Source organism: Dipodomys merriami, unplaced genomic scaffold (assembly GCF_024711535.1).
Source record: "Dipodomys merriami isolate MVZ:Mamm:240054 unplaced genomic scaffold, mDipMer1.0.p SCAF_14, whole genome shotgun sequence".
NCBI classification, from domain to species: Eukaryota; Metazoa; Chordata; class Mammalia; order Rodentia; family Heteromyidae; genus Dipodomys; species Dipodomys merriami.
Genome location: NW_027202715.1, coordinates 34,296,755 through 34,440,933, shown reverse-complemented (window position 1 = coordinate 34,440,933; position 144,179 = coordinate 34,296,755). Strand labels below are relative to the sequence as shown.

Below are 144,179 nucleotides of genomic sequence, written 5' to 3'. Positions count from 1 at the left end.
GAAATACACATGTTAAGAGTATTATATAATTTACCATATGGTTCATATTACTGTTGAAGGTCTATCTACCTATCTATCTACCTATCTATCTATATTGAATTTCAAGACATAAAAGTATTTGTGTTTCTTTGTCTCTGCTACTAGTCTCTCAATAAAAATAAGACATTCAAGATACTTTAAGTAGACAAATCATATTTTTTTGTTGACCAGAAATGTCTCATGCTTACTCAATGAAAAATCATAATGAGACAAAAGTTTTATCTTCCAAACAATGCCTTCCCAATCTCCAGCCACACACATTTATTAAAGAAAAATCTTATATACTTTTTTTCTTTCCTATACTATCATAATGTTGCATAAACACACACACACATATTTGGGGGCGGTATCTGAAATTGGAACTCTAATTTGATTGGGATCCTGAGGATCTTGTACCTCTTAACAGAGGCTTCCCACTGCTGAGTTACCATCAAGTTAAAGGTGACATTAGGCTGTGCCCTACTTTCCTAAAGAGAAACATCATACAGTGTACTGAAGAGAAATGTAGCATGCTCATGCTAAGATCAGTGAGCTATCATGTTCCACTGTTGTGGAATATGTGTATCATTGTATATGGCTTTACATAACTTTGGCATGTCTTTACCATAACTTCATCAGGTGCATGTAATTATTCCAATTATACAAATGATAAAACCATAACTTAACATGGATATGTGTTTTTGGTACAAGTTGAGCTTTCCACTCCAAATCCATAAGTGTTTTCCATCAAATACTGTTTCTGGACATTAAAAAAAAATATTGTATGTGTTCGATGTGAAAAGCTAAAGGTTCATTTTGGCCACAGCATTTAAACATCTGAATTTTTAGCATATAAACAAATCTAGCTTCAGCAAGTGGTCCTGAATTTTGTTGGGTGGCAGGGGATTTGAGGACTAGACGAGAGAAACTCATGGTGATCATGATGCCACTTAATGATTTCAAAATGTAAAATGAAAATTTCACCAGATATAAAGAGAGAATCTGAACTTGCTCATAAAAACTAACTGAAATGGAACTGATAGGAAAAAAATTTTAAAGACTGAAACCTTGTATAATAATGGTTCTAGAAAAAATATAGAAAACAAAGCAGTTATTAAAAAGAGGGTCAAATTACTTCTGTAGTAAAAGACACCATTATTATTTTCTGACATAAACATTTATTCTTAGTTTGTCTTACTTAGGGGCCTTTAGAACATAAAGTCTGTACTTACTTCTGTGGTTCCTTGGTCTTGAAGTCATCTGACAGATCCACTAAAGAGGCTTTGGGTACGTTAGCATTTCCTGAGTAGAAAGTCTAGAAGACAAAACCCATAGAGGGTAGAGAAAAGGGTTGATTTGGATGTTCTTAGACTAATATGAATATGTCACAGTGGGCTATGTGTAAAGAATTTCTTTTTTCTGGAAAACAATGTGATCTGTGATCAAAAGCCTTTGAGTTGAAAAGATGCTCTTCTATGAATTAGCTTCCAGCTGATCAAGTCACTTAACTCACACTGTCATCTTATCAGATAATGTAGAGAGTTCTTTGATCACATAGAAAATATTAGTTCTTGTACTGTATTTTTGTATGATAGAGCCATTAACATTTACTTTGTAAAGCTGATGACTATTAAATCATTTTAGAGAAGAAAAACAATAAAGACAAAATACCCACTGGGCTGTGTTTAATGCAGTAAATATGCTGTATGACTATTTCTTACCTCCATTTCTTAGAAATTCAGTAGGCTATAGATTTTTCTTTAAATTACCTAGATGATCCTTATGTGAAGAGATTTGCAAACACAATAAAATGATTAGGAGGATACAAATAGTAAGCACCTACTATGTTATATTTCAGAGGAAGCACTAAAGGTTGAAAATAGCCTTTAAGAGCAATGAGAAATTATATCTGTCCTCAATGATGGAAAATGACTTCACTTGAAAGTGCTTACCTTCCCCCCTGACAGCCATTTCTTAGAACTGTGCTTGCTGCAGGCTCTACTGAACCATCTCCCCTCCTTTTCCCCTTGAGCAGATGCACCAATTGTCTTGGAAGACAGCCTGAGACCAAGACCACATCTGATGCTGATGCCCCTGATGAACACCGATGATGTGGAGACCTTTAAACTCCTCAGCCACAATAATATTACTCACCTGCTTCACCTCCATCTCACCCTGCTTCCATCTGCCCCGGCTCCTTTCACTTATTTTTTTTACTATTTAAAGAGCCTTAGTTGTAAGGGAGGTGAGCCATTTCCCTTTCAACTATGTTGAAGCCTTGCCCAGGCTTCACTCCCAAATAAAGCCTGTTGGTCTGTTGAGTTCGCTATTGGCCCTTTCTTTATTTTGATACCATCATGACAGTTTCCTTATACTCAAAAAGTCATCATCTAGGTAAAACTACTAATATCTTTAGTAGTTTTAGATTAGATAGCATGTTTCACTCCACAGATGCTGACAAAAGTTAGAGTATGCTAAAAGCTGAAAAGGTGAAGTAAAGTGACTTCTTGGAACTACCTTGTGATTGCACAGTTCCTTTGGCCTTATTCATCTACAAGGCTGCCACATAACCTATTCATGGTTCTGGATGAAAGACTGACTTAAATATCATGAAAAAATTTCCCTTCTCCATGAATAGTAATTTCCTAGAGAACATTCTCTCCAACATATAATAATATCTATATCATCTTATACATTAAGAGAAATCAATCTCCAATGGACCTCAATCACTCCTCACAAAGGACTCTGCTTCTCATTTACAACGAGGAAATTTATTAGCATTACATACTCATCATTAGTCTGTTTCAGCAGATGTTATTGACTCACGGTGTTATTTTAAAGAGAAATTTATACTTGCGTGATTCATGGTCTTCCTTGACACGCAACAAAATATGCCTTTTATAAATTTTTGATTGAAAGAGAGAGACCTTTCAAGAGTGGAAAAATATAGAATTTTAAACTTAAATCGGAAGGTATTACCAGATGCTGGTGGCTCATACCTATAATCCTTCCTGCTCAGAAGGATGAGAATGCAGGATCACAGTTTGAAGCCAACCCAGGCAAGAAAGTCTATAAAACTCTTATCTCCAATTAAGTAGAAAAAAAGCCAAAATGGGAACTGGGGCTCAAGTGGTAGAAGCCTTGAATTTAAAAAATGGGAAGATATTTGGTACCCTGGTATTGTACATATGTTTATTTGAAATAGGGAAAGGAAGGGGAACAACAGAATGGTGAGACCAAGGACAAGGGGAACCAATGCAACAAGATGTATGTAAGACAATATGTTGGAAACAATCTGTACAGCTTAGGGGGAAAGGGGGAAGGGAAAGTAGGAGAAAATTGAGGGAAGGAGTAACAAGGTTGAAAAGAAATGTCCCTATTACCTTACTTATGTACGTGAAACCCCTCTGTACACCACCTTGACAATAAAAAAGAATATAAATACACAAATGGGAAGACATTGTGTGGCTCAAGCTTCTTCTGTGTGATAAGAACTCAGATAATACAGTATTTTGGAGGTAAGCCCTTTGTATTTATGATGGTTAAAATGAGGGACTTCTACCTACTCATAAGTGGGGAAAAATGCAGCTTTCCTCTCTGGGGAGCTGGTTACAAAATCATACTGTGGTCGTATAGCTATTTTCTTTTAATTTATGGTCCAAAATCAACAAAGCTGGTTATAAAACTTGAGGAAAAGTTGACTCATGGAAACTAAAAGTCAGAAGTCTCTACTCTCACTAAGTGAAGCTGTGGCTCAAGTGGTACGCAAAAGTGCTCAGGGATAATGATCAGGCTCTGAGTTCATGCTGCTTTTTCTGGAGGGGGCGGGGGAAAAACTGCAAAAAAAAACCCTATTAACTCTTTTATGACTAATTCACTTAAGAAGGATGAAAAAATGAAACCAAAATTAGTGAAAGAAAATGAGCTTTGGATTTGATATTCCTTTTGCTGCCATAGCAACACACTGATTAGAGTCTTCGAATAAATTTTTTTACTAAAGAGATTTATTCTCTACCTCATTAGGAGCAATACACTTGGGATGGGGAAGAATGGAGGAGTTCCTGTCTTTCCAACTAAAGAAGCTGAATCAATTCTACGTACAAGGATGTTGTAGAAGGTCTCTATGGGTGGGGCCACTTCTAGTAATGACAAAGTCTACTATGTGTTTATGTAAATAAGTGGTAGGAAAGTGGTGAAGTAAGGAGTAATCATAAACAAGGTCACAAAACATTTGCCATTGTAGAGAATGCCAGGGTTTCCAAAATAAGAGACAGCATAATTGGTTAAAATGAAAGTTCCTACCTCTAATTTTGCATAGCATCCAACACCATGACAACTATTTAGCTCTGGTTTCATTTTTGCCTAAGTAATATATTATATTCAATCATCCCAGTGTTTCCAGGAATGATAGTATGACTTTGTTCTCCCTGTTTAAAAGCTATTGTGGCTAATTGGTTAGTAGGACTAGGGTAAACCATTTTTTATATTTCTGTATTTCCAGGTCTTCTAAACTGATTTTCCTGACCATCATGTTTAAATTAGATTCTCCTGAACTTTCTGCTATTTATTCATTTACCTTACTAATATTTCTTTAGGGCTATGTAATATAGAGTTGGTTCTCCAAATGGATTGCTAAATGAATAAATGACCAAGAAACACTGTAATAAAGAACTCAATTCAGATGATTTAGTAAAACTCTAGAGAGTTTAGTAGATACAGGATTAAATATGACAGAAAAAATCTGTTATAATAGAGTCTATTGTCTCTTAATCATGTGAAAATTTCTCCCTTTATAAGTCACCCCCCTGGAAAAATGCCAAGAGATTCTTCCCAACTTCTAAAGTGCTTTCTTTCCTTTCCTTGCTCTTGAATTCTTAAGAACTTTCAGGTAAGCTTTCCGTAAAGGAACAGAAATTGTTTTTATTTTCCCACATATTTGATGATCTCAACCTCAGGTTTATGAGCTCCATAGTTCTTAGTATCTTTGTTCTATAAACAATTTATCTGGGATTCTCCATTCATTTGTCTAGTTTGACCTGTTATGTTGGCTGCTGATCAATATTTCTTGGATAGTATCATCATTTAGCATATTTTTATATCAGAGGGCCTGATGATTCTTCTCAGTAAGGAAAACTACAATCTACTTTAGGGTTGGTTTTTTTTTTTTTAATTTCCACTAGAACTTAATGATTTTTTTTTCAATCATAACTTATGCCTAACTCAACATGTTCACTGAAGAAATTTTAGAAAATATATACAGTTTTTTTAAGTTTCTATTAACATAACACTTGATGATAAATATTGTTGAATATTTTTCCGTCTTAAATTTTTGTGCTCTTAAAAAAAAAAACCTACAGGTTAATATCCCTTATTTGAAATACTTGAGATTAGAGGTATTCTTAATTTCAAATGTTTTTAGACTTTGGAAACTTTATATTTACATGCTTAGGGATAGAACCACAGTTTTAAACACAAAAATTAACTTATTTCTCACTGTTGCTTTATATAGTTGGCCTGAAGTTAATTTTATTACCATGTTTTTAATCCACTTGTCTTTTACTTTAATCTGCTGCAGAAGTATGGAGTTTTTGTGTCATGTCGATACACAAAGATTCAGGTTTGGGAATATTTTGAATTTTCAAATCAAGGATATTTAACCTGTATAAAAGGGTACATAATTAAGAAAGAACTTGGCATTAACAGTTTATTTCCCTTAGTTCTTCTAAGAAAAAAATGAATGTTTTACCATGACTGCCTTCCAGTGCATAGTGAAGGTGGAGACAGAGGTCCTTTTTGAGAGTTCAATAAGTGTCCTTGATGGGAGGGTCTAGAAATAGACTAAGGAGTAGGAAGGCTCAGTGTTTCCTCCTATACTGTGAAGTCCGGAGGAATGAGGTCTTAATACTGGAAAATAGCTATAAGTAGTCAAATGTGTGTCCTGTGGGGAGGTCCACTGAGAGACATGTCCCTGAAGCTTTCAGAAGTGTCTGAAAGACAAATGGTAGGGCCGTGATGGAATATCCTGTAGCCTAGTAGCAAAGAGATGATAATGATAGTGGATTAACAATTAGTGCCTACCTTTATTTTCTGACACTACTTAAATCCAATTTTTAGTTGCTTTGAGGTAGTCAGAGGCCCTAGTAATAACATGTTAAGCTTTCCAATGTGCCAGTGAGAGAAGGCTTGGAAGACATTAAAAATAAAATTAGAAAAATGTAGGAATAAAGCATTCCTTATAGTTGATACTGGTGCCTAAAATGTCCCTGTCCTTTTCCACTGGTCTCTGTACACACACAAAACATGCATGCGCTTGGGCACACACACACACACACACACACACACACACACACACACACACACACACACACGGTATACATGGATTATAAGCAATTTTAATTAATGTTTTGTGTGCAATTTTAAAACGACTTTGAAAATTTAAGTGTAACGATTATGTCCTTGTCTTCAGTTCCATCAGCCATGGCTGTCACTTCCTGGTTTTCCATACGCTGTGTGACTTTTACTTACTGTATTTTTCTAATAGTTGATAGTCTCACACTGGAGTTGAAAAATGGTTTCTTTCACTATTACCACTAGTATAAAAATGCTAAACTAAACATCTTTCTCAGATAAAAATTCATGTAAAGCTCTTCTTGTCTTCAGAACCTCGCCCCCATCTATCATGCTCTCTTGTTTCCTATTAGAAAGTAATAAGGAAAAATGAAAATCTGTGAGACAGTCTAGTACTGAGATCTTCCCCTCTCTCCCTTCCCTCCCTCCCTCCTTCATTCTCTACCTCCCCGCCCCTCTCCAATGCTCCCTGGATGCTGTCCCTGAACTTTTTTGCTTAAGGCTAGCCTTCTAATACTTAAGCCACAGTTCCACTCCTGGCTTTTTCTGCGATAATTAAATAAGGGTCTTACAGACTCTCCTGTCTAGTCTGGCTTTGAACCAGGATCTTAAGATCTCAGCTTTCCAAGTAGCTAGGATTACAAGCATGACCGCATGAGCCAAAGACTATGCATATACTTTAAAAAGTTATTTGGTATGTGTTTCCAAATCACACTTCAGAACACTTACAATAATATATCACATGAACAATGTGTGAGAGTGACATATTTCTTCTCATTTAAAAAGAAATTACATTTTGAACCACATTATTTCCAAAGTAATTATATTTGATAATTTTGGCACAAATATTAATTTACCAGAGATGTGAAGGACACTGATGTCTGATATTTGGGAGAAAAAATAGAAATTAGTGGATTCTGAAAACTCAATGAAATTGATGTTACCTTTAAAAGAAAAACATCTAGTATAGATGAACTATAAGAAAGTTTAGCAGTACTTGGACATTTACTTTGCTTTGATGAGTTTACTTGAATGACTAATTACAGTTACACAAGAGCCAATTCTATGACATTTTTACCTCCTGATAGAAAGCTGTTTAATTAGATGCCATAATACTGATTATAGCTATTTAAAGTCTGTCTCTTCTGAGATTAGAAGATTTAATGCTGTTGTTACATGATATTGTTGACTCATGCAGGATATTAGGTAATGACTTATTAATAAAATTGTCTATAAATCACAGAAGTCAATCACTGAGATTCCTTAGTTTAAAATAATCACATTGAGTAAAAATTGTAAGGCTAACAAAAGTGAATTATTGGCTGAATATAATTTAGGATTGTTTACCCTAAATGTTATATTAATAAACATATCATCATTCAAAATATGGTGAGGAACTTGAAAATCATTACCAAGTAAGTGGTTTATTAGAAAATGTGGAATCATGTTCTGTGTCCGATGGAATTGTTCGTACTTAAAAGAAAATCATTGCAAGATTTATGATTATGTTTTCTATTGAAAGTTCCCATAAGTATATATAATCATCACAGGTTAATAAAAATGTATGAAATATTTAAGGGATAGAAAAGATAATACCCTGATTTGGTCATTATTCATCATAGATATGTGCTGAGTTATCACAAAACATCCCATAAATATGTGCAGTTAAAATAATGATAAAAGTATTAAGTGATGAGAAAAGTTACTAGCAAAGTTTCCCAGTCAAGGAAAATGCCTGGCTTTGTCTCCTGGGTTCCAAACATCTGGTGAAAGATTTTGTGAGTTAAGAAGAATTAAGTTAAGCCCTCTAAACAAGACAGCTTGTCATTTATAGTTTGTTTTGGGATAATTGTCTATCTTGAGAATTCCTATGGTAAAATATATACTTCCATGGAGGAAATGAGATAATAGTTTCAAATCTTCCATAAGACAAAAATTAAGGACTTTGTATTTTGTTCTAATAAGTCAAGAGGGCTTAGGTGTCTCATGCCTGTAAGTCTAGTTACTCAGAAGGCTATAACCTGGAGGATCTCTATTTGAGGCCAGCCTGGGTTTGCAAGAATCCCGCTTTAAAAATAACTAGCAAAAAGCAGGACTGGTAGTTCAAGTAGAATCTTGGCCTACCAGGTGTTAGGCTCAAAGTTCCAACTCTAACACCACCAAGAAAAGAAAAAGAGGCAAGGTGAGAAATTACCATAAAACAGACAATAAAGGAAGAGTAGTCTTAAGAACTTCTCCACCTACATGAATAGAGCAATACATTACAATGTTAAAAATGTATTAATACCAAAATATTTTCTATAGTATGAAATAAGTTTGTGACAAAAATACATTAAAACCTTCCAATATTGTCCAGTGTTAATGTCTCTAGAGATAGAATCAGAGTAAAAGATGGAGTGAACTAAGAGCACAGACTCTCAAACCATCCAGATAATCACTGTAAAGTGTAGAATGCTGCCTTAGAATAACATCTAAAGCCAGCAAAGATTTTGGCTACTCCAAGAGTGCAGAAATGTGAGAGACGTATGTTAAAGTCTATAGCAATTTGAGAGTGACCCTGAGCCAAGTCTTCCTTCAAAGATAAGACTTACTGAAAATAAATTGTTGGAAGTTGACTATAAATTAAACAGAATGGAAATGATAGAACAAGGGAAAGAGAAAAAGACAAAAGTTGAGAAACAGATCTAGAAAAGTTTAGAAAGAAAACTTCCATGTCTTTGCATACTATATAGAAACATCAGAAAGGGAGATTACAACGAACTCTAAAAAGCTTCAAACTATACCTCCTACATAGCTAGCAAAACTAATCGACTATAATGGACGGGTAGAAAAGTATCCAGGCCAAGTACCCACACAAAATTATTTATAATAAAAAAGAAAATAAGAAGTAAAATAATATGCCCAGAGGCAATTGCAACATAGCAGATAGGCATATCCAAAAAACAGATTTAAATGGTTATATAGATTTCCAAACAAGCTAACAGGTATTAGGAAAATTGGATGATATTAAGAAGCATACATTAAAACATGAGATGACAGAATTCCTAGAAATAAAAAATCATTTTGTAAATTATGAAAAAGATTAAAATACAAAATAAACGAAAAAAACACAGCAAATAAAGTCTTAGCATATGTAAAAGGAGGAACATTTAGGAGAAAAGAAATAAATGAAATCAATCTAGAGAAAGTAACTCATTTTTGAAGATAGATAAATAACAAGCTAAGTACAAATAAGGGTACCTATGTAATAAACACAAGTAACAGGAAAAAATGTTAAACATTTGAGAAAAGTATGTCTGGATTAAATATAAAAGGTCTGTAGGTATAATTACAGGAATATATTTTATACCAAAGTATATACAAAAACATATGGAATAATGAATAGCAAACACATTTTAGTAGACAGCTCAAGAATAAAATCATTGGGATGTCTAGGCAAAAGAATAAGTGGAATAATGTATTATTATTACAACATTAGATAAATTTATGCCCCAAATATATATTAATTATTGAAAATGTGTCAGAAAAAAATGTTATGTGCAACCAAGTACCAAGTATATATTGCACACATTCTAAACAAGCAAGAATTCAGAGAATATTGGTGCTGTGTTCTCTCTCAGATGATGTGAAAAAGTCAAAGACAATCAATATACATGTACATTGAAAGAGAACTGGTTATAGGAGCCACATCTATAATTACTTATGAATTACTTTTAAATGTTCACAAAAGAAACTGTATGGCATATAAATGCTCTGTGCTGCTGAAATGCAAATGTCATACCAGGTCAAAAATGGACAGAAATGGAAAGAATCAAACAAGTTTTCACATTCTAAATTTTTTTTCATTTTTTCTTGAGCATGAATGTTTAGCACGGTACCATGTTTATACATTTATGTTTATTTATATTATGCCTGTATATTATTTATTATGTTTGAACATTATTTGTTATATTTTTAGATATGGTTATATACATATATTAATTGGTTGTAAGGAGCACAGGTCTTTTAAAACCCAGAGACATAATCTAAGCATCTTGAACACTTAAAAAGTATTCCAGAAAGTGTTGAATGTATTAGGAGATATTAAAAGGATGTGTTTGAATAGCAAAAGGCTACTGAAATGACGGTGTCTGTTTAAGCAGTTTGAGGTATTTTAACTTACATTGACACAACTCAGCTCATGAAGTAAAGAAAGCTACTTCAAAAATCCTTTGAAAGTGGCTGAAAATAACTTTCACTGAACTTCAATTTATGCACATCCTTATAAATACAGAGAAGTAGGCTAAAGATATGTTCCTTCCGTGCCATAGAGGATAATTAAAAGAGCATTCAAGTAAAAAAAAAAAGAGACTTAGATTGTAGGCTATTATTTGCAAAGGTCAAAAACAAACAGTACAAATAAAAATCTAGATAAAGAGAACACAAAAGAATCTTGTACAACCCTAAGCATTAATGTACCTTTCTTGTCTGTTTCTAGGAAATTATTTTTAAAATACTGCTCCCTAAAGGACTCTTGTAGCAAAGCAGTGAAAACTGATGCTGCCAAGAGGCTTTATTTTGGTAATCTGGTTTTAATGATTTGTTGTTTTGTAAAGCATGTTCCAAGTAGAAAGATAATTTATGCAGTTGAGTTAGAAGAGTTTATTATATAATATTTAATATTGGACTTCTTTTAATAGGAATATAAAGGAAGTTTCTCATTCCCTGTTTTAAGTTTTCTCACATATTGTACTTTTTTTCTTTCTAAGTGTGTTGGTACTGGGATTTGGACTCAGAGCCTGGGCACTGTCCTTTAACTTTTTTGCTCAAAGATATCACTTTAACCACTTGAGCCACAGTTCCACTTCTGGCTCTTAGGTGGATAACTGGAGACTTCTAACTGGGTTGTCTTCAAACTACCATCCTTAGATGGCAGCTCTCTGAGTAGGTAGGATGATAGGTGTGAGCCACCATCATCCAGCTATGCTGCACATTTTAAAACAAAGACCTATAGAGGCCACTAACCATGCCTTTGGAATCAAGTATCAGACCCTCTGTGTCATGCTTCAAGATATTCTCTACTTTTCTCCACTTTGTTACTCAGACTTGAAATATGTACTTCCTCTAATTCTGATTGGGTTCTACCAGTGGGATCACTGACAAGAAATGAAACAGAGTAATTAAGTGAGGGCTTCCCTTGGCTTCTCCCATGAAAGTTGTATGCTGATGCCTTTAAGCGTGAAAGCCATTGCTCTTGGGTCAGTGATTGTCTCAAAGAGGGAGTGTATCAAAACAGCTCATGTGAAGTTAAACTCAATTTCCTGATGTTACTTAATACATATTTGTGGCAAAGCTGACTATCATTGCATTCCTGCTCCTTTCTTCATTTGACTACTGGATTATTGACTGCTAGTCTTCCTGGTTGTATGCACTACTAATAGCATCTCTTGACTTGCTTTTTAAATTCATTAGTCATAGTAACATTTGTTTAATTTTAATGCAAGAACACTAGTAGTTTTTCTTTGTAGATTGTCTTTTTTATATGTTTTACTTGAAGATTTCTTTTTTTTTTTGGGTCCGGTCGTGGGGCCTGAACTCTGGGCCTGGGTGCTTTCCCTCAGCTCTTCAGCTCAAGGCTAGCGCTCTACCACTTGAGCCACAGCGCCACTTCCGGCTTTTTTCTTTTTGCTTATGTGGTGCTGAGGAGTCGAACCCAGGGCCTCATGCATGCAAGGCAAGCACTCTACCACTGAGCCACCTTCCCAGCCCATACTTGAAGATTTCTTGGTCCACATATAAGATAGTTCCCTATGCTTTCTTGTCAAATTTAACATTTTTATTTTTGATAATTTGAACATTTATTCATTTAATAAACTCCAAAATTGTGCAGAAACAACCATGAAGGAAGTGGATCAAACCACCTTTTGTTTTCCTTACTAGTATTTTGAACTCTTGTGCTACTAAAACCTATCCTTTATTAAAAATATGAGATTTAACATTTAAAAATTGGCCTTGAATTTAATTTAAAATGATTCATATCTCCTCTATCTTCGACTGAGTACCATAATTTCTACAAACCTCTAGTGTGTTTTATTTATAAAATTAGGTTAATTATAAACTTTCCCTTTAGCTTGTCATAAAAATTAAATCTTTGGTCTTTATACTTTAAAACTTATAAAAATTATGAATATATTCAAAGAAGATTTCTTTTTCTGTGCCAGTCCTGGGGCTTGAATTCAGGGCTTGGATGCTGTCCCTGAGTCTCTTTTGTTCAAGGCTAGTGCTCCACCACTTGAGCCATAGCTCTACTTCTGCCTTTTTTTTGAGTAGTTCATTAAGAGTAGTTTATAAGAGTCTCATGGACTTTCTTGCCTGGGCTGGCTTTGAACCATGTTTCTTTTTTATTTTATTTTATTTTTTTATTGTGAAAATACTGTACAGAGGGGTTACAATTACATGGGCAAGATAATGAGTACATTTCTTATCAAGCATTGTAGCCTCCTCCTTTGTTTCCCCTTCCCATCCCTTCCCAGCCTCCTCCCGCCCCTCCACCCAATCCTCCTCGCCCCCCCCCCACCAAAGTTGTAAAGTTCGTTTTTGACATGACAACTTTTACTTCTCATTGTTGCAACGGGTCCACCTGTATCCCCTTCCCATCCACACATTATACCAACATCAAATACAGTGAAAGCAAGGGTTATACTGTGGGGCAGGGACATACAAAGCAACAAAGAAATACTCGTATAAATGCGTTAGAACCAAATGCATGAAAGAAAAAAAAATTAAATACATATCTTAGGTGAACCATGTTTCTTAACTCTTGAGTAACTAGGGTTACAGTATGAATCACTGGCACCTGTCCTCAAAGTAGTTAAATTAAACTTCCAGTCCCAGATCATCTGTTAGAATGGAATTGGTATCAGTGTTCCATCCATCATGAATCCATCTATTTACTATTCAGCTTCTATATGCCAATTTCATGCATATGAATCTCTACTCCCTTCCGGAGAGTAAATTTTAGTGTCAAGTTATAGAGAAGAAAAATGATATCCATATTTCTACTTTTAAATGACTACAAATGAAGTATTTGTTTTGTGTTTATATCACATTGAATACCTAAATAAAAATATAAAACATTGAATATCCACAGATTTTAAATGGTTTTATTTTTGAACCTAGTTGTTGATTTTCTATGTAATTTTATCCAATTGCCTATCTTGCTGCCAATTGCCATATAAGGAGCATGATCATATATAGACTTCTGCCACTTTGAAAACCACATGATAGGCTAAGTGTGATTGTGCATACTTTTAATTCCAGCACACAGGAAACAGAGGCAAGACAATTTTGAGTTTGATGCCAATGTAGTCACATAGTGAGACTATGACTCAAAAACAAGCAAACAAAAAAGGTAAGGGCAGTATAGACTACAAGATGCTTGATATATCCAGACTTTTAGCAAGGTCAACCAGCCCTACTTAGCTGTAACATTTAGAATGACTGAAAAGAAATTCTGTGAACTCTGGGGTAGGCATATTGCTGTTATAACTGAAAACATTGACTATTGAGTAGTTTACTTTGGTCACTCAGCCTTAGATGAAAAGCATATACGAATCAGCATGCTCACATTGTTACCATGGTGACCATTCTGCTAAATAGAGATCCTGAAAGATGCAGACAATAAAGTTGTATGTTTTTAAAGCACAGATAATAAAACATATGTTTGTATCACAGATTTTTGTCTCACTGGGGGCTGAGTTTTGTTCCTGATATGTGGCCAGATGTTTTATATAATTCTCTTTTTATAAAGTTGAAAGCCCACTATATGAGCATTTAAGGTTTCTGAATATTAGCATGTGTATATTTCTGCAGAATATTCAATTTGATTTAATGTATTTTTGTTTTGAGAGAAAAAATCTCTAAAACATATCAAACAAACTTCTGAAGTACTGTTAAATATACAATAATTAGATAAATAATAAATGATTGTTAATTGAGCTAAGAAACTGGTCTATAGACAGAAAGAAATAATCCAAAGTACTCATCAGTAGGAATAATTAGAATTATAAACAGTATAGGTTGAGATTTTTCTGATATTTTGTTCTTAATACATCAAAATTTTCATAGCATTGGCTAGTCACAACACAGTTTTACATATTTCATTGATTCCTATAAAAACTGATAATATATTTAAAGCAAGTGATTTTCATGTCCATTTAATAAATGGTATAGTTTCTTTACATACAATGTAGTATAGACTAATATTATGACATAGTAAAAAATATCCTAAAATCGCAGTGGCTTACTATGGATGTTTTATTTCTTGTTTGTGCTACATATATATCTTGAATTGTTAGGTTCTTTTGTCTATGTTGTCTTCACACAAAAGTGTGGATTGATGGAGGAGGCTTTAATCTCAGAAGTGAGATGGGATGGAGGTAGGAGAATGATGAATTCTATAACTCAAAGTGAAAGGCTCAAAGCACATCATACACTATGTGTAATTTCAAGCAAGCTGGAAAATACAATCCTATGTGTATCCACAGGATAAACAATATATATATATACACATATATGCAATATGTATGCATATATATCAAACAAAAAGCACATGGATTTCATAACCATGTCAGGAAGATATTAAAACTAAAGCCAGAATTCCTGCTCTTCCTACTTACGGTCTGCCTGATTCCTAAACTATTGGAGTGATACAGTAAATATCCTTGATTTAATTTAGCAAAATAGTAGGAGAATTGGCGTCGTGATAATTTAAATAAAAAAGGAACTTTTTGAGTTCCAAATTCTGGGTGATTGAATTTGAAATTGAACTTGAAGTGGTGGAAGAAATCGAAGATTTATAACTGGGGAGGACCTGGTTATGAAAGCATTTTCTGTGAGGCTGATAAGGAGAAAGGAGAAGAAAATGTATGCAAAGAAATCGCTGAAGTCTTACTTTTATAACTGTGAAATAAGCTATAAGAAGTGAGAAGTGTAAAAGAGAAGAAAAGAGATGCAATGAGAGACTGAAAGAGGCAGAGACAGAGAGAAAAAATTTATATATATATATATGTACATATATATGTGTACATATATATATATATCTTGGTGGGGATGTGAGATTAATAACTAAGTTGTTCTTACACCCTTTTTCTCAGTCACCTCCCATTTCTCAAGGCATAAAATATGAATATCATAAGAAATTTGGCATTATGCAATGGTAACACATATTTACCATGTAATCTGACCTTAAATATATACTAGCTACTTCATCACTTATTCAACTGAAAAAACAACTATTTTCAAAGCTCTAAACATAAATTGGTTATGTTGTACTTGTGTGTTTGGAAACTGAGAGTTTATTAATCAGAGCCTTTTAAGTGATTTCCAAGAATAATTTGACTGTGATATCTGTCTAACTTGTGTTTTAGCTTTAGAATTTAATTCCCATGGTGAGTCTGTGGTCGTAACTCCATTGTGTGATAATCATTTCCAATGGTTACGTGAAAGAATATTATAATTTCGATTACTTTTTAATCTTTTAAATATCTCTGTATGTTTTACATCTTCAGCATATTAATATAGTGATACTTCTATACCCTACAAAGTAAGGAAGTCCATGGATATTGAGGCATTGCTACAAAAACCTTTGTTGATTGTGAATATATGACCAAAAATATTTCAAAATAACAGGTATATAAGCAATTATTTAGAAATATGAATGAGTACCGATATCAAAACAGTTAATAGCAAATTTACCTGGAAGGCAAGAGGGACCCACATTAGAAATTTCTGGAACATGGAGAAGTTACGTTTTTACAAGTAGGTTTTGATGAATGTTGTTTGTGGTCATTTTGAATTTTTTTAGAACGCTTTCATATTGCCTATTGTTCTTTGCTAAACGCTTAGCAACCTTGACTAAACTTCTGTCTCGCTTTCACTTTTCAGCTGTTCAGTTTCTACCTCTACATGCTCCAGTTTCTCTGTATTCCTTCCAAAATGAAACAAAACAGGAACAAAATAATAAACCATTCTTCAAAATATATCTTCTTACTAGCCTTGAAGTATGCAGTACTTACATCGTTGCTTCTGATCTATAAAGCAGAGGTTTTAGAGTATTCTTAGTTCTTCCCTGTAATGCCAGGTATTTGATTTTATACCTTATCCTTATCTTTGTAGGCATGGATTCTGTTTGATAGACAATTGGGGCCAGACACATTTATTTGTTTTCTTGTATTTCAAGTTGATAATCTTACCCAACTTTATACTTTTAAATGTAATACAAAAGATGCCATATAATCTGAATTAGTCATAGGCAAAACTCCCATGCAACATACAATTCCTTCCTCTCTAATGTAGACACATAAAAATTTCCATCAATCACGTTTAAGCTTTCCAATTGATTGCTCTCTTGGTTCTTCCTTTTCTACAAGGCCAAAAAGAAAATTAAATTGCTCTGATGTGACTTGTATTTAAATAGTCTTGGCAATGGTTATCCAGGAACAGTGCGTGTTGCTAAACACTTTATTCTCCTTTCCAGCTTAATATATCTAAACACATTACTGAAAGAGGTTGTAAGGCTTTCCTCATCCCATGGACCCCCAAATCCAGCATATCCCAACTGTTGACCATAACAAAAACTCAAGTCAGTCCATTCTTCTTTTCCCACAGGCTTATTTTTGTTTTGTTTTGTTTTTTGTCGGTCGTGGGGCTTGAACTCTGGGTTTGGGCGCTGTCCCTCAGCTCTTCAGCTCAAGGAGCACGCTCTACCTCTTGAGCCACAGCACCACTTCCGGTGTTCTAGTGGTTTATTGGAGATAAGAGTTTTACAGACTTTACTGCCCCGGCCGGCTTTGAACCTCGATCCTCAGATCTCAGCTTCCTGAGTAGCTAGGATTACAGGTGTGAGCCATCAGAGCCCGGCTCTACAGGTCTTTCACTGGTCTAATCCATATCAGGAAACCCAAAGAGATAATAAAGAGATAATTCCCACTTCCCTCCCCACTACCTCAACTCCTCTCCCCCCCAAGTTCTAGCAGAGAATCACAGAAGCTCAATAGCTATGTACATATGACCATACAAAATGATGCTCCAAGATAGGGAAAATGAACTCCAAAATATGGAAACAGAGGTTTTTTTCTCTTTTTTTTTTTTTTTTTTTTTTTTTTAGTGTACTGTTTTCAGTTGTTTCTTTTATCTCTTTTTTCCCTTTGGTTTATCCTCTGTTGTCACTTTTTTATTTCAGTACCCTTTGTCTATCTGATTTGGAGAAGGGAAGGGGAATCACAGAAATGGCAAGACAAAGGGTGAACCAATGCAACAGCGATACTCACAAGACACTGTGTTGGAAAGGAGCCATGGATCTTATTAATGTGTCTTCCCACCGATTTTGCACACATCTTGTTCTTCTCATCACGTTCACTTGCTATGTGAACTCCTTGTCACCTCCAGACTTCCTGTTGACCTCCACTTGGCACTGCTAATCTTTATGGGGTCTCTAAGTAATACATTTTTATTGTTCTATAAATTTTGGCTTCACATTCTCATAACTCATCTGAGTAAAACTCAACCTTAATTTTCTCCAATGAATATTCTCCTATAAAATGACTACATTAATTTATGGCCACTCTGAAGTGACAGACCTCAAGAGAAAATTAGGAATGAATCACAAATTTTTATCACATTCTATTGGCCAAAGTAAGTAACAAAGTAAACCCAGAACCAAGGGATAGAGAAATAGCTCCATCTCTTGATGAAAATAGTTGTGAAGTCTTTTCAGTTTGGTAGGTTTTCCACATGCCCCTCCTTTAGTTCAATGAGATTATCTTTTTTTTATTTGTAGAAAGATCACATGGAGACAGCTGATGTTCCAATTATAAACTCAGCTTATTAGAACAGACATGTTAGGTTGTGGACTATTCTATTTTAGGGAAAGTGAACATAACTAGATTTTATAGTTTTTAGAATATTTCAAGAATGACATGTGACCTCTTTTCTTCCAATAAATGGTCCCTAGAGGTGCTTTTTGGAACCAGCATAATCACTAGAAAATTTATAAGAAAATGCTGTCTTAAATTATTTAAGCAGATGCACTGACACTTACTTTATACATTTTTCATATATTGACTTCTTTAAACAACATATTTAGCTCAGACCCCTTGGGACCTAGATTTATATTTTATACTATCCTTAATAAGGCCTCTTAAGTGATTTTTTTTCTAATTGAACATCTTATTTCAGTGTTTTAGGCTAAAGGGAAAAAGTTTACAGGACTATTTTATTAGTGTCTATAATGAGAACATTTATGGGAAACGTTGATTTCTCATGTACAGCTTCTGCTTCTAATTTATGAAGGAACAGAACAGCTACAGTGATGTTCTGCAAAGTTGTTCCAAGTGTCCTGAGATCTAGCTGTATAAGTCATACATCATCTGTCCATGTCAGATAAAAAGGATGATCAGAGACTTGGTTTAAATCATCTTGACAGACAAACCATTGATTTTTCAAACCAGCAAATAGCTATTTCAACTTTCACCCTCTAAATGAAAGAGATCATAGATTTTGTAGGAAACGAGGCATGTGATATGGAAAATAGAGAAAAAGAGAAATCCCTGGCTACAAATGGAGCTTTAATCTTGCTGATGTCTGGCTTTGAATTCACCTTCATCTCCATTTTTTTTGTGATTTCTTAACTTCAGTCTTTTGGGTAAAAAATGGAAGATTTAAAGTCTCTTCATACTCATACAATTGGTCATGACAATCTAGTTCTCATGGAATCTTTTAACTTTTGCTTCTTTCCAAAATATGATTACTCTGCTGTAGAACTCAAGCTTCTGTCTTGTTCCTCATATCCAATAATAGCCCTCAAATATACACAGACAAATATAATGAGCAATTGATATTAGCTATCACTCTCTCCTTTCTGCAAGTTCTACTCTTGGTTCCTGAAGTGCATTATCTCTACAACTTTCCTTCTTAAGACACGCTTGCTAACTCACAATGTCTGCTTGAACTGATTGTTGGTCCTTTCCAAACTAAGTCCTAAATTCCCTATCTTTTCTATCTATAGTTTCCCTGTACAGTTTTATTCACCTTTATGATGTCATCTATGCCTTAACGCTCAAATATTTCCTTTAATCATTTTTTTTGTCAGTTGTGGGGCCTGAATTCTGGGCCTGGGTGCTGTCCTTCAACTCAAGGATAGCACTCTACCACTTGAGCCACAGAGCCACTTCCGGCTTTTTCTGCTTATGTGGTACTGAGGAATTGAACTCAGGGCCTCATGCATGCAAGGCAAGCACTCTACCACTGAGCCAACTTCCCAGCCCTCCTTTAATCATTTTTAAAAATACATTTTTATTTAAGTAGTTGTACAAAGAGGTTGGCAGTCAATAAAGCAGGTTATGAATACTATTTAATACAAGTGACAATTTGGCTTGTTCTCATCAGTCTTATTCTAAGTGAAACTAAAATCCAATCTCAAATAATTACATCTAAGAGACATTGTCTAAATGACAAAATTGTAGAGATGGAGAAGGACCAGTGGTAGCCAAGAGGCTGGGAAGATATAACAAGGAAGCTGCAAGTACAAGGAGTTTCTTCATGATGCCTGTAGAGTTTTGTGTACCAATGACAGTGAGAGTTATTTAATTCTGAGAGCTAGTGAGAAAGAAACCATTAATGCCTGCATGTGATCCAGGCACTGGTGGCTCACACCTATCATCCTAGCTAATTGGGAGGCTGAAACCTGAGGAGTGCTGTTCAAAGCCAATCTAGGCAGGAAAGTCTGTGAGTCTCTTGCCTCCCTTAAACTACCCAAAAAGCCAGAAGTACAACTGTAGCTCAAGTGGAAGAGCACTAGCCTTGAGCAAAAGAAGCTTAGAGACAGAGCTCAGGCACTGAGTTCAAGCCCCAAGACTGGTACGCAAAAACATACATGTAAAGGGCTAGATGAGATATCTTTAACTATAACCTAGAGGAATGAAGATCGGAAAATCATGGGCTTCTCCAGGCAAAAGTTATTAAGACACAATTTTAGCTTTTGTCTCAGCTCCTCAGGAAGCAGCAGCAGGATTGTGGCTCAAGTCTAGCCCCCAGGCAAAAGCATAAAACCATATCTGAAAAATAATTAAAACCAAAAGGGCTAGGATCATTAAGGGGTAGAGTGGCTGCCTAGCAAATCTAAGGCCCTACCACTCGCCATTCTACCCTACAAAAAAAGTACATGTGAGAATGTCTACAATCCAATTAAGTTGGGGAATTGAGTTACCATAGTGGTGCTCAACCCCAGATAATTTCATGCCACTGGGGATATATGATCATATCTGATGATACATCTGATTACTCATGGGATAGGTTACCTCTGGTAATAGTTTCTGGTTAGGAGAAAAGCAAAACAATGCCCAGGACAATATCCCAAAGTGGAGAATTATGCCACACAGGAATGGAGAATGTTAATAAATGTGAGATGTGAAACTGAGTTAGTAGTATGGTCACAATGATTTTTCTGGTCTTGATAATATGATTTAATTATGTTAGATCTTATCCTGGGGAAATAACCAAAGAATACATATGATGTATATCCTAGGAACACTACTATAAAGTTAAAAAACACACACCACAATATAGAACCTTTAAAAGACATCAGGAGGACTGCAGATGTTTCAGTGGAAAAAAGCTTGCCCAGAATGTGGGGCCATCCTAGGTTTGACTCTCAGAAGAAAAAGCAGAACCTACTAGAAGAAACCAGTTAAACATATTATCTGCAAAGCAAGAATGACAAGAAAAACAAGGATCTTAAAAGAAATAATGAAGCCAGAAGATGATGGGGTAGCTTCAGAAGAGATAAGGATGATATCTAACATTCAAGAATTTTGTATCCAAATGCACATTTTTAAAAAGTGAAAGACATGCAAAGACATATGCAAACAAGCAAGAACTCAGAGTTTTCATAATCAATTCCATACTGAAGAATATGTGAATGTGTCTTCTTAAAACATAAAACAAATTGGGAGTGGAGCCATGGACCAAGTGGTAGAGGGCTAGCCTTTAGCAAAAAAGCTCAAGGACAATGCTCAAGCTCTAAGTTCAAGACCCAGAACTGGTGTGGGAAAGGGGTGCGGGGTGTGTGTGGGGGGTATGTGTGTGTCCCAAACATAATCAAAGCTATACAAGTCAAATAAAAAAGAAATAAAGTAAATATTGACAATAAGGTACAGTAGTAAACGTATTTTCCATGGTTTAATACATAGAATTAAATTGCATGTGCTAATAAAATAAGATGGTAGATAGTTTGAACTAAACTAATTAAATAAATCTATAATCCTTTTATTTTCTAGAGTGTAAAATTACTATTATTAAATCTTAATACAGTGTGATACCTATCAATATTCCAACTTCATTCTTCAATGAAATAGAAGAAGCAATCAAAAAATGCACATGGAACAATAAAAGACACCGAATTTTAAAAAAATCCCTTAACAGGAAGAACAGGAGGAATATCAATACCAATTTTCAAACTCTACTACAAAACCATAGGAATCAAAACAGCTTGGTACTAGCACAAGAACAGACTTCTATTCCAATGGAATAAAACTGAAAACCTAGAAATGGAACCACAGACCTATAGCCACCTTATCTTCTAAAAGGGAGCTAAAAAAAATAGAATGGAAAAAAGACAGACTCTTCAGTAAATGGTGCTGGCAGAATTGGTTAATCACCTGTAGAAAACTAAAGCTAGATCCTTATATATCACCTGCACCAGAATCAACTCCAAATGGATCAAAAACCTCAGAGTCAAAGGAGACACCCTGAAAACATTGCAGGAAAGAATAGGAGAAACCTTAGGTCTCCTTGGCACAGGTCAAAATTTTCTTAATAGAGACCCAGAAACACAACAAATCAAAGAAAGGTTGGACAAATGGGATTGCATGAAATTGCAGAACTTCTGCATGGCAAAGGATTTAGCTAGCAAGATCAATAGAAAGCCACGGATTGGGAGAAGATCTTCACTAGCCATACAACAGACAAGGGTCTCATATCTAAAATATACTTGGAACTCAAAAAACTAAATCCTCCAAGAAAAAAATCTTCAAAGAAACAACTGCCCAATAAATAAGTGGGCTAAAGTCTTGAAGAGAAATTTCTCTGAAGAGGAAGTAAGAATGGCCAATAAACACATGAAGAAATGCTCAACCTCTCTAACCATAAAAGAAATGCAAATCAAAACAACATTGAGATTCCACCTCACCCCATTTAGAGTGACTATAATCAAGAATTCTAAAAACAACAGATGCTGGAGGGGATGTGGACAGAAGGGAACCTTACTGCATTGTTGGTGGGAGTGTAAACTTGTTCAACCACTTTGGAAAGCAGTATGGAAGTTCCTCAAAAGACCACATAGAGCTCCCCTATGACCCAGCAATCCCACTTTTTGGCATTTACCCAAATGATCACAAGCAAAGCCATACTAAGGCTACCAGCACAACTATGTTTATCGCAGCCTTATTTACCATAGCTAAGATATGGAACAAACCTAGATAATCCTCAGTAGATGAATGGATCGAGAAAATGTGATATGTGTGTGTGTGTGTCTGTGTGTGTGTGTGTGTGTGTGTGTGTGTGTGTGTGTGTGTGTGTGTGTGAGACTTCTATGCCTCCATCAGAAAGAATGACATTGCATCTTTTGTTAGGAAATGGATAGACTTGGAAAAAATTATAGTAAGTGAAGTAAGCCAGAAATTATATTGTCCAAAGTTTTGAACTATTAATATAAAATACAAATCACCAAAATGTGTAGATGGCAATGAGTTAATGTATAAAGGGATAATTTTAACCTTATATATATATATATATATATATATATATAAATCTAATATATATCTGTATATATTAGACTCTAGGAAAGGCTGAAAATTATCCATCTCAAGACTTTAAGAAAAGAACAATACATTAAAAGCACAGAGTATAAATGTGAACTATAAAGATTAAAACAGAAGTGTTCGCTTTGGTAGCACATATACTAAAATTGGAACAATACAGAAAAGATTAACATGGCCCCTGCACAAGGATAACATGCAAATTCGTGAAGCATTCCATATTTTTTATAAGAAATGTACTCATTATCCTGCCCATGTAATTGTAACCCCTCTGTACAGTATTTTCACAATAAATAATAATAATAAAACAGAATTAGCATTGTCTTGCCCAAAGGCTGTCTTAAAATAGAAAAGCAAATAATATTTCTCCATTTTTTTTTATGATACCATCATCTCCCCTGGAGAAGTAGCATAGGATCTGTACTTTAAGATTGCTAAAATATGTACATGCTTGTGGTGAGTAGACAATATTTCCAGAAATAGATGCAAGAAATTGCTAACAAAAATTCCCTTCAAAGACGAGGCCTGGGGGAATTGATATGGAAAGAAATTGTACTCATTATTAGATAATTTTTAAATACGAATGCCCAGATGATTGCGTTTAAAAATAAAATGTTTACATTTCCGAAAACAAACAGGTAAAATACTGAACAAAAAGGGCATTTTTACCTGACTTCATGGATATGAAATGTTAAAAGATTGATTTAAGACTGTTGGAATATTCTGGGAGCCCCTGAATACAGGAAAGAAGATAGGTCTAGCTAATTGCTTTGTGGCTTCAACAGTCTTGAAGCTGGAAAAGGTCAATGAAGCATAAATTATTCACCTACCTCAAGGTCAGAATGGAACCAACTAATATTGGTTCTATAGTATTGCTGAGTCCTAGCTTTTGCGACAAAACCTCCAGAGGCACACTTTTGATAGGAGTAAATTTTTGCTTAGACTGATGAACCTTTTCTGATACTGCTGTATGATGAAAGTGGATTCTTATCTTCCTGATAAATGCAATGGCAAGTATATTAATAACTCCATGATTCATATGGGAGAAAAAATGAAATTAAGACGAATAGTTTGTTTTTAATAAAGGCTATTCTGAAGGCAATGGCTTTCTGGGTCCAAAATGATTCTTCAGAGTAAGTAGCTCACAGAGCTACTCTAATTACCTCTCCTTCTCACATTCCTAATGCTGTTTTTGGAAACCAGCCAATTGTTTAACATTCAGCTGTTTTGACAGCTGATAAGAAAGCAATAAAAATAAATGGTACCCAGAGTGATAACTTGGCTTGCTAGATTTAGATTTTGAAATACAAAAATAGGGAAGGTGGCAGTCTGGAAATGGGGAATATGGAGGTTGGAAGGACTGTAAAGGGCATGCAGATGACAGATTGGCTATCAACTTGGAGAAGAAGGAGACAGACTGTCACACATCTGACAGAGGCAAGTATTGAAAGTGCAGCCAGAACTTAGAAAAGAAAGCATGAGGAATGGAAGTCTCTTAGAAGTCCAAATGAACTGCTGAATTCTTTACTTACGTAAATAATTAATTTGGTCAAAGTATAGTTTCAGATCTATCATACTGTCTTTGACATGTAAATCTAAAATGTTATTGCTACTCTGTGTAAAAAAATGCAACACATTAGAGTACAGTAGATGGACTTCAACAGGTACCCTGCAAAAAAAATATGCATCAAATTGAAAATATTTACATAAAAATGCTGGGGAAAAGTAAACATGTAAGTTTAAAAATAAAAGTGATTCAGGGTAATTTAGTATAGGTACAAAATATTTTTCAAACATTTAATTAGGGTCTGAAGTCATCATGGCATTGAGTTTGCCAGAAATTCTGATTCTGAGCCCATTAACAAAAATGTGAATTACCCATCCTATTTAGAAAGAAAAAAGGAAATGGAATTTAGTTTAGAAATGATTCTACTTTCAAAAATATTAAAATGTAAACATTTTGTCCTTATAGACAGTTCATTAAAAGGGCAAAAGAAAGATAAAAGTTATGCTTATTAAATGCCTACTGTGTGTAGAGTACTATTCATTAATTCTTACATTCCTTTTTATTCTGTGTGTGCCGGTCCTGGGACTTGAACTCAGGGCCTCAGTGCTATCCCTGAGCTTTTTATTCTCAAGGATAACACTTTATGACTTGAGCCACAGCTCTGCTTCTGTCTTTTTGGCAATTAATCAGAGATACGAGTTTCATGGACTTCCCTGTGTGGGCTGGCTTCTAACCATAATCTCAGCCTCCTGAGTAGCTAGTATTACAGATGTGAACCTTCAGTGCCCAGTGAACTTGAATATGGTTAACAATATTATAAATATTTATAATTCTCTTTTTGAAAGCTAAATAAACTGAGATTCAGATAAGCTAAATTGTATAGTTAAATTTTAATGGCCAAGCTGGAGTGCAACCTCCACATTGTTTGGCCTCCCTGCCCCTCCATGTGACCCCTCAAATAAAATATCCTGGAGAAATTCAGGCCATTTGAAATCTTATTGTTGCAACAAGATACAACATGACACATGCTTCCATTCCAAATTCTAATTCTCCATTGGTATAGGTTGTGCAGCAATACTATCTATTTTATATAGAAAACATTTTCATGTGATATATTAGCCAGCACTATAAATTTACAATATGTGTCAGAATTGTATTTTGGTACTATTGTACTCACAGTTAAGCACTTATTTTCTTCTGGAAAATGGCCTTTTTTATTTTTCACTAGTATATATTAATTGCATAAAGGGATTTCTTTGTGGTTTTGCCCTATGTGAATAAAATGTACTTTCCTTTTTCTGTATCTTTAATATTTAACTGTAATATGATATAATGAGAGTTCTTTACAAGTCTTGTCTATTTTGAGTGCATGAAGCCTCCTATGACTGATAGCCACCACTTTCTCAAGGTTTTGGAAGGTTTCTTCTATTATATTACTAATATATTTTCTATGCCTTTAGCTTAAACTTTTCTCCTTCTATGCTCATGATTTTTAGGTTTGATCTTTTAAAGTGGTGTTCTATAACATGCTCTATGGATGCTTCTTTAGTTTTAATTCTTTACTTTCGTCTATGTTATTAATCAAATAAAGAAGATTGAGTCTTCAAGGATGTGATACTATAATAGAAAAGGAAGTTAAACATTTAATAGAAAAGGTAAGGTTTTAAAAAACTGTGCATATACCTGAGAGGAAAAAAGCAAAACATATTTATCTTTTTGTTTACCTAAGGAGACTTCCCCCAAAAAATAATGCTTTTCCATCCTTGAAAATGACATGTGGTATCTTAATACAGCTGCCCTTCCAGGGCATATGTGCTGTTGCTTGCTTCAAATATATTTTCTTGGAATGGTTCACACATGGATGAAGTAACTGCTTCTATTAAAATCAAATAGGAAAGTCCCTTTCCTATTATCAGGTGGCATTCAAATAAATACTAGCTGTTTATTTTGTGACTTATCTGTAGAGAGCAGAATTTCAGAATATTATTATTTGTGACTTCTATATTTTCCAGAAACTATTCTTGCGAATTTAGAAGTAAAAGCAGGCTTTGATTTTATTTCCCGGTTTTAATGCACAGAGGTAAGGGCACTGAAAAGATAAGACTCTTGACAATTAAGAGTTTGACTTTAATATAAGGCAGATGATGTTAGCTCTTGGTCACTCTAAAGTCACAAAATCCAGCTTTTGAGAAAGGAGAATGGAGTTGCAATCCACCAGAGATGTGTTTACATATGCCAGATTCCCATAGTGCCCCACATTTGTTTTCATTATGTTGGGCAGTAGAGAAACAGGTGCTAGCTAGGGGGACCATTGCACTGAATCATCTAAATCTCTGTGTTGGTCAAATCCTAACTATTGGCCCATCTCTATTTCATTTTGTGCCAGGTATCTCAAAACCAAGGAAAAGCAACCATTGATAAGAGAAGAGAATTAGGGTCTTCTCCTCTGAGTTGTAAATGGCTTCATGTTTAGATTTAAATGCAACATCGTAATTTGAGGTTAATTCAATATGGATGCCAATAAAGCTCTGTTGCCACAAAACAATTATCATTCACATTTGGAAAAAATTTCTGAAAAAGAATCCAAATTCTAGATTCAATGTAATAGATATTATCTGGATTTATTATTTATATTCCTGAGCCTTAAGGAAACCATTTTCTCTCACCTAAAACATCTGCTGAGTCTGATATCAGTCTCAGACTTTTAACATATTTTAACAGATATTTTATCACACATCAGACTTTTAGTATATTTTATGACATGTAGGCAAAACATTTTTTTGATTAAACTATTAGTAAATGTCCATTGTAAAATATTTTTACATACATGAAAAGAGTAAAGAAGAAAACTAATGCCATCTCTGATTTAACTCCTCAGAGACAATCATATATTGTAAGAGTTAACAGACAAAAATTTGCAAAGCAAATAAAAATCAATATCTATTGAATTAAATCATATAATGGCTTGATTTTTCTTCTTTACTCCCACTGGGATAAAAATTAAATGGGAAGTGCAGACAAGTGGTGGCAGTATTGGGGGAGGAATGGATTCACATGCTGAAGGAGTGAAACATTAAAAGTAATAAAATTTCATCAAGTATATAAAAAATTCAATATCGTTCCTTTCGCTCCATTTTTTTTATATCTACTAGAAGGCCCAAATATTTTTGGCTTGTTTGTCCTCATTGACTGGGCAGGCAGAGTGTCTGTGGGCAGAACTTGATCTCTAGATTCTTGTTTCTTTCTTTGTAAGAGATTTTGCTTCTTTAAAAGTTCATCTTTTAATATCTGGGCCTTGTAGGAAGTGAAGCCATCTGAAATAAAATAATAATACAATAATAATGATAATAATAATGTTACATGGCTGCCTCTCCAAACCAACAAACTTACAAACAAAATCCAACACCACAAGATGTGAGTAGGTTTTTCATTTTGAGAAACATCTGTGAAAAACACCTTCGAGGAAGCATCAAGGAAAATGTTTTTCTTTTTAAGAATAGGCTACATTGTACATTACTGCATGGAATTATGAGTGCATGGTTTACACTATTTTTTTTTGGTCGGTCATGGGGCTTGAACTCTGGGCCTGGGTGCTGTCCCTGCACTCTTCAGCTCAAGTTGAGCGCTCTATCACTTGAACCACAGTGCCACTTCTGGTTAGTTATAGGGAGTCTCTTATAGAAATAAAAAAACAACTCCAAGTCAAAATAAAAACTAATCAGATTTTCTTGATCCAGAATGACATTGCCCCATTTGTTAGGAAATGGAAAAACTTGGAAAAATTATATTAAGTGAAGTAAGCCAGGCCCAAAGAAACATAGGTCCCATGGTTTCCCTTATTTGTAATATCTAGTAGATGTATGAGTCAAGTGGAAAAGGTCAGATAATGTGATGTCAGGAAAATGAACCCTTAGATATGTATTTTAATGTTTTTTTCTTTTATGCATGTGTTTCTAACGCATTTATAAGATTATTTCTTTGTTGCTTTGTATGTCCCTCCCCCACAGTATAACCCCTGCTTTCACTATATTTGATGTCAGTATAACTTGTGGAGGAGATGGGGAAAAACCAGTTGATTAAGGATACAGGTGGACCTGTTGCAACAATGAGAAGTACAAGTTGTCATGTCCAAAACGAGCTTTACAACGTCGGGGGGGGGGAGGGGAGGCGAAGGATTGGGATTGGGGGGGAGGGGGGAGGCTGGGAAGGGATGTGAAGGGTAAACAAAGGAGGAGGCTGCAATGCTTGGTAAGAAATGTACACATTATCCTGCCCATGTAATTGTAACTCCTCTGTACAGTATGTTCACAAATAAAATTAAAGTAAAAAAAAAAACTAATCAGATTTCTAGAGATGTAACCTGAAAAACTAGATTTTGCATTTTCTGAGTCAGAAGTGTTAAAGCATCAGTCTTAAACATTCTACTAATACTTAAGATATGCTTTTAATGTGTATTAATTGTACCATGTGAATGATTTCATTGCAATATTTCCATTCATATATATAAGGTACAGTGGTTAAATTCAACCCTTCTATTACTCTTTCATTATACTATGCCGTTTACTTTCTTCAATATATGTATAGTCTTCTTTTTACTTTTATGTCCTTTTCTTTTTCTTTACGATCACATATGAAGGAAACATGTGATATTTGTCTTTGTGGAATTGGCTTATTGCATTTAACACAATGATCTCTAGTCCCAATTATATTCTTCTTTATGACTGAGTAAAGCTACATATAATATAGTTTTATATAGTATATAATATATAATAGTGTAACATTATATATTATATATATCTTTTGTGTATGAGTGTGTGTCTGTGTGTCTGTGTATGTATAGGTACTGGGATTTGAATTCTAAGCTTTATGCTCTTGCTTTGCTTTTTCACTCATGATTGGTGCTCTTCCACTTAATTGATGTCTCTAGTTCTGGATATTTGATGGTTAATTGAAGATGAGAATCTTGAGGATTGTGTCTATCTGAGCTTCTTTGACCAGCAATCTTCAGATCTCAGCCTACTGAGGAGCTAGAATTATAGGCGTGAGCGAGCCACTGTCCCAGCATATAACCATGTTATTTGTCCATCATCTGTTTATATGTACCTAGGCAGATTTCGTAATGACATTTGTGAATAGTGTAGCAATAGTTGTGCATCTGTCTCTCTAGTAAACAAATTTTAACTATATTGGTTATATACTCAGAAGCGGAATGGATCTTCACCAGGTTTTATTTTTGATTTTTTGAGGAACCTCAATCTAAAATTTGTACATTATTTAAATTAAGCACATTAATTTTTTCCTCATGTTTTGGCACCATTTGCTTCCAGGAAGGGCATATTTTCACAAAATTAAGAGCAGGAAAACACTCAACAGATCTCACAATTAGTTAAACATGAGTAATGATAAAGCAAGACCAACTGACAGTTTCTTCATATAAATTAAGCTTTTCAGTTTTTGAAATTTCTTTTGATTTTTCAATTTATTTCTTGATTTTACTTGGCCAAAATTGTGTGTGATAAATGTGTGAGTATTGGGATTTCCTGTGTATCAGTTTATATCTTGATTCTCCACAAAAAGGAAGTCTTGGCTCTACAAATCTTTCTCTTTTTTTTAAATTTTATTTTATTTTATTTGTGAACATACTGTACAGAGGAGTTACAATTACATGGGCAGGATAATGCATACATTTCTTACCAAGCATTGCAGCCTCCTCCTTTGTTTACCCTTCACATCCCTTCCCAGCGTCCCCCCTCCCCCCCAATCCCAATCCCAATCCCAATCCTTCTCCTTCCCCCCCTCCCCCCCCACCCCCCCCCCCCACCCCGCACCGACGTTGTAAAGCTCGTTTTGGACATGACAACTTGTACTTCTCATTGTTGCAACAGGTCCACCTGTATCCTTAAACAACTGGTTTTTCCCCATCTCCTCCACAAGTTATACTGACATCAAATATAGTGAAAGCAGGGGTTATACTGTGGGGGAGGGACATACAAAGCAACAAAGAGATAATCTTATAAATGCGTTAGAAACACATGCATAAAAGAAAAAAACATTAAAATACATATCTAAGGGTTCATTTTCCTGACATCACATTATCTGACCTTTTCCACTTGACTCATACATCTACTAGATATTACAAATAAGGGAAACCATGGGACCTATGTTTCTTTGGGCCTGGCTTACTTCACTTAATATAATTTTTTCCAAGTTTTTCTATTTCCTAACAAATGGGGCAATGTCATTCTTTCTGATGGAGGCATAGAATTCCATTGTGTATATATACCACATTTTCTTGATCCATTCATCTACTGAGGGGCATGGGCTATGAACTGTCATGAGAGACCACTTTTCACTTTTAAGTCCACTGTGAACTGACATTTCTATAATGTACAATAGCAATGAATTAGTAGAAAAATAAAATGAAAATTTCAAAGATCAAACTCAAAAATGTTTATGATATTCTAGAAATATAGAATCACTCCATCAAATTGAGGTGAGCATTTATAAATGCTCACTCTCACGTTTCACACTGTTTGTCATGACCAGAACTAAGACTTTTGCCACAAACTCTATGAAGCATTCTTGAGCATAACTATTGTGGGTCATATCCAGTTACCTTATTCTACAGGTGAAGAAATTGTGGAAAGGAGAGACCAAATGATCAGTCCAGAACTTATAGGATGGAGAGGAGTAACATTTCTAATGCCCAGAACTCCAAATGTAAACAAAGTATTTCTCTAATATTCTTTGAGGATTAAATTCTGAGAAAGGTTGAAGTGTTTTGCTATTCTGTCAGTATTCTTTAGTATGATTTCTGACTACAGTGGACTCTTAATTATCAAAAGAATTAAAAAATGAATATCCAAATAAGTGATTAAGTCATCACCATTATTAAATGCTTTATATCCACACTGACCTACCTGTTTATATTGAGCCTTTGGGTAAGGGAGTTTTGGGATAGTAATATTCCTTCAAAATTTTTTATATTTGTTTCATGTGCAGAAAAATATAAATCTGAAATCCAATACACATAAACCTAATAAAATAGCTGCAGGGGAGAGTAGAAGAAGTTGCAGAAAAATGAGGCAATGAGATCATAGGTTCAACAATTGTGTTTCTATTTTTTGCCTTTCAAATTTAAATCAGTCATAAAGAACTTAATTAAATTCTTTCCCCTCCAACCAGGTGGTTGCTTTCAGATAGCAACAACAGACAAAAACAGTTCCAGGAAAAAGAGAGCTGTGTCTTAAGAATTAGAAGCTTGTCAAAGGAATACTCAACACTTTTTCATAAGCAGTACAAGAACTCTCTTATTCCTCCTCCTCAAAATTAGCACATTTGAGAAAATGGGAGGCATGGTCTAATATTAGTTTAAAAAATAGAAGAGCTGTATTACTCCAATTAAGAGTAAGAACAAAAGAAATACATTACCTAATTATCATAGCCCCTCTTCTGACACAGATTCTTCCAAATGCAACTCACTTCTTCAGCTGTATTCCATAACAATCAGACACAATACCAATATAAATACCACAATACTGACCAGACAGCATACCAATGCTCTTAATTAAGGTACTTCATAATCCAGTGAGGAGGTGACTGCTTTGCTTAAAACCATAGTTTTACTGTCACATGGAAGAGCTTTTCCTTCCTCATATATATTTTTAGTCAGAGGTGGAGATAGTTGTTATCACTGTGGATTTGCTGCTGGGTTGATACCCAAACACAGGCTTTCTCTAGCATTTTTTTCTCTTTTGGCTTTGTCTTCTTTCCATTCCAGCCTCTAGTCTGAAGCCCAGGGGCTCAGGAATCCTATTAATGTGATAGCACATAATCCTAAATTAACTTCTGAAAGTGAAGTGATGATTCACACTTGGAAAAAATGCTGGAAACAAAATTGCTGTAGTAAGAAATAAATCTTCCTTCCATTATTTTCAACTATAAAATAAATGATTTAGGTCCAGTAGTTCCTGAAATCTCCTCCTAACTCTAAAATATTACAACTCAACAAGATACAGGATTTTTCTCTAATTCCTAAATCAAGCTTTCTGGACCACAGTATGAAACATTGGGAGAAACCAACTTAATTACCAAAATAATTGTCATTTTAGAGTTTCTATTTTAAATTTCATTCTCTTAAATTTTTTTCCTCCATTAACTAAAATTACTAAAGTGAGGACTAATTATGTTTAACCACCTTCTGTGTTCCAGCCACTCTGCTAAGTCTATTTCATTTAACTCAACCAATCCTAAGGGGGAATTTTACAAGTGCAAAAGATCATGCTCAAAGGAAGTTTTATCCAAGCCATTTAAAAGTAATTACCAAGATGACATCTGCAGGATGAAGGGAGGAAATGGGAATGTGATGGAAGAGATGAATTTGTTCAAAATGCACTGTGTGCGTGCATGCACACACTACAAAATATATGGTACTTCATGAACAAATTGTTAAAAAGCTACCAGCACAACCATGCTCACTGCAGTAGTTCAAGATATAGAATCAATCCGGATGCCCCACAGTGGATGAATGGATCAAGAAAATGTGGTATACATACACAATGGAATTCTACACTTCCATTAGAAAGAATGACATTGCCCCATTCATTAAGAAATACAAAGACTTGAAAAAATATTATTCAGGGAAGTAAGCCAGACCAAAGAAACATAGGTAGCATGATTTCCTTCATTTGTTGTAACTAGAATGTGACTATCAATCTACAAATAAACAAAAGACAAAAAATACACTTGGACATGATGAATGATACAGGGCTCTAGACATTCACACAGTGAGACCAAAGGGGGATATTCTTAGAAGAGGATCATAAAGGCTCATAGTATGTGCATACAATTATATAATGATATGACATATGATATATATATATATATGTTTATCAAAATGTACTCCAAGAAATGGAAAAAGAGGGGTTTTTTTTGTTAATTTGCTTTTTGTTTTTGATTTTTCTTTTCCTCTTTGTTGCTGTTCTGTACCTTTTGCGTTGTAAGTTTATCTGTTTTGTGATAAGTAAGGGAGAGCACAGACATGGGACAAAGGGTAAAATAATTCAGCAGTAATACCCACTAGACACTATCTAGAAAACGAACTGTCTTTGTATAGGTTCTGGAGTTTTTACTTTTTATTTTTTTCACTTCCTTGTCTCTTTGAGTAATTACCTTTTTGTTGTTGTTGGTCTTTTTTTTGGGGGGTGGGGGTCCGGTTGTGGGTCCTGAACTCTGGGCCTGGGCGCTGTCCCTCAGCTCTTCAGCTCAAGGCTAGCACTCTACCACCTGAGCCACAGCGCCACTTCCGGCTTTTTTCTTTTTGCTTATGTGGTGCTGAGGAATCGAACCCAGGGCCTCAGGCAAGCACTCACTCTACCACTGAGCCACCTTCCCAGCCCTGTTGTTGGTCTTTTGAAGAAACAGAGCGTTAAAACCCAAACTGTATTTGGTTAGAGAGAGCTGTGGTGTTTTCCTACTGTTGCGTCACCGTCTTGGACCCACCATATTTATAAGGTGATTTTTTTTTTTGGTTGCTTTGTATGTCCCTCCCCCACTGTATAACCCCTGTTTTCACTGTATTTGATGTTTGTATAATTCGGGGAGGGGAAGGGAAAAACAAATTGTTTAAGTAGGGATACAGGTGGACCCATTGCAACAATGAGATGTACAAGATGCTATGTTGAAAAACGAACTTTACAACTTCGTGGGGGGGGGGGGGGGAGTGTAGTCGTGGAGATGGGAGGGCAGGGATGGGAAGGGGAAACAAAGGAGGAGGCAGCAATGCTTGATAAGAAATGTACTCATTACCTTGCTCATGTAATTGTAACCCTCTGTACCGTATTTTTTTTCTGTACCGTATTTTTACAATAAAAAATTTATTAACAACAAAAAACGAAAATGAAGTGTACAATTTGTGGGAGGGGGTCAGAAGGGAAAAACTGGGAGAAAATGAGAAGAGTTGACACTGTTCAAAAAGAGTGTATTATTTCCCGACATGTAACTGTAACCCCTCTGTATATCAACTTTACAATAAAATAAAATAAAACAATTTATAACCATGATAAATAAAGGATTCCATTTAACTTGTACTGATAGAAATCACACTCAAAACTGAAAGAACTGGCTACAATATCAAGGCAAAAATATCAGTGGTTTTACAACAAAGCAAACATATAGAAAATGAAGAAATTTAAAGAAAATATTAAAATAGAAAATAAACCAAAATTATTTTCACAATCCTTAAGTAACTTATACTTGGATTTATTTTTCTTCTAGCTATCAGCATCTGAATAGGCATAATTTTAATAAAAGTAGAGCCCCTAATCTCTCCTCTATAAAATTATACTTCCTGAATAAGTAAAGATGGGCAAATTGAAGGCAGAATAATTGACATCAATTTGCACAAAATCAAAGAAGGATTAAGGTAAAAATAAAAATATGAAGCAGAAGCAATTTGATCCCTGCACAGTAAAGTCATTATTACACATGTTGTCATCACAGTGCCATCAAGAAAGAGGCTGAATTGTGTCCTTTCAGAAAGGTTAGAAAGGGGCTGGAGGTTTAGCCCAGCGGAAGGGTGCCCGCCCGGAACGCGCTAAGGCCCTGGGTTCGGTCCTCAGCCCTGGAAAAAAAAGCCACAAAAGACCAGAAAGGTTAGAAAAAAGAAACTTTAAGAAATCTAATTTAGAAAATCTAAGTTTTTGAAAAGGGAATGCCATTTAAATGTATCAGTATTAGGTAATCTAAATCATTTATTTTTCCTTGTGGTCTTCCTTACCTTCTAATATAATAATTTCCCCCAATAATCTGCTATTGAGTTTTTCTTTTTTAGGTGAAAATATCTTTTGTCTCTTGTCATCTGAAATCTATCACCTTCTGTCTATGTTCCATACCGGTTTGGAGTTTAGGAAAGAAATGCCAAAGTAGCAACTTAGGAAGACAGAAATCATTCTTACAGGCAGTTATAAGCATGGAAACTTATACTGCAAATACTTCCTTGACATTTTAAATTAATTTGGATAGTCAGATGAGCTCTCTATTTCAAACTCATTTACCAGAGACAACAAAATCTATCAGATTTTCTAGATATTGATAGATATTAATATCTTAGAAACTGATGAAAATTTCTACGCAATAGCCCTGGCCTTAAAATTCTTATTTTCAGCCATAGCTGATTCCTGACATACTGTTTGGAGACTAAAGCTATGAATCTTTTTACATATTAACAAATTAAGATTGGTTATCCCATCTGAGTACTGAAATTGAAATTTTGATGGGCAGTAGAAAAATCCACCACAACAAACCACTGACCTTGAAGTCCATTGTTGGTATTATGTATGGGTTTTCTTGGAGTTCCCATGCCATAAAGAAAGGCACCAATCTACCACTAGAATTATACATGTCTTAGAGATATGGATAGTCCTCATTTGTGCCAATTGTGCTTTTCATATTTAGTCACAATTTCAAAGTCACATAAGATTTGCAAAAAGATAATTGCTTATCAGTGATTATTTTTTTCATGTACACTTTCTAAATAAGTTGAAATTTTTAGTGTTGGATTTGGAGGACATGTGACTTTCTTATCACACTTTGCCAGCTTCTAGAAAGCAGTTGTTTTTCAATAAATTGTACAAAAATCTTTTGCTTTTTAAAATGCAAGCAGCTCTCTTTATTGTCTGTAACTCTAGAAAGGCATGAGTCACATGAGGTGTCCAGAAGAGAGCTACTTGTGCTTTCCACTTTTTATTTGTGAGTGTTTCTTCCCTAAGAACAGCATCTTAAATCAGCTTTGAACATTAGACATGAAAGAGTCTTTAGAATTGAGTGAGTACAATTCTTGGTTGTACAGAATTGGAAACTGAGTTCTAGAGAGGTTATGGTAAACTCACCTCTTTGTACTCTTCTAAGTCATGGCAAGAGTCATGGTCAGCATAGGTATTCTGATATTAAAAAATCATTCTCTTCCTAATATAAAATGTTACTTACTTTGCTGTACTAACAGCTCTATAATTTATGTCTATTTCTGTGTTTACATCAGAAGGTAACAGATATGAGTAGAAAAAGAGGTAATAACTTTTCTCTTTAGAATGAATTTTCTAGGTCCATCTGAACTAAAATAAAAGAATATTTTTTAAACTTCATAGTCTTATTCAGGAAGTTAAGAATTCATTCTTGAGAATGACATTCACATTCCAAATACAGAGTCTTTTTCAAACTACAGAAATGCCAAAAATGGAGCCGAACTTTTAAATATAATGAAACTCTCACAAACAGTTCTGTCTGGGCTGGCTTCGAACTACAGTCCTCAGATCTTAGCCTCTTGAGTAGCCAGAATTACAGGTGTCAGCCACCAGCAGTAAACACTACTTTTCACAAATCTTTTCTTAACATTGTATTTTCCTTCAAAGCCCCTTTCTCTTTCTTTCAGTGGTAGAAATGTCAGAACATTACACATACACGATTCAGTTTCAGCAATAAGAACTAAATTATATTTTAAAAATGTATTTCTATGTGAGAAATACCCTTTGGGGGATAGTAACAGCTGGTCTAACAAAGCGGCAGCTGCACTAAAAAAGGTTGTTTAAAGAAAATATTTTTAGTTCCTTGGGATTTTTATCTCCTTTTTGGAACTCTAGCATTAGTTGTATTCCATACCATATGTTATGAGAGTTTGTTTTGCAGCTGAGTGTCCAACTTATAGCAATACTAAAATGTCCCAGAGTCCTTCATGGAAAGTAGAAAATAAAACCAGTGGTTGCTGCAAAATAAAGTATCTAAGGTCAAGTTCTGTAGGCACACACACAAGGCATAGAGGGTGGATGCTGATTTGCGACCTACCTACAGAATTTAGGAAAGTCCATCTAGAGTCATTGTTTTGATTTTTGTGGTTTTGTTTTTAACCAAAGATCAAGTCAATTGATATACTGTATTAGTCACTGGGATAATGTCAATAGTAAAATAAAGCTCTCCTTGGACAAATGTTTTATTAGCATATCAATTGTGCCAAAATAGTAGATATCGTTGCATCATTCTTATACATTCACGTCATTATATATTTTGATCATTTGTTGAAATACTGATTTCACATTACCCTGTCAAAGACACTGTTAACTGAGAATCCCTTTCTCATCCACTGGCAACTTGAACCTTAGAGAGGCAAAGTGTCATGTAAGTATATAAAGCTTATACAGAGCAGAGGCAAGATTTAAATCAACATTTTTTAAAGTTTCTCTGCTCTCTGCTATGCTTTGTTGAGCTCGCTTACTCTCTACGGCATGAGAAAAGACTTCCCTGCCAGGTGCCAGTGACTTATACCTTTAATCCTAGGTACTCAAGAGGCTGAGATCTGGGGATCACGTTTCAAAGCTAGCTAAGGCAGAGAAGTCCATGAGACTGATATCTCCAGTTAACCACACACAAAAAAAAAGCCACAAGTGAAGCTGTGGTTCAAGCATTAAAGTGTTAGCCTTGACCAAAAAAAGTTCAGGGACAGTGACCAGGGAGAGGGGGTTATTGTCCCTGAGTTCAAGCCCCAGGACCAGCACACACACACACACACACACACACACACACACACACACACACACACACAAACAGAAGAACACACACACACACAAACAGAAGAAAAAAATAAAAACGTCTCAGTGCCAGACTATGTCTCCCCAATTTTAATTTTTCTGTATCACTTTTTAGTGGGAATTGGGTGATAGTGATAGATGGGGTAAGGTTGATGGAGCTGATGGGGTTTTACACATTTATGGAAATGTCACAATGAATCCCCCTTGTCTGACTAATTATATGGATTTTAAAAATCATTCAAAAATACTGATATTCTGCTATGAGAACACATTTCACAGATTCTGTTGCTGTAATTGTGGAATTGCAATTAATTCCTTACTTAGTAAGACTTAGGCAGGAATCTTGAGACTACCTCTGGGAAGTCCTTTTTGAAAGAGCTGTATTACAACTACTTTCTTACTTGCTCATTACACTTTGGTTTTTCAGATAGGAATGAAATACGCAGCAGTCTCAGCGGAAGGGCTGCTCATTCCAGAAATGGCTGGGGAGATGGTTGAAGAAACGTGTCTGACATCTACAAGGAAACACCTTAACAACTGTGGGTGGTGTGACTCTATATTTCTTTCAACACAAAAATAAAATATTTATACCTTTTTAAGCCAGTTTTGTTTGGGTTATTTCAAATCTACTACTAACTAATGAATCCCTAATTCTCTAATTGTTTTATTACTTCAAGCTTCAGGTTATCATTTAGGTTGCCATTTTGCAACCAGGAAATAAAAGCAATACATTGAGGATGTGTTTACAATGCTTCACCATTGGAGAATATTCTTAGAAGATTAAGTTAACTGTGTCTAGAGATACCCTAGTTATAGAATACATTATTTGAGACACTAAGTTTTCCTTTTTTGAAAGCCAGTTATAAGACACTATAATTTGTGCATGAATAAATTCACAAGGCTACATCAATACAGAAAGAATAAAAGTCAAGCTTCTCCAAATCAGCATATTCTCTATGATCTTTTTTACCTTCAAATGTCACTTGCTCACTATGAGACCATTGATCTTGTCTGTCTTCTATTTCTCAGCATATAGAACAGTGCTGTACAGATAGAAGTTACATAATGAATACTCATTGAATGAATGAGTTAATGGATGAACAGGGTCTTAGTGCATTTAGGCTATTCCAATAAAACATATTATACTGAGCAATTTGTAAACAATATAAATCTATTTCTCATATTTATGGGGGCTGGAAGGGGAGTAAATATGTCCTCAGCTGTCAAGAGGCAGAACGGCACACAAGGTCTATGTGCTTATTTAAAGCACGTATCTGCCAGATGAGATCAGAACTCCCATGACCTAATCATCTATTGGGCCTTCTCACATCGTTAGATGTCTCCTGTACTGGTCTCAATTACTTTGCTCTTTCTTACCACAAGAACCTTTAAGTTGGGAAACATTATTCCTAATTTTTCATTGAAGTTACTTATAGCTTACTTCTGTACTTCCAGCACTCTCTCTTTTCTCCTTTGTCTGTTCTATCTCTTCCTCTTTGTTAAATCCAAGGAGTGAAGAAACCCATCTACTGAGCCTGAGGCTTTAATGTTCCCATGATGGAGAGAGATGAGAACAATTTCAAAAATTAGTCAGACCTATAGCTGAAACATGGTATAGCAAATCTTGTATCATTACACATCCAGAAGAATGAAATTCAAAACTTCAGAGAATCCAGTTCTGGTATTTGTATTGTTGCGTTGATTTATTGCACAAAAGAGAATGGAGAGAGGTAAGAGAAGAGGAAGTTGTTAATGAACCACTATCACCAGAGATGTCTGAATGACATAACATAAGAGTACAACTGAGCTATTTTCAGAAACATTTGTTTAGAGCACAGAAGGAAAACTAGCAGGTCCTTAGTTGATGTGAATAATTAAATTTTAATTTTAATATTTCTAAAACTGTTTAACATTCATTAGCTAAAGGGCTTAACAATATTGTGAGATCACTTGTAAGACTTGAAAACAGACATTCACCTATTTCCTATATTTATTTCCATTTTTTTCAGTTAAATACTTTGCCTGTAAGCTCTATAAATAACAGGGGCTGTATAATTTAGGTGCCCAAAATGGATGCTTAATGTTCCATTAAATTAGAAATTGAAGCAGTGTGATTTGGGCTGTGTCTTGCTGGACAGAAATAATCAGAACCCAGGAAGATTATAGAAACATGTTACTTGATGACCAAAGATTTACGGCAGTTCTAAGAGAAAGTATCAATGTATATCATCCAGAAAGGGATTAATGTTAAATTAGAATGGTGTGACTTCTTATAGTAATATAACAGTGAGTCTACATTTGATTATTATTTTTTGGCTGTTGTGGAGCCTTGATAGGACTAGTAAATTTATTCTGAGACCGCTGAGGAACAATATGGTAGAAATAAGAGTGAATGCATTTGAGATTTTGAAATCTTTCATTGGAGATTTGATTTTTTGTATCCAATATTTATAGAATACCTTTGAACTGAAAATCTTTGGAAAGATTCTTAAATCCTCTAAGCTTCAGATTCTTTATCTGTCAGATGGGTATACGAATGTCCATGGTTGTTAGTATTTTATGAATAGAAAACAGTACAAATCCTTAATACTTACCAAACCAAGCTTAGTAATTACTAGTATGTTCCTTGCTTCTAAGGACTTTTCTAGCTTTAATATTACTTAACTCTAAGCCTCAACCATCTGCAATGCAAAGAAATAACAGCCTGACAAGAACTACTTTGTTCCATGCTCCTTTTCTCTCCAATTTTTTGAACTTATGAACTTTTTTAATCGTATTTCCTTATTTGCCATCATCACTGAATTTTAGGCCTTGTACTTACCTTGGGAAGAAAATATTGATTCAACAGTTAACTCATAACGAGAATAGCAATCTTCCCTTACCCTGATACTCTCCTATCTGCATTTGGACCTTTATGTAGACAACGAGATATCCTACTTTGATCTGGTCACATGTTTATGCCCAGAATTACTTCTTAATTTTCCAAGCTTACTATTACTAAGATTTTCATCTCTTTTTCTCTCAACTTATCACCTATTCAACCAAGTAGTAGACTTGGTCATCAAAGCATCCTGTGATTGATAAATCTAGTCAGCAAGCAGAAAGAAACTGTTATTCTCATGTTTTAGATCCAAGCTCATCCAGGTGACTCTCTAAGAGATTGTCTAAGAGATTTCTAAGAGATCCTATTTAAGAGAAAACTTCAACTGTCCTTCCCATAGTCCTAAGGCTCCTTCTAGACCTTGGCACACATCTTTCCAGTAAAAGTGGCAATGATTTCCGCTAAGGCTTTATCACTCCCCAATGTGAGCTTGAACAAGACAAAACATTTTTCATGGCTATTATAACAAATTAAAACAAACTCATTGACTTAACACAATATGCTAATTTATATTTTTTGAGGTCAGAAGGCCTAAAATTAAGATGTTGTTGTCCACTCATTCTCCCTGGGGGTGGGGGTGGGGGAGAACTCAAGATGAATCTATTTCCAGCTTCTAGGGTACACTTACTTTGGTTCTGACTCTTGTTTTCTCTTACTATAGGGCCTTTGTGATTATCTACTGGCCTTGCCATGGAAATCTTCCCGTCTCAAAGTCCTGATTTAATCATATCAGCAAACTTTGTTTTACAATGGAAGGTAAACTAGTCACAGAATCCAAGGATTAGAACATGGAACTCTTTGGGCTATCCTCATATCTCAGCCTCCTGAGTAGCTAGATTATACCTGTGAACCACTAGCACCCACCAAAGCTAGACATTCTTCAGACCTGCATCAGTTTGGAAAAACTCTTTTCAATATAAACCCATCTGCTTTGGATAGTTCTCTATGAGTTATCTTTTTATTAAAACTATATTCACCCAGTAAACATTAAAAAAGACAAACATTGGTTGAAGATGAATTCAGAATTGAGCATGCTGATTTTATCATCAGTGCATAATTTTTATTGTCTTTTACTTTATGCAAACTCAAAATCTGATCTGCACTTTCTAGTATATCAGATTCTAGTTCTCATTTTATCCCTCCAATTATACTTTCTTTGTTGCCTTTCTCTTTCTGTATTAATGTTTGTGTTACTGTGTTCCATCAACTTACACATCTTTCAAATCCTCCTTACATATCAAGTTGCACCAAGCAAATTCCTTCTAGACATGTATAGTTAGATATCCCAAATACATGTGCAATCCAACATGTTTAAGCTTAAGCTCTTCACGTCCCTTCTAATTTGGTTCTTCCTAATGTATTTTTGTCTGTGTTAGAGGTACTGGCATTCCTCTTGTTATCTGAAGGGAAAGCACTCTCCACTTACAATTTATTGTAAACTTTCTCCAATTTTATGATGCATGGCTATTTGCATATCACCTTCCCTTCTAATTTCCTGTCAAAACTTGTTCAATTTTAAATGACTATCACAACCATCCTCATTATTATACTTTGCTGAGACTTTGGTCCCTCCATTTCATTTACCATAGAGTATAAAAAGTCATCTATCTAGATACAAATATGTCAGGAAGCTAGAGATCTCAAAGGTTTTTCTTGAATAGCTTCAAGTATTATAAAGCAACACCCATTTCATAATATATGACTCCCATGGCCTGCTATCTGGAGAGTCTCAATGCCATGGTCAGTCCCTTCCCCAGCAGGTCCTTGCCACTTCTTGTCTTATAAGATCAAATTCCTAGTTTGCCCTAAAATACTATTGTGTTTCTTTATTATGCCTTTCTTAGTCTATTCCATTTTTTAATTTTTTTAAATTTTTGTGTATGTTTATTATTGAAAAAATACTGTGCAGAGAGGTTACAGTTACATGAGCAAGGTAATGAGTACATTTCCTATTTAGCATTGTTGCCTCCTCCTTTGTTTTCCCCCTACCATCCTTCCCTCCCCTGCCTCTTGCCTAAGTTGTAAACTTCGTTACTCAATATTGTTACAATGGGTCAACCTGTATCCTTATTCAAGCATTTTGTTTTTCCCCTTCCTGTCCCCGAATTAGAGAAATGTATATACAAGATGCAGGGCACCCACATCAAATACAGTGAAAACAGAGATTATACCATGGGGGAGGAACACACGAGAAACTAAAAAGTCACATGGTACATTATAAATACATTAGAAACAATAGCAAGAAAGAAAAAAGATATTATGTCCCTATCTTGGGGTTCATTTCGCTTAACACCATCTTATATGGTCATATGTACATAGCTTTTGACTTTTTCTGCTTGTCCTTGACTTATACTAATTATTGCAAATAAGGGAAACCTTGGGACCGATGTTTCTTTGGGCCTGGCTTACTTCACTTAATATGGTTTTTTCCACGTCTTTCCATTTCCTAACAAATGGGGTAATGTCATTCTTTCTGATGGAGGCATAGAGTTCCATTGTGTGTTTGTGCTGGTAGCCTTAGTAAGGCCTTGTTTGTGATCATTTGGGTAAGTGCCCCAAAGTGGGATTTCTGGGTCATAGGAGAGCTCTATATGGAGTCTTTTGAAGAACCTCCATACTGCTTTCCGAACTGGTTGAACAATTTTACACTCCCACCAACAATGCAGTAAGGTCCCCTTCTGTCCACATCCCCTCCAGCATCTGTTGTTTTTAGAGTTCTTGATTCTAGCCATTCTAACTGGGGTGAGGTGGAATCTCAATGTTGTTTTGATTTGCATTTCTTTTATGGCTAGACAGAGCATTTCTTCATGTGTCTATTGGCCATTCTTATTTCTTCTACAGAGAAGTTTCTCTTCAAGTCTTTAGCCCACTTATTTATAGGGCAATTGTTTCTTTTTAAAATTTTTTACAATTACATGGGCAAGATAATGAGTACATTTCTTATCAAGCATTGTAGCCTCCTCCTTTGTTTCCCCTTTCCATCCCTTCCCATCCTCCCTCTACTCCCCCAATCCTCCCCCCCCCCACCAAAGTTGTAAAGCTCGTTTTCCCACATAACGACTTGTACATCTCATTGTTGCAATGGGTCCACCAGTATCCCTATTTAAACGATTTGTTTTTTCCCTTCCCCTCCACAATTATACCAACCTCAAATACAGTGAAAGCAGGGGTTATACCATGGGGGAGGAACATACAAAGCAACAAAGAAATAATCTTATAAATGTGTTAGAAACAATCACCTGAAAGAAAAAAACATTTGAATACATATCTTAGGGTTCATTTCCCTAACATCAACTTATCTGACCTTTTCTGAAGTTGTTTCTTTGAGGATTTGTTGTTGGGGGATTTAACTTTTTGAGTTCCAAATATATTTTAAATATGAGATCTTTTTCCGTTGTATGGCTAGTGAAGATCTTTTCCCAATCTGTGGGTTTTCTATTGATCTTGCTAGTTATGTCCTTTGCCATACAGAAGCTCTGCAGCTTCATGCAATCCCATTATTCTTTTTGACTAAAATTTCCTTGATCTTTTATTATAGCCAACTACTAAAATAACAATGACATGATTAATGCAGTCATTTTCTCTTGATGATGACTCTATTCCTGGTCGTATGTTGACTTACATATAAGAACAATATCTAGTTTGCTATAATGAGTCTCATTTCACAAATGAGGACACTGAGGCTCAAAGAAGTTAAGGAAATTGTTCAAGCTCTATTACTGAGTTTAAATCTCGATTTTTTCAAATGCCAGAGTCCATGTTGTCAAACAATGCACCAAGATACCTCAACATTTTTGTACAGCTCGGGATCTTGTTCAGTGCACATGCTTAATAAACAGCTCTGAATGGCAAGTGGGTGAAATATAACAAGTAAGGACGCACAGTTTAACATCAAGATGCAGCTGCACTGTTAGCTTTCCCAGTTGGAAATAAAAGAGGTAGACTTAGTCCCTGAAATTGTTTTCATACACTCCCTTTGCAGCTTGCATTCTGCTAACCTTTTCGCCAAAGCTTGTTTATACTAGTAGTTGTCTAGGTGACTTATAAAGAATCAATGCTAGAGAGCATGGCATGAAGGTGCAAACCAATTATCTGAGCAACTCCTGATTTGAGACCAGTTTGGAAAAAGCTAGTAAGACCTTATCTCGAAAAGCAAATTATGTAATAAACCCAGATGCCCCTCAATGGACAAATCCATGAAAAAAGTGTGGTATAGATATACACATATATAATATATATTTTATATAATATATTTTATATATTATATATAAATTACATTTTATATATTATATGATTATATATGTTGTATATAATGGAAAGAATGACATTAGAAAGAATGACAGTAAACCATTTGTAAGGGAATGAAAAGACTTAGAGAGGATTATGTTAAGGTAAGTAAGCCAGACCCAGAGAAACACAGGTTGCATGGTTTCTCTCATTAGTGAGATCTAGAAATGGGCACACTGGGTGGCACCCAAGCGGTTATAAATGAACTAACAGAAGTATAATTGAATCTATGGAGAACACAAATAGGATCATTTAGTCAAAGACTAAGTCTAATTTAGTAAAAGACTAAATAAAAGCCCAACAAAATGAACACTAAGAAATCGGTACTTGTGAGGGGGAGATCAAAGGAGAGGGGTAGAAGAATGAATGGAAGAAATAAGTAGAATGCAGGCATGAATGCATTGTATATGACACAGAACAGAAAAATAAGGGAAAGTGTGGCTGGAAGTAAGGGGTGAAGATGTTGATGGGATGACACAGATCAAGATGCATTGTATACACAAATTGCTTTGATAAATGGCAAAAAATACATAACCTAAAAAGAAGAGTGAGGGAAAGGGTGGGAGGGGCAGATGAGAATGCTCAATGGAGTGACACTGATTAAGACACTGTATTTATAAACTGCTCTGTTGAATGGCAACTCCTTTGTACAAAGAAAATAAAAATATATTCGAAAATAAAAAATAAAGAAAACAAACTACCATCAAAACAAAAAATAACGACAACAAAACAAGCCTAGCATAGCAGTGCTTTGGGCTTATCATCTCTGTTACTCACTGGGAGGATTGTGGTAAAATGCTGGCTCAAGCAAGAGCATGAGATCCTATCTGAAAAGCAAACTAAAGCAAAACAGGTTAAGATCTCGACTCATGTGGTAGAGCATTTGCCTAGCAAGAGTGAGGTTGAGTTCAATCTCCAGTACCACAAGGATAGAAGGAAGGAAGGAAGGAAGGAAGGAAGGAAGGAAGGAAGGAAGGAAGGAAGGAAGGAAGGAAGGAACAAAGGAACGAAGGAACGAAGGAACGAAGGAACGAAAGAAGGGAGGGAGGGAGGGAGGGAGGGAGGGAAGGAGGGAGGGAGGGAGGGAGAGAGAGAAAGAAAGAAAGAAAGAAAGAAAGAAAGAAAGAAAGAAAGAAAGAAAGAAAGAGGAAGGAAGGAAGGAAGGAAGGAAGGAAGGAAGAAGGAAGGAAGGAAGGAAGGAAAGAGAGAAGATTCAAAGTTAAGCTGTGCATGAATGGGCATTCATGGTCATTATTTTTTGCATTTTTATATTTTTGTATTCAGTATTGTAGATATTTCTACAATACATTAGTATTGGATCAGTCAATTTGATAATAACCATTGTAACACCTTTTAAGAAAGATCTGATTCTGTCTTGCTTCAGTTTTGACTTCACTTTTAGACAAATGCAGACAATCTTCAATTTAACATCGTTCAACTTACATTTTTTGATTCTACAATGGTGTAAAAGCATATCTACCAGAAACAATACTTAAATTTCAAATACTGATTTTTTTCCTGGTCTACTTCATATGCTTTATATAACTCTCTTGGAGTGCTAAGCAGTGCCAGTAAGCTTCAGTTCCCAGATGACTGCATGATCAGGAGAGGAGATAGTACTATACTGTGTACTGTGTTGCTGAGCTAAGAAGTTCAGGGAAGTTAGGTATATTAAATGTATTTTTCTTATAACATTTTCAACTTATGGTAGGCTTCATAAGTTGAGAGATATCTGCACATATTTTCCAAGAGGCCTAATTTTCCATATGCTTTTGTAAACATTTTATGACTTCAGAAATAAAATTATTTAAGAGCACAAAGCTGCTATGTAACTAGGCAGATCCCTAATTCAGCTTATATTTTTGTTATGTGTTAAATATATCACCACTTTGTAATAAAAATAATGTAAAACACTGACACATATTTGTGTGTATGTGTAATTTTAAAATTTTTAGAAACCATACTAGGAAAGAAAACCATAGAGAAACCAATAAGAGCAATTTTAATGATATATCTTATTTAATTTACCATTTTATTTTTCCAATATTTAATAAATATTACTAGATATTTAATAATTCTCCTTTGTACTGATTTTTATCTATTTTTATAGTTATATCATATTTTAATTCAAATTGTCACATTTTAAACATTTAATAGATACACATTATAATTAGTGGTGGTTATTTTATTAAACAGCACAGTTCCATGATACTACATATATTATGTTTCATCATCAGTTCATTGATTTAAAAAAAGTTTACAAAATCTATGTTTGTGGATTTTTACAAAGCATTTGTCACATTTTTGTCTATCCTTTAATATGCTGTGAAACCATGCTGTGAATAAAAGTCTATTTGGGGTAAATAAGGATTCTAATTTTTAAGACTGTCACCTGGGTCTTCATTAGCTATTTTAATATAGTATCATATTATGGCTACAGGTTATTTTTATTCTGATAAATAGAATTAGTCTTTAGTCCCTTTATATTTATTAGTCTCTTGTGCTCTATTAATTGATTGAAATCCTCACTTCTGTTTTTCCCCTTTCAAATATGAAATGATTCTTCTGGACTACACAAATGATTAATTTAGCCCAAAATTAATGAAAAGAAGGCCATCTGAGATTTCTTTAGCATTTCAGTAATTCCATTTTCCCAACGGTTATACCACTTCCACCAACTTTGTATGGGAAAGGTTTTTATAACTTAGAAGAAATCCTGACTCCATTTAAGAGAAGGTCAGTGTTTGAGCACAAGTTCAATTCTTGAACTCCTTCAATTGTGTAAGGATTTTTCTCCATAGGATAAAGAATTTTTCATTATTTTTACCATTGGATGAGGCTGTCTGTCCATTCTATTCCTTCTCTCTTTGGAGACAGGAAGTTATTTCTGGCCCTTTCAGTCTTCTTTCTCAGTTCATACCACTTTCGGAACATATCCTTTTGAGATATTTGGTTCTTTCATCTGAGAGAGATATTGCTTATCCAAGCGTAAATACTCATGTTAAGATAAATGGTGACCCAGGAGCCCATGTTGCTGTTTGTTTGAAAGTAAAGTTAATAAAATAACCAAGCTTCAAGATCCCTTATTGGTATCTACATTATTTCCTCTCAATGCTGCACTTTATTCTTACATATTTGTTGCTAACCTATACCCTCACTGAATCATCCCAGCAACTCAGCAATGGGACTAGATCAAGGCTTATTATTCCCATTTTGTCAATCCGAGCTAAAATTGGAGGAGTAAATAAATCATCCAAAGCTGATATAATGGAAATAATTAATTTTCAGACTCCTCAACCAGGATATTTTTTTACCTCCCTCCCTCAAACTCTAGAGGATCTAGAAAGAGCAGTACTTTGCTTAAAATGAAATGTGCTATCAGCAGTTTTGTCACTCTGAATTGCTAAAAGGAAAGAAATTGAATCTGAACAATCTCTTTGAAATTTTTCTTTAGAAGATCAAGCTTAGTTTAGAACAAGGTTGGAATACTAAGAAAATGAAAACAAAACATGAGCTTCTTAATCGAGATTCTTTCAGATTTCCAAAAATATGTATGACAATTTGCAAAGAACAAACTCGTAAACGGTGCGAGTAGATGCAATTTTAACTTCAAAACATTTGTCAGTGTTCAAATACAACAATTTCAATGACATCCAAAGACTGTAGTATGCATACATAAATTGATAAGCAGCTTTGATCTGGCTAAAGACTTTCAGGATAGTATAAATGTTCCCAAGTATGTAGCTGAGTGAGTTAGAGAACTTCAGTTATATTTCTGAAGTACTTGATCCATGATAAACTAGGTGGACTATCAAAGCAAAAGGATCAAAGCATGATGCTCCTCAATTTACAATGGAATTATGTTCTGATAAACTAACTATACATTGGAAGTATCATGAGTCAGATTAGATATATATTTAGTACAGCTAACATATCAAGCATCCTGTATACTTGGTATACAGGCAAAACTGTATGTTTGGTTTACCTTCTTAGTCACATGGCTCATGGGAGAGCTGCAGCTTGATGCTCAGTCCAGCATCATGAAAGAGTAGCATAATGTTTATCAGCTCTCAACATCTAACTGATAGCTCTGAAACCCTAATGCTATATAATGCCAAGTTCTCTATTAAGCTAGAAATATTCCTACTTGATCTATTGGTCTACAAATGTACACTGTGAACTTTTCATATTAAGGCTAACATATCAGCATCTTATATCCATAAAAAAAAGCAGGCAGCAAAAAATTTTACTTGAATAAAAGGATAAATGGAAAAATAGACAAAAATATACTTCTTAAGGTTTCAATTTCCTTCCTTTCAATTCATTTATTCAATTAACATTTGTCAAATGCTTCATGTTAAACATTGTTTCATAGCTGGAAATAGATTAATTGGCTTTTGTTCTTAAATGTATGCTGGATTCAGTGGCTCAGCTGCTCATAATTTAAGATTAGGAACATCACAGTTTAAGGCTAACCCTGGTAAAAAGTTGATAAGACCTCATTGTAACTAATACTTGAGTATGAAAATAAGAATGAAGTCACAGTGTAACCCCCGCTTTCACTATATTTGATGTCAGTATAACATGTGGAGGAGATGGGGACAAACAAGTCGTTTAAGGATTCAGGTGGGCCTGTTGCAACAATGAGAAGTACAAAATGTCATGTCAAAACCAACTTTACAATGTCGGTGTGTGGGGGGGTATAATTGGGTGGGGGGAGGGGGGAGGCTGGGAAGGGAGGTGAAGGGTAAACAAAGGAGGAGGCTGCAATGCTTGGTAAGAAATGTATGCATTATCCTGCCCATGTAATTGTAGCCCCTCTGTACAGTATGTTCTCAAATAAAATAAAATTAAATTAAAAAAAAAAAAAGAATGAAGTAACCAAAACTACAGCAAGGGGCACAAGCACATGATTTTTTCACAACAATCCTGAAGAACAGGCATTATATTCCCTATTTTATTTATGAAGAACTAAAGCTCAGAGTAATAAGATCACTTGTTTAAATCTTAAAAGCTAGCAAATGGCAGAGCCAGTATTCAAACCTAGGTTTGTTTACTTCAAAAGTGAGGTGATCAATAACTTCGTTGCTTTATAAGTATTCTTCTGTATTTTTTATTTTTTCTGTTGTGGGGCTTGAACTCTGAGCCTGGGCACCATCTCTCAGCTCTTCACCTCAAGGCTAATGCTCTACCACTTGAGCCACAGTGCCACTTTCTGTTTTCTTTCTTTTTTTTTTTTAATTGTGAAAATACTATACAGAGGGGTTACAATTACATGGGCAAGATAATGAGTACATTTCTTATCAAGCATTGTAGCCTCCTCCTTTGTTATCCCTTCCCATCCCTTCCCATACCCCCCCCCCCGCCTCCCTCTACCCAATCCTCCCCGGCACCCCCACCAAAGTTGTAAAATTCGTTTTTGACATAAGGACTTGTACTTCTTATTGTTGCAATGGGCCCACCTGTATCCTATTTAAATGATTTGTTTTTCCCCTTCCCCTCCACAAATTACACTTTCTGTTTTCTGAGTGTTTTTTTTTTTTTTTTTTTTTTTGAGATAAGAGTTGCACGGCCTTTCCTGCCTGGGCTGGCTTTGAACCATGATCCTCAGATCTCAGTCTCCTGAGTAGCTAGGATTTCAGTAGTGAGCCACCAGCACCTGACTTCCTCTGTATTTTTTAATTTGCGGTTCCTTTCAATTTGTCAAGACACATTCCACATCTTTGTCTTGCCTCAAGCATATGCTCCTTTCCTGGATTTCATGGACAAAACAACATTTGTACTGTGACGGTAGGACAAAGCATAGCTCTTCTAAGCTCCAAGGATAGAAGACAGAGTACAGCAAGAGAAATAGTACTCTTTTTAGTACTTCCTAGAGCCTTGTCGTCTTATATGGTAGCCAGTAACCACACATGGCCTTTGAGCCCTTGAATATAATGAATGCAAACTGTAATACATTACAGCTAGGGGCACAGTTCGAGTCTAAAGTAAGTGTCTAACACACACAAAGCCCTGACTTTAATCTCCAATACTTGTGAAATAAAATTGGAGTAAGTTGTAGATGGAAAACATTCAATTCATTAATATGTAACATAAAAACTGTCAAATACAAAATATATGTTTAAAGAGTATCTGTTATAAATTAAGTTGAATAAAATGTAACGGTGAAATCAATTGCTCTTTTTTTTTTGGTCAGTCATGGGGCTTGAACTCTGGGTCTGGATGCTGTCCATCAGGTCTTCAGCTCAAGGAGAGCCTCTCTGCTTGAGCCACAGCACCACTTCTGGTTTTCTAGTGGTTTATTGGAGATAAGAGTCCCAGGGAGTTTCCTGCCCTGGCTGGCTTTCAACTGTAATCCTCAGATCTGAGCCTCCTGAGTAGTTAGGATTACAGGTGTGAGACACCGTGCCAGGAAATTGCTCCTTTTTTTTTTTTTTTATTAACTAAGATATATCTACTACAAAATTCAGAATTGCATGTGTAGCCTGCATTTGTAGCCTTAATTATATTTCATTCTACATCTCTTGAATCTTGCCATCCTAGAAGACAAAGGGCAAGAAAAATAAAAGAAAAAAGAAAAAAGGAAGTCAGTCTACAAATTCCTCAGCCTTAAGCTTTGAAGATAAATAACATCAAGTTCTTGTTTTCCTGGGACAGAGTAAGCAAATCCCACTATCTGCTAATTTTCACTTTAAATTGACTTGTTGATTATTATAATGTGTTTTCAAAAGAGAACCTTCCATATAGGCTTCTGTGTATAGCCCTTCACAAAGCTTCTATCAATTAAACAAGGTTCTTAGTTAGTGACTCAGTCTCTCCACTTACATGTTAGACCAATCCTATTATATTGTGATAACTTTGAAGGAAGAACTGACTATTCACCTTCTGCTATGGTTTGACTATGTCCTGAGTGTTTCTTCCATTGGTTGAGACTTTTATCCCCAGAGTAGTAATGTTGGTTGATGATGGGGCTTCTAAGAGTTGTGATCTAATGAGATCGCAACTAATGAGGTCACTGGAATGTCCTTGGGAAGGATTAATGTAGTTCTTGGGGCAGTTCAGACTCACTTTCTGTTTCATGATTTGAAAATGAAATGTTCCCATGGGCTCCTATATTGAACACTTTCTGCCTAGCTTGGTGCACTGTTCATGAGTTTGTGGAAATTTTAGGTTCAGAAGCTTAGTTAGCAGATGTCAGTCAGAAGGATGTGGTTCCAGGGACTGTTTCATATACAATACAAATTCCAACATATACAACTATGTATATGTTTTTCCTTGCTCTTGGGTTAAGGGCATTCATTGGCTTTCTGTTGGTCAGTGTGTCTTTACAGAAGGAGATCAGTGGTAGCAAATCTTCACGCCGTGTATGGAAACTGGATGTGTAGAAAGATGTTTTATTTAATTACTATAATTCATCTGTGAGTTTCAACACTAGTATAGGCATTTCAAGTCTTGTTTGAAATCACTTTCTTTCTTCTACAACTGCATACTATTCTGATGGGCCAATCTAGGTTTTTCAGAGGGCCTACCTCAGAAGGCCTGTGCTGATAAATCATCTGTTCTTGAAGACAACACTTGCTGCTTTGACATATGCTATTTTCTTGTGGTCAGTTTTAAATACCTCCTCTGATTATAGGTCCCTCCAACGGAAAAAAAATTGCTTATTTCCTCTACTGAGTAAAGAAGTCAGTCATTTTTAGAATGACAACCTGGAGTTCACTACCATTGTTCGATCAAATTACATATTTTAGCTAGGAAATAAATGTCATCTGACTCCTTAGAAAATGTCAGCAATTAGTTCCTCCTATTTTCCAGCTCTTAGAACTATGCTCTATTAGTGAGGGGATGTAGAAGTGGCTTGGAATGGACCTTACTTTTATTTGAACCAATAATCTTTTCTCTCTTTTGTTCCTGGTAAATTATTTCCTTCCTTTTAAGGATGTCTCCTCATCTCACTACCTTTGACTCATGATGCTGGAGGTATTTCTAATTATGTTCCACTTTGACCCGTCCTTCACAATATGACAAAATAACATGAACTATTTTAATACATAAGCCTTTTGGGAGTTACTTCGTATACAAATCATAACAGTAGTCTGAAAATTTCTTGTAGGATGTCCTCCAAGACATAGGTTCATAAGTACCTATATGACTTAAGCTGGTCAATATCTGAGTTCTTCATTACAGGGAAAAGGAACTTTCCAATTCTTTTGGGTTTTTGAAACTGAAATGATATAAATTTGAGTTTCCTGTAATTATGTTCTGTTAATTTCACCCACACTTGAAGGAGAAAGTCTAAGGTTATTTGAAACTCTGACCCAGCTGCACTTAACACTCCAAAGTAATGGAAGCTTATAACTCTCTCTCTGTCTCTCCTTTTCTTTCTCTTATATAAGAATTTAGTCAAATAAACTACCAGTCTTCAATGGTTTGGATCCACAGAAACAGCAATTGCACTCATTCAATCTAACGGCTTGAAGAGAGTTTTTATCATTGTGATAAGAAATGGACATTTCAGTGAGACTGCATGAAGCATAGAAAAGTATGTTAGAGAGTTTTCCATCACTGTGATAAAATACTTGACAAAAATGAACAAATTAAAGGAAAGGAAGTTTAATTTTACTCATTGTTTCAGACTCATTTCATATACAAACCATAAACTCTAAAAATAACCCATATAAGTAACTAATCACATTCCATAAAATACTTAATCTTGGTATTTTTGCCAAAAAAATCTAACAGCAATGTTAATATAGCTGAAATAAAAAAGTTCAATAAAATAACATTTCCAATGATAATTCCTAAAATGGTATCTTAATAAAAACATGCTAGTATTCCATAGCTTATGCCAGTTTAAGCATTTCATCAGACAGATCTTTCAAATATACAAAATGTTTAATTTCTGTTTTTAATTTTAAAGGAAGTTGTCATAGTAACTTCCAAGAGCTGTTACTATGGTACATAAGAGATGCAAAGAACCTTTCAATATGTGGCAAAAACATTATACAATATTTAACAGAAATGCTGCAAGTCTACAAGTTACAGTGAAGAAAAGTGCTCCATGGAGAAATAAAATTTTGCTTATCCAAGAATTTTAAATAAGAATGAAGTAGGGTAGGAGGAAAGGTATTGTTAACAAGTCCTTATGAAGTGTTAGAAATAATCAACAATAAACTCAAAAAGCAGAGAGAAATAATTAAATGAGATCAACAGACTGATATTGAGGACAATTTCTTCTGTGCTGTCAGATTAGAACTTGATCAGCCATAACCATCTGGTGATTTTAACACTGAGTTCTTGTTTTTATAGCAAAACATTTGCTTTGAGGAAAAGTTGAAGCCCCGTGGCCTGTGGCTGGGGCAAGGTTAAACAGATTGAAGTAGCTATTTCTAAGCCAAATTCAGACTGTTCAGAGGTGCAGGCCAGGATATCCACACTGTTGGGCAAATTAACCCAAAATGTACTTGAATATATGGTGAAATATTGAACCTATTAAAGTTTCTCTTAGTCTATTTTGTGTTGCTAAATAGAATATTGGAGACTAAGTAATTATTAAGAATAGGAATTCGTTTCTTATAATCATGGAAGGTAGGAAGTCCAAGATCAAGATGTAGTTTCCATCTTTTCCTCAGGCAGAATCCTCATGACCTAGCCCTACCGGTAAGATCCTACATTTGAGTATTAAGCTACCAACACATGAATTTGGAGAGAAGCATCCAGAATACAATAAAGCTACTGACCTATCAGAAACTTTGTACGCTCTGAGATTTCTGGAGTTTCTTATACAATACTTTGCTCTTTGTTATTCTCTACAAATGAAACCACATTGATGTTTCCCAAATTTATGAGACCATAATGTCCACATTTCTCAAAGTGCTTCAAAATACTAATGAGGTGCATGAAGATTCATGGTTACAGTCAGGAAAACAGACACAGCTTCTAGTCTACCTCCTAAAATTGCTTCAAACTTCTCCCTCTAGTACCTCACACACCAAAACATATCACCTGTAGGTTTAAGGTAAATTATATATGAGTTATATAAATGTATGAAATAATTTTTCAACTGATTATGATTTATTTTCCATCTAGTTGGATGCAACAAATCACCTTAAAATGTAACAAGTTAAGTCTGGACATGGTAGCTCATACTTGTAATTCGAGCTACTCAAAGATGGGGAGCATCATGGTATGAGGCCCACTTAAGCAAAAAGCTAATTTAGTCTTGTATAAATAAATAACTGAAACACAGTGGTGTTCACCAGCAATGTGGAAGATAGAAATAGAAGGGTCATGGTCTAAGGCCTTGCTTGGGTTAAAATGAAAGATTGTATTGGAAAGACAACTCTAAGTAAAAAAGAGTTGGTGCCTTGCCTCAAGTAGTAGAGCACCTGTCTGGAAAGCATGAGACTCTGAGTTCAAGCTTCAGTACTGTACCCCTCGTTTTAAAAAGTAGTAGTTTAAAACAACAAGATGAGGCAGAACAAGACAACAGATTAGAAACATCCTCATTTGACTCCATGAGTGAAAAGAATCAGGGTTATAAAGGATATTATATTACAAAGAGAGAAAGAGAAGGAAAGCATTGGGAATAAAGAAAGGGGAGACAGTGCAAATGAAAACCATGGAACAGAAGTCTGCAACTCTAACTCTGGTAGCAACCAGAGCTACAGTCTCATCTGAATGCTCCGGTGGGTAGAGGCAATTTGTGTCCATGATCATCTATTTGGTTGTGGGCAGGCTTTGGTCAACCAACGTGTGTACTACTATCTAGACACACCTCAGCATGGCAGCTGGTTTCTCTTCCATCAAGAATTTAAGAAACTATAAAATAAGAGCACACACACACCTCCCTCTACTGCCCATTCTAGTTATTAGCAGGTAGGCTATAAAGCCAGTCATAAACAAAGAGAGATTACCAAGGGAATTAACACCAGAAAGCAATGATTATTTAGACTTATCTCACAGGCTGCCAAAGCATTTATGGATATACTATTTTCTAGTCACTATCTAATTATGCTAAGCTTGTTACTCAGAATATATACAATTTTTCTAATCCTCATGTTACAATTATTGTCTCAACATTTTTACAAAGAAAAACCAGGATCTGATAGTGTAAGTACAGTTCCAGTGACCACATAGCTTATAGATAATGAGTAAAATTAGAAATGACTTTTCTGACTAGTCTAATGACTCTTCCAACTATGACTCCACTACATGTGAGGCATCCGTATTATGTAATACTTTGTTATAAAGTTATAGAGTGTTGTATGACTTAAGCAATGACATACCAGTGAAATCCTAAACTGAAGGCAACATAATAAATTACAAAATGGAAGAGTCAAGCATGATGGCTCAAGTTTATATTCTTAACTACTTTGAAGGCCAGTCTTGGCACAAAAGTTTATGCAGCTCTACCTCAATCAATGGCTGAGCATGGAGAGACATTCTTGTCATCCCAAACTGAGGGAAAACCCAATGACTACACAAAATACAGCATGTCTGTAATCCCAGCAAAAAAAAAAAGCAGAAATAGGTGAATTGCAATCCAGGCCAGGATGGGCATGAAGACCTATATCTTATAAACGACCAATGTAAAAGGAGACTACTAGAGTGGCTAAAGCATTAAAGATTTTGTGTAGCTAGTATAAGACCCTGAGTTCAAACCCCAGTACCACAAATAAAAAGAAAAGGAAAGGGAAAAAAGAATGAAATTCTATGCCTCCATCAGAAAAAATGACATTGCCTCTTTTGTTAGGAAATATAAAGACTTGGAAAAAAATCATATTAAGTGAAGTAAGCCAGGCCCAAAGAAACATAGGTCCCATGGTTTCCCTTGTTAGCATTGAGTAGTACATGTCTAGGACAAGCAAGGTAGGTCAAAGGCTATGTACGTACGACTGTATGAGATAATATTAAGCAAAATGTACCCCAAGACAGGGACACAAGAGGATTTTTATTTCATTTATTTTTTTCTTACTTGCTAGTGTTTTTAATGTACTTACAATACACTATGTGATTCTTTTGTTTCTATTGTATGTTTCTCCCCCATGGAATAACTCCTGTCTTCACTGGATTTGATGCTGGTCCTCTGCACCTTGTAGATATATTTTTGTAATTTGGGGATGTGAAGGGATATTGCAGAATGGAGATGCAGGCTGACCCATTGAGACAATGAGATGTACAGAACACTATATTGAAAATGAACTTTACAATGTCGGGGTGGGGGATGGGAAGAGTTGGGGAGGTGGGGAAGGAAGTGATGGTAGGGGGAAAATAAAGGAGGAGGTAACAATGCTCACTATGAAATGTACTCATTACCCTACTCATGTAACTGTAACCCCTGTGTACTACATTTTTACAATAAAAAAAAATTAAAAAAGAAGAAAAAGAAAAGGAAAGAAAATAGTATTTCTGTTATTCTGCTTATGGAAAATCTTGCTTGAGATGATCCCTCATTATTAATGGCACTATATTGTAGAGATATTTTAATTCTGATTCCTGAAAAAGACACACAGAATTTTTGAAGTAATAATAATCCAATTGGGGAAACTTTTAATTATTAGAATGTAACATAACAAGTGGAAGAAATTGCTGATCTTCTGCTCCTTTAAAAATAAATATACCACAGCTTAGATTAATAGGCACGTAGTATATAGTACAAAGTGCAAACAAAATTCCTGTCAAATATTCTTTGTCAGAGAACCAAGACTTCAATTTTCTAAAATCAGTGTATGGCAGAAAAATAATGTTGTGTTTATCCTATTATCATTCCTCTGTGCTATGTCTGATTGAAAAGAACAGCTACTCTCCATGAACAGTTGGATTGAATATATCAGAGAAGTGTTTTTTTTTTTTTTCTCATTGCAGTTGGATTTCACCAGGGCTGAAATCACATTCCAGAATAATAAGATCAGTGACAGCAGACATAAAACATGTCTCTCAGCTTTCTAGATTGCAGGTTTGTCTTACCAATCTAAACTAGCTCAGGGTGTTCTGAAATGAGCTGAGGTAGCCGAGGGAATAAAAAGCCAAGGAAAGAGGCACCTTATGACACTGGAAGTACTAAATTCTCTGATGGTGAATACATGTCATTATGCACTTATCCAAACTCACAGAAGACACAATATTGAATGTGAATCCTACTGTAAACTATGGACTTTGAGTGATAATGTTACCCATGTTGATCAGTTGTAACTTGCACCAGTTGTCTAGGGAAGGTTGATAACAGAGAAGGTAATGCTTGTGTTAGCTTGGAAGTGTAGGGAGAATATGGAAACTAAGTGCCTTTCTTTCTGTTTCACTGTGAAGCTGACACAGCTCTAAAAAATATTTGTAAACAATAATGGTCAGCAGAGATTATGTTTTGAATTAGAAAGAATTGTTCAGCCTAAGTTCATTTCAAAATCCAAACCTGACATAATTGATTCTCTTAATCAATTTTAGTTCATTGTTACAAAAATACTAAGTACAACTGTAAATAAACTCAAGGTTTGGGAGAAACTATTGCAAAACTAGGAGATGAGAAAATCTTGACTTCTCTTGGTTTTTCCTATCTCTCTAGCACCTCACCCATATTCTACTTTCAACCCATCTACCTACCTTTACAAGCTTGATGTCCAGGAGCTCCCATTATGTTCTCAACTTTCCGAATGTGCCCAGCAAAAGCTGACTCACTCTGAGACTTGTCCTCTCAGCCTCTCTGCTAGAACATTAAGTAGCACTTTTAAGCAAAGAAGATTTCAATTAGTAAGGGCAGAGTGTTCCTCCTCTTTCAGAACTAGCACAATCTTTTGTAAGATAGGCCTGAATTGACTGAAGTGACATAGAAGTAAGTAAGACTAAGTTTCCTAAAATGTTCCTCTCAAAACACTTGAGTAGAAGTCAATACTTTGATTTGAAAAAGAAGTACTTGGCTAGGGGTAGTAAAAAGGAAAGAAAAGTTGCCAAAGACTAATTTCTTACCAGAATTTAAAATGCATATTAAGCCAGGCACCAGTGGCTCACGCTTGTAATCCTAGCTACTCAGGAGGCTGAGATCTGAGGATCTTGGTTCAAAGCCAGCCCAGGTGGGAAAATCTGTGAGACTCTTATCTCCAATTAACCACCAGAAAACTGGAAGTGGTGCTGTGGCTCAAGTGGTAGAGCACTCCCCTTGAGCTGAAGAGCTCAGGGAAGTGCTCAAGCCCAGAGTTCAAGCCACAGGACTGACAAAAAATGCATATTAATACTATCTGTTCTGCTATAACACAATTGATATTGATAGATGTTACTAGATAGTGTTATGTTTATTAAAAACTACATTATAAAACGTTTCATTGGGAAAAATATCTAGGAGCTAGGGAAATTGTAATTTTCAATGGGTAATAAATTGTTCTTGTTAGCATAAAGACATATTGTTATTTTTTTTTAAGAAAACTTAGCAGCTGAGTTTTATTGAGTAAGCAAGCAAGCAGAAAGACAGAGGCAGGCTCTAACAGAGTAGGTGCTCAAAGGGAGACACACTGAGCTTCTTGACATCATGAGTATATATGATAAAAGTTAAGGTTTTGTTGTAAAGTGAATCATCCCAGAAGCCACATTTTAAAATATAGAATATTGGAGTCTTCATTATGCAGTGATCAGGCTTCAGGCCGCAGTTGTTACAAAGGCCTGCAGCACACAAATACACATAACACTGCTAGAAAACATGCTAAAGAGGAAAGAAATAGCAAAAAATAATACCAACAAGGTAATTCAGCTCCAATGGAGAGCTGAATTAGGACGCCATGATGACTGGAGACGAGCCAGGAGGACACAGGACACAATCCCAGAGACACACGTGGCATAAGACCTATTGTTATTTCAAGCTAAATTTAATTAGGGTTGAAGGAAATTTGACAGGAATAAACTTAAGATAAAAATCTGCAATAGTATGTAAGATTGGCATGACAAATTGACCTTCAAATTAGCAAAATAAGCTACCCCACAGAACTCAACTTCTGATATAATCAAATAAAACTGTTCCAAGCTAACAACCACTCAGAAACAAAACAGCTACATCAAATTTTGTAACATACATGAGACACCATGAGCCCACTGAGCATCAGATTTAAATCTTTTACTTTTTGTTTGTTTGTTTGTGTTTGCTTGTTCTGGTACTTGAACTCCTGGCCCAGGCACTGTCCCTGAGTTCATTTTGCTCAAGGCTAGGACTCTAGCTTGAGTTACAGTACAACTTCTGGCTTTTTCTGTGACTATTTGGAGATAAAAGTCTCATGGACTTTCCTGCCTTGGCTGGCTTTGAGCTGCTATCATTAGATCTCAGCCCCTGGTTTTAATTTTAAAAATATTTTCATATCATATGCATAAAATAATTTGATAACCTCTCCAGTATAAATAAAATGAATTTGTCAGGCAATAAATATCTTAAAAATTGAAAGAAAAAAAAAAGGTCTTTCTCTGATTGACTGGGAGAGGGCTTTTTAAGTCCCCATAGTTCTCTTCTTTGGGAATGATAACCAAGGGAGACACAGAGGTTGTTATTTCCTTCCCAAAAGCAATGAGAATTTAAGATCTGTGTGGAAATTAAGGAGAGATAAAAGTAAAAGAGGTTGGTGGCTAAGGGTCTCAGTAAGAGAGGCAGCTTGAGAGGCAGCTCCTGAACGTGATGAGTGATTTTCATCTTTTAGGGCAGGTATTTGACCATCTTTAACACAGCATTCCTAATGTGACCAGCACCTTAAAGGAATAGCTGTGAGTGGAACAGAAGGACTTAAGTACTACCAGCTATGACCAAGCAAACCAAAATGGGAAATGTTGGCCATTCAGGATACTGAGGGATTCAGATCATCTTGCCTCAAACATCTCTGACTTCCCAAATTGACTGGGTAAAATGAATTTCTACCCATCCCTTAATAGATCCCATAAATAGATCTCAACTCCATCAATTTAATGACTTTTCCATTTTTTTAAGCTTTTCAAAGGAAGGTAACACATACACTAGTTCATTTATCAAACTCTTTTATCAAGCTTTAGTTTAATTTTATTTCTAAAATAAGAGATAATTTCATTCAATCTGTGTATTTATATAACAATCTTATTACAAATGCAGCTATTCTTCACTCCTACATTTTTCTACCTGGAACACGTTCCCTACTTAAGTCATTTGATATATTGCTGCATTCCACATGCAAAACATGTTTCTTAATTCAATTATCACATTTTAACTTATGTGCATTATTAAAATGTCTGTCAGTGCTGCCAGTCAAATGCCACCAGGAATACACTCATAATTAAATATGTTGGGTTCTTACTTGTTACAGTACCTTGAACTATGGGGCATCACAGGAAGTGGCTGTTGGAAAGAATTTACTAAATGATTTTGGGAAGTGTTATGTGATTTAGGAAAGATTTAAGGAGCTAGACTTTACTCTGTGTTAATGCTGTCAAAAGTGGTGACAATTTTAATTATTTATTTTAATTAGTCTAGAAAGTGGGAAGACTAGACTAAGGCAAAGCTAAAGTAACAGAGAAAAAAAAAGCAACTGGCACTATTAGTCAAGCTAGAGTCATGTTTGGTCAGAGTGGGACCCAGGATACTGTTCTTATAAGAAGACAACATGTAATGACAGAGACACAGCTATAGGCCAAGGAATGACAAAGATTTCCGATAACACCAAAAACTAGTAGAGGCAAGATCACAATCTTATAGGAAACATAATCTTACCAATGCCGTAATTTAATACTCTATCCCTAGAACTAAGAGGCATCATTTTTTGCCATCCTATCTGCATAATTACAACAGCAATAGAAAACTGATAAAAACTGACTGAAATAACTGCTGACAAAAATACTTTGCCATATTGGATGGGACCCTGTTGGCCCAAAGTGCCAGACTCATAATAATCTGATTCTAAACTTATGGAAACAGTTGTGATTTAGGACTATGATAGACTAGGTGAAGATTCCTTCTCTAGGCTCTTGTGAATCATTTCCTTGATAGAATGAATCTCTAATTTAAAAGTGGTTTGAAACATGAGATAGAGGACAACAGAGTCATCATCAAAACTTTAAATCTAATTTTGTAGCTATCTTCCTTCACCTGCAGATGATAGGTACATATAAACTCCACAGGTCCTTCAGATCTCCCATTTTCCCAAGGCTCAGCAGCCCAGTACATCTACTAACAGAGAAAACATCAGCAACCCTACCTAATGGAAACGTGTCTACATCATGTCAACCTATTTTGATTTTATGTCTAAATTGCCACACCAGGTATCTCTTTCTTGTTTTGATTTTCTACTTTCTCTTATATCCCAAGGCTAGTGTCTTCATTACATTCATGGCAGGTTTCTAGAACTTAGTAGAATGTCTGCTATACATAACCTTCAACAGCAGCAGATTTTTACACAGAGTAGATTTTAGGGTCAATTTGTAGATTGCTGGTGATAAAAATGAGATTTAGGACAATAAATGACAAGGCTGAAATAATTAAGAATTATAATTTAAACTTGTATCTAGATTTTGTGATCCAAATACAGCAATAAAAAATGGAATTAATCTGGCTTCCAGACTTTGATCTCCTAAAAGTGACTTTTCTCATAGCTTACAAACTTCAGAAAATGGAAACAAGATGGTGGAAACAAGCTAAGCTGAACCCATCTGTCATTACATCTACATTTTGACAGACATAAATATGTATTTGGGAAAGCAAGAACTACGGGAATAATTTATAGTCCACAGAATTAGAGGTTAGCTATGGGATCGAACTATCCATTTGAGTTTTGATTGTACTGATTACTAGATGCGTGATGCCAGTAAAATAAATCACTTGTTCTACTATGAGGATATCCATTGATTTTTCACAATCTTACTTAAGTTTGTTTCAGCAAATGTGTGTACATTTCCTAACTTATCCTAACTTGGTAGAAAGAACAAGTTACTTCTATTTATCATGAATTGTTTTAATTTACCATGCCCTGTTGATATTATTTCCCTATCAACATATCTCCATCAACAGCTCACTGTTTCTATGTGGACAGGTAGTATGAATTACACACCATTGTATTCTCTGAATCTAATACAGAGGAATACTTGGTCCTTAATAATATTTGCTGGATGCATAAATGTTCTATGCAATTGTTACAGTGACTTTAAGGCTACTAATTTTCAGACCTGATGAGAAAAATAAAATAGCCCCAATTAAGTACTAAACTTGTAATTATTCTATTTTTATTTAGATGACACAATAATTAAAGCAACCATTTTCCCCTTAAGACTTTGCCTATGTCGGTGACTCTTAGTGATCAAGTGGCAACTGGCTAATTTGATCTAGTCATTTAATTGATTAAAATAACATACAGAGTTGTTAAGGTAACAGCATCTGGCCACTTGGTGATCAATTCGTGTTTAGTAATTGACCATCATGGTGACCGACAAAACCACATTGATATAATACAAAACAAATTATTACCTTGAGAGACAGGATAGGGTTTTGAGACCAAGACCATCCCTTTTCTATTCTTGCCTCCATGCTGAGGAAACAAAATGTCCTATCATGAGATGGACAGAAAGGATGCAGTCATCTGAACACACAAATAGACAAATACATTCTGGACCTGCATAGCTAAAACAAATTAATTGTTTCCTAAACAACAGAAAGGCAAATTTCTGAACATCTAGCAGACTGGTAGTAGTAGTTGATTCTTATTTCTCTGTTATAAACACAAATTAGTTTAATGAGATTCCTTAAAGTAACAGGTACTGTAGCTGAATATATTTTTTAATAATATCTATTTCACTCATGTGTGGAAGAAATGCCACTTAGTGTTGACTCAAACAATTCAGAATGCTTTAGCTGCAAGGCTATAAAACTTGGGCCTTTTGTGACAGAGTGAATGATGTTTTAAAGACAACTTCTGAAAAATACCATTTCCTCAAGGATCTGACACCTAGCGATCTTTCATGCCACCAACAAGTAAGTCTATGCCTTCTGGATGATTTATATTCCAGGAGTATTCTTGGTGAAAAACAGGATCTATTTTGTTCTGAGACAAAGCTATCATATTCTAAGGAAAGCTTCCCAAGGGCATTCAGGGGTTATTGGCTGCAGATGGCCAGGCGTGCCTGGGACCCCTTCCCAGATCATGAAAGGAGAGAACTCCTTTTCCTCCTGGCTCACAGATGTGGACAGCATGATAATGTGAGTGTAAGCATCAGAGAGAGTCTATGTAAGTATGCCTTCCACCAGCCAATTCTTTGACAGCCAACTCATAACCATTCCTATCTTTAAAGAATATAAACATACATTGTTTAAACAGTATCATAATACTTTATGAAAAATTAGTTGAATTGGAAGCAACAGGGAAAAGAAGTATTCAATTATGCTACTATCTGAAAAACAAAGGAGGCTTGGTTTACAGAAATTTAACTTTTTCAAGTCTTAAGTGTGAGTATTTTAACACCATATTTATTCTATGGCTCAAATACCCAGAGGAAAATGTAAGCTGATCATAAGATGAGATATTCCATTAAAAATTAAGTTATTATGAACAAACACTACTGTCACATTGAACCACTCCAAGAATGTTATTTGTGTGCTAAACACAACTTAGTGCCAAAGGAAATGCATTGAAGCATTGATTGAATATGTAAAAGTGAAATTTAATTAGTTGGTCCTTATATGAGAGAGCATTGATAAAATCCATACATGGCATAGATAGCTAGATGGTAGAGAAAAGATAGATAGAAATGGGTAGAGATATCATTTTGCTCTGTCATAGATTAGCTGTGTCTGTCCTTGGATAACTTTACTAAATCTCTATTCATATATAAAATGGTAATGAGAATAAACTATCAACCTGATAGTCACCTACATGATTTTAGTTAACAGTAAAATATTAAATATTAGTTTCATATGCATATATGCATTTCTGCTTATTGCAGATAAGAACTCTGAAAAAATAATCAAGAAGCTAGTATCAACATTTATCTCAAGGGAAGAAGACACCTACATTTTAATTCTTCCTTCAAATAAAATGGAGTTAAGGGATAAAGAGACAACAGGGTCATATACTTTCATTATACATAGGTTTGGGGGGGAGGCAGCGGTTTGGAATTCCCATTTTTACACAAATCATGTTAATGACGTCCATCTACCTTCTTCTACCACCTTCTTCCCATATCTTATCTCCCTCCTTTCCCTTCCCCCAACCCCATTCTCAGTCCCTAGTAAACTTTCTACTTTCAAGTTTTTTTTATTTTGTTGTCTTATTTTGTTTGCGGTGATACTATCTGAATTATTTATTTTTGTCAAATTTCTCAAAGTTTTTTATACATTCACAAGACCAAATAAAAATAGATAAGGTGTGCCTTTGATCCTCAATCTCTGACTTGGCTTCTTACCCTTTCCACCTGAATTTCATGGTTTATTCTCAGAAACCCTGGCTGTCCTATGTCCATCCAGCATTTTGAATTAACATATTACCACCAACAACTGTGGCAAAATTCCTGGCCTCTATTTTATCCCTTCTAAGCTTAAGATGTCAGCAAACTAATTTAACAAACCAATCTACACTGAGGCTTCAGAGAAAGACAGAGGTGTTCTCATGAGAGCTTACTGGAATTGATCTAATTTTTTCGTCTGACCAGTTTGTGAAAATTTCAGGACAATGACCCAATGAAGTATTCAATACTCTGAGCAAATGCTAACAACTTGCTACTGTCTGTGCTGCAAAGTCATTTCAAACCAAGTTTAAAATGTTTAGGGAGAGAAAAAAGTAAGTTTCCTTTCTGAAGAAGCAATAAAGACACAGTTCTGCCAAAAGCAACTTGGGAAATGACAGGGCCTGCAGTTACAAAAATTCATCGGTATGATGCCAACTTATAGAAAAGAAAACATAGATTAAAAAATTGTGAGCAAATGACTGACTACAAGGGCCCCAAACATGAATGAGAAGCAGTTGATCCTCACTGGAAAGTGCATGTTTGAAATGCTGATAAAGTCTTCTTAAGTGGACTGTATCAAAAAAAAAGGTAGAAATAATTAGGAGCCAATGAAAAGCCAATACTAATCAATGTATATATTTCACATGTATTGTTTCTAGTGATTATGATTTTTTAAGATGATATCCTTTTCCTAGATAGGCTCTGGGGAGTTCAATTGCATCTATTCAGTGATCTGACATGAACATTGAGAATCTGATTCAAGAGCCCATGCTCACATACCCTAATGGATGACTTTAAGCTTGTAATGTATTTGGCAATGTGCCACACAATTCTTAGAGGATCTGTTTAAATTCAGGACTTAATCTCTAGCGGTAAGGGTGCTAGAGGCAGGTAGCTGTGGGACCAGCCTTTCAGGAAACATACCTCACAAAAGGTGTCTTATGAATAGAGGAAGGGTACCGGACTCCAACATTTTGTGATAGTGGGCTTACACTGAAGCATGACTTCTTCCTGTGCTCATCCGGTGATGCACTCCTGCCACTTCCCTGCATAGGACTGCTTCTCCAATAAACATCTTCATGCTAAGATTTTCCCTTTCAAAGAACTCTATCTTTTATAAGGCAAGATGTATAATCTTTCTGATTAAAAAATCTTCTACAAGGGCTGGGAAGGTCGCTCAGTGGTAGAGCACTTGCCTTGCATGCATGAGGCCCTGGGTTTGATTCCTCAGCACCACATAAGCAAAAAGAAAAAAGGCGGAAGTGGCGCTGTGGCTCAAGTGGTAGAGTGCTAGCCTTGAGCTGAAGAGCTGAGGGACAGCTCCCAGGCCCAGAGTTCAGGCCCCACGACCAGACCCCCCCAAAAAAAAAATCTTCTACAAATCTAATAACAACATGCTGGAGGGGGTGTGGCCAAAAGGGAGCCCTACTGCATTGTTGATGGGAGTGTAAACTTGTTCAACCACTTTGGAAAGCACTATGGAGGTTACACAAAAGACTCCACATAGAGCTCCCCAGATGCCTCTCAGTAGATAAATGCATCAAGAAAATGTAGAATATATATATATATATATATATATATATATATATATAATGTACATATACACACACACACACACACAATGGAATTCTATGCCTCCATAAGAAAGAATGACATTGCCCTATTTGTTAGGTAATGGAAAGACGAAAAAAATTACATTAAGTGAAGTAAGCCAGGCCCAAATAAACATAAGTCTCATGGTTTCCTTTATTTGCAATAAGTAGTATAAGTCTAGGACAAGCAGAAAAGGTCAAAAGCTATGTACATATAACCATATAAGGTGATGTTAAGCAAAATGAACCCTAAGATAGGGACACAACTATTTTTTTTCTTTCTTGCTATTTTTTTAACATATGTATAATGTACTATGTGATTTTTTTGTTTCTCTTGTATGTTCTTCTCCCATGGTATAACCCCTGTTTTCACTGTATTTGACATCAGTGCCCTGCATCTTGTATATACATTTTTCTAATTTGGGGATGGGAAAGGAAATAACAAAATGATTAAATAGGATAAAGGTTTACCCATTGTAACAATGAGATGTACAAGACAAGACACTCACTATGTTGAAAACAAACTTTACAACTTGCGGGGGAAGGGAGAAGTTGGGGAGATGGGACAGGAAAGGATGGAAGGGGAAAAACAAAGGCGGAGGTAACAATACTCGATAGGAAATGTACTCATTACCTTACTCATGTAACTGTAACCCTTCTGTACACTATTTTTACAATTAAAAAAACATTAAAAATCTATGAAAACAACCTTAGGGCCAATAGTACATTAATTTCTTATTTATGTTAAGAACAAATGATTATCCTAATGTTTCTAAATTCAAACTATCATTTGAAACTATTTGAATTATCTGTGAGCTTTTAAGATATTGAACCAGAGCTCCATGTGAGATCATTTAAATAATAATCTATGGGTGGAAACAATGCAAACTTGTTAAATTATATATTATATGATGAAATGCAGAAGAACAAAAGCAATAAGCTGTCTCTGTCAATTTTTTATAGACTACATAATTCTACTCAGTGAACAGAGCCCTTATTGCCTATGTTTTTTAAGGCTAGGCTTAATGCTACCATTTGGTAACACCTGAATTCTAGAAGTGTCACATTCAAACTAAAAAGTTCCAATTCAGGAAACACCTTCCACCCAATCAATCACTTTTCATTTTGTTAGACAGATACAGAGGGCAGAACTTTACTATGTTAAACCATTTTTCTCCCAGGAATTGTATGATATGGCAGCCAGCATTATCTACATCCATGAAGCACCTGTTTCCACTCCAGGATGAAGTTGTCTCCTTGTCACATCAGTATAACAGTCCTTCTTATGTGCCCATCTAATATGTCTGGAATAGTATTCCATGTATGTTTCAAGTATGTTTTATGCAATATTATTTCTTCTATTGCTTTGCCAAAAAGAGAGGGAATCCTTTATGCAAATACATTTAGGAAAAGCTGAAACCACTAGTAATTAACTGCTTTAAGTAATTGAAGTTTCATGTTACTTACAAAGGAATAAAATAGTTCTATTTTTCATAATTCCAATTAGATTTACAAACTCAAGGGTTTCAAACCAGCCTTTGTCAATAATGTCAGTGTCACAGTCTTGCACTTACATCAAGATTTGTCTCTTTGACATTAATAGTACATAAAATTAAATATTTATTATGCTTCTTTATTAATAAATACATGCAAATTTTAATATTTAAAATATTTACTTATTGTAAGAAATGTCAACTGTATAGAATAGTCAAATATATAGTATAAGCTTTAGTCAAATATATAGTGAGCTCTAGTTTTAATAATTACATAGCATGGGCTTTATACATTTCTATGTACTTTTCTCTAAGCCATCAGGGTATCTTGAAGACAATAGTGAATGTTATATAATTTAATTCTGGACGTGTTTGCACATGTTTCTAAAACTCTTTGTTGGCAGACTTATTCATTTACAGTAAAACTCACCTTTTAAAATAGAGTCTCATCTCTTGAACCGTTTATGCAGTCATGTAGACACTATTAAAATTAAGACCGAACATTTTTATCTCTCCCTACATTCCCTCAAGATCCTTTGTAATCAATCTTCCTTCCACTCCAGCACTGGTTTCCGTCCCTACGGTTTTGCCCTTTTCAGAATGTCACGCAAATGGAATTAAATAGTCTTGAGTCTGGCTTCTTCACGTAGGATGGTGCTTGTGACAGTCACCCTAATATTGCATGCACCAATGATTTGTTTATTGCTCAATTGTAGTTTCTTTTAGAGATTGACCACACCTTATTTTCTTTCCAACTGGAAGGATGGGTGCCTTCCAGGTTTGTTTACAAAAAAAAATCTAAAAATCCTTGAAGACATTTGTATTCAGTTTTCTGTATGAACATAGATTTCCCTGAGCTTGGGTAAATGACAAAGAGCAGGACAGAGGGTCCTATTCTAGTGTGCATTGTTAGCCTGCTAAGAAACTCTCTCTTTACCCAAGTGGCTGGACAGAATTTTCTGTTTTCTATTAGTAATTTAAGACAATTACATAAGGAGTTTTCTTTTCCTAATTTTTATGGTACTAGGTATTTGAACTTGGGGCTTCACACTAGCAAGGCAGGCATGCTACCAATGAGCCACACCCCCATCCCTGTTTTTCACTGGTCATTTTGGGGATAAGGTTTTGCTTTCCACCCAGATAAGCACCTGCGCTGCAATCCATCTATTTTATACTTTCCATCATCACTGGGATCACAAGCATGCCACCTCTACTTCCAGCTTCTCTTGTTGGAGATGAAGATTTTTCTGCCAGGACTGGCCTGGCACCAGATCCTGTCATTATTCCTCTCCCAGGTAGCTTAGGATGATTAGCATACATCACTGTGTATTATTCTATGTTCATGTAAATAGACTTTTAAAATATATTTTAAATAAATAAAGTTTGTAGTATATGCTGTGGCTATGCATATGAGAAATACTTTTATGTTCTCCTATGGTATTCTATATATTTTAGAAAGCTAGGTTGGAGACCACTGAGATTTGGAGCTCATTTGTAAATTACTTCTTATTTTGCAGCTGAGAGTTTTGTTGTTATTGTTGTTGTGTTTCATCTTTTTTTTTTTTTTTTTGCCTGTCCTGGTGTTTGAACTCTGGGCCTGGGAGTTATAGCTGTACTTCTTTGCTCAAGGTTAGCACTCCACCAGTTGAGCCACAGCAGCACTTCTGGATTTTTTTTTTTGAGTAGTTTATTGGAGATAAGAGTCTCATGACTTTCCCTCCCCTGCTGGCTTGGAGCCTTGATCCTCAGATCTCAGCCTTCTGAGTAGCTAGGACTAGAGGTGTGAACCCCTGGCTTCAATAGTTTTGTCTTGGGTATTCCAACCAGCATTTGGGTTCTGGGATATATTCTTTTTTTTTAAATTTTCATTTTTTATTGTGAAAATACTGTACTGAGGGGTTACAATTACATGAGCAAGATAATGAGTACATTTCTTATCAAGCATTGTAGCCTCCTCCTTTGTTTACCCTTCCCATCCCATCCTCCCCCCAACCAACCACCCAACCCTCCTCCCCCCGACCACCAAAGTTGTAAAGTTCGTTTTTCACATAACGACTTGTACATCTCATTGTTGCAATGGGTCCACTTGTATCCCTATTTAAATGATTCGTTTTTCCCTTCCCCTCCACAAATTATACCAACCTCAAATACAGTGAAAGCATGGGTTACACCGTGGGGGAGGGACATACAAAGCAACAAAGAAATAATCTTATAAATGTGTTAGAAACAATCACCTGAAAGAAAAAAAAAAACATTTGAATACATATGTTAGGGTTCATTTCCCAAACATCAACTTAACTGACCTTTTCTGCTTGACTCAGACATATACTAGTTATTGCAAATAAGGGAAACCATGGGACCTATGTTTCTTTGGGCCTGGCTTACTTCACTTAATATAATTTTTTCCAATTACCAATTTTTTGCCAATTTTTTTGTGTGAAAAAAAGAATTTTTATTGTGAAAATACTGTACAGAGGGGATACAGTTACATTAGCAAGGTAACGAGTATATTTCTTATCAAACATTGTTGTCTCCTACTTTGTTTTTCCCCACCATCCCTTCCTTCCCACTCCCCCCTCCAACTCCGCTGCCTAAATTGCAAAGTTGATTTTTCAACATATTGTCTTATACATCTCATTGTTACAATGGGTCAACTAATATCCCTATTTAAACATTTTCTTTTCTCCCTTCCCCTTCCCAATTTTTACCAACATCAAATACAGTGAAAACAGGGGTTATACCATGGGGGAGGGACATACAAAGCAACAAAAAAAATCACATGATACCGTATAAATATGTTAAAAACAATGGCATGAAAGGAAAAAAAAACACTTGTGTCCCTATCTTGGGGTTCATTTCACTTAACTTCATCTTATGTGGTCATACGTATATAACTTTGACCTTTTCTACTTGTCCCAAACATATACTAGTTATTGCAAATAAGGGAAACCATGGGACCTACGTTTCTTTGGGCCTGGCTTACTTCACTTAATATAATTTTTTCCCAGTCATTCCATTTCCTAACAAATGGGGCAAAACCATTCTTTCTGATGAGGGCATAGAATTCCATTGTGCACGTGCGTGTGCGTGCGCACACACACACACACACACACACACACACACACACACACATCACATCACATCACATTTTCTTGATCCATTCATCTACTGAGGGGCATCTGGGTTCGTTCCATATCTCAGCTATGGTAAATAATGCTGCAATAAACATAGTTGTGCTGGTAGCTTTAGTATGGTCTTGTTTGTGATCATTTGGGTAAATGCCTCAAAGTGGGATTGCTGGGTCATAGGGGAGCTCTATGTGGAGTCTTTTGAGGAACCTCCACAGTGCTTTCCAAAGTGGTTGAACAAGGTTACACTCCCACCAACAATGAAGTAAGGTTCCCTTCTGTCCACATCCCCTCCAGCATCTGTTGTTATTAGAGTTCTTGATTATATCCATTCTAGCTGAAGTGAGGTAGAATCTCAATGTTGTTTTGATTTGCATTTTTTTTATGGCTGGAGAGGTTGAACATTTCTTCATGTGTCTATTATTATTTCTTCTTCAGAGAAATTTCTCTTTAAGTCTTTAGCCCACTTATTCATTGGGCAGTTGTTTCTTTGAGGATTTGTTGTTGGGGAATACTTAGGAATTAACGTAACTAAAGAAATGAAGGACCTCTATGATGAAAACTTTAAAAACCTGAAAAAGGAAATCAAAACAGACTTAGAGGGGCTGAGAAGGCGGCTCAGTTAGAACACTTGCCTTGCATGCATGAGGCCCTGGGTTTGATCCCTCAGCACCACATAAGCAAAAAGAAAAAAGCCAGAAGTGGCACTGTGGCTCAAGTGGTAGAGTGCTAGCCTTGAGCTGAAGAGCTGAGGGACAGTGCCCAGGCCCAGAGTTCAGGCCCCACAACCGGACCCCCACCCCCAAAAAAACAGACTTAGAAAGTGGAAAAACCTCCCATGCTTCTGGATTGGAAGGATCAACATCGTGAAAATGGCAATACTTTCCAAGACTATCTACAAATTCAATGTGATACCTATCAATATTCCAACCTCATTCTTCAATGAAATAGAAGAGGCAATCCAAAAATGCATATGGAACAATGAAAGACATCAAATAGCAAAAACGATCCTTAACAGAAAAAACAGTGCTGCAGGAATATGAATACCAAATTTCAAATTCTACTACAAAGCCATAGTAATCAAAACAGCTTGGTACTGGCACAAGAAACAGACCTCAGGACCAATGGAATAGAACTGAAAACCCAGAAATGAATCCACAGACCTATAGCCACCTAATTTTCCATAAGGTAGCTAAAAAAATAGAATAGAAGAAAGACAGCTTCTTCAGTAAATGGTGCTAGCAGAATTGGTTAATCACCTGTAGAAAACTAAAGCTAAATCCTTATATATCACCCTACACCAGAATCAACTCCAAATGGATCAAAGACCTTGAAGTCAAAGCAGACACACTGAAAACATTACAGGATGGAATAGGAGAGCCCCTAGGTTTCCTTGGCACAGGCTCAAATTTTCTTAATTGAGACTCAGAAACACAACAAATCAAAGAAAGGTTAGACAAATGGGATTGCATGAAACTGCAGAGCTTCTGCATGGCAAAGGACATAGCTAGCAAGATCAATAGAAGGCCCATGGACTGGGATATCTTCACTAGCCATACAATGGTCTCAAATGTAAAATATACTAGGCACTCAAAAAATTTGCCAAATCTTTATGAGAATGCTTTCTTGGATGATGATGACATCATCTAAGTTTAATTATTTCTTACCAAACCTGAAATCCTGTTGATTGTCTTTGAATTAAATACTTTTCTTGTATATGATTGCTTGATTAAATTTCTCAGAATTTTATCATGCATTACTGTATTTAGCTTGCAATTGATCAAGACTTGAGAATCTATTTAAGTGTCATTTCCTATTCATATTGTCTGCCATTCTCATTTTAGAAATCTCTGTTCTCAGCATACAGCCTACAATCCATCTTCTCTTATAATTGTTAAAGCATACAAACAAGCAAAGTCTTATACTCATTTTTATGAAGGGTAGCTCAGCATTGGCACAAACTGTAACTTTATTTTATGAAAAGAATTTAAGAGACCAGGTACCATGTATATTGGGGATTAATTTTAGAAACCATCATCTAGGGCACAGCCTCAGGTAATGAAAACACAAATAATTTTCAGCTATTTTTTTCTGTTGTATAGAGGAAACATATTTAAGCTGATTATATGTAATGCTTCCTGATGTCAAGAAAAGTAGTATAATACTTTAATTTCATAGAAAATTAGACTAATTTCTGTGTCTGTCACTATGGTTGGGGACTGAGACTCTAATGATGAGAAAGACTAATCAGTTTGAAAGTCTTACAGACTTGAGGATATTAGTAGATACACGAGAAGTTAATGATCAGAATTATGGACAGGTAGCTAGCATTAAGATAACAAAGAACACATGATCAACTAGGTTAGGGCTCAGAGAGGTGCACATGAGGCAGGCAGGGTTCTTGTTGGAATCCATGGTAATACTACAACCTAAAAGAAGGCTATGAATCCATCCTGTGAAGGGTAGAAATTGCAGGACATTTCAGACATAGGGGCAGCACAAGCAGAAACCTTGAGGCAAGGAAGTTTTATGGAAGATTCTGGAAGCAGAAGTCATTACTCCAATTGATGCATAGATTCATAGAGATGTGTTGATGAAAATGGACTTGAGATGTAGAGAAAACTGATGATATATGACCTAAAATATAAATATGGCCAGAGCTTAGTGAGAACTTTGAACTTTATCCTGTATTAAATATAAAGGTCACCGGTATGTTTTAAGCAGAAGAGCAAATGCACCAGATTTTCTTTTAAATAGCCACTCCAAGTGATCAAGTTGAAGAATTATGCATTAATATATTCAAGAGACAACAATGACATTAGTTGGAAAAAACAGAAGGATTTGAGAAGAATGGGCAGATACTACATGTAGCCCAAAGACAAATTTTGATAGACCTCAGTGATCAGTAAATAATAGAATTTGAGCACACATAAATATTATGAAATTCCTTATGCCTCAAAAGAAAAGATGATGTTATGTTTATTTTATTTTTTGGTGTTATGTTTTAAATGGTACTTGCAATCTTATTTTTGGAGTATATATCATAATTCTAATTTAACCAAGATGGTTAATGGACCTATAGTGTCCATCCCTTAACTATTGTGCTTAAATACCAGCTGTTGTGTATGTGTGAGATGAGTATACATATATATGTATTTATATAATACATATATACAATTAATGGTGATTCATTAAGTGAAATTATTGTGGGCAATCATTTGTAAATGAGTCAACTAAAATATATTTATGTTCTATTAACATTGCATGATTAGTGAGAAATATTTATCATGGGATGTTGGGGTGGTAAGAAAAAATTAATTAAACAACTACTTATTTCCAATCAAGGGCATAAAATTCATGCAGTAATTTTAGAAATTATGCAAAATGCTGACTACATGCGCAAAATGGATGGTACTGAAGTTAAACTCATTAATGTTTTAATGGATTATATCCTGCTTTGATGTTAACAAATACCACCAGCTGTCTTCGTCACCCTTTGTGTAGCTCCATGAAGGACATGTTACTAGAAATCCTCTTACTTATAGCCATAGGTAGAAAAGTCTGTATGACCAATGTTTTTTCTGTTCATTGTATCTTACTGGACTTTAAGTTCAGAGCAAAGCTGAGAAAAGTCTCTTTTATGTTATACTTGACATCTTCTGCACACGTCTGGGCTCATTTAACAGACTGGGAAAAATCATTTTAAAAGTAAAAGGCTATTTTCATGCCAATCATTTTTAGCTTTTTCATATGTATGCATTTATACCTACACAGGAGTAATCAGTCTTCACTCAATTGTACTCTGAAGAAGGTAATAAGCAAAATTCATTGCTGGGATAAGAATAAAATATCAATTACTTTCTTTGTTCACTCTCTCATAGTGTCATCTGGCAGACAGAATTACAGCCCCCCATGCAACATTCAGTAATGGAAGAAGATAAAATTCATGCATCCTTGAATTGATCTTGATCATTTCTGTATGATTCACCAATCAAGGAAAGGATAAAAAAGATGACTGGCTTTGTGGGTTTGCAATTTGTTAGCTGTTTCAGAGTGACTGATTTTCACATTTAAATGTGTGCTTTCTTTCCGGCCTTCAAAAATAAAAAGACTCTTAAAGAAATAATACCTCTAGCATATGTTATATAGTAGGCTATTGTATTGTTTAAGATAACAATATATACTGGCAACTTATAAATGTATTCCGGGAGAAAAAAGAGAGAATTGTCCTTCAAGGCCCCTTGAAAGGTGAATAAAAATTCCATACAAAACTGTTGGCCCCATAATTGATTATTTCTATAACATTCAAATGTTTTGAAGTCATCACAATGAGGTTTGACATACTATATGATACTGTTAGCTTTAAGTTGTGTGTTTTGAAGTTTTATTAAATTAAGGAGACCTCCCTCTCTTACCACGAGGTAACTTTGATGCCTGTTAACAACAGTGAATAAACGGTTACCTCACCCTGTGTTTCCTCATCAAGACACTTCAAGAAGGTATTCAAATGCTCACATTTCTTCTAAGACTTGGGTTTTCATTTTTCCCAACATCTGACTGGGCCCATTTCCTTGGCTACAACATTTCACTGCTGTTCATTGTAAATTGTGATGGAAATGTCGGATATGCAAAGCTAAACTCTTGTAGGCAAAACTGACCAGCTAACTGTTTCTAAGAAAAGAGTGGCTCTGCCTCCCTTTATAGATCTCCAGCTGGGCAGAAGTTGTGTCCTTGCAGTAGTGTGTTCACATAATTAATCTTTAAAACCCGAACACATCTATAAATAATAACAGAAAACAGAAGCCACGCATCCCTGGACAAACTGAGATATTTCATCACAGTAGATTGAATGTCCAGTTTTTACCTCTTATCTCATTTGCAACATCAAGGGGTAATTTCTCTTCTTTGCTATTTTTAAATTTAATACAGAACACAATAAGTGTCATGACAGATGCTATACCTATGTAGATGCAAAGGAAAATTTATTGCCATTGCATTTTCAATTCAAGAACACAGAGGGCAAAATCAGGCTTATACACAGTACAGTTTGTATATTGAGATTTTGTATAAGTTACATCATTTCCAATTATTGATATAAAAATGTACAAAATGTATATTGTCTACATTGCCTTTCTGGACAATTATTTTGTCTTCAAAAATAAGTTGAGAAGTTCATTTCCAACATGTTGCCTTTTGAGTCTCACTTTTGCATTGGTTCACCCTTTGTCCTTGGTCTCATTTATTGTTCCCCTTTTACAATTTGTGGGGGCCTTTGAGGGGGTGAAAGTGGGAGAAAAACAAGGGAGGAGAGCAACAATGTTTGACAAGAAATAGACTTACTACCTTACATATGTAACTGCAAACCCTCTGTACATCACTTTGACAATAAAATTAAATAAAAAATCATTTGAGAAGTTCAATTCCCACTGCTGCTACTATTCTGTCTTCTGAAAATTCAGGATTCCAACCAAGACTTTTGATAAGTAATACTTCTCTACCTTTATAAGTTGCTGTCAGTTACTCAGACAAGAACATTATCTAGCTTCATATAGAGTTTTAAGTAATCAATGGCAGAGAATGAATGACTATACAAGGCTTGAAGTTCCAAATCACAGAATATAATCATGATTATAGCTTGAGCAATTTTAAAATGGGAATTACCTGTGTCAGGAAAAGAAAGCTTTATAATGAGCATATCATGACGAACAGTACAAGTATATACATGGCTCATCCCTGGAGAGCTGGAAGTGTAACTCAATCACATGTTAAGGATGTCTGAAAGTCAGGAATTCTTTCTACTGTCATTCTTTAGGTTATCTTGTGGCCCTGTTTGTTATATTCCTGACAATAAAACTGTATTGTTTCATAGGAAGCCACATATTACTTTTCAACATTATTATCCCAAGTGAGCTCAAATTATTAAATAAGGTATAAAGAAAGGAAGCCTGAATAAAAGCTGCTTTCCCTTTCTTAAAATTCTTAGTTGATCTGTAAGTAGATAGTGACTGAAGGTCATTTTCCATAAGCCCGCATTAACATTCACCCAAAACAAATGGGCTCATCTAGATGAGCTGTCAACTCTGCATTTACTTACATTATCTCCAGAGCACAAGCTGAATATTTAGTCTACTCAAACAATGAATTATTTCAGGAGAGAAAGAAAACTAGTCAGCCTTGCTAAGGAGAGGAATAAATTGTTTGAATTGGCCAGGAAATAGAGTGGCGATGAATAATCCAGGAATTACACATGCAAATAGCATCTATGTTTAATAGCTCCATTAATAAAGTCTATTTTCTGTGACTACCAAGAAATGATTATTTAATATTGCTAAACTTTCTTTGTAAATAATTAGAAATTTGTTGTAAGATAAATAGTACAGCTGAATTAGAGAGACTATATTTGATATTTTTTTATTTCAATAAGTGTTTACAAAAAGTTCTCAGTTTTGTTCATCACCATAACACAAAAGCTTTGGTATTAATATAATACATGAGAAAAAAAGAAAAGACATAATGCAGAACTTTCTAGAAACTTTTGTGGATATTAGAATTTCAAAATTCAGGCAAATTATGGCTATAAACTAAAAACTGTGGATTATTACTGCTACATGTGAAATTAAGGTCTAAAAAGGAGGATAGAGTAAAGATTTCTGTTTCACATGTTGCAAGGTCAAAAAGGGTAAGTGACATTTTTTAGCTTATATAAATACACAGGTATGTGGACAATGGGTTGTAATGGCAAGTGTATTTCCTTTTATATGGTACATAAAAATAAAACAATGAATAGGTCAGCAGGTTAAACCAATAGTAAAGTGTATGCCAGCATGTGCAAGACCCTTGGCTTAATCCCCAGAACTTTAAGAAAAAGAGAGGGTTATTAAAAAAACCAAACAACTAAGAAAATACAAAAACTTGGTGGAGTATCTTTTTCTAATATATATTTTTAGTGTAAAGATACCGTACAGAGGGGTTACAGTTACATGAGTAAGGTAATGAGTACATTTCCTATCGAGCATTGCTACCCCCTCCTTTGTTTTTCCCCTAGTATCCCTTCCCTCTGATTTAGGGAAATGTATATATGTTAGATGCAGAAATGCAGAGGGTGAAGAGTTCCTTCCCCATAAATCCTTTCTTTTCTACTTGGTTTCAGTTGCCATAAAAATGTTTATCAGGCTCACACCTGTAATCCTAACTACTCAGGAGTCTGAGATCTGAGGATCACAGTGCAAAGCCAGCCAGGCAGGAAAGTCCCTGAGAGACTCTTACCTCCAATTAACCACCAGAAAACTGAAAGTGGCACTGTGGCTCAAGCGGTATAGTGCTTTGCCTTGAGCTGAAGAGCTCAGTGATAGCTCACAGACCCAGAGTTCAAGCCCAATTAATAACAACAAAAACATGTTTATCAGTAGGATCTTAAGTTAAAACACGGGGTACAATTTAATCAAGATAGAGAAAGAGGAAGCTCTTTCATTAGAAAATAAATAACATGGTTAGGATGATGTTAGTAACTTAACTAGTGGTTAATTTATTCTCATTTCACAAAGATTTTATACAGCTACTTACTGGACTATACATGCTAAGTTAATTCTCTAGGCTGTAAGTGGAGAAGTTTAAGAGTATGAATTAATTGTCTCAAAGTTCTGGAAGCCAGAAGTGTACAATCAAGTTTTAGTCAAGGCCAAACTTCCTCTGAGACCTTTATGGGAGACTCCCTCTTCTGCCAGCTTCTGGTGTTTATAACAATCTTTGGTATTCTGTGACTTATGAAACATCACTCTGATATCTGCCTCCATTTTCACATTACCATTTCACCTTTGTGTGATTCTGTCTCTGGATGTGACACTTTCTTTTTTGATAAGGACATAAGTTATAATGGATTAAAGGTTTGCCCTATTCCCATATAACCTCATCTGAATTAGCGGAATCAGCAAGGAACCTATTTCTAAATAAGATTATATTCTGTGGTATTGGAGGCTAAAAATGCAGCATAGTTTTTCAGCAGGACAAAACTGAACACATAAAACATGTGATTACTAATAATGATACTGAATCACTAGCCATTATTAGCAATCTTTAGTTCTCCCAAAGAGACCCAAATATCACAATATAGAAAAATTGTTTTGGTTTATTCTTCCCCCAAATAAATGATTTGTAATTAATTTATCTGTTACTCTTCAAATTTAAATTGTTGTTCCTGAAACTGAGGGTCAAGTTACTTGTGACCTATATGGTCATTCTAACCACACTTCACTTGACCAAGCAGAAAAGTTACAACTTCACTGTTAATATCTTACTGCTCCTCAAAGGAGGGTACACAGCCCACTGGGGAGGCAGAGCAACCTGAACGCAAATTTCACAGACAAACATTAAATTTCCTGATAGATTATTAATTAGATTATTCATCTTTACATGAGTGCCAAGTTCTCTTTCTACCTGATAATGAGCAAGAATCATTATTATACAGGGTTTTATTTTAGCTAAGTGGGTTATTCCTTTCTAGATTTGATCAAATAGCACAGGTTTCCAGGTTGGCCTTGAGATTATGCAACCTTCCCTAATTAAATTTACCATACATATTTATTATGGTAGTAAAAATTTCCTCATATTAATAAAATTTAACAATTCCATGCTTTTTATGTATTGTTTGGGTTGGGGCAATAAAAGAAAGAAGATCTTGATGATAGAGAAAGAGAAAAACACATACATATTCTTAGAACAAATTGCATATAAACTTCATTTCATAGGGTTGATATGTCAGAATTATAATCACTTGTAAGTCACTATTTTCAAAATAATTAGCATATATCTCCAGTCATTTATTCACTCTAAGAGACTCAGAAGCAGAGGCACACAAATACCAATGAGCACATCTAGCAGAGGTAGGAGGATCACTAGCTGCAGAAAACTTCATTGTATATATGCATCACATTTTGAGATGGATATCAAGAACTATAGGTCTTGTGTTGGGTAAGAGGGTGTATTGGAACCACCCTTGCCATGATCTTTTGTGGACAGGACAGTGGTCATTTGGGGTATATATAGTGTCATGGAATACTGTCTTCCAGAGAGGGGAAAAACACAGACGATCAAATGCTATTTTAGTATCAAACTTAATTGATTGGACATAATCAATTAGCTCTATCTGCTGTGAACCCTCCTTTCTTATGATCCACAGCTATCAAGTCTGTCTTTACCTGGAAACCACTGCTCACTCCATCACGTATGCCTTTCAGATAGAGCTATCTGCCCTTGGTCCCAAAGCATAAAACTAATATTTATCAACAACTTACAGTTCTCCCAGGAAATATGCTGATTGCTTCAAGGAACTCACAATATAAATTTGGTAAGAAAGTAAAAAATATCTGTTCATGTTTTTATTTAATTACAGAGTTTGAATGGATGAAGTAATAGTATATACTATTTCAACCCACCTCTAAATACCACGTCTATATCTATCTAACTATCTATCTATCTATCTATCTATCTATCTATCTAACTATCTATCTATCTATCTATCTATCTACTAATATGATGGATTTTTAGAAATGCAAATAACCAAGTATTTTTTCAGCTTTGACTTTATAAGAGCCTTATTAGTATAACTGAGTTTTACAGAGTATAATAATCTGAAAAAATATTTTATTATTTTAATTCAATTTTATGAAATTATGGGGCACAACATACAATGTAAAATGACTAATTGCGGGTCATTAACATTTCTATCTGTCTAATTTAATTTGTGATTCCCACACATAAATTGTGCACATTTGTGTGATACATGGTGATACTTCCATACAAGTAAATAATGTGTACTGATTGAATCATACATTATCATTTTAAGATGGTCTTCTTTTCAAAGAAATGGAATTGACAGACAGTATGTTAAAATAAATATAGTTGCTATATAAATTGCAGGTATTCTGTGAAATGTCTTATAGGAAAAGAAGTAATATACACAATGATATGCGTGAGAAATATTAAGTCAGAAAGTAAATAAAGAATAAAGATAAATTTTCAGACAACGTGTCCATTCTCTTTCTTTTGCCCCCCCTCTCACTTGCTTCTCTCCTTCCCTCTCCCTTTCCTTCCTTCCATTTACAAAAATATGCATGTGTGAAAATTCACGTCTCAAATATCTAGGCAAACACTTAAGAACTCTACATATATATTATCCCTTACATCACTATCCTAATTCCTTCTTTATTAACCTGCAAGCTCATCAGAATCAAGATTGCTTCTCATGGAATATTCACCAACATCAGGCTATCAGGACAGGGTAGGGGACAGATTCCTCTTTGCTTTTCCTACCCTTTAGACTGCCTACAAAAATGGAGGTAAGTTAAAAAATAATTTGCTCTCAAGGGAAGGGGTGGCATTGTTCAAAAAGAAATATACTCATTACCTGGCTTATATCATTGTAACTTCTCTATCCATCACCTTTATAATAAAAATAAAAATTATTTTTAAAAATAATAATGACATAGAGTCTGGCAGAGTGGCTCAATTTGTAAAGTGTCTGTCTTGCAAATGCAAGGACAGAAGTTCAAAACCACAGTTTACTCCAGCAATAAATAAATAAACAGCTTTATCTCTAAAAAGGGTCTTATAGTAAAAACTTTATATTTTAACCTAAATATATTAGTGATCTGGAATCACTAAATTTTTGCAGCATAATTATTTACTTTTCCCTCTTTTTTTCAGGACATTTTAAGTTGTGATTCAGAGTGATTTTTAATTAAAATGCATTTGCTGTCCAAAACAATCATTGCTTGTTGGGCATTGTTTAAAAACTGGATGATTGGCATAAAGTGTTAAATATTCTTGTGGTTAGGTTGCTATGATCACAATTACCTATTGTAATAATACGTTTGGTACCAAAGTATGTTGGGGAGAATTATTCATAATTCCTCAACATGCCTAACATGCTTCTTCCCCCTCCAACCTCCACCCCCTGAGAGTGAAGGTCATTTCCCTATCTCCTAGTAAGTGTTTCATATTCTTTCCTCTTGCACATCTAAATGTTTCCAGGATGTGGCCTCAGGGAGGGTTTCTTGTTAAGTTAATTGGTTTGTTGGTTTGGCTTGGCTTTATCTAAAAGTATAAAATATGAATCTACTTCTATATTTGAGGAGATTGTTTTTAATGTAGGAAAGAGGACAAACCTCAGAAATTTCCTTTGATTTGAGAAATAAAAAGTGTGATAATGACCAAAAGTTCGCAGAGAAAAGCACAGAAAATAGAAATGAACCACATAAAGTCTAGTTCTACTGATTTTATTTCTGATCTTCTCTTTCTTCCACATGAATGACAATGGTCGCTAGGCTTCTTTCTCCCTTTTAGCAGTATCTGGTCAATATTATTTTCTTTGGGGGAAAAGTTAGTCTTAAGTATCTCTTTTGTATGGGCTGATTCCAAAGTTCAAATTAAATCTATCTAAATGTTGCATTAAAACAACACAATGGCATGATATTGTGCTGTCATGATTTCTTTTTAGTAAATTACTTCTCAATTACAAATTACCTCCATGGTGGGGAATTCAATCTCTGTAATTTATTTAACGCAGCATACCTGATTCTTCCTTGAGATCCTGGTTGGGAATTTTGGCACAAAGCAAACAAGTTGTCTGGGGATATGCCTATGGTGTTGGCCAGCATGACAAGAAATAACAAGTGATAATTACATGAGACTGGAAACAAACAAACAAAAAACCCTTCACTAGAAGAATGAGAGTTCAATCCTTCACCAGTGAAGGGTACAGAGAGGTATAAAGAATTTTAGCACCTTAAAAAAAATACCTGTGGGGGGCTGGGAAGGTGGCTCAATGGTAGAGCGCTTGTCTTGCATGCCTGAGGCCCTGGGTTCGATTCCTCAGCACCACATAAGCAAAAAGAAAAAAAGCCAGAAGTGGTGCTTTGGCTCAAGTGGTTGAGCGCTAGCCTTGAGCTGAAGAGCTGAGGGACAGCGCCAGGCCCAGAGTTCAGGCCCCACAACTGGACCTCCCCTCCAAAAAAATACCTGTGGGAGATTTGGTATGGTGATGCATGTCTATAATCCCAGCTATTCAGGAACCAGAACCATGATAACCATGGTTTGAAACTTGCCTGGGCAAAAAGTCAGTGAGACAAGGATGCCCACTCTCACCACTTCTCTTCAATCTAGTATTAGAATGTCTAGCTACAGCAATAAGACAAGATGCAGACATAAAGGGGATCCAAATAGGGAAAGAAGAAATAAAACTCTCCCTCTTTGCAGATGACATGATCTTGTACTTAAAGAATCCCATAGACTCCACTCCCAAATTACTCAAGCTGATTCAAAACTTTGGCAAAGTAGCAGGTTATAAAATTAACCCCCCAAAATCAATGGCTTTTCTGTATGCCAACAATGAGAAAAGTATGGCTGAAATTAGGAAAGCAACTCCATTTGTAATAGCCCCACAAAAAATAAAATACCTAGGAATTAACTTAACTAAAGAAGTGAAGGACCTCTATGATGAAAACTTTAAAATCTTGAAAAAGGAAATCAACACAGAACTAAAAAAATGGCAAAACCTCCCATGCTCCTGGATTGGCAAGATTAACATCGTGAAAATGGCAATACTTCCCAAGGCTATCTACAAATTCAACGCGATACCTATCAAAATTCCACCCTCATTCTTCAAGGAAATAGAAGAGGCAATCCAAAAATTCATATGGAACAATAAAAGACCCCGAATAGCAAAGCTCCTCAACGGAAAGAACACTGCTGGAGGAATATCAATACCAAATTTCAAACTCTACTATAAAGCCATAGTAATCAAAACAGCTTGGTATTGGCATAAGAACAGACCTCAGGACCAATGGAATAGAACTGAAAACCCAGAAACGAACTTACAGACCTATAGCCATCTAATCTTCGATAAGGAAGCTAAAACAATAGAGTGGAAGAAAGACACCCTCTTCAGTAAATGGTGTTGGCAAAATTGGTTAACTACATGTAGAAAACTAAAGCTAGATCCTTATATATTACCCTGCACCAGAATCAACTCCAAATGGATCAAAGACCTTGAAGTCAAAGCAGACACTCTGAAAACATTACAGGATGGAATAGGAGAAACCCTAGGTCTCCTTGGCTCAGGCCGACATTTTCTAAATAGAAACCCGGAAACACAACAAATCAAAGAAAGGTTGGACAAATGGGACTGCATAAGGTTGCAGAGCTTCTGCAGGGCAAATGACATAGCTAGCAAGATCAATAGAAAGCACACCAATTGGGAGAAGATCTTTACTAGCCATACAATGGATAAGGGTCTCATATCTAAAATATACTTGGAACTCAAAAAATTAAACCACCCAACAACAAATCCTCAAAGAAACAACTGCCCAATAAATAAGTGGGCGAAAGACTTAAAGAAAAGCTTCTCTGAAGAAGAAAGAAGGATGGCCAATAGACACATGAAGAAATGTTCAACATCCCTAGCCATAAAAGAAATGCAAATCAAAACAACATTGAGATATCACCTCACTCCAGTTAGAATGGCAAAAATCAAGAACTCTAACAACAACAGATGCTGGAGGGGATGTGAACAGAAAGGAACCTTACTTCATTGTTGGTGGGAATGTAAACTTGTTCAACCACTTTGGAAAGCAGTATGGAGGTTCCTCAAAAGACTTCACATAGATCTCCCCTATGACCCAGCAATCCCACTTTTGGGCATGTACCCAAATGTTTACAAACAAGACCACACTAAAGCTACCAGCACAACTATGTTTATTGCAGCATTATTTACCATAGCTAAGATATGGAACCAACCCAGATGCCCCTCAGTAGATGAATGGATCAAGAAAATGTGGTATATATACACAATGGAATTCTATGCCTCCATCAGAAAGAATGACATTTCCCCATTAGTTAGGAAATGGAAAGGCTTGGAAAAATTTATATTAAGTGAAGTAAGCCAGGCCCAAAGAAACATAGGTCCCATGGTTTCCCTTATTTGCAATATCTAGTATAGGTATGAGTCAAGCTAATGAGTCAAGATAATGTGATGTTAGGAAAACGAACCCTTAGATGTGTATTTTAATGTTTTCGTTTCTTTAATGCATGTGTTTCTAACGCATTTATAAGATTATCTCTTTGTTGCTTTGTATGTCCCTCCCCCACAGTGTAACCCCCGCTTTCACTATATTTGATGTCAGTATAACATGTGGAGGAGATGGGGACAAACAAGTCGTTTAAGGACTCAGGTGGACCTGTTGTAACAATGAGAAGTACAAGTTGTCATGTCCAAAACGAGCTTTACAACGTCGGTGCGGGGGGGGGGGGGGAGGGGGGGAAGGAGAAGGATTGGGATGGGGGGGATGGGGGAGGCTGGGAAGGGAGGTGAAGGGTAAACAAAGGAGGAGGCTTCAATGCTTGGTAAGAAATGTATGCATTATCCTGCCCATGTAATTGTAACCCCTCTGTACAGTATGTTCTCAAATAAAATAAAATTTAAAAAAAATACAAGAAAAAAAAAGTCATTGAGAGCCTGTCTCAAAAATAAATCCAATGGCTTATTATTCATCAGTAGATGAATGGATCAAGAAAATGTGGGATATATATGTATATATGTATATATATACGTGTATATATGTATATATATGCATATATCCCACATATATGTATATATATCCCACATTTTCTTTCTATATGTATGTATATATATCCCACATTTTCTTGTATTCTATGCTTCCATCAGAAAGAATGACATTGCCCAATTTGTTAGGAAATGGAAAGACTTGGAAAAAATTTTATTATGTGAAGTAAGCCAGGCCCAAAGAAACATAGTCCCCATGTTTTCTCTTATTTACAATAACTAATACATGTCTAAGACAAGCAACAAAGGTCAAAAGCTATGTACATATGACCATAAAAGATGATGTTAAGTGAAATGAACCCCAACTAAGGACACGTGTTTTTTTTCTTTCTTGCTATTGTTTTTAATGTACTTATAATGTACTGTGTAATTCTTTCCTTTCTTTTGTATGTTTTTCCCCCATTGTATCTGATTCCAGTGTCCTGCATCTTGTATATACATTTTTACAATTTGGAGAGGGGAAGGGATATAACAAAATGCTTAAACAAGGATACAGGTTGACCCATTGTAACAATGAGATGTACAAGACACTATGTTGAAAATGAACTTTACAATTTGGGGTGGGGAGGGAGGAGTTGAGGAAGTGGGGCAGGAAAGGGTGGTAGGGGAAAAACAAAGGAGGAGGTAACAATGCTCGATAGGAAATGTATTCATGTAACTGTAACCACTCTGTACAGTATTTTTACAATAACAGATATATATGGAAAGAAATAAGTCCGATGTAGTAATATGTGTCTTCTACTCAGGAGAGAGTAGGTTGGCTGGCTAAGGCAGAAATGTATGACCCTATGAAAGAAACAGTAAAGGCAAAAAGACTTGAGATGTGACTTAAGTGGTAGAATGCATCCTAGAAAGTAAAAGGCCCTGAGTTTAAGTCCCAATTAAAATGTATGGGATATGTCTCCTCCTTGCCTGATTCTGGCTTTTTCTCTAATGGAAGTGGTATTACTTGATAGAAAACTGTGCTTATGGTAACAAATGTCTTTTGAGATGCCTTAAATTCTTCAGCTTTCAACAAGTTAATAATCATCTGAATTTATTGCTTTATAGGACTGGAAAAATACAGTGAAAAGACTGTAGGTGTAGCTCAGTATCACAGCACTTACCTAGCATATGTGAGACTCTGGGTTCAAACACCAGAACTGCTAGGTGAGAGAGAGAGAGAGAGAGAGAGAGAGAGAGAGAGAGAGAGAGAGAGAGAGAGAGAGAGAGAGAGAGAGAGAGAGACAGACAGACAGACAGACAGACAGACAGACAGACAGACAGACAGACAGACAGACAGACACAGAGAGAGAGAGACAGAGAGAGAGAGAGACAGAGAGAGAGGTGATGTGTGAAATGTTACTTATTTTCAGTAGCTAATCTTACATAATTAGACATAAGCATTGTTTTCTAGAATCACAAAAACTAGACTTTCAACATTTAATTAGTGGTGACAGGTTGTATTGCACTAACTGTATTGATTTTTAAAAGCAATCAGCCTCTGTCTCTTTCCTTCTGTGGGCACAAACTATGAGAAGAGGCCTGCCCATGTGTTTGCTATCCCAGGCCTATTGGCCCTCTAAACCTCCTGCCTGCTCAGTGAAGATGACAGCTACGAATCCCACCAAAGGTGGCCGTGAAAACATCACAAGCCATGCTTCCCTGGAACAAACATGAACAAGAACAAACACTTTCTATGTGAGGGAGGACCTATTTCAGGCTGCTAGCAGATAATTGGTTCTATGCCTTATCAAAATGCAGAACCTCTAGACCCCTGACACATGAATAACATCACCCAGAGAGCAGAAGTCAGAGAACGTACCGTGCAGGAGAAGGGAGCTATTTCTGACATCAACTGGCAGCTTCACATAACTTGTTTTGCATGTGTTGGAGGAGGACCAGCCTTCCTCTTATTCTTCTCCCAAAGAATGGTATATGAGTGGTGAATTGGGGAGTTAATTGAAGCCTTTTACCTAAAGCAATTCCTTTGAGCTATAGCACAGAGCCACTTAGTATCATTTAACACAGAGAAGTATGGGAATGGACTCACTTGACACAAGAACCAATGAATGAAGATCCTGGATGAAGTGGAAGATGAGGTAAAATGAGACGGAGTCAGAGACACAGAAATTTAGCATTATAACACAATAGGATTATACCTAAAAGATGAAAGAGAAGGAAATGCCCAGACTAGACATAGACTGGGAAAGGTATAAAATTAGTTTCTTTGATCCACAGCAAAATCTAAACCTGAGGATCCACCTGAAATTATACCCTTGACTGATTTCTTGCTTCCCTGTGTCTTGCTTTCTGGATTTTTGCTGGTGGTATGTCCTTATTAATGAATGATGCTCAAACTCCTGGCTCAGAGTCTGCTTCTAAAGGGTACTACCATGGGCAGAGCTTTACATTTAAATTTGAAACCAGGTTATATCAACCTACAGTCAAGTCTTTGAACCTGCCTCTTCATCTTTAGAGACATCAGTGTCAGTATCTCCATGTTTAAAAAAATACCGTATCATGCTGGCTTATATAATCATTGTGCAGATGAGATTATGATCTTTGTGAAGTACTTAGCATGGACTCCAGGGTGCGGAAAATGTTCAGGAAATGTTAGTTGAGTATGAACATTGTGGAATGTGAGTGTGAGCACAGTTGAATGTGAATGTTACTGTTATATCTTGACTCCTACTAAGTAAAATCAGTAGAACTATATTTAGTTTTCCCTTACTGTTCACTGGCTTGCTGTGTTAGATTCATATTTATTACCCAAAATTTGAATTGTCTTCTTCAATGCTGTTGCCCTTTTGGATTTTCATGGTGTTTAGAACATTTGAGTAGAAGAAAAGTTTTTGTGATCACAGTTCAGGCAGCTCTGACCACTGCATGTTGGGCTGGACTATATGAATAACTTCTGACACTGAATTAATCCAAATCTAGAAAAAAATTAATAAAATAAAGAAGTACAAAAGATAATTGTGTTTCAACAAAATGGTGGCTGTCTCCTTATTCAAGGTACAGGAAGAATTCAGACAAGTATTTGGGAAATCCAGAATATCCTCTGTACCAACAACTAAAGGCCTAAATTTACCTTTCAACTTTCTCTAGTTCATTACTTGTATGTACTATTCATTTTTTAAAATTGTAGAATCCTATGTTTGATACCCCAAACACTGGCTCTCCCCTTTGTTCTAGGAAATGGCAGAACATAAAACACTCATTTATCTTTATATTTGGCTTGTGTTCTGAATTTGGAGCCCTGAGCCCTAAAATATACTCTCAACTTTCTCTGGAGAAAATTACAGATCCATTTTCTACTCTTGCAGGAGATGATCTACTGTAAAATAAGGAGACCTGGAAAATGCATTCAGTAATTTGTGATTGTTTAGCTTGTCAGCCATCCTCATTTGTATAATTGTCTTTGCTTTTATTTTTAGAATAGGTACGGACAAAAATCAAAAGAAATCATTAGTTAATATTTCTGGATTACATAATTTGGAACAGCTAAAGACATTCTAGCAGCTTTCAAATGTCACAGTCCTTGAAGTAATAATGTATAATGAGTATGGGATTTAAAAATATACATGGCTTTGAAGGCATTGATTTTTCAATTCTATTATGAACATTCTTTCCTTTATGACTTTTGTTAGCATGCATTATTCAAATGCTATTTTTATTTACCTTCAACTGTTGACAAAGCACATAAAAACTAAAAATTTTATGAGCAAAAAATGCATTTAAATTGTTATATACACAGTTACAAATAATGCCCCCCCCGTGAAATGATTAAAATATTATACTTCAAAAAACTCAGTCAAGGCCAAATTGTAATGGCTAAGTCACCTGATTTCAGTGATGGGATCCGAAACAAGTAATAAGGAATTTAAGAATCAGACATTATTTTACTGGATTACTTTAATCTACTTCACCCCACAACACACAACTGATGACAACTGTAATTTGATCGCTTTCTTTACTGTCTGGGGAACTATCTAAATTTCCTCCTGAGGTGTGACTTAAGTCTGTCCATCCTTACTTCATCATCTTGCCTCTCCTCATCTTAGTGTTTCTCAAATCTTACAAAAACGCAGAAGGGCTGAATGATTATGAAGAGTGGGTAACATCATTCATCATTGGGATTTAGATGAGATAGAGGAAGTGGTTTGGGGGGGAAAAAACTATGGTTCTGAATTTTCATAGAACATCCTCAGAATCTGAAGCCATTTAGGAAAGCAATTGATAGTGTGGTTTTGATGGGAATCCAAAGAACTATCTATGTAGGTTTGTTTGATGTAGTCAGAATGATACTAGAAAGGATACAGTCTTCGGAATTTAAACAAGGCAGAGCCAAATCACACTTAACTCATTCTAATTGTATATCTATGGGGTTTTGGGGGGGTACAGGGAGTATTTTTCTGTTAATTATTGAGTTTTAAAAGTTGATCTATAAATATAAATGTATAAAAATGAAAGTATTACACATAATATTATCTTAACTTACAAACACATGCTTAATTAATATAGAAACATGGTATCCATATCTTGTCATTTGGATCTATAAATTTAGGGTTAGGTTCTGTCAATAGTTGTTATGCAAAAGGAAAACATGACTAATAAAAGTTCTACTTACTCTTAAATATATAGCAACACAAATGTCAAATAAATTCAGATTTTACTATAGAAGAAAAATTTCTCATTAGCATAATAGTCATCTATTAAGCTCATCATTAATAAACTGCCAACATGACTAATGACTTTATCTGGTAATAAGCAAGTAGGGATTTTTCTTTTCTTTTTTTGCCAGTCCTGGGCTTGAACTAAGGTCTGAGTGCTGTCCCTGAGCTTCTTTGTGTTCAAGGCTAGTGCTCTACCACTTGAGCCACAGTACCACTTCCAGCTTTTTCTGAGTAGTTTATTGGCAATAAGAGTCTCATAGACTTTCCTTCCTGGGCTGGCTTTGAATTGCAATCTTTCAATCTCAGCCTCCTGAGTAGCTAGGATTATGGGTGTGAGCCACCAGTTCCCAGCTAATGAAATGGAACTCACAAATGGCACATACATATTAAATTGGTTGTTGGTTTTGACTGTGTATTGTTTGCACAAAATGTCATTTCCCCTGGCACCAAATAGGATGTTAGTTTCCAAATATCATTCAAAGAAGAAGAGATTTTTGAGTTTCCACCGCTATAAAATTCTCCCAATTCTTTCATTCTACTGAAGGGGTTAATTTTACATGTCAAGATTATCATTAATCTTCCTGCTTTAGAAGTCTACTTTATTGGAAGTTGTGCTGTGGCTCAAGTGGTAGAATGCTCGCCTTGAGCTGAAGAGCTCAGGGACAGCACCTAGGATCAGAGTTCAAGCCCCACAACTGACAAAAAAAAAAGTCTACTTTATTGTGATTCGATGGATGGTAGACCTTTTCTAAGGAGAAAACTGCTTCATTTTACATATTTCAACTTTATCAACTCAGTTAAAGGGTAATTTAGTTTCTTCCCTGTCTAAAGTGATCCATGAGCTCATGAACTGTTGACATCTTGTGCTGTCAAGTTATTTGAACCGGGTTAGTAATGAGGTCAGCTCACCAATGTAGTATCAATTGGCTGCTTGACAACTTTCCTCAATAGACCTCAAAATGATCAATGTGCTATTCCATTGAAAAAAAATCTATTAAAAAAAAATCTTGTCAGTTGTATAATGTTATTTTGGCAATGTGGGCAAGCAGGAAGGATGAAGAACATAACTTTACACTCAAAATTTCTTACTTCTTACTATGCAGATTTTAGGCAACCATCCAGAATCTAAAATGCAGCTGCTCAAGTTGTTTTCCAAAACTGCCTCTATGCGCTTCTGTGGCCCACTCTGTCCTGTATTCCTCTACACCCACAATGAGATACAATGAGATACAATGAGAACTTATGGCGAGAATGATAAAGATAGGCATCTACATACCAGCCTCTCTAAAAAGTCAAAGGGACAGATAAAGTTTCAAGACTACCCAATAAAGTATTCTAAAAAAATTCTCTTACCTTTGAATTTAAAGCTAGAAGGAACTTCAAGAGTCCTTGGAAACAAGAGCCCTTGAAAGCAAGAGTCCTTGCTCCACCAGAAAGCAAAACCCAAATCCCCTCAATAATCCAGATTTACTAGATAACTTCAAGTTTGAATTACCAAAGAACACATTGTAACTGAAGACAGTCTATCCTTGAGTCTTTTTTCCCTCACAGCTGGGAAACTATTCTGTACAGATTACAAATGCTCTAGGCATCACTAGCCAAGTAATTGCAATTGTAATTTCATTAATCCTGTTAGACTGCTCTAAAGATTGCTCTTTATTTAGAAATACTCTTACTAGAGAGAAAGAGGGTGATTAGGCATTCTAACAAATTTAGAATATATTCCTAAATACTTACAATCAAATGTTCCCAAAGTTCACATGCTTAGATGGGTCACTTTAGAAGCCTTCAGGTCAACAAGAGCCAGTAATTCTCTACATATTAACCAACTACTGCAAATACTTCTGTTCTGATCCCAGTATTGTCTGTAGTCTCTGCTAACCTACCTTCACATAAATCCATTCCTATTTCCCAGGTCTAGTTAAAAGAAATATGTCTTTATTTCTTGGAAGTAACTCTTTCAAAGTAACTCTTTCAAAGGAAGTTCCCCCAGAAGAGCCATTGAGATGCTACAGACATTGCTCTTTCTTTTAGTCCACAGCTTTCTCCTGTCTAAATTCCATAAATACTAGGCACTGATAGGTCAGTACTGGTTTTGTAGGATATAAGGGACTGAGAGAAACTAGCAGGACCCTATTAGAAGCATCACTAGCAGGGCATGTTCATGAATGATGAACCTAGTGCTAGATGGAAATGGGTCAACAAAATGATGAACACCATGGAATATCCCCTTATTATTCATCCAAAGTATACCAGGGATATGTTTACACAGTGCTGCTGATTTGTGCAGGATCTGGAATTTAGTAGGAAGATTATTGTAGGCTATCTGTAGTTCTACTGAGGTTCTGTGATTAGCAGTGAAGAAAGTCTGAGTTGTTTTTGGCCCTGATACATTCAATTCTGTTACTAAGCTGGACAAAATACAAACTCTTTCTCCATGTATATCACAGGAACTAGAGAAGTGGCAAGTCGAAAAAAAAACATGAGCAAGCCCCAGTCATTTCCCCCTAACTCCTTGACCTTCTTCTGCTCTGCCTGGCTCTTATTTCATTGGCTTCTGGTTAAGTACAATCAGTTGAAGAACTAAAATGAGACTAAAAGGTAGAAGTTAACTTAACCTGTTATTTTCCCTATACTTTGCTGTTTTGGACACTGTCTCAGCAATAGTATTGTCTTTTCTATGGCTCTGTTTTTTGCTAAGTAGGACTACTGTGGATTTTACTATCTGACTCTAATCCCTGAACTATAGTAATTCCAATTCCTAACTTACCCTGTCCCAATGCAACCCTTACTAAGATTACTATGAGCTTCTTCCTTTAATGTGTAACTAGTCTTACTACTTCTTCTATAGTTTTTAAGCTTTATTGCTAGTCACAATAGTTCACTTTGTTAAACTTTAAAACTTAAATGCGTATATTATTTTACTGACATGTAGAAGGAAGTAGATGAATAAAAACTTAATGAACAAATATGTATAACTTGCTGTTTGTACAAAGTTGAAGGCACAAACTAGTAAAATATGTCTCCAGTATATATGTAACCAGTCATTTCTGGTGTTAGAAACCAACTCAGAAGAAATATCAGTGAAGTAATAAGTGAAAACTATTGAGAGCTTTTCACCAAAAAGCTGGTATGAGTCTTAATGATTGATAAAACTTTAACAATCATAGGAAATCAGAAAAATCCTTTGAGAAAGTTATTTTGTGGTATCATATTTGAGGATATTATAAACGACCTAAATAATATGCTAAATTTTGGGGGTCTTAGAATTAATGTAAACAAACCCCAAAGTGGAAGAATGAAAAGATGTGTCACCAGACACAAGGGAGAATAAAAAGATTCTTGGTAGTTCTGAGATTGTTGCCTCAATTCTGGAGTTGTGAAATTATGCCAGTTAAGCCAAATCTATTGGCTGCTTATTTGGTTAATAATGTCTGCAGCTGCTTTTGAGCTATCACCACAAAGCTGAATTGTGAAGATACTGTCTCTCAAGCCAAGATATGCATCTTCTAATTCTTCACAGAAGTTAATCATCTCTGCTTTATTATCACTAGTAATTCATATGCAACTCCTAATAAAGTCCAAATGTTTCAAAACAGAATTAATTTTGCTTAGTCTATACTTTCTTGGATATTTTTGTACAAAACTTTTAGACTCCAATCACAGAGCAATCTTCATGGCTAAATTGGTTCTGATCACCAGTCTCTCCCTTTGGATTATAGCAAAACTCATTTGTTGACCCATTTCCATCTAGCACTAGGTACAAATGCTAGAGAAACTTTTTATTTAAAATGATCATATGAATCAGGATATTCAACATGCCCATTCAACGCCTATAACTTTTAGGATGAATGCTAACATTTCACATGGCCTTGGTCCTATATTGTATGTCTTTCTGGTCTTATTCCCATCTGACACAGAACTAAATAAGGTTGTTCCAACAAGTCACAGTCATTCTTTTAGGGAAGCTTTTATAATTGTGTTCCACTGCTTAGAAACCCCCTCATTCAGATCATAGCTGGCCATTTCCTGATATTGTGATCCCAGCACAGATCCTGCCCACTTAGAGAAGACATTCTGTCAATTCTCCATGTTTTGTTTTCTTTATAGAACTCACGATCCTCATGTTTCTTCACTTAATTACTATTTCCAGCCTTACATTACATCCTTCACTAAAGCAAGAACATTATCATTCAGGTTCATTGTTAGACTCCTACAGTCTGAAGCAATTCCCAACACTTATGTTGTCTTTATAAATTTGTTGAATAAAATTAATTAAGCAAAAAATAACAATTAGCTTCTTTGTATATTGCCTCAACCAGACTTCAAGCCCTTAGAATTGAGGAATCATGCAATTGTTATACAGATACCTTACAGTAGAGTGCCTGAAATTCAATTCATATGTTTAATAAATGTCTCTTGAACAAATAATTATCTCTTGAACATGTTATTGAGAGGGTAGTTAAAAGATAATAAACATGAAGACTATAAAAAAGTGATACGTTATTTAAGGAATAGATAAAGGACAAGCAAATTAGCTTAAATATTAAGGCATTCTTAAGAGATGGCAGATAATAAGCATTACAATTTGAAAGATTTTAAATAATGATTATTATAAATTATGATTATGACTGTAATTTATTTGCTAACAGTTTTTGTTTTTAAATTACAATAATCATCTGCAAATGTCTGATTTGTTTTACTAGTAGGTAAAACTAAAACCCATCAGCTACAAAAGTGGTACTCAGACCCAGTCATGCACTTAGGAGTGTGGTGGTATCACAAAGATAATAAATAAATTGATAAATTGATAAATAAATAAAGCTTGACTTAGCTTCAAGTTCTGTTTTTAATAACACTAATCAAAAGTGTTTTTGTTAATTCAGATTTGGCTCAAGATGAATAAAGAAGACAGTAGACGGATGAATGACAAAGGTGGTTTTTTCTCCTTTCTTTCTAAGGTAATATTCACCCTGTAGAAAGAGAAAAATCAGCCTTTGCAGGTGCAAATTCATTGAAAATCAACTAAATCAAATCCAAGTTGTTTTTTAATGCAAATGCTATGCTTGGAATCAATCACCAGTGAATGGAGAAATTGGTCCTAGTTCTATTAGAAATGAGACCTTAAGAAAAGCTTACAGCTGTCCCGCATACATATCTAGACCTGATACAGTTACGCGCCAGCACTTGGAGTTAGAGAGCAGGTAACTATGCTATCTGGGGACAGCAGCTGTCAGGCCTGGCAGGGCACAGTCTCTCTTCAGGTCATGGCACTCCAGATCTGACCGGCAGATTTACAGATCTAGAAAATGAAATGTGTCAGTGTGCTTGTATTTGATTAATCCCTTGGAATGTACAAGAGTATAATGCACAAAGCAGAGTGCCAATTTAGCAATTTATACTAAGGAATGTAACTGCTGTGGGGTCCAAAATGTTTATGTCAGCAGGAGACTTCAGCCTCTTAATGACACGGGGAAGTAAATCAAAGCAGAAGTTTTCTGGGTGAGCATAGGTTTGGAGCAAGAAGGGGAAGCGAGATGGCCTTAGTTACTCGTGTCATTTAGGCCTGAGATAGCTATCTCCAAATTCAATTTTGCTTGCCAAAAAGGTGGAACACTTGGGCTTGTTGGCTTGTACTATAAAGACATTGGCAATTCTTGCTCTCTGGTCTTCCTTTCTCAGATTCCTTGCAGGACCTTCTTTCCTCACATGAATTAATGCCATCAGATAGAGTATATCTGTCTTTATATTCAATGGGATCTCATTATAAATAGTAATGAGTTAATATTGAGTGTCAATAAAATATATACTAGGAAAACTAGTAAATTTTTAATGCTTGGCTTTAAAATATTTATTCTAAAATTATTGAAATATTAGCGAACCATTTGGAAAGAATACTAATTACATGTGCTTGTATCCTTTTTTCAGCAAGAAATATTAAGCATACATAGAAAACATCAGTTATAAAGAACTGCAATGAAATAAACAGAACAGGGCATACATATACTTCTAGAATCTTCCAGCTTCTATAGTTTACCATATATGAGGATGTAGCTGGTCCTGAGCCTAGATACTGTCCCTGGGCTCCTTTTTGCTCAAGGCTAGCACTCTGCCACTTGAGCCACAGTGCCACCTCTGGCTTTTTCTGTGATTAATTGCACATAAGAGTTTCATGGGTGTTCTTGTGCAGGCTGACTTCTAACAGAGATCTTCAGATCTCAGCCTTCTGAGTAGCTAGGATTAGGGTATGAGCCACTGGCACCCAGCTTGATGTATGTTTTGTGTCATATACATACATGTGCATTGTTAGAATATTTTATCAGATATTAGATTACCCTTCATTTACCACTTGGATGAAAAACCATTGGTAAGAAATGTAAGTGAAGCTATCACAAATTCCCCAGCCTCCAGTGAACAAATAATTAATTCACATGCCTGAGTAAGACCACCTAAAATCAGCCAAGTCAGACTCAAGTCAGCAGAATTATTTACTACTAGATTTGAGGGCCCTGTGTTACATAGGAAAATAAAAAGGCAAGGGACACATTTAACTTCTCTGTATATTCACTGTCCATATGTAGAATGGGATAAATAATAAGAGTGGTGAGGATTAGATGAGTTAAATATATGAGATGTTTAGGAAAAAATACTTAGCTATTAATGTCTGTCCAAGTTATCTGTTATACTATAAACAACAATGGTGATCTATAACAATAATTTTATTATTGTTGTTGTTCATGGTGGTATTGTCATAACATTCTTAGGGTTGACTGGGCCTCAGTTAGGTGATTCATACTTGAGATTTCTTACACACTTACAGGTTGACAACATCTAGGGATGGGATCATCTTCACATTTCTTCACTCCTAGCTTACCTTGAAAAGACTCAACAGTTGGTGAGTGGTCCAACTGGAACTTGGACTTTTTACTTCTCTCACATCACCTCTCTTAGATGTCTCCAAATGGTGACTTTGAGTTACTAGATTTACTTATACGTTAAAGAGTCATAGGAGTTTTTCCAAGAAAAACAGCCCAAAGTTGCATGGGCTTCACAAATCCAACACAAACACAGATGAGGTCACTTTCTTGTCTTCTGTTCATCATGGAAGTAACAAAATTACTCCCAACTTCAAAGAAAAAGCACATACATTCTGTCTTGATGGGAAGTAGGTACACCAGATAATTTGTGGATAGACATAAAAATATCCATCATTTCTTCATACACATTCATAATTCTATCATTTCCATAGCAAACCTAACAAGATTAGAAACAATTTTCAACACGAGGAAAGTTTGCAATTTGCCAACGGTCACAAAACTAGTAATTCTCTAAGACTTTACTCTGTTCAGGATGCTCTGAGCCAAAAGCCTATAATTTTAGCTGGTGTGTGATATACTAATCCACTCAGCACATGTAGGTTCACTAAATCACATTAGAGAGCATAATAATGGAGTTGGGAGGTATTCAATTATTATTCCCACATGTGACACACTATATGCTCATGTACATATAAATAACCAATCAAGGCTGTTTTCCAGAACTCTTGTCACAAGCTGATTTACAATCTACTTCTATTTTTTTTTGCAAAGAAGAAGAAGGATGACATAAAGAAGCAAAATTTAGAACCTTTTTTCAAACACAAAGGCTCACATATTTCTTAGCTGCATAGTCTAACTCATTTTGAATTCCTCTACCCAGCCTGTGCTGACCTCATGGAAAGAGTTGCAACCAAGTAAAAATAACAAACTTATTGTTTTACTCCAGACAGGGAGGAATCAGACAGTTAGGATAGTAAAGAATTTAGAGACAAAAGGAAAAATGAGGTGCTGGCAAAATTGGTTAACTACATGTAGAAAACTAAAGCTAGATCCTTATATATCACCCTGCACCAGAATCAACTCCAAATGGATCAAAGACCTTGAAGTCAAAGCAGACACTTTGAAAACATTACAGGATGGAATAGGAGAAACCCTAGGTCTCCTTGGTTCAGGCCGACATTTTCTGAATAGAGACCCGGAAACACAACAAATCAAAGAAAGGTTGGACAAATGGGATTGCATAAAGTTGCAGAGCTTCAGCAGGGCAAATGACATAGCTAGCAAGATCAATAGAAAGCCCACCGATTGGGAGAAGATCTTTACTAGCCATACAATGGATAAGGGTCTCATATCTAAAATATACTCGGAACTCAAAAAATTAACCCCCCCAACAACAAATCCTCAAAGAAACAACTGCCCAATAAATAAGTGGGCTAAAGACTTAAAGAGAAACTTCTCTGAAGAAGAAAGAAGGATGGCCAATAGACACATGAAGAAATGTTCAACATCCCTAGCCATAAAAGAAATGCAAATCAAAACAACATTGAGATATCACCTCACTCCAGTTAGAATGGCAAAAATCAAGAACTCTAACAACAACAGATGCTGGAGGGGATGTGGACAGAAAGGAACCTTACTTCATTGTTGGTGGGAATGTAAACTTGTTCAACCACTTTGGAAAGCAGTATGGAGGTTCCTCAAAAGACTTCACATAGAACTCCCCTATGACCCAGCAATCCCACTTTTGGGCATGTACCCAAATGTTTACAAACAAGACGACACTAAAGCTACCAGCACAACTATGTTTATTGCAGCATTATTTACCATAGCTAAGATATGGAACCAACCCAGATGCCCCTCAGTAGATGAATGGATCAAGAAAATGTGGTATATATACACAATGGAATTCTATGCCTCCATCAGAAAGAATGACATTGCCCCATTTGTTAGGAAATGGAAAGGCTTGGAAAAAATTATATTAAGTGAAGTAAGCCAGGCCCAAAGAAACATAGGTCCCATGGTTTCCCTTATTTGCAATATCTAGTATATGTATGAGTCAAGTGGAAAAGGTCAGATAATGTGATGTCAAGAAAATGAACCCTTAGATATGTATTTTAATGTATTTTTCTTTCATGCATGTGTTTCTAACGCATTTATAAGATTATCTCTTTGTTGCTTTGTATGTCCCTCCCCCACAGTATAACCCCTGTTTTCACTATATTTGATGTCAGTATAACTTGTGGAGGAGAGGGGGAAAAACCAGTTGTTTAAGGATACAGGTGGACCTGTTGCAACAATGAGAAGTACAAGTTGTCATGTCCAAAATGAGCTTTACAATGTCGGTGCGGGGGGGGGGGGGGAAGGGGGGGAAGGAGGAGGATTGGGATTGGGGGGGAGGGGGGAGGCTGGGAAGGGATGTGAAGGTTAAACAAAGGAGGAGGCTGCAATTCTTGGTAAGAAATGTATGCATTATCCTGCCTATGTAATTGTAACTCCTCTGTACAGTATGTTCACAAATAAAATTAAATTAAATTTAAAAAAAAAAGGAAAAATGAGAATCAAGTTAGAAGTCAAAAAAGGTATCTTTAAAGGGAAGATGGGAGACTGGAGAAAGATGGCAGAGCTGTAGTTGGGCTATATGTGAGCTCTCCACAAGAAACTGCTTTTTGCAGTTCAGGGAATAATTCACTACGGGAAAATCACACCAACTGAGCCGTAATAGTACAGAGATTCTGCCTAGCAAGGAAAAATTCAGGCAGTTTTCACAGAAGACAGATTTGAGTACATCTCATTGTTACAATGGGTCAACCTGTATCCTTGTTTCAGCATTTTGTTATTTCCCTTCCCTTCCTCAAATTACAAAAATGAGTATACAAGATAAAGAGAACCAGAATCTAATACAGTGAAAATGGGTTATACCAGGGGGGAAGTACATACAAAAGAAGCAAAAAAATCACATAGTACATTTTAAAGATGTTTAAAACAATAGCAAGAAAGAAAAAACTGGTTGTGTCCCTATCTTGGGGTTCACTTTGCTTAGCAGCCTCTTATATGGTCATATGTACATAGCTTTTGAACTTTTCTGCTTGTCCTAGACTAATACTACTTGTTGCAAATAAGGGAAACCATGGGACCTATGTTCCTTTGAGCCTGGCTTACTTCACTTAATATGATTTTTTCCAAGTCTTTCCATTTCCTAACAAATGGGGCAAGGTCATTCTTTCTGATGCAGGCACAGAGTTCCATTGTGTGTGTGTGTGTGTGTGTGTGTGTGTGTGTGTGTGTGTGTGTGTGTGTGTGTGTGTGTATGTGTGTGTGTGTATGTGATATATATATCACATTTTCATATATCACATTTCACATATATATGTGATATAGATAGATAGATAGATAGATAGATAGATAGATAGATAGATAGATAGATAGATCACATTTTCTTAATCCATTCATCTACTGAGGGGCATCTGCGTTGGTTCCATATCGTAGCTATGGTAAATAATGCTGCAATAAACATAGTTGTGCTTTGAGCTTTAGCACAGCCTTGTTTGTGATTGTTTGGGTGAATGCCCAAAAAAGCTCAATGCAGAATCTTTTGAGGAACCTTCATACTGCTTTCCAAAGTGATTGAACAAGTTTACACTCCCACCAACAATGCAGTAGGGTTCCCTTTTGGCCACAACCCCTCTAGCATCTGTTGCTATTAAATTTCTTGATTCTAGCCATTCTAACTGGGGTGAGGTGGAATCTCAATGTTGTTTTGATTTGCATTTCTTTTATGGCTAGAGAAGTTGAGCATTTCTTCATCTGTCTATTGGACATTATTTCCTCTTTGGAGAAGTTTCTCTTTAAGTCCTTATCCCACTTGTTGATGAGGTTGTTGTTTCTTTGAGGATTTCTTGTTGGGAAATTTTGTTTTTTGAGTTCTAAATATATTTTGAATATGAGACCCTTGTTTATTATATGGCTAGTGAAGATCTTCTCCCAAACCATGGGCTTTCTATTGGTCTTGCTAGCTATGTCCTTTGCCATGCAGAAGCTCTGCAGTTTTGTGCAATGCAATCTGTCCAATTTGATTTGTTGTGTTTCTGGGTCTTTATTAAGAAAATTTCAGCCTGTGCCAAGGAAACCTAGAGTTTCTTCTTCCTGTAGTATTTTTAGGGTGTCTGCTGTGACTTCGAGATCTTGATCCATTCGGAGTCGATTCTGGTACAGAGTGATATATGAAGATCTAGCTTTAGTTTTTTACAGGTGTTTAACCAGTTTTGCTAGCATCATTTACTGAAGAGGCTGTCTTTCTTCCATTCTATTTTTTTAGCTCCTTTATCGAAGATTAGGTGTCTATAGGTCTGTGGGTTCATTTCTGGGTCTTTATTTATATTCCATTGGTCCTGAAGTCTGTTCTTGTGCCAGTATCAAACAGCTTTTATTACTATGGCTTTGTAGCAGAGTTTGAAATTTGGTTTTGATATTTCTCCAGCACTGTTCTTTCTGGTAAGGATTGTTTTTGCTATTCGAGGTCATTTATTGTTCCATATGAATTTTTGGAATGCTTCTTCTATTTCATTGAAGAATGAGGTTGGAGTATTGATAGGTATCACATTGAATTTGTAGATAGCTTTGGGAAGTATTGCCATTTTCATGATGTTGATCCTTCCAATCCAGGAGCATGGGAGGTTTTTCCACTTCCTTAGTTCTGCTTTAAATTCCTTTTTCAGGTTTTTAAAGTTTTCATCATAGAGGTCCTTCACTTCTTTAGTTAACTCCTCGGTATTTTATTTTTTGTGGGGCTATTACAAATGAAGTTGCTTTGCTGATTTCAGCTGTGCTCTTCTCATTGTTGGCATACAGAAAAGCCAATGAATTTTAAGGGTTAATTTTATACCCTGCTACTTTGCCAAAGCTTTGAATTGTCCATGGGATTGTTTAAATACAAGAACATGTCATTTGCAAAGAGAGCGAGTTTTACTTCATCTTTCCCTATTTGGATCCCCTTTATGTTTGCATCTTGTCTTATTGCTCTAGCGAGGCATTCTAATACTTAATTGAAGAGAAATGGAGAGAGTGGATATTCCTATGTCATCCCTGAGTTTAAAGGAAATGGATTTAGCTTTTTGCCATTAAGTATAATGCTGACTGTAGGTTTGTTATAAACAGCCTTTATTATACTGAATAATGACTGAATAATGTTCCATGGATTCCTAGTTTTTCCAGAGCTTTCAGCATTTAGGGGTGTTAGATCTTGTCAAATGCTTTTTCTGCATCTATTGAAATAATCAATTGGTCCTTATCTTTGCTCTTGTTGATGTGATGAATTATATTAATTGATTTGTATATGTTAAACCAGCTCTGCATCCCTAAAATGAATCCTGTTTGATAGTGGTGTATGATTTTTTGAGTGAGTTCTTGAAGTCGATTGGCCAAAATTTTGTTGATAAGTTTTGCATCGATGTTCATCAAAGAAATGGATCTATAGTTCTCTTTCTCTGATGAGTCCCTGCCTGGTTTGGGAATCAGGGTTATGATGGCTTCATAGAAAGAGTTTGGTAGTGAACTTTAACTTTCAATTTCATTGAAGAGTTGGAGGAGTATTTGTGTGAGTCCTGCTTTGAAGGCCTTGTAGAATTCAGCTGTAAATCTATCCGGTCCTAGGCTTTTATTGGGTGGGAGGTCTCTTATTGCTGATTCGATTTTGAGCCTGTTAAGTTGGTTTAACTCATCTTGATTTAGTTTTGGGATGTCACTATTTGCTAGAAAATCGTCCATTTCTTCCAGATTCTCAAACTTATTACCATAAAGATTTGAGAAGTATTCCCGTATAATGTTCTAAATCTTGGTTGTTTCTGTTGTGATGTTACCATTCTTATCTCTGAGTTTGTTTATTTGGGTGTGTTCTCTTCTTTTTCTGATAAGATTTACCAAGAGTCTGTCAATTTTGTTAATTTTTTTGAAGAACCAACTATTTTATTGATTCTTTCTACAGTTTTTTTTTATTCCAATTCATTTGATTCTGATTTAATTTTAATTATTTGTTTCTGTCTACTGGATTGTGTTTTAGCTTGTTGCTCTTTTTCAAGGAGCTTCAGGTGTCTCACATTAAATCCTGGTTTCAGATTTCTCCAATTTGTTGATGTAGGAATTTAGAGCTATAAACTTGCCTCTGAGTACTGCCTTTGCTGTGTCCAGAAGAGTTGGTAATATGTGTGTTCATTTTTGTTGAATATCATGAACAATTTAGTTTCATTTCATCTCTTCCATGACCCACTGGTGGTTCAACAATGTGTTGTTCAGTCTCCAGGTGTTACAAGACTTTCTTTGGTGGCTTTGGTGGTTTATTCCCTTGAGAGAATGCAGGGTATAATTTCAATGTTTCTGAAATTGGACAAATTTGCTTTGTGACCTAAAATGTGGTCTATTTTGGAAAATGTTCCATGTGCTGCTGAGAAAAACGTGTGTTCTGATACTGTTAGGTGAAATATTCAGTAGATGTCTGTTAAGTCTAGTTGATCTATGCAGTTGTTTAGATTTGCAGTTTCTCTGTTGGGTTTTTGCTGAGTTGATCTATCTAGTGGGGATAGTGGTATGTTAAGTTCCCCAACAATTAATGTCTTTGGATCTATGTGAGATTTGAGGGAAAATAGTGTTTCTTAGATAAATTTGGGTGCTCCATTGTTTCGTAAATACATATTTAGAATTGTAATATCCTCCTGAAGGAGAGATCCCCTAATTAGTATGCAATGACCTTCTTTATCTATTTTTACTAATTGTAATTTGAAGTCTATTTTATCTGATATTAGGATTGCACCTCCTGCCTGTTCATGGGGGCCATTTGTTTGGAAGATTTTATTCCAGCCTTTTACTTTTAGAATATATTTGTTTTTGTGGGCAGGGTGTGTCTCTTGAAGGCATCAGATAGAAGGATCTTGCTTTTTGATCCAACTAGACAGTCTATGTTGCTTAATTGGAGAGTTAAGTCCATGAGAGTTAGGACTGAGAGGTGTTTGGTAGTTCCTGCCATGTTATCCACCTTCTTAGGGGTTGTGCCAACTGTGTTCTTCCTATGATTCTTGCATTTTCTGTTTGGGGGCTGTTTCTTGGCCTTTATTGTGCTCTTTTTGGTTTTCTATGTGTATGACATTTTAAATATCTTTTGTATGGCTGGTTTGGTGGATATATAATGTTTTAGTTTTTGCTATAGGTTTTTATTTGATCTTCCATTATGAAGGAGAATTTAGCTCGGTACAGTATTCTTGGTTGATAGTTGTCTTTAGGGCATGTCATACATCATTCCAGGCTCTTCTTGCTATGATTGTCTCTGGTGAGAAATCTGAGGTTATTCTGATTGCTTTCCCTTTATAGGTGATTGATCTTTTCTTCTTGACAGCTTTAAGGATCTTTTCCTTGGTCTGAATTGATCCTGTGCAGATTATAATGTGACAGTGGAATATCCTGTTCTGGTCTGGTCTATTTGGGGTTTTAAAGATTTCTTGTATCTGAATAGGCCTATCTTTTTTTTTGTGTTTGGGAAGTTCTCTGCCAGGATCTTGTTAAATTTCTTAGACAATTAATTCTGTATCTAGGTGCTACTTTACAACCATTATCCTCAGATTAGGCCGTCTGATGATGTCTTCTAAATATTGAATAGATCTATCATATTTCTTAGATTTGTCTTGAATAGTTGTCTGTTCTTTCTCTATAATATTTAGGCTGTCTTCAATCCCAGAGATTCTATCATCTGCATGGTCTAACTGACTGTCAAGACTTTCTACTTTGTTTTTTATTTGCTTTCCTTCTAATTGGTTGGCTTTGATGGCTTCAAATTCTTTGTTGGAACTTTGTTTTAGATCTTGTATGGACTTCTTTACTTCCTTAATTTGGTTTTCAGTGTTCGTCCCCAAATCCCTTAGTTGATTGGTTATGGTTTCATTAGACTCCCTTTCTTTCTGATGGGCTCCATTCAGCATTACTTTTGTGGTCTTCCTGGATTCCTTCAGCTGTCTGTTTGTGGATTCCATAAATGCCTTCATTAATCTTTGTTTATTCTCATCCCACTCTTGCAATTCCTGTATTCCTATATTAGTCTTTGTCTATCCTCATCCTGCTCACACAATTCCTGTATTAATCTTTTTTTGCTGTTGTTGGTCGTGGGGTTTGGGCACTGTCGATGTCCTCTTCAGCTCAATCCGAGTGCTCTCCAGCTTGAGCCACAGCACCACTTCCATTTTTCTGGTGGTTTATTGGAGATAAGAGTCCCAAGGATTTTTCTGCCTGGGCTGGCTCAGATCTCAGCCTCCTGAGTATCTAGGATTACAGGTGTGAGCCACCAACGACCAGCATCCTGAATTAATCTTTGGTTAGCTTCATCGTGATGACAAGATTCCTGTATTAATCTTTGGTTAGCCTCATCATGCTCATACTTTTCCCTATCCTGCTCATGCATTTCCATATCACGCTCACACAGAGTCCTTTGCAGGTTTTCAATCTTTTCATTCAGCATGTTTACCAGTAGTGTTTGTAGAGCATTTTGGGAACTCTCCTCTGGATTACTCATTAATTGCTCAGTAACTTGATTATCATGAGTGGGAGTTGAGATACCTGTACTTACCATTTTTCTTGTGTTTCTCAGGCTTGTTCTGCCCATTTGGTATGAAAGCAAAACCAATTTTGTGCTAGCACACTATTTTAAGGCAAGCATCAACCAGAACCCTGTAGTTTTACAGATTTTTTTGAAGCAGTCAAAATGAGTATAGATACAATCTAGTTAACAAATATAATCTAGTACAACAATAAACAACTATGGATTAATGGACTAAGAATGTCAAAGAATGAGTCAGCAGAAAAGAAATTAATAGGTTTAGGGAGAACTGTGGGAAGAAAATAAGATTAGAGGAATGTGAAGGGGGAAAGGGAGAGAATGAATTTAACCAAGACCTAAATTGAGAGAGAGGAAATAGATAGAAGGAAAGGAGGAGAGAAATAAACAAATAAGGAAAAATGAAACATTAAAATTAAAAATTAAAAAATGGAAGACTTAAACATTATATAAGTATAAAGACATAATACTACTATTAAAGGAGTTAAGGCTGAGAGTTTGTGAATTGAGCAATCAATTTTTTTTAATTGTACAGAGGGGTTACAATTACATGGGCAAGGTAATGAGTACATTTCTTATCAAGCATTGTAGCCTCCTCCTTTGTTTCCCCTTCCCATCCCTTCCCATCCTCCCCCTGCCCTCCCCACCCAATTCTCATCCCCCTCTCCCCCACCAAAGTTATAAAGTTCGTTTTCAACATAACGACTTGTACATCTCATTGTTGCAATGGGTCCACCTGTATCCCTATTTAAACAATTTATTTTTCCCTTCCCCTCCACAAATTATTCCAACATCAAATACAGTGAAAGCAGGGGTTATACCATGGGGGAGGGACATACAAAGCAACAAAGAAATCATCTTATAAATGTGTTAGAAACAATCGCATGAAAGAAAAAACATTTGAATACATATCTTAGGGTTCATTTCCCTAACATCAACTTATCTGACCTTTTCTGCTTGACTCAGTCATATACTAGTTATTGCAAATAAAGGAAACCATGGGACCTATTTTTCTTTGGGCCAGGCTTACTTCACTTAATACAATTTTTTTTCCAAATCTTTCCATTTCCTAACAAATGAGGCAATGTCATTCTTTCTGATGGAGGCATAGAATTCCATTGTGTACATATACCACATTTTCTTGATCCATTCATCTACTGAGGGCCATCTGGGTTGGTTCCATATCTTAGCTATGGTAAATAATGCTGCAGTAAACATAGTCGTGCTGGTAGCTTTAGTGTGGTCTTGTTTGTGAACATTTGGGTAAATGCCCCAAAGTGGGATTGCTGGGTCATAGGGGAGCACTATGTGAAGTCTTTTGAGTAACCTCCATACTGCTTTCCAAAGTGATTGAACAATTTCTGAATTAGGTATGCACACAATGAGGGATAAGGTCTAATAATCAAAGATGGGTATTTATCTGTAGATGAGCAGAACACCAATTAGGTCATACTAAAATAACCCAAAATAGACCAAAAGGGAAAAGAGTAAAAAGAGTTATAAAAAATACAATTTTAAAAATGATTTAAAAAACACAATTTTGAAAAATTAAAAAATTAGGTAGAAAAAAGAGTTCTTCAATTTTTTTTGTGGGGGAGAATCTTGTGTCTTCTCTGTGTCTGTAACCAGTCTCCTTGTAGAGTCTCTGGTTTGCTTGTTATTGGTTTTCCTGTGGCTTGACTGGTTTTGTAAATCAGTTTGAGCAGGCAGAAAAAAGCTCTGCCCTACTCAGAACTTTATGACCCTCCTCCCAGGCTAGTTCATTGAGAGGGAGATCTACTTTAAGTATCACAAAAGAGGGAGATGGCTGTTTCCTCTAGCTTGAAGTTGCTGTGATGGCGTTAGGTTGTGGGTAGGGTTGAGGCCTGATCAGTGGCTTTACACTGAGGGGCTAGCTCCTGAGACACTCACAGAGCCCAGCCTGAAGCCATTCTCATGATTTATGTTTACTGAGTTTCAATTGAGTTTCTTTTACCCCTCCTGTGAGCTGGGTCTGGGGCAGCAGTGAGGAGGGGCAGCTTCTGGCTCTGTTTACCCAGTGAAGAAAGTCACTCCTCACTGGTCAGAGATTCCTCTGCCCGGGAAGGGCAACATTCCCCTGGGTACAGCTGAGTGGGGCAGGTCAGGTTTCTGTGACCTGTTGAATGGATCCTATTATCTTCTTCCAAGGCCTAAGTTGCTTTGTGCTAGCTGTTCTTGCCAGGTCTTTGTCAGTATCAAATACGGAGTTCTTCTCCAGTGGTAGGGAATGGGCTACCTTCCCACTACTATTCTATGAGTGAGGATGTCTTGGGGTACTCATGCCTATCCCTTGGTTTCCAGGCTGTCCATGTTCTGCAACTGTGTGTGGTCAACACGATGAAGATTCCTGCTCTTTGTTCTTGCCTGTGGTGAGTTGAATCTGCTCTCCCACAACCTCTGGTGCCTTTGTCCCAAGCTCTTCTCTGCTGATATGGAAGCCAGAGCAGCAGCCGCCACTGCTGTCACCCCTGTTGCTGTGACACTGGCAAGTGCTCAAATATGTCTCCTTAACCAAACTGCCTGGATTTTTCCTCTCTGGCCAAACTCTCTGTACTATGATAGCACACTTGGTGTGACCCTCTAGCCTAGGACTTTTTATTGGAACACTAAAACTGCTTTCTATGTGAGAGTTTGTTTAGCTCCCAGCTACTCCTCTGCCATCTTCCTCTGTTCTCACTGCCTCTCTTTTTAAAAATCTTTTTATTGTAAAAATAGTGTACAGAGGGGTTACAGTTACATGAGTAAGGCATGAGTACATTTCCTATGAGCATTGTTACCTCCTCCTTACCTACCATCTTTCCCTCCCATCCTCCCCAACTCCTCCCTCCCTGCTCTTGCTCTCTCTTTCTTTTTTACAGTTTATCTTTTATGACAGACATCCCCAAAGGAAGTTTGAGCACAAGAAAATAATTTGACTCAAATCTACTGATAACTTCATATGGTTTGGAGCATCACTTATGACATGAAAGGAACAGTTGGTGCTTCACCCTCTATGAAGACAAGAGAAAGCTGCTGTGTGTGGGTTCACATGAGAGTAAATCTAGAACCTCTAGTCTAAGAACTCTATGTCTGGGACTTTCAATTGACTGGATCCTGTGCCCCTACCATCACCACCTGTGCAGATTGTATTGGTTTGATAATTCTCTCCATTCTAACAGCCATTCAGAGAATGAGTTGATTAGTTATATTCACCCTTCCATCATTCTCTCTGTTCCCCTCCTCTTACAACTGCCCCCTAATACTCTAGTTGTGGGAAATCTTAGCAATATATCACACTGGCAAAAAAGTAATGTCTCTTATGCTTTTACCTGACAATACAATCACCAAACTTGATTAGAGAAAACCATACTCATGAGTAAACAAATTATTGTCAAATATTTAGGACAACTTTAGACATACACACACACTAACCAATTATCAGTTTTAAAAGAAAATCTTGATACATTCTAACTCAGCAGTCAAACAGGACATATTTCCTGACAATAATACAATCAATGTAATCACCAAAGATTTTGAAAGAAGACCATCTAATCTGAATGCATGTGTTGGATTTGAAAAGAATAAGGGATGGAGAATTAAATGGGTTTTATTGAATGGAATAGAAAAATATCATAAAGAAAGAAAACAACAGAATCAAGAGAGAAACAATAGAGCACAATCAAGAGTAAAACAGTATTAAAATCTATGTGGCTGTTTGGTCATCACTTCAGTATTTAAATTCTATAAATTGTTACTACTGGAAAACTGCTGGGCTAGAGAACTACTGCAATAGAAAGTGCTTGTCTGGCTAGGCGCCAGTGGCTCACGCCTGTAATTCTAGCTACTCAGGAGGCTGAAATCTGAGGATCTGAGTTCAAAGCTAGCCTTGTCAGGCAAGTCTGTGAGACTCTTATCTCCAATAAACCATTAAAAAACCCAAAGTGGTGTTGTGGCTCAAGTGGTAGTGTGCTTGCCTTGAGCTGAAAATCTGAGGGACAGTGCCCAGGCCCAGAATTCAAGCCCCACGACCGACCCCCCCCCAAAAAAAAGAAAAGAAAGTGCTTGTCTGTGTGCCACATAACAACTTCTAGCTTCCAACAGCCTTTGTTACCTAGTGAAAGTGAAATTTCTGAGTTTGCTTCATTAGCTGAAGGAAAAAAACCCAAATATATAGTTTTCTTCTCATGTACAAATCTCAGGATGTAACTGACAAAACTGTACCATTTCATGATTCTCTACTGCACCACACATTGAGAACAAGATTCTTTCTCTGACTCCTATCAACACAATTGTTTTGTGGCAGAAAATGTCTTCTTAGCCACAATCTTCTTTCCTTTGCTTTTAGTAGTTATTAAGTAACTGATATGTGTGCTGCTTTATGATCTGTTCTAAGCAGAGGAAAAAGAAACCGTAACCAAACTTCCTTATTTTTTGTACCCTTGCTTAAATTTTAGTTTTAGAATAAACATAAATAATAATATAATTTAATGTACAATTGTAGTGAGTGTGTATTGTTTTTATCTTCCTAGTTTATTTCCTTCTACTTTTGGTTAACAACATTCCCCTCAGCCTTGAAACAAATTTTCCTGTTGGTTCTGTCCAGTGAGTACTATTAGTAAGGAAAAAAGGATTACTCTTGATTTATAAGCATTGTCTAGGGAGTCAAGGAAGAGCACTGGGACAGAAGTTTTTTTCATCTTCTGCTTTTAATGGGTAAAAGAATGCTTGGGTGCAATTTTGGTTTTCAGATTCAAGGGCCTTTCTAGGAGTTAAGTAACTAGATATAGGCATGTAGTAAAGATTCGGAACACTAAAGAACATGAATGCACCCTGTCTTGGATCAGGATTTCTGTCTAATGTCAAGTACTTAAATTCCTGTGTTTGCTTGAACCCAGGATAAAGCAAGCATATATGCCAGTAGTGTTCCACTGGCATCAGGCTTTCTCCACACTCAACATTCAATCAACTTTCTGCCCACAGTTACACTTCCCAGGGAGTTCTAGGGTCTCCACGTTGCCTCTCTCTCACTCTGACTGGTTGTAGCAGGTCTCCTAGGACACTTGTCCCCATCTTCCATGTCCATTCTCTCTGGGCCTAGGGCACTGACCTAGACTTCACCAATTTGATTCTTTCTTCAGCAGATATAGGCTTGAAGGTTAAGAACAAAACTGACCCATTTAATTTCATATTATTCAAAGTCCACGCTTAATTTGATTTTCTGCTGCAAAACCTAATCATTTTTTGGTTAAGTGACTTGATGGAAAAAGTACTCACGTTTTAAAAATAATCAACCATGTGAAATTTTACAACAGTGGAAAATTAATCAACTTTATCCTAATTCTTGCACATGATATGCAGCTTGAAATGACTGCTTCTATCAAGAGCAGACAATTCTACACTAGATCAGCACATTCCCATCTCATCTGACCTGAGGAAGAAAACTTCTATTAATTACAGACCATAACCAACAGAGGCCTGACCAATAGTAATGATAGCAGAAGTACTTAACTAGCTTGATACAATCATTTCACAGTAGCTTCTTATCTTAAAACATCACACTGTATACCACAAATATGCACCATCTTTAACAAGTATTATTTTTGTCGACTAAAAACAGAACAGAAAGAACAAGTAAACTCATGTTCTACCTAATTAGCTCAATGGTTAGTTGAGAGTATGGTTTCCAAAGTAATTCTTTACAATCCAGGAAAATATTTAGGTATCCTCATCCTATTCTACTTTCCTTTTAAATTCAATTTACAATCTTCAATAGGTGAAAAAATTAATATATTTACCATATATTTATTTTCATTGTAAAGATACTTACAAAGGGATTACAGTTACAAGAGTAAGGTGATGACTACATTTTCTATCAAGCATTGTGACTCCCTCCTTTCTTCTTCCCCTACCCTCTCTTCCCTCCCCACCTCCCAAACTTCTCCCCTCTTCCACCCAGAAGTGGTAAAGTTTGTTTTCAACATAGGGTTTTGTATATCTCATTGTTACAATGAGATATATCCTTAGTTCAGCATTTTGTTATTTCCCTTCCCTTCCCTAAATTAGAAAAATGTATATACAAGATGCAGGGTACCAGAATGAAATATTGTGAAAACAGGTTGTGCCATGAAACAAAAAAAATCACACAGTACATTATAAATACATTAAAAACAACAGCAACAGACATTAAAAAAAAAACCTCTTGTGTCCTTATCTTGGGGTTCATTTTGCTTAGCATCATATTATATGGTCATATGTACATAGCTTTTGACCTTTTCTGCTTGTCCTAGACATATACTAGTTTTATCACTTAGCTACTTCCACAGAAAATTACCTAACACGTATGAGTGGACATGATGCCAGCCTTCTCTTTTGATTATCAGTTATGTCAGAGCATCTCTGTATTCCAAACTCCTGGCACAATGCTTTGCCACACAGATAGGGTTGAATCAATACTCATTGAAGGAACAGAAATTTTTTCTCAATTAAATGCCATTCCACTAGACCTAGTTGTCTCAGAAAGTGGCAATTTGGTCACCTGTTAGGATTCATACCTCCACGATAAATTGGTTCACCTTTTGAAACAATGAACCTCCAAGTCCTTGTCTATCAGTTGCATTCAGCAACTTGGCAACAGAATTATGTGACCATATTTCTCTGATTTAAATCTAGGAAAAGACAAAGAGAGGACTGAAGGGCGTAATCAGGTGAAGTAATAAATAATCAGTGTGAAAACCCAAGCCTGTCTGTAGTCTGGCATCAGGTATTTATTGTTCTTGACTCACCATCAAGAAGAGGACTGGGGTTGAATGTGGGGCATATAACCATGAATGGCAGAGGACAAGCTATATAAGTAAGGCACCGAAGATGAGGAACAATGACCTAATATTTCTGTGAGGAAAAGCTTGTAGTGGCTATGACTCTTTGGTAAAATTGACTTTAAAAATAAAGTTCCAAAATGAACGCAAGTACAGAAGAAGCTGTGAAAGAGTGTATGTCCTTCCTACAGGAACCCAAAGCCCCCTGTAAGTACCTTTATAATTCATCATACTGTTTCCTCAGTAGACCATGAGTTCATCAAATAAATCCACTTCAACTAATTCTTCAATCTCTAGACTCCACCAGTATTCTGGAACACTATTGATATTCATTTACATTTTCAATATTTTTTTCTGGCACTGAGGAACCAGCTTATAAGCTCTAAGTCCTAAAGCTACAGACAATATTTTAACTCAATGTGTTTTACCAAATGAATTTCAGAATATTTCTAGGATCTCTCCGATCCTGTCATTATAAGACATTTTTCCTTTAAATCTTTTATTCCGATTAGAGTGCCACAGTGTAGAAATTAACAGAAAATAAAGGGAAGAGAAAAACCTAGATGTTTTCTTAGTTGTACTCAAGTAATGTTTTATGCTAAAAAAAACTTTATGAAATAATATTGCAACTTTAAAATAGAAATATCCTATTATGCTGACTGCTTATTGTTCCAAACAAGCCTGTTTGAGCTTGCTGGTATTTTGTAGAGCAACTCTGATATACTGCAATATTTCTAAGCATGACATGATATCAGCGGTTTGCTGAAGTTATCTTCACTTTTATTGAAAACAAAAAAAATTATCTGGTCAGGTTGAGCAGTAACTGCATACATATAAAAATATGTCCAGCAGGGCTGGGAAGGTGTCTCAGTGGTAGAGTGCTTGCCTTGCATGCATGAGGCCCTGGGTTCAATTCCTCAGCATCACTTAAGCAGAAAAAAGCCAGAAGTGGAGCTATGGCTCAAGTAGTAGAGCACTAGCCTTGAGCTAAAGAGCTGAGGCACAGCACCCAAGCCCAGAGTTCAGGCCCCATGACCGACCCCCCAAAAAATACTTCCAGCAATAAAAGAGTCTTGAAATAACACTTTATCAAACTTTCATAACAGAGAAGGAATATTCTTGCTTTCCTTATAATTTTATATTCATTAAATGGCATTATAAGGACTTCATTGCTTTCTTTTCCTGCTTTTTATCACTACCAGTTCAGGAATAATGTAATTCTTGACCATCTTATCCCATAGTACTTCTCAAAAAGAATATGAAATTATTGTACTTTCTGCCTCATTCATCCACATATTACAATATTGATTGAAGTTTTAGGGCACATAATAGATATGAAAATCTGATAAGACATAGCCCAGGCCTTCATGGAGCTAAAACTGTATTTATAAAACAGATAGGAAAAAGTTACCATATACTATCATAGGTACTTTAATAAAGATTAAACAAGGTTGGCTCAGAATTGTAATCTTAACCACTGAAGAGCCTGAGATCTGAAGAATCAGAATTGGAGGTCAGCCCTAGGCAGAAAAGTTTGCCAGACTCCATTTCTAAAAATAACCACCAAAAAGCAAGGCTCTGAATATGGTTCAAGAATAGAGCACCAGCCTAGCGAGCACAAGGCCTTGTGATGGAACCCTAGTATCACACACACACACACACACACACACACACACACACACACACACACACACACACACACACACACACTCTCTCTCACACACACACACACACAATAATGTATCATCATAAAGAAAGTAAGTTCTAAATTTGTCTGAGTGGAAAGATCACAGCGTTGGAGAACTTTGGAGGCATTCTTTCTCTGGAGTTTCCTAAGATTGGTGTGTTTCTATTCAAATAGAAAGAAAGAATTAGTTGTTAAATATAAAATCTACATAATTCTAGGAAAAAGAGTTAACCAGTTTGAATGAAGCCAAAGAAATAAATACTTTAACTCACATAAAAGCAAGTTATTTCAATTTCATTGCCATAGAAATTATTTCTCCAGACCAAGATGACCTTAATTCTCAGTTCCTTCCCTTCTAATAATCTAGCCAAACAATTAATAAAGGTTTAGAAACAAGGGTGTAAAGTCGTGATGGGTTTAATGTTGATAAACATGAGAACATTGAGTGGGAAATCTAACCACAAAAATTTGGAGGATCAGGTAAAGTAATCATTAGGAATAATCTTCTTTGCAAAACTATCAAATAATTATAGACCGATAAAGTATATGCTTTATCAAATTAACTTGCACAATAGAGAAAGGATGAAGAGTGATATGGTTTGTTTTCCATTATGGACCAAAGTACATAGCTATATGCTCATGGATCTGAATCATTACAATTGGATTGCAATGTAAAATGGTGACAGAGAGTACACTTGCTGTATTCACAGAACCAGTACAGGAAGGAGGATAGAGAAGCACTTTCCTTCTGCTAGACCTTTCGTTTTCTTTTCTTATTCTAATTTGCTCTAGTTTGGTTGTCAGTTCCAACCTACTGGAAAGAACTCTAAAGATTTCCAATCTAGTATCCATAGTGAAAATCATTCAAATCCATAAAGTAGGTCATTTAAAAAATCTACTGGTGCCCTGCATCTTGTTTATACATTTTTCTAATTTGGGGAAGGGAGGGGAGAGGATATATAACAAAATGCTGAAATAAGGATACAGGTTGACCCATTGTAACAATGAGATATATAAGACACTGTTAAAAACTAACTTTACAACTTTGCCAGGACCAAAGAAACATAGGTCCCATGGTTTCCCTTATTTGCAATAACTAGTATATATCTGAGAAAAGCAGAAAAGGTCAGATAAGATGATGTTAAGCAAAATTAACCCCAAGATAAGGACACAAGAGGTTTTTTCTTTCTTGCTATTGTTTCTAAGCAATTTATAAGGTACCACGTGATTTTTTGTTGCTTTGTATGTCCCTCCCCCACAGTATAAGCCCTGTTTTCACTATATTTGATGTTGGTATAATTTGGGGAACAGAAGGGAAAAAACAAATTGTTTAAATAGGAATACAGGTTGACCCATTGCAACAATGAGATGTATAAGATGCTATGTCGAAAAACTAACTTTACAATTTAGATGGGGTGGGCGGTATGTAGTTGTGGGGATGGGAGGGAAGGGATGGGAGGGGAAAAACAGAGGAGGAGGCAACAATGCTTGATAAGAAATGTACTCATTACCTTCCTCATGTGATTGTAACCCTTCTGTACAATATTTAAGAATTTAAGGGTCAAGGAATGGAATTTAAAAATGCTTTTCAAAGGGCTGGGAATGTGTCTCAGTGCTTGCCTCGCATGCATGAGGCCCTGGGTTCAATTCCTCAGCACCACATAAACAGGAAAGGCCAGAAGTGGCACCATGGCTCAAGTGGTAGAGCTCTAGCCTTGAGCTGAAGAGTTGAGGGCCCAGGCCTAGAGTTCGAGCCTCATAACTAACAAAAAAGAAAAAGCTTTTCAAAATATTGCCATATTTCCCTATTGCAATTTAGAATCAGCAAATTATGAGACTGTTCTTATCCATTGTATAATTTTTATGCATGGACACTATTTTCTCACTCTAATTCCTGTTGTTTATATTGCCACAATATTTCATTAGCTGCTGAAGAATTCTTTGGTAGTCCAAAACTCACCAGAATGAGAGAGAAAAAAGTCTATGTCTTTAGAAATCTTTCTCTGTTTTACCTACTCTGAGTAGTAACATATAACTCGTATGCATTGCTTTTCAGACTTGCCTCAATCAATTTGCAACAATTTAGCACAATTGAGAGGATTTCACTTGAAAACTGCTCTCACAATAGGCTACAATTTATGCTCAATCATGTGTAAAATTTCTTGATGAGAAAAAATTTATACCAAGAACAGATTTTGAATGATCTGCAGTAGCACCCACACAGAGCACCATTCAGATTATGCAAGAATTTTGTTCACAGGAGAAATGTGGCAAAACACTTATGCTTCTCTCTGAAGCTACTGGCTGAGTATAGTTAAATGGTTGTTTCATGAAAATCAATTAATTTGTTAATTTCACCTTCCACAGAGAAAAATGTTAAAAGGAAAAGACTATTTTTAGAATGCAAGGAAAATGACTACTGTGTATTAGGACATTTTAAACCATCAATTCCAGTAGTTGTATACCTGGGGTACAGACTCTGATTAGATTCTGTCCATTTCATGTGTTCGTGTGTGTGTGTGTGTGTGTGTGTGTGTGTGTGTGTGTGTGTGTGTGTGTGTGTGTGTGTGTGTGTGTGTGTGTTAATGGTGGTACAAGGGCTTGAACTCGGGGCCTGCATGTTCTCTCCTAGCTTTTTCTGCTCAAAGCTGGTGCTCTATGACTTGTGCCACACCTCTCCACTTCTGGCACTTTGATGGTTAACTTGATACAAGAGTTTCACAGACTTTTCTGGCTGGGGTGGCTTCAAACTATAATCCTCAGATTGCAGCCTCCTGAATAGCTAGGATTGTGAACATAAATCATTGACACCCAGCCTCTATCTATTTCTTTTTCCTTTTTATTCTTTCCTTCTGGAATTTTTTGAAAGTAAAAATTAAGAGCACACATTTTTTTTTTCAGTCCTGGGGAGGAAGGGAAGGAAAGGGGTCTGAACAAAAGAGGGCTTTGTTTAGAAGCATCCACAGGACTCCACAGAAATTTCCCAAGCACTTGAAAAGATCTCAGTTCACAGACACAAATAAGTATTAATCCCCCTTGGAGACCATGAAGACAAGGTGCTAGAGGGTAGTATGTGAGAAAAATCACAATACTTTTTTAAAGCATGGGTTTTGTAAAACCCTCAAAGGAATAACTACAGAATTGAGGTTACTTCAGAATATGGAGACGTTTTTACTCTCATTCTTTTATATCTAGTGTTTGATCTCAAAGTGCTGTCTCAAGGCTGTAAGATGAACGAATGTTTATACTTAACAATAGTTAAATATACAACTTACAGGACCCAGTACTAAACCGAATGGAGGAGCCTGGATACCCATGAGTAACAAAGTCAAGCTGATGTAGGACTGAGTCTCTGAGTGCCCAGCTACTGCTTCTGTTTCATCCTGTAAACAGCTTTCAAAGCCCAAAACACATTTGTAATATCTTCTTTTACCCACAAGTGTCCTTGTCTTAGCCAGTTTTCAGTTGCTGTAACTGAATGGTACAGACTGGGTAATTTATTAAGAACATAGACTTACTGGGTTCATGGTTCTGAAAGCTTGGAATCTCAAGATTGGATGCCCTCATCTGGTGGAAGGTCGCTTCTTCCTGATGGAGGGTTGTTTGAAGAGTGCAAAGAGAACACCATGGAGCATCACAGGTGAGACAGAACACTTCTGCCAAGAATCAATACCTCTGAAAGATCAAAGGTCCCACCTGGCCCTCCCTTGTGTAATACCTCAGAATGACAACTAAATTTCAACATGAGTTCTGCTAGAATATTCAAACCATAGAACTCCTGTATTTTCAAAATTTCACAAGTGCCGGTTTCCAGTTAAAGCGATTCTTCACATTACATTTTATTAAATTAAACTTTACTTCCTAAACTTTCGTTTATGAATCTTCCAAAAACAAAGTATTTAATATCCTGCATCTTGTACATAAATTTTTCTAATTTGGGGAGAGGAAGGGAAATAACAAAATGCTGAAATAAGGTTACAGAATGACCCATTGTAACAATGAGATGTACAAGACACTGTTAAAAATAAACTTTTTAACTTTTGTGGTGGGAGAGAGGAGTTAGGGAGGTGGGGAGGAAAGGGATGGTAGGGAAAAAACAAAGGAGGGAGTAACAATGCTTGATAAGAAATGGACTCATTACCTTGTTCAGGTAACTGTAACCCCTCTGTACAGTACCTTTATAATATGTATATATATCATACAAAGAGCTTACAAGATTAATAAAAATTCACTATCATTCTGAATTACATCTTTTTTAGTGTAATGTAAAATAATCTGCTTATAATACAAGCCTCTTTCATTATCAAACTGTCTATGAAAAACAACTCATAAAAATTTAGTCATGAATGTAAAACATTTCTTTCCTCCAATAAGTCATTTTTCATATGTAACAATCACCTTTATTTTCTGGGCAGCAAAACAAAGGCCAAAATTCACATATCCTGTTTGTTTGTTTGTTTGTTTACAAGCTACTAACAAATAACCACTTTGATTAGATTGCTAATTTTGTGTGTGTGTGTGTGTGTGTGTGTGTGTGTGTGTATACTGGTACTAGGTCTTAAAATCAGGGCCTGGACACTGGCCATTTGCTTTGTTGCTCAAGACTGGCACTCTAATTCTTGAGCCATAAATACACTTTCAGCTTTTTGGTGGTTAATTGCAGAGAAGAGTTACATAGAGTTTCTTGCTCAGCTTGGCTTACAATCAAAATTCTCATAACTCACTCTCCTGAGTAGCTAGGATTATAGGCATGCACTCCAGGCACCTAGCTGGATTGCTAATTTTGTTGACTGTAAAGATATCCAATATCATTAAAAAGACAAAGTAGTTTGTCACTAAGAAATAGTATAGTCATCATCCTTTATGTGTATATAATGTCAAAATGTATAAAGTTGCTTACAATTTAAACAATAAAACAGGATTGTTATGAGCACATTAGCTCAGAGGAGACAAATTACTTGCTAGCATATGATAGATTCAATATAAGCTCTGATACAGCTCTAAAACCTGTAGTGCCTGATGAATCATTGAGATTTAGATCATAAAATAGTTCCTTGAATGCTCACCTCCATATTCTTCCACAAATGGAGATGTGGTTCAGCAAACATTCCAATCCTTCCTTTTCATCTTCTGGTTTCTTTGTACATTCATATATTCAACAAATTCTTAACATATGATTACTGCATTTGGCGCTTTAGAATCAGATGCCTTGTTATAGGGTCATAATCTCCAAGATTTCAGTTTGCTAAAAAAAAAAAACATACAGACATTTAAAAATTAATTAAAGGATCCCAAAATAGATGAGTGCAAAACTGAAGGCACAGGGTTCGGTTCTGTGGGAGCCCAGAGGAAAGGAAAACACAATTAGAACAGCAATGTCTTCCTCAAGGATATACCAATCTTTGTTTCTTGCTTGCTCGCTTGCTTTCCTTCCCTCCCTCTCCTTTCTTCCTTCCTTCCTTTCTTTCTTTCCTTTTCTCTTCCTTCCTTCCTTCCTTCTTTCTTTCCTTTCCTTCTTTCTTTCTTCCTTCCTTCCTTCCTTCCTTCCTTCCTTCCTCCCTCCCTCCCTCTCCCCTCTCTCTCTCTCTCTCTCTCTCTCTCTCTCTCTCTCTGATAGGGTTTGAACTCAGGGCCTGGGTGCTCACCCTGAGCATTTTTGCTCAAGGCTAGTGCACTCAGACACAGCACCACTTCCAGTTTTCTGGTAGTTTATTGGAGATAGGGGTCTTATGGACTTTCCTGCCTGGACTGGCTTTGAGCCATGATCCATAGAATTCAGCCTCCTGTGTAGATAGGCTTACAAGTGTGAGACACCAGTGCCTGGCTAATTGTATCTTCTTGCATAAATTTAACATTATAGCTGCAATGGGTTTCCTTTGGTTATTCAAAGACATAGAATAAAAATAATATTTTCCAGAGAAAATGTCTCATACCTTGTCATCTGGTATACACTTATTATCAGAAAAAGAAATAAAGAAATTCTCTCTTTTGGACAAAGCTACGAACTCTGAGATTGATGGATTTTAATGTGTTAGTAGCTCACTATAAGCAAAGTCTCTTTTCCAGAATTATCTAATAAATTAGGATGAAGGCATTCATGGAAAGATAAGAAATTTTGTTTCCTTATCATAGATGTATTCTATTCTTTGTTTTTTGCTCTACGAACTATAAGTGTAATGCTTCTTGTTATAGACTTGCTAAATGGGAACTTCAAAGGACATAGAGAGCATGTGTTCTTCAAATCTCTCATACTTTATGCTGTTTCCCAATATGCACCAATATCTCGTGTAGTGAGAGAGGCAACAAGAATGGGAAGTGGTGGAGTTACTCCTTATATAATAGTAAATGTAAAGACATTAAGTACATATACTGACCAAATCTTCAAATTACTGAAGGTAGTAGCCTTGGTGTATTTGGGGTCAAGCACAGCAAAGTTGCTGATCTATGCCAGTGATCATGACTGTCTACAGTCTGAGTAAATCCCAGATCTGAGATGGCAATAAATTTGGATTTTCAAAACTAGATGTTAGTTGAAACATCCATAATGTTCTTCTGAAACAGGTTTATATCATTTAAAAAAGACAATTCCAGGAGTATTTTTTTCTCAATCATATCCATATTACTTGCATAAGGACATACTTTGCCATTTATATAATGCTGGTGACTGCTCAGAAAGTCTTATTAACCTGATCTCTGAAAATAGCCTATCAGAACAGGTGCAAAGAAAAACCTGTGATAATTAATTGCATAACCATCACAATTAATAATTGACTAAAAGATTTGTATTGAGGATTAGGAATTTGAGATTCAGAGAGGTCAAGACGTTGACTGAGGATGTACAGGTGGTAGAATATAGCAGCTAGAATAAAATCCAAACAGCTGAGTCTCTGCCATTAATCAATAATTATCAAATCCAGCCTTAAGGTTCTGTTACATGTGAGGTTGGCTTATCCTTTCTGTTAGACAACAAACTCTTGGGAGCCAAGAATTAAAACTTAGCTTGTTCTTTCCTTGCAATACTTTGCAGGAATGCATAGGTTAACAGACACTGATGTTTAGCAGATAGATAGTAGGTAGGTAAGTGTGAGGATTGTAGATATACAGACAGACAGACAGAAAAATACAATTATTTGGGGACAGGGTAATGAGAGAACAGAGAGGCTCGATAGACTAATAGAAAAAATATTTCAAACTTAATATTTGAGTTATCACTTATTTCATCCAGCTCTAGTAATAAGATACATCCTTGCAGAGAAATTGCCAAAAAGTCTCCTGATTTACACATAAAAAGATTTATTGCTGTTCTTGCCTCTGTAAAGCAATGTAAGATCAACAGGATTAGAGGCATTATATTGTGCTCTCCACAGAATTTAATGCCATTTCAGGCTGTTAAAAATTTATAGAAACAAATAAGAGAGTTCAATATCAGCAGAAACCCTAATCCCTTTCAAGTGAAAAATAGCTCTTAGATTGCCATTTCTTTGGAAATATGAGTGCAAGTGGACACAGGTTTCAGGTAGTATCAGCCTTCCTTTGAACTCTGACTGTAGGGCTGACTAGGCAGATGTAAAGGAGCATCTGAAATCACTCGCATGTGTAAGACAGTCCCATTTCTGCATAGGGCAAGAAATATAAGGAGATATTTTGAAGAGGGAACAAATACTAAAACACAAAGAACTGAGATCATCTTGTAATATTTAAGAGCAAAAATCAACCCATGAGAGTAAATAGGCTAAGTCCCTTGAAGGAGTCACTATGGTTCCTGTCATTAATATTTATTTATTCCCTCATTTATTTGTGTATCCATGAGTTTACAAGATATCATATGTCTAGTAGAAAGAAGATTCATTAGGAATTGAAGCCTAGAAATGATGGACTCTACTGTGTGGCTGATTGGATCCCTGAGGGTACTCCATATGACATACAATACAATATGCACACAATTGTGTGGCTGTCAGTGAAGGGCAGGGAATTGCTTAGTGGGTGATTCTAAAGCTGTGGACAGGGAAGAATCATCACTAGATGCCCTGAAGGGGGAAATAATGGGCTACAAATGTGACAGAGGACCATCCTAATAGTTGTGGTTAGACACCCCATCACCCATAGCCAAATGCAACTTCACATGTCTAAAACACCATTCCTCACTCGGAATCCAGACAGAGCAGTCCAATCCCTGTAAATCACTGCTGTTCCAAAAGACCTGCCCCCCTCCCCTCACTCCAGCAGCTGTTTCTGGTCCAGAGGCCTAAAGGACTACAGAACATTGACAACATCCAATGAATCGGGGGAACAAACATTTATAGAGGACTATAGAAGTATCCAAGAGACCCACACTGCCAGAAGAGACTTCTCTAAAGAGAAATTGGCATCAACATCAAACACAGGGCCAAAGTTTGGGTAGTCTGTACCCATACCACCCATTAGAAATACAGACTAATATATGTTTTGTTGCTTGCTTTTCTCATTTATTCCTACTTCCCAAAGCATTTCATTTTTCCTGAATCAATATTTAGTGTTTTTCCGCATTATTGTTTGCAGTTTCTTCTTCTCCCCTCTCATCTTCCTTCTTCCCACCCTTACCCTTAAACCACCTAGTACTTATGCTTATAATCATAATTACTATTTTTTTTGCCTGAGGAAACTCTTTAATTGGATGGGCATGAGAATTCTCAATCATGGAATAGAAAAACGCAACAAACTTATAAATTAGAGCATCGATTACAAGATAGTACTGATTACGAGATAGCTGAAGACACCTCAGTGAACAAAAGTTAACATTTGTGTCTGCAGATTGTAGGAATACAGTTAAGAGTCAAAAAATGTGTTCAACAAATCTTGTTTAAAGCAAATATACACACAAGCGCCCGGAGTGCAGGGCTATGCTCCTGTCTACTTGGGAGACAACAGGAGGATCACAGTTAGAGGGGAGGAGGGGAGGTCCTTCTTGAGCTGGGACTGGGCAGGGTGGCCCATACCTCCCGTGACGTGGGTACCATGCTCCGAGGAGCAGAATGGTGGTGCCATTAGCACCTCCAATGTTAAGTCCTCCCCACACCAGCAGTAGTTCCTGAGGTGGTACAAGGTGACACAGTCCCTTTCCTACCCTTTAGACAGGTGCCTGGGGGAGACTGTAGGCAAGCCCCCTTTCTAGTGCATGTTCCCTTTACAACTAGGGACTTGTAGAGCTGGAAACAGCAAAATCCGTCCTTTACTGAAAAACCCCAGGGGCTCAACTCATTATTGGAAACAGTATTTTTCACACACTAGCCCACCTAGGATGACTGTCAACAACTTGTACAGGTGCTTTAAACCCCAGAGGACAGGGAGCTGTGCTGCAAAGGCGGTCCTTGGACCAGATGGGTCTCCTATTGAAGACCCCGTCCGTTTGGAGCAAGTCTTTTTCCTGACTCACCCAAGCTGGGACTACAGCAGCGATCAAGGTAAGGAGTGCTTACCAGTTATCTCCAGACTGTTAGTGGGATCTGGGTGGCGGCTAGGAAGCCAATTCATTTATCTAAGGTGAGATTGTGCAGCTCCCCAGTGAGTCCCCTGCTGCTTTTCTGGAAGGGCTTTTGGAGGCCAATAGGACCTATCTATATGCCTATAGACTCTGAGGCCTCAGAGAATCAAAGAGCCCTAAATATGGCCTTTGTTACTCAGTCAGCCCCAGATATTCGAAGAAAGGTTCAAAGGGTAGGTGTTGAGGGAAAGGTGTTATCCATTTGCAAACGGCAGTAGAAAACCTCATTGCTAGCAAAATGGACATTGGAAAAAGGAATGTCAAAGGGAGAGAAAGACGGAAAATGACAAGCACATTAGCTGCCTGGAAACTGTGTTATCTCCTGAGAAATATGGAAAGGAGCTCAGGACTCTGAAATCCAGCCTTGTTGAATTAAAAATCAGCTCTCTGAGCCGAGCGCTGGTGGCTCAGGCCTGTAATCCTAGCTAGTCAGGAGGCTGATATCTGAGGATTGAGATTCAAAGCCAGCCCGGGAAGCAGGAAAGTCCTTGAGTAGAGAGAGAGGCTCAAAGACAGTACCGAAGCCCTGAGTTCAAACTCCAGGACCAGCAAAAAAAGAAAAAGAAAGAAAGAAAGAGAAAAAAGGAAAGAAAACTAAGAGAATTATTGGACATAAAAAAATTTTGAAGACATAAATCAGGAACTTGTAAAAGTCAAAGATGAGAACGAAATCCTCAAAATGAACCTGGAGGACTCAGAGTCAAATGAAAGGCAAGTATATCAGCCTGGGTGAACACCAGGCAAAGCTGGGCCAGAGGCTGAAGGAGGCTCACGGACACTACCACTGCCGTCCTTGCTCCCTACAAGCAAGGCCAAGAGAAGATTCTGACACTGCATGCAGAAATCAAGGCCCAGAAAAAGGAATTGGACATGACACAAGAATGTATTATGGCCAGGTGCTGGTGGTTCATGCCTGTAATCCTAGCTATTCATGAGGCTGAGAACTGAGGATTGTGGTTCAAAGCCAGCCCGGGCAAGATAGTCTGTGACACACTTACCTCTAATTAACCACTAGAAAACTGGAAGTGGTGCTGTGGCTCACGTGGTAGATGTCTGCTTTGAGCAGAAGACCTAAGGGATAGTGTCCAGGCCCAGAGTTCAAGTCCCATGACCACCACCAACAAAATGTATTATGCTGAGGTACATGCCAATTATCAGCTTTGAAGAGCTTGAGTGAAAATTTAAAACAACTGAGAAAGTTCTCAGCCACTGACACCCACCAAGTTCACACATTGTATGTTCATTCCAGCTTGAATCCTTTTGTCTTAGTAAAATGAAAGCGGATAACCAAGATGTGTTTTCCTGGGTGTGTTCTCTGAATACCGACTGGCACAGGGTTGCCTACTCTGTGTCCGTCCCCTGTGTTCTCTGACGTTTCCAGGTGGCTCTGGCCGAGTGATGACATCACTATGGCTCACACGGACAGCAGTAGAAGTTCTTTCCTGTGGTTGGCGGCAACCAAAGAGAATGAAGGCTTTCACGCATGGGCTAGACATGCAGGGTTTTCTTCCTCAGGCATGAGTCTTTTCATGTCTTCCAAGGAGAGAAGAATGAACAAAGGCTCTCCCACACTTCCCACAACCATAGGGTTTGTCCCGGTGTGGGTTCTTTCGTGTGCTTTGAGGACGTAAGATCAAGAGAAGGCTTTTCCGCACTGCACACACCCATAGGGCTTCTCTCCAGTGTGAGTCCTTTCGTGCCTCTCAAGAGCACTTGCAAAAGGGAAGGCTTTTCCACATTGCTGACATCCCAGCTTCTCCCCACCATGAATTCTTTCATGGGCTTTCATGAAAAAGCGCTTACATATGAATGGCTTGTCCATATTGTGGGTCAGTTCATGTCTCTGGAGGTGAGCAGACCTCAAGAAGGCTCTCCCACACTGCTTACATAAGTAAGGTCTCTCCTGGGAGTGAGTTCGCTCGTGTACTTTGATGTAAGAACTCCAAGTAAAGGTTTTTCTGCACTGTGCACAGTGATAGGTGTAAGTCTCTTTGGTGTGAGTCTTTTCATGTCTCCTAAGGGCATAGGAAGAAAGGAAGGCTTTTCCACTTGGCTAAATTACATACTGAGTCTCTCCAGAATGAATTCTTTCATGGATTTTCATGCAAAAAACTTGACTAAAAGCCATCCCACACTGCCTACATACATAACTTTTCTCTCTGGTGTGCTTCTGTCTGGGCCTCTGCAGGTGACTGGAACACTTGAAGGCCTTCCCTCATTGCTTGCAGAAATAAGGTTTCTCGTGGGAGTGGGTCCTCTCGTGGATTTTAATGTAAGAACCACAATGGAAGGCTTTCCCACACTGCTTACACACGGTGGGTTTCTCCCCATTGTGAGTCCTCTCTTCGAAGCTGATGAGATTCACTGAAGGCCGTCCCACACTGTGGACACACGTAGTGTTTCTCCCCAGAGTGAGTTCTCTGGTGTCTCTAAAGGTTGCTGGAGAAAGCAAAGGATTTTCCGCACTGCTCACACAAAGCTTCCCCTCCACCCCCCCCCCCCAGTGGGCTCTTGCGTGTAGTTTAAGGTAAGAGATGCGACTGAAGACTTTCCCACACTGCTTGCGCTTGTAAAGTTTCTCTCCCGTGTGAGTTCTCGTGTGTCTGTGGAGATGACTGGAACTAGTGAAGGCTTTCTCACACTGCTGACAGCTATAGGGTTTCTCTCGTGTATTTTCATGTAAAAACGATCACTGAAGGATTTTCCACACTGCAGACATCCGTAGCGTTTCTCTCCACTCTGAGCTCTTGTGTGAGTCTGAACCTGACTTTCTCTGCCCGGTTTCTGGTTGGGAGCAGGCCCTCCGCGGGGATTTCCTTCACGTCTGTGAAAACACTTGGCAAAGCCCAAAGGCTTCCCCATGTTCTTCAGACACAGATGGCTTCTCTTCCGTGTGAGCGCTTTTTCTCCTGAAGGCTTTTCCACACTGCTTACGCTGAGGGCTCCTTCCTTTGACAGTGCTCTCATGGTCTGGGATAGAAGAGACACTCCAAAGGGCCTTGTCAGAAGATTTATTTGCACTGGGCTTCTCTCTGGTGTGAGAGCTTTCATGGCTCTCCAAGTCCAGGGAGGCAGAGCAGCTTTTCCCGCATGCCTCCAGGGTATCAGCCTTCAGATTCACACAGGGTCTGTGTGTGGTGTGAGCACTGAGGAGCCCATGCGGAAACAAGTAAGTGACAAGTTCCTCACACCAGTACTCTTCACAAGGTAGTACCCCCTAAGGAAGACCAACAGGATGTTCCAGAATCCGCTGACAGAACTTTCCACACTGATTGCCGCCTTCATATTCACAGAGCCTCGCTACCACATTACCTCTTAGATTTCTGCCGAGAGTTTTGTAGCCACGTTCAATACTTTCTTCATTCTGTTTTGTCCCTACAGCAGCCAGGTTCCCGAATGTTTCCCACATCACATCTCTGTGGAGCTTCTTTTGGGGAGAATCCAACAAAGCCCATTCTTCCAGTGTGAAGGTCACAACAACATCCACAAAGGTCACTGGATCCATCCCAGTGCCTTGGGACTTGGGGGTCCCAACTGCCACCTCTGCAACCTCAGGCGGCAGGAAGGAGACTCGGAGCCACAGAGAAGTGTGCCCCCCCCATACCGGAACCCGAACCGTCAGAGGACGACTTATAATCATAATTACTATTATGTTTCTAGTTTATCTCTCAAAAACCTGAGTTCCATTCCTCTACAACAATGTAGAAATATAACCAGTATGAAAAAGCAAGGAAATATTGCACCTTCAAAACATCACAATAACCCGTTTGCCAGTGGCTCACGCCTGTAATCCTAGCTACTCAGGAGTCTGAGATCTGAAGATTGCGGTTCAAAGCCAGCCCAGGCAGGAAAGTCTGTGAGACAATTATCTCCAATTAACCACCAGAAAACTGGAAGTGGTGCAGTGGCTCAAGTGGTCTAGAACACTCGCCTTGAACTGAAGAGCTTAGGTCCAGAGTTCAAGCCCCATGACTGACAAAAAAAACAACAACAACAAAAAACAACCACAATAATCAAATCCAAAGATAATAAGGTCACTGAAATATCAGACAAATAATTCAAATGTCTACTTTTTAAAACAGTGACCAGTGATCTCAAAGATGATTCAAGTAAGCAGATAAAGTTTGGAAATTCATTCAAGACCTACATGAAATAGACAGCAGTATGGGTAAGAAAGTCAGCAAGGAACTCGAAAAAGAAAAAAGCAGAAATGTAGTCATGAAAATCTCAACACAAATATGAACCACAGTGCATAGCACTATTAGTAGATAATATTACCTAGAAAAAACTATGTCAGGGGATGGAGAATAAGATTGTGAAACATTATACTTAGATGACTGGAAAGAAAGACTATTACAGGAATTCTAGCTCACATTCTAAAGACTAAACGTTAAGAGTTTATGGGATACAAGAGGAAGCTGAAATACAAACTAAAGGTACAGAAAAATTATTCATTGAAATTATAACAGAAAACTTTCAAAAACTTAATAATGATATAGACACTCATGTACAGAAGACATTTGGCCAGAGATTAACTCCATGTCAAAACATAGAAGAGCTATCAATAGTTATCAGTGTCATCTTCAAATAGTAGGCCTCCACAATTCTCATGAAGTATACAGTGTTCCACCCTTTTATATTTTTTCTCTTGTGTTGCAAAAACAAAGACAGGCACGCTGCTCTTGCCGTGGCACCAAACTCCTAAGAGTCCTTGTATTCTTCACTTATTAAGCACTCTCAATTTAAGAAGAAGGGAGCCAATGTATGGAAATTAATTATTAAGCAGTTAAAACAGGAATAAATTTAGTCTCTACCTCTGAGTTCTTTTTTCTTTAACTATTCCAAGTAATGGAATAGAAGTGTGCAGAATGTACTTCTTCCACATATGAAAGCAGATGATTGCCTTCTTAAAGTGTCCTTACAAGATGATTTGAGCCATAGGTTGAACTACCTGCTCTATTCACAGAACACTTTTTGCAAAAGGCACTAATAGACAAGGTAAAATTATGCAGGATTAGGTTTTTGGCAGGTAATTTATCAAAAACAAAATGAGTCACTTCAAGGAGACACTCAAGAGTGTTTGTTGCAATGACAAAGTGTATGCTTTCATGCCAGTCTTAGAATTATTTAACTTATATTAACAAACAAAATATTATATATTATTCAATGCCTCAGTATTTGGTAGGTCTACATGAGTAATTAAACCAATAACTTCTAAATGATCAAAGCATGAATCTACAAAACATGCACAGTATATTCAAAATCTATGATAGCTCAATAGATTTTAATGTAACCACGTGCTGTGATTTGTATCTTGAATTTCACTCAAAGGATCGTATGTTAAAGACTCAGCCATCAATGTGTTACTGTGGAGAGGGGTAGAACCTTTAGGAGATGGGACCTGATGGAAGGAATTTAGGCCAGAAGGGGTAGGATGATGTGACCTCAGCCTCTCCTTTTCCTCTTTCTCTCTGCTCTTGCCTGCTAGGAGGTAAACAGTTTCCTCTAGCATACACACACCAGGATGTACTATACTGCCATAGGGCAATAGGAACAGGACTAAGAGACCACAGACTGAAACCTCTGGAACTGTGAGTCAAAATAAATTTCCACTCTTTCTAAGTTGATTCATTTCAGGTATTTATCTTGAAAAGCTGACATACCAAGCACAAAAGGTGTGGTCATACAAATGTAGACTCTAATGTTGAAGAAACTATTCACCAAGTATTAATGAATTAAAAAAGAATAACTAAGATTAGTTATAAGTTTCATAAAAAGAATAACTATGATTAATTATGTTTCATGTCAACCTCAAGAAACTACTTGACAAATATTAAGCATTTGTGAGCTAAAAGAATATCAATGCTTATTTTTAAAAGGTATAGAAAATACACCTGACTTTTCTAAACTATATATCTGTATGAAACCAGATTTTCTTCTTATTTTACAACCAAAACAATATAATCACAATATTTTGAATGAAAATACCAATGTAGGAATCCAGTTGTCTTCTATGAATGTGAACATTAAAGTCATTCTTAAATCTATGAAACAATACCATGTACTACTTCAATGTACCTGTTTTTCTATAAGAAATACCAGTTTATCAATTCTTTTTAATTGTATTAGCTTTCTTTAGTTTCTTAGACTCCATTTCCAATGTGGCAAATATCACTAGAGATAAACCAGAGAAACAAAAGTTCTTCACCCTGGGGAAAATCTGTTCTACCCACCACATCTCTCCTTCTCTTTCTCAATCCCTCTCTCTCTAATGAAATACGTCATTCAGGGCAGCCCATACAACTTCTCTGAAAAATTATATTTATTCTGTTTACCTAGGGCTTTGTCTTCATAATTAGTTTGCAATGACATCAGTCACCTTCTCTACATGTGCTTCTACACTGAAGATGTAGACTCCTTGTTTTGTTTTCTGATTTTTGACAGTACATTCTCAGCCCAGCATAAAGCCATCCATAAATGCTGTCTTTGGCAATAAAATGCCTAACTTCATTTTTCATACAGCAAAGAAAAGAATGTGGCTATGTATGAATTACATACACATAAATAATTAAAAATGAAGTGGCATTAGTCTCTAGCACATATTGAATGGTTCATATGCCTTGGGTTGATTATGGTAAGAACTTCACATGATTTTATCATATAACCCTTTAAGAAAGAAAAGAGAAATTTAATTAATGAAAAACACAGAAACTTAAAGAGCTTGGTAACTCATTCAAAGCCACATAGATCCAGCCAGGGTTGAGCCTGTGTTTCTAAGCAAACTGTAGGCTTGTATACATCATTTACTGAATATTTACTAATAGCTACTTTAGGCAAGGCACTGTTTTTGACACTGAGAAGGAGACACAATCTCCCTCTCACACAAGTGGGAAGACCTAGAGCAGATGTATGATTCCTTCCTCTCAAGCAGAGTAAAGCAGACTGTATGTAATGTTACTAGCACCTGACAGAATGCCATCCACAATGAATTCCAAACAAAACAATGATCAAGCACAGAGGAGAACTGAAGAGCGGGGAGCTTGGCGGAGGAGCTGACATTTGAACTGTACTTGAATGATGGGCAGACTATAATGAGAAACCTTGTAAAAGAAGTAGAAAGTAGGTTCGGGGTCTAAGAGAGGGAAGAAAAGGAAGCCAAAAAAGAGTGAGCCATTTATTACCCACTGTCACTGTTTGTGGTTCTGCTTCTTAGTTTCATGGTCAGTCAAAGTCAGAATCCAGAAAGGTCAGCCCTCCCCATGGCAGTCCACTAGGTTTGTCTGTTAGTTCCTGCTGCTCCCAGCCACCTGCAGCTATGCCCCAATGCTGGAGGCTGTCAGCGAATTCTTAAAAGGTTTCTCCCATCTCCTGGCTTGCAACCCCCTCCCTTCAGCTCACACTGTCATTTCATTCTTCACACTTGCCCAGTCTGAGAGAGGTGAATTGCCCTGAACAATGCAGTTATCAGCACAGACTGAGACTGTCAGAATAGCCTGGGCCCTGCAGGATCAATAGGACCAAGGGTGTTTTTTTTTAAGTGTTTTTAATAGAAAAGGAAAATAAAAGAAACCTGGCAGCCTGTAGACAAATTTGATCCATTCTGCTCATAGGGCAGTGAGCCTTTCAAAGGCTGGAATACTCGGAGAGCAGAGCAGAAGTTCTCCCATTGCCCCAGCTCCCACCAAAGCTCAAGCTTTGCTTGGCACACTGATTTCCATTCAGAGTTCTTCAGGCCTCTAAGCCATTGTGGTTTTTTTGTTTCTTGAGTTTTGTTTTTTGATTTCTGAACTTATTAACTCTTCACATTTAAAGTAAGGCAATCAATGTGCCAAAGCCTTTACTGAAGGAATTCAGCTGAAATTAGACTCCAGAATTCCTTCTCCTTCCTGTGACTTTCCCACACAAATGACACATTCTAAATTTTCAAACAAAGCAGATGTTTATAGGGTTCACAGAGAAATCCTGACACAGTATTCAAATGGCCATAGATCTTAGGCAAGAAATTAAGAAACTTCTACACCTTTCCTTCTCCTTATCTTGGCTTGATATCCAATTGACTTCCATCATTTACTTTTCCCAGTTATATTCCAAAGGAGACAGAAAGTACTTTCAGATAATATTAAATTCAGCAACATAACAAGAGAAGCAGGTGACTAAGAGGAAGCAAAGGCATTAAATAGTTAGAAATGAAATCAGGCTAGAAGGAAGATGATATAAAGTACATCTGAAATAGTGTTTGGTTACTATTTGCTTACTCCATGCAGTTTTCTGACAATAAACATAATTTCTAGTTCATCCTATAATTCAGTTCCTCAAAAATACAACTATTTGTCAAGGGGAAAAAAATCAAACCTCGTAGCTTTTTGTAATGAAGCCACAAGTTCCACTTACAGGCCTAGCTTTGGTGATGCAATGAGGTGGTCTTTCAGCATCCTCTAAAAGATTCTTTTGATTTTTATCTGGAAATTACACTGTATGATTTATGTTGGATATTCCATGACCCTGAACTGGCACACACAAATCCCCAAGGAAACTTGTAGTTTTTGCAAGGCCTTCAGAAACAGGAATCATAAATTTATTTCATGAATAATTGTCTGTCACTACCGTGTTTAAAAGTTAAAATATGTGTAGATGCTGTTCTGGTTATAAAATAAATTTGACTCACATTTGAGAGAGGATTTATGGAGTTTTCTTTTCTAATTCTTTATTTGACAATAAGTAATAAAAGCATAAACACTGCCACAGGTCGACAGACTCCTATGACTTTGAGATGTAAAAGAATTGTACCTCCACTGGCAGGACCAACATGAGCATTTGATGATCCACAGCCATGGTCTGTTCTTAAATGACTCTTATTCTAATTTTTTTGTTATTTTAGAATTATATTTAGTTGTACATAGGGGTTTCAATTTGACATATCAATGTGTAATATGTATAATGCATCTTGATCAATGTCAACTCTTCCCTTGTTCTTTTCCATCTCTCCATTCCCCAGCTATCCTCTTAAATTACCTAGTTCCATTTCACATATGTACATTAAATATTATGACTGTATTCATCCATCTTTTCTCTCTCCTTTCATTCATTCCTACTCCCCTTGTGGGGCTTGAATTCTGGGCCTGGGTGCTGTTCCTCAGCTCTTCAGCTCAAGGGCTAGCACTCTACCACTTGAGCCACAGCATGCCACTTCTGGTTTTCTGGTGGTAGAGATAAGAGTCTCACAGACTTTCCTACCTGGGCTGACTTTGAACTGTGATCCTCAGATCTCAGCCTACTGAGTAGCTAGGATTACAGGTGTGAGCCACTGGTGCCCGGCTTACCATTGATTCTTATTTTTAATAGCTATTAGTTTTATTATTTCTTCTTGTAAGAGAAATGCAGGAACACATTATCTAGAAGATTAAAGATTATCTTATAAGCCCTTCTCTATACATATTTCTCTCATAAGTCTGAATAGAATACAAGAGAATTCAAATTTGTTGCTCTTACAACTACCTGGCATGGGGCACTTTCCTTTTGCTATTTAAATTTGTAACAGTCTGTCTTAACTAGCAGCTGAACTGGAGGATCAGTTGATGTCCTTCTGCAAAATTTAATAGGGCTGGATGTTGGTGGCACACACCTAAAATCCTGGCTAGTCAAGAGCCTAAGATCTGAGGGTCATGATTCAAAGCTAGCCAGGGCAGAAAAATCCATATGACTCTTATCTTCAATTAGCTACCAGAAAACTGGAAGTAAAACTATGGCTCAAAGTAGTAGAACTCTAGTCTTGAGCAAGAGCACTCAGAGACATCTTCCAGGTCCTGAATTCAACCCCACCACCACCACCACCAAAAAAAAAAAAAAAAAAAGGACTAACAGGAATATTTATTTCCCCTCCATTAAAAAAGGAACTCAGAGAACAAAGCTGAGTTTTCACACTCTTTATATATTTTTCTCCTACCTTTCCCTGCAAAATATGAGACATTTTAGATGCCAGGAGACTCCAAAGAACATGGAATTTAGTGATTTACTGTATGGAAATTATTCAATAAGAACTAATTAAAAATTAGTTGCTTTACAAAATTGTTTTCATTTTAGTGTACTCAATCTGTAATCTTCCTCTGTTAATTAGATGACATGTCAACTTCCCTACTAAAAATTCTCCTAGATCATGATAATGAAAACTAACAGCTTCATATAAAAGAAACTCATCTCAATGTGTTATCAAATGATAAGAAGCTAATTAAAATGAAGGGGAATCAGGATATAGTCATGCTTTATCTCACTGGAAAAGTTTGCTTCTTTGATGAAGAGACACCTTTACTCTCTGAATCTGGTGTGATATTAGCTTTCAAAATTCTATGCAAGCATCACTAGCTAAGTGTTGGGAAGGAAGGAGAGTAAATTATTTTGAAATCATTTGACCAACATGTTGCTCACAAACCCAAATCTCATGGAAGATCGATAAAAATGACAAATAATTTTATTCCTGATAGATTGCTACATGAAAGAAATTAATCTGTGTATAGTAGTAAGGACAGACTCCTCCTTTCCTCTCATCTAAAATATTAGGTTAAAACTAAATCAAGCCTTAAACTAAATCAAGAAAAAAATATTTTGAATAGAATGTCTTTTAAGTAACAGGATTTTAGCTAGGGAATAAAATGTTTTTCTTTTGTTCAAAAATATAATATATTATACTTTGAATCTCATCAAATTGTGATATATATATATATATATAAATATATATATATATATATATATATATATATAAACTTGGGCAGGTACAGGCACTATTTACTGGATGACTTATTTCATCTGAGTGCTGCAATGACACATATTGGCCATTGAAGAATGGTCAGTCAAAAGTTAAGGGTAAAGCCAGCTACATGGGTAGCAGATCTAGATCATAGTTTTTTATTTTGGTTTTTTTTTTGTTTTTGTTTTTTGTCGTGGGGCTTGAACTCTGGGCCTGGGCGCTGTCCCTCAGCTTTTCAGCTCAAAACGAGTGCTCTACCACTTGAGCCACAGCGCCACTTCTGGTTTTCTGGTGGTTTATTGGAGATAAGAGTCTTAGGGACTTTCCTGCCCAGGTTGGCTTTGAACCATGATCCTCAGATCTCAGCCTCCTGAGTAGCTAGGATTACAAGCATGAGCCACCAGCGCCCGGCTTAGTCTGAAGATGGAACTAAAGCACAATTTTTATCTTATGATCTAATCCATGACTGTATTTCTCACTTGAGCATATTCTTCCCTCTGCCTTTCTTCCCCTTCTCTATCAAAACTATATCATTAAACTAATGAGATAACTCTTCCTACCTTTAGAATAGTTACTTTTAAAAAAAGGAGAAAGTAAAAGTCATTGTAGAATGGAGAAATTGGAACCCTCTGAATTGCTTATGTGAATATCAAATGATTATAGATATTATAAATGACTCTGTGATCCCTCTAAAAGTTAAACATAAAATTATCATATGATCCAACAATTCTACTTCTTAATATATACTCAAGCAGTTGAAATTGGGGACATGAACATTTTACACCCATATGAATATACCAATATTCATAGCAGCATTATTCACAAATAGCAAAAGAAAATGACTAAAGTATCCATGAAATAATTGAATGCCTAAACAAAATGCAATACATGAATGAATGAAATTCAGGCACATGCTACAACATGGATGAACCTTGAAAAGTTAGTGAATAAGGAAACCAGTGTCTGAAAAAATACAAGACGGGCTGGGAAGGTGGCTCAGTGGTAGAGCACTTGCCTTGCATGCATGAGGCCCTGGGTTCAATTCCTTAGCACCACATATGCAGGAAAAAAAGAAGCCAGACGTGGCACTGTGGCTCAAGTGGTAGAGCACTAGCCTTAAGCTGAAGAGCTGAGGGACAGCGCCCAGGCCCAGAGTTCAAGCCCTACGACCGGACCCCCCCCCAAAAAAAGCACAAGAGAATTCAAATAAGGAAACCAGGAAGGAAAATTATTGTGCAATTCCAGTTTAGTTACCTAAAGCAATAAACCACTTAGAAACAAAGAATAGAAGGCACCAAGGACACGAGGAAACAGAAAAGAGAATAGTTACAGAAAGTCGCTTTGGGATTACAAAAAATTCTGGACATGGAAGATTGAGATGATTAAAATTTGTGAATGCTGATTAATTCAATGGATAAAACAGGTAACATGGTAAATTCTATGTGTTGTTCATTTTGCTAAATTAAAAAAAGTATACTAGCTGGGCACTAGTGGCTCACACCTGTAATCCTAGCTACTCAGGAAGCTGAAATCTGAGGGTCATGTTTCAAAGCCAGCCCGGGCAAGAAAAGTCCATGAGACTCTTATCTCCAATTAACCACCAGAAAATCGGAAGTGGCGCTGTGGCTCAAGTGTTAGAGTGCTTGCTTTGAGCTGAAGAGCTGAGGGACAGCGCCCAGGCCCAGAGTTCAAGCCCCATGACTGACCAAATAAAAAAAGAAAGAAAAAGGAAAGTATTTTTGAAACCATTACACCCATACCTAATCTGACACACACACACACACACACACACACACACACACACACACATACACACACACACACACACACACACACACACACACACAGACTCACTTCATCTGATACTAAGGTCACTACAATCATTCCAAGCATTCTTAGAATTTGCTGTCACAGCAATCTCAGCCAATCCTGTGAGCAAAGATCTCTCTCCCTGACAGAAAACCCTGGCAAGCTTCCCAGGTGATGGTTTTAGGGAGCCTCTTCCAAGCTCAGTAGGACTTAAATAAGTTATTTTGAATCAGTGTCTTGAATTGTGCATTGACAAGAGTTATGTAGGTTTAATAAGAGTTTAATTAGGTTATAAGAGGATTAGGATAAATGAGTATATACCAGATGGAATAATTTAAATCTTTAAAGTACTTCAAGCAGAATGTAATGGTACATGCCTGCAATCTCAGTACGTGGGAGGCAGAGGCAGTGTTGAAAGTTCAAGCTCATCATAAGTACACAGCAAGATCCTCTCTCTCTCTCTCTCTCTCTCTCTCTCTATATATATATACATATATACCCAGCATATACATATATATGTATATATGTGTATATATATATACATATACATACATATACATATATATATGTATATATATATGTATATATGTATATGTATGTATATGTATATATATATACATATATATGTATACATATACATACATATACATATATATGTATATATATATATACATATATATATACATATATATGTATATGGCTGGGTACCAGTGGCTCATGCCTGTAATCCTAGCTACTCAATAGGCTGAGATCTCAGGATTATAGTTTGAAGCCAACCCAGGCAGGAGACCCTTATCTGTAATCAATCACCAAAAAGCTGTACATGGAGCCGTGACTCAAGTGGTAGAATACCTGCTGCTTTGAAGGAAAAATCTAAGGGACAGCTTTCAGGCCCTGAATTCAATTCACTAAAATAAAAAACAAACAACAACAAACCCAGTACTGCGCATTATTTAAAAACTTGAAGTTTTGAAACTGGGTGCATAATATTTCCATATAGTCTCCCTAAATTCCATAATTCCCATCCCCAAGAAAATCTGACCCTAGGGAAAAAAAATATATACCAATCAATAAAATCTTCCATGAAGGAGCTATTTTGGCCTGACCAAACAGGCCTATGGTCATATTTGGAAGTATCAATTATGAGTGCTTAATTTAAAGGAAAATTCTCTGCTATCATCCAGTCCATAGCCATTACAGACTATTTTTTCTATTTTTTTCTCTGCCACAGATAAAAAAAATGGCTATGTCTTTGTGACTTCTCCACCTCTCCATTCCATCCTTGGAGTAAGGGACAGAGTGGGAATTAATTGTGAATACAAGAATGTGCTGGTGAACTACTTGCTACTGTGCTTTCCTTGGCCATTAAAGAAAATGCTTTCTGGCAAGGATAAACAAGAACCTAGTGACCCTGTCAAGGGTGCATAAACATTCTGATGCAGATAAAAATATTACCACCTGTGAGATTACCATTCCTCCTACTTTCCATGGTCACACTGGGAGATAAGCCAGGAGCAACCCTACTCCCTGCACAGCTGTATTCTGTGCTGTTACTTGGTATCAGCACTTAAGTTGAGAGGATTCCAAATTAACAGTTAGTAGAGTTAAAAGGACCTCAGAGTCTGTGGAATCCAATACTCCTTTTACAAATGAAAAATCAGAGGAGAAGAGCATTGAGAAGCATTGAGGAACATTGATCCTGCCTGAGACCATCTTTCTCCCTTGTAGTAGATGAAAGACAAATCTTTGGGACACCCTGTTCGTGGCTTGGTAGCCTTTTCTCATGAATACAGTACTGCTGTGAACACAGGAACATTCTGCTATGTGTTTGCAGCTCTGATGAGTTTACTTCATTGGGATGTGAGATCTGAGGCAGAAGGAAACTATGTTTGACTCTCTTTGAGTTGTTTGCTCTGAGCCATCACTTGAGACAGTGGCCTCCATTTAAATGATGCATGTCACGACAGCTATTCCAGACTTGAAACTCTTAAACTGTCATTGGGCCTGTGATGGATTGGATTTTACTTAAAACAGGGAAAATGCAAACTGTTCTGAAACAACATTTGTCTATCCCTTTGTGGCTGGGGTTTGATAAATAGTACCATAAGAAATTCCAAATGGCAGTATCTAGACTTTTTTTAATGTGAAAATTTGACTAGTGGTGAAGATTGTACATCCTGGTTTATTTTTGAGAAACCTGACCAAATAAGTCACATTTGAGTTTGCGGCTGGCCTCTGACAGCAAACCAATGCTTGTCTGATTTGTTTCTCATCCCAGGAGACAGCCTTCCCTCTAGAGTCTCATGTGTTAGAAAGAAATGAAAGACTGGATTCAAGTCCAGACTTCATTTTCACCACCTCTGTAGCCTTAGAAAAACCATCTGATTTTCTGTACCTGGAATTTCCCTTTTCTGAATTTTGATACCAATTCTTTGCCTGAACCTTTGCCTGGCCACAGCCATTGGCTTCCTTTCATAAGCCTGAGGCAGAATTAGGACTTCCTTTTTTTCCAACATCTTATCCCATGGGTATAACAACAGCTATAATAAATAGAAAAATACAGGGCATCTTTCGGTGGGACTGGGGATTTTGTCATAGTTTCCTTTAAATCCCAGTTAGTTAACTATTCTATTAGATTCTTGTACTTTCTGTTAGTCACCAATATAAAAAAAATATTGACAAAATATTGTAAGCACCCAAATTTAGCACAGTAAGAATTTCAATATTTATCAGGACTCAGTGTTCAGAACCAGAAGTCTAATTTTCACATGAAAACTGAAGTTATGGTTGTCTTTCCTCGTGAATTCAGTTGATTTTCCCTAAAGAATATATGCACTTAAATCACTAAGGTTGCCAAATCTAACTCAGAAATTAGGGAAAGGGGTGGAGTTGAGAGGGAGGGAAAAATGATAAAAGAGGTAACATAAATCAGGAGGCATTATACTTATAAACTGACATGTTGAATGGTAACTTAAAGATGGTAAAAAAAAAAAAAAGCAGCACATAAAAGTGTACAAGTCGTTATGTCCAAAAATGAACTTTACAACTTTGGGTGGGGGGGTGGGGGGGTGCGCGGGGGGTAAGCAGGAGGATTGGGGGGCATGGGGGAGGATGGGAAGGGATGGGAAGGGGAAACAAAGGAAGAGGCAACAATGCTTGATAAGAAATGTACTCATTATCTTGCCCATGTAATTGTAACCCCTCTGTACAGTATTTTCACAATAAAAAATTAAAATTAAAATTAAAAAAAAAGATAGAAACATTTCCATTGACTCCTGGAGGAAGAATAGGAAATAAAGCCAAATAAAAATAAGAGAAAAGAAAAAACTGAAAAAATAAATACTCTGGAAATCCTTGCTAGGAATAAGAGACAATGATATGTGTGAGAACATTGTGTGTGTGTGTGTGTGTGTGTGTGTGTGTGTGTGTGAGTGCGTGTGTAAGAGAAAGAGAAATAGAGAAAAAAAAGTTGTAACCACTTACTACTTTCCATAATGTAATAAAAAAGAAATAGAAATAAAGAAATAAACGGGAATATATTTTGTTGGCCAGCTAACTGGACTGTTAGGAATGCCGGAGAAGGCCACAGGAGCAAAGAAAGAGATAGAAGAGACAGAGTCCTAGAACTCTGACTTCCTATTCCACCTGACTGTGTGAGGTTTTAGATGTTTTTATTAAAAAGTATTTTTATTGTTATTATAAAAGTTATATACAGAGGTGTTACTGTTACATAAGTCAGGTAATAAGTACATTTTTTATTTATTTACTTACTTACTTACTTATTTATTATTTTTATTGTGAAAATACCATACAGAGGGGTTAAATAACATGGGCAAGATAATGAGTACATTTCTTATCAAGCATTGTTGCCACCTCCTTTGTTTCCCCTTCCTATCCCTTATCATACCTCCCTACCCGATCCTCCCACACACACATACCAAAGTTGTAAAGTTCATTTTTCGACATAACGACTAGATAAGTACATTTCTTTTTAAACAATGTCACTTCTTCCCTTACTCTCTTCAAGTTTTTCCCTCCCATCCCCTTCCACAAGTTGTATAGTTCATTTTCAATATAGAATCTACTGAGTAACACTGCTGCATTTGTTCACCTTTTGTCCTTTGATTTGGAGATGCTTTTTGAGAAGGTAGAGAAGAAGGCTGTCAGTCTCTAGCATTCTAATCCCCCACCCCAGTGACCCCATGGATAATCCTGGAGAAGAGTCATGATTTGACATGCTCAGGAGAGGAGTAGAACAAGTTAGCAGGAGAAAGATGAGTTGGGGGAGTAAATTGTAGAGCCATCATTGTCCACAACATCAATATGAAATAGATCAATATGACACTAAGAAGGATGCTGTGCTGTCCAATCAGAGGGAAGTAGATACTACTACAAAGTTAAATACATTGGTGAATAATAATAAATATTATTATTTATTGAAGTTAAATACCATTTAACTTCAAAGATGAGGAGTTATAAATTAAACATGCAACCCCATGAAATGAAATAAGTTGTATATTAAATAATGTAGCTGTAACAATTAAAAGACACAATAGAAATATCTAATCTATGTAAGGGTAAGATTGGAAGAAAAGTGATTGTAATTTTTTAATATGAGTATAAATTAATTGTACAAAGGAGTTTCACTGTGATATTTACATATATGCATATAAAGTATTTTAATCAAGTTCACTTTCTTTATATTACTCTCTTAACCTCTTTCTCTCCGTCTCTCACTTAATAGTTTTTAGTGAACTTCATTATACTATTGTCATACATATATACATGCTCTTTGACCATATTCACCACCCAGTATCCTTCCCTTTCTCCCTTCCCACTTCTACTGTCTCCCCAAACACACCACCTTTTATAACCACATGTCATCATCATCATCATCACCATCACCATCATCATCATCATTCTAGCTTCTGCATGTGCCTGAAAACATGATATTTGGCTTATCTTGCTAAACATGATGATCTCCAGTGTCATTCATTTCCCTGCAAATGATACAATTTCATTCTTAGAGAAGAGCTCTTGTGGGGAGAAATATTTAAATGAGTAATGATGGTATGACTCCAGAGTAAAGTGGCATTAGAAAATGCAAACTCCCAGTAGCAATTAGATTAACACATGTGGAAAAATGGAAAATATTAAGGATAACTGGCTTTACTAATCCTGATCAATAGTGTTCTTTTCATTTAATTTCTTCTGACAAGGACAAAAGAGCCTAGCTATTTCTTCTCACTTGTGACTACTGCTTTCCCCTCTAGGCATCTTTTCATTATCTCTAAAGCTAAAGGTGGCACAAATGGGAAAATGTCGCATGTTATGAGTCAGTAGAAGTAACTAAACAAGATTCTTTCCTGTCTACCTGCAAACCATCATTGGAAGTAATATTCCATCAGGCCTTTGCACCGTGGCTCCTTCAGCCCTATGAAACAGTCTCTAAGTCTGGGAATAGCAGATAGGCAACAGCAACTGGCATTTTCCCTAGAAATTGTTGGCCTTGCCTCAAATGTGACTTTCTGTGAAGTGTCTTGATGCTCAACTGAGTTGTTGATCTGCTACCTCTCCTTACTAGCTATAAGATGAACTATAAGTGAGCTTGTCCAAGTCACAGTGGGGCCAAGCATAAAATAATAAACAATTGTGTATGACTGAAATGGATAATCTATTATCAGATGCATTTGCATAATTAAGCTGGCCTGGGAAGAATTGACAGAGCCCAGACTGGCAAAATGACATTGCAAAATATCAATCATAAAGCCCTCGAATGTGGTTTTAACAAAACACAGTGGAGTCAGAGCTCTGTGTGTACAGATTAGATAAATACATCAGCTTGGTGGCTGAAGAATGAACAACATGCTTAGAATATTTTAAATGTAGTGTCTTCTTTTTGTTCAGAATAATATGACTTCTGCCCAAGAATAAGGGTTTGAGAAAGACAACTCACCTGCAGCAAGAAGTCAGACATTTTGCCTCTGATATGTTTCATGGTCTCTAGACAGACATATAATCATATTTTCCCTTCCGTTTCTTCATTTTTAAAATGAGTTAACAGTGATTTTTCTACCTGTCCAATTGATTGTAAAGAAAAATCAGTTACCAAATATGGCAATACATGCCTGTAGTTCCAGTGCTTGGGAGACAGAGACAGGAAGTTAATTAATTCAAGATTAGCTTGGGCTGCAGAGTGAGACCCTGCCTCAATGCAAAACAGAACAGAATAGAACAAAACAACACATACAAAGAAAACATCACACCATGAGAATATAAGAAGCCTCATAATACCTACATCTTCATCCTAAAGGCACTGATAGTTTGCCTTGGGCTTGCTGGTAGTCCTACCAGGATTTATCTATAGCTCGTAGAGTTATCCTCTGACCTTTACCATGGCCCATCTCTCTTATTACAAAGAAACACCAAAGCAGAAAAAGAGACCTAAAGCTTCAGTGTAGTTTCCAAAAGGGAGAGGGTATTGCAAAGGGCTCTATGATGTCTTCATAGGCCAAGACCCTAGCAACCTGGAAAACTAGAAACTGAAGTGACTTAGTACTCAGGGGAAAACTGTCAGCTTAAAGAAAACCCAAGATTTCCATATTTTCTCTTCAACTTGACTCTTTTTGTAATGCCCACAGGAGAAAGAGGCAATAGGCTAAGATTCATATCACCACAATTTCTGTTTGATTGTGAAAGGAGAAATTGTACTCAGAGGTCCAAGATGTATCTATGACATCTATCACCCATCAATGACAAGAGAGACCAGAGCCAACTTCGGTTTTTTTTTTTCCTTTCTCATGCTTCCTACTGAAG

General features: G+C 36.4%; 1 long non-coding RNA gene and 1 other non-coding gene across 3 annotated transcripts; one reads left to right on the top strand and one right to left on the bottom strand.

Moving 5' to 3' along the window:
* The first annotated feature begins 23,338 nt into the window (after positions 1–23,338).
* LOC138826218 (U6 spliceosomal RNA) lies at positions 23,339–23,445 on the top strand. The gene has a single exon (XR_011371580.1). It is a non-coding gene; the product is annotated as a U6 spliceosomal RNA (small nuclear RNA).
* Positions 23,446–27,728: 4,283 nt separating this feature from the next.
* LOC138825790 (uncharacterized) lies at positions 27,729–126,172 on the bottom strand. Of its 2 annotated transcripts, none has more exons than XR_011371518.1 (3): positions 126,034–126,172; positions 120,360–120,538; positions 27,729–28,040 (listed from the first exon to the last, which is right to left on the bottom strand). It is a non-coding gene; the product is annotated as an uncharacterized lncRNA (long non-coding RNA). The 2 variants fall into 2 exon arrangements; XR_011371519.1 differs by lacking the exon at positions 27,729–28,040 and adding an exon at positions 63,929–63,983.
* Between the last annotated feature and the right edge of the window lie 18,007 nt (positions 126,173–144,179).